This window comes from Hibiscus syriacus, unplaced genomic scaffold (assembly GCF_006381635.1).
Source record: "Hibiscus syriacus cultivar Baekdansim isolate YM2019G1 unplaced genomic scaffold, ASM638163v2 tig00006570_pilon, whole genome shotgun sequence".
NCBI lineage: Eukaryota > Viridiplantae > Streptophyta > Magnoliopsida > Malvales > Malvaceae > Hibiscus > Hibiscus syriacus.
In genome coordinates, this window is record NW_024062102.1 from 1,244,654 (window position 1) to 1,373,387 (window position 128,734).

A 128,734-nucleotide genomic window follows, 5' to 3' on the forward strand; every position below is an offset into this window, starting at 1 on the left:
AAAAAAAAATTGGTCAATCAAAGCATATCGCATGACAAATTTGATCAGATAACTTTAATAAAAACAGTAAATAACATGTTAAGTTTTTTATATATATTTTATTTTTGTTGAAATTATTCTCTAAAGTATTTATTTAATTTGAAATCAGCTCGCATTTATTTTAAATTTCTATAATTAGTCTAATATTATTTTATAATACTATTGATTTATTTTATATAATATGTTAAATTCACTCAATAAAAATATGACATGTATCATAATCCATTAGAGAGAGAGAGAAAAAAATGTGAATCAAGAGAACCAAACCTAAATCTCTTAGAAAAGTAACTAAGCACCCAACCAATAAAGTCAAATTCTAAAATTATTATGTAATAGAAAATTTTAATATTTAGATTAAAATTAATTGAAATTAATTATAGGTAATATAATTTAAAATTAAAATTAATATATTATTAAATTAAATTAATGATTATATTCTTAAATTAATTTAAATTATATCAAAATTTTAGATTAATTTAAATTATATTTATATATTTAAATTAGATTTAATTTATTAAGCTTAAGTTTCCACAATTTAAGTAATTGAATAAATTTAAATTTAAATTTTACAATATTCTAAGTAACTCTCGAATCTAGTTATAGGGAAGTAACTCAATAAAAAAAAAAGTATAGTTTAGAAGATAAACATGTGTTTAGGACTTTAAATAGATAAAAGATACAATAAACATGCTTTTAAGTTGATGCAATCATATATGTTTGTACATACCTTTTATTCGATTTTATTGATTGTGTTTTTAATCTTTTCCTTTGTCGCAACAGTCTTTTGGGTGGGTCAGGAATTGGGCTTTGAGTTAAATAAATGTACTAGAGTCGCCGCCGATCATTTATTATTCTTTTAAAAAAATTTAGGTTGATCGGATCCCTCGGTTTATCCTCTTACCTAATCTGCATTTTACCATAAATATGTTGGGTCCGGGAGTCTGTTACAGTCAAGGAAGGATTTGTAACATCCTCAATACCGGGTTAGTGACCAAATTCAAATATTTCAGAATTTTTTGGTCAAAGTAAAATAGTTGAATAGTTCAATGATTTATTTGGGAATATTTCTTGAAAGTTTTTAGTAATTATCAAAGGAATTAAAGGGCAAAATGGTCATTTGACAAGAAAGATATTTTTCCCTTTTATATGAATGATTCATGTGGAGTGGGGGGAGTTATCTACAAACTCTTCTCCATTCTTCTTCCTCCTCCCATGAAGGCTCCAAGGCAAATGTGAGTTTTCTGGTTAATCAATTATTTGTTGATTTTATGGTTGGGTTTTGATCATTAGATGATAACTAAGCTTAAGGAAAACCTAAGTTATCTTGAAATCAAAAGATAAAGGAGTTAGAGAAGATTAAAGATTTGGAGTTCTTGAGTGAAATCTTGAAATAGAGTTGATAAGTTGAATTTGAAGTTAAATTTGACTTGTCATTAGCTTAATTAAGAAGTATTAAGTGTTAGAATTGAATTTAGAGTATATTGAAAATTTGGTATGATTATTGATTTTTATATGGAGAATAGGATTTTGAGGTTTGAGATGTGATAAATGAGTAGAAATTGGTTTAAATATGATTTCTGGGCTTGAACGAAAAATTCCAGATTACGCAAAGAGAACAGATACCCCCCCTGGGGGGTATCGATTCCCCCTAATGGAAAAATTGGAATTTTGGTTCATTAAACTAGCTTAAGTTATTAACATCAAGTTTAATGTTTAGGCTTCTGATAATTGTTCTGAAAATTATATTTATGTAGATATTGAGCCTAAACAAGTTCCGGAACAATCAAAGAATTAGGATCGAATCAAAGCAAGGCTAAGGTGAGTGCATTTTAAATTGAGCTTATGTTATAGAACGAACATTGGCTTGCAATGAGCCAGTGACGGAGTTACGAGTTACCATGGTAAGAAGTAACTCTTAAAAGGTTATGGTATGTGACATGATTTACATGGTTACATGTATATATGATATGTTTGGCATATTGTTCTATGTGTTGTGTGATATATATATATATATATATATATATATATATATATGAACTTAAGTAAATAAAAACATGAGAAATAAAATAAGCCATGTGATAAGGATATAGAGAATGAAATGAATGACACGAAATGTATGTATGCTTGATTTTATGAGGGATATGTTCTTGTAAATGCTATGTGGCTTATGTAAATAAATGGAAAGGTGATATAAACTAAGTAGTATTTTACTGATAAGGTAAAAGGAAATTATATAAACATATACTATTAATAGGTGATAAAACCGTGAGCCTATATGAATATGTGAAGTATATGTATATGATTCTTAAGGAATTTCTATGTGATCCTTATGGACAAATCTTATATGGCACTACAGTGCAATTCTACGCGGTACTTCGATGCAAATTTGTACGCAGTCCTTCGGGACAAAATTTTATATGCCACTCAGTGGGACTTATACGAGCTGTGGTGACAACATTAGTGCACAACCTCAATGTACTCACATACCTTCAGTTCTCAACAGTGTACATGGGCCTATAAAAGATATCAAAAGTATTTGCATTATTATATGATATTGTGCTATTATTGTTTACATTGAATTCTTTGTGTACATGAGCTAATAAAGAGATAATGATATCTACAATATATGTTATGTATATGCTTTTGGTGATATGAAATGTTTCACAAGAATTATATGATGTTATATAGTACACAGAAAAAATAAGTATAAGATCATGATAAGGAGGTTGTTGTGGATAATGATGGTATAGATGCATGTATGCATTTTGTTATATGAAATGTTTTTAGTTTTATTATATGTTTTATATGTCTCACTAAGTCAACGACTTAGCGTGTGATTCTTTCACGCGTAGGTTCCGAGAAGAGGAAGAATGATAAGAGTTAAGCAAGACAAGTTAGTTTCTCCTTTCCAAAGATCTGATCAGAAAAGAAGTTAATAGTATGTATTTTATAATACTCATAATGGTTGGCATGTAAACAAAGATTTGACTTCGATATGTTTTAATCGGTTTTGTAAATTCATATGATTGAGTTTTGTAATGTTTTAAATGTGTATATGTAAATGGTAATTTTATACAGATGAAAACTTTGGTTTTTTATGAAGTTATATGTATTTTACGGAAGTACTATACTAGTACTGTAGCAGGGTATCGATTCCCTGTAGCAGGGGAATCGGTTCCCCTATGACAATCTGGAAAATTTTAACATTCAGGGTACTGTAGCACCATTGTACTACCCTTTCGGTACTAATTTATTTTTTCGGTTGCCTTAATTGCGAAAATTAAAAGTTAAATTGAAATTTAAAGATTCGGTCCAAATTACTTACCTTTGATCGATTTTATATTCATCCTAAAAAAATCTAAATAAAAGTTAAATAATAAAATAAAATAATAAAAAGTATATTATAATAAATAAAACAAAAAAAGAATTAAAAATTAGGGCCTAAAAAAATTAAAGAGTCAAAAGGCTAAATCGGAAAATTCGAGGAATTGGAGGCCAAATTAAAGTTAATGGGTGGCTGCAATGAGAGAAATTAAAAGCTAAGTGGTCAATTTTCAAAATATAAAATATAAACAAGGATTAAATTAACTAAATTGAAAATTCAATGGCAAAATTGCAATAGATGACCAAAATGAATTACAGAACAAAATATAAGGGACTGGGAAAATAATTTAACTATTAGCTAATTACAACCTAGTCCCTCAGTTATAAATACCCCTAAAACTAAAAATATCATTTTAACATATTCTACAAAAAAAATTCTTAAACACTCTCAACTCTCTCCCATATCCCCCTTTGACCGAATGACCGGCCACCATCCCTGCCTCTCACTACCACCCGAACCGCCATTCTGACGGTCGAAAAACCCCAAACTTACCCGATAGTTTCCTCTCACCACCCCAAAGCCTAAACCGAGACCCATATCACCTAAAAAAGCTCTGAATGTCGTAGATTTACGTCTAAACGTTCGGGTTTTTTTACATTTTTCTGATGAAACCTCTAGTTCTCCGGCTTCGCTCCTTTCCCGAACCCTGACCGACGCTACATGGTGTTTCACAGCTTGTAAATAATGCCTTATTTGGCGTTGTTTTAGTTATTTCCTTACCATGGTGGCTTTTGGTTTTAACCGAATATGGCTTGTTTTGGTTTTTTGATTTGGTTGTGTATCACTATTTTTTATTCTTCCTTTGCGTGGTTGCTGCTTGTATTGATGTTTTTCCTGATCTTGGTTCTTGTTTCTCTCGGTGTTCATCGGGGTATTTATAACCCCCTTGTTGAGGTTTGTTTTCGGTGGTTTCGAGGTTGTTTACCACCATTTCCCGATATGCTCGAGGTTAAGGGTTGTTGCTTGACTGGCTAAACAGGATGGGTCAGTTCTGATTTAGCCAAGATTCTTCGGCCTTGGTTGCTTTGTGACCGAAAATTTCGGCCGGAAATTTTGCCCGGTCGCCTGGTATTCGCTTGATGCTTTGTGACTGTTGGATCAGGTGGCCAGATCCAACTGCCCACTTGTTGCGGCGCCTTTGCTGAGTTTGCAACCCTAATATTCTTCGAGTCTCTTTCTGGGCCTGGTTTAGCAGCCTGCTAGGTCAGGTGGGTATGCTATTTGGATCTTGATTTTGTTGGACTCTGGACCTGATTAAACCGAAAAAGGAAAAATAAATAAATAAAATAAAATACGGAAAATAAAATACCAAATATGTTTCAAACTATAAAAACAAAATTTTAAAAAATTATATATTATATATTTTCAAAAATTGTTTTACAAACTGTACAATATATGCTTTCAAAGATGTTTTAAAAACTATATTATATATATATGTTTTCAAAAAAATTTAAAAACTATATATTATACGTTTTCAACAATTTTTTCAAAACTATATATTATATATGTTTTCAAAAATATTTTCAAAATTATATATTATATACATTTTTAAAAATGTTTTCAAAACTATATGTTATATACGTTTTCAAACATATTTTCAAAACTATATATTATATACGTTTTCAAACATATTTTCAAAATTATATATTATATACGTTTAAAAATGTTGTCAATTTATATTTTATATATATATATATATATATATATATATATATTTAAAATATTTTCAAAACTATATTATATTATCATTATAAATATTTAAACAAAACCCCAGATGAAAATGAATTACTACATCCTTATATGGTCCTCATATGATTTAAGTGACCAGTTTCTTGTGTCAATGGTTATAAAAAATATATTAATTACGTGTATTATAATTAACTTTTTTATTATAATTTTTAAAATTTTATATTTTCAATAAAATCAAATGCTTCTATAAAAAAGTCACTTGTGAAAAAAAATAAGAAAAAACAACTTCACTGCTAATATATCAAATAATTATCCTCTTTCTCTCTCTCCCTCACAAACACATATTATTAGAATCTGCTTATAAAGTGTAAAATTATTTAGTTTTGCACTTATTTAATATTGTTGGATTAATTAATTTTAATATATGGAATTAACATTTTTAATTAAATTAATGGTAATACAGTTCTTTTTTCGTAAAAAAATTTCTCATCTTTTATTGTTAATCTCAACCATTCATTTTCAATAATTCAACGATCATAAAATTATTTGAAATTTAAAAATTTCATTCATTTTCAATAATTCAACGATCACAAAATTATTTGAAATTTAAAAGTTTTATGATATGTCAACAAGATTCAAGTATACAATGTAAAACTCATTAATTTTACATAAAATATATCTTGGATGAATCTAAATGGATATCTCATATTAAAAATATATATTTTTCGATGGAAATTAGAAAAGAAAAAGGACAATACTAATGTACAAAATATTAATCACAATCATCTAATTAAATTTATCTAACGAATAAAACTAATAAGTTTTATACAACATAACTAAATACTATCATATATATATATATATATATGATGTATTTTCTTTGTATCAAATCAATGATTATCAGCCAAACAAGCACTAACAAATTTATGGGGCTGAAAGTAAGGCAATATGTACCTACATATAGGGAAAATATTCTGCCACCAGATTATATAGAATAATTTGTATACAATATAACTTAACCGTATATATATATATATATATATATATATTAACATCTGTAATTTATATGGTGTATTTTCTCAGCATCAAATCAATTATTGTCAGTCAAACAAGACACTGACAAATTTATGGGGTTGAAAGTAAGACGATCTGTAGCTACAAATAGGCAAAATATTCTGCTATGAGATTATAAAGAATAGGGTAAACTGCACGGAAGACCACTAAATTATGATAAAAAATTAATGTGACCATCGAACTTTCAATTAAATCAATCAGATCATTCAACTATTTAATTTATTCAATCAAACCATCGGCTTTTAATTTTTAACAGAGGTGGTGATGTATCCGTTAAGCTTGATTAGCATAATTATATATTTGATCCTTAATATTTATATATTCTATCAATTTAGTCACTATTTTAATTCAATTAAATAAATTTAACTATTTAATTAGAATGTGACACATGTCAATATATGATTGGAAGTTTTTATTTATGAATTTTAAATTATTTAATTAAATAATTTTATATCCAATCAGGTGGTGACACGTATCACCACCTAATGGAAGTGAAAATTAAAGGGACAAAATTAAGCTAAGGGAATTGAACCAGGGTCACACAAGGGGGAGGGATAGAACAAGCACCTAAAATATTGGGTCAAAGGTCTCCAATGGTTTAAAGTTACAACAATTTGTATTTATCTTTTAAATGGTTGTTACGGATAAAAAATTAAACAAATTATTTGTTTAAACAAATTATTATTTAAATTAATTGTAAACTGTTTTTTTGAATTAAAAAATATACAATTTTTACATAAATTTGAAAATTAAAAAAAAAATCGTTAATTCAAAAATTAACCAAATTAACCAAAATTTGTTCGGTTCGATTAATAATTTTCAAACAAATTTATGTTTGATTAATGGTTAAAGAAAAAAAATCGATTAATTCGGTTCGATTAATAATTTTCAAATAAATTTTGGTTCAATTAAATGAACCTAATTTTTGCTTCGATTAATTCGATTAATAATTTAAAAAAATTGGTTAATTCGGTTCGGTTAATAATTTTTAAATTAACCGAATTTTTTCTTCGATTAATTCGGTTAATTTTTTTTAAAAAACGATTAATTAGGTTCGGCTAATAATTTTTAAATTAATTTGGTTCGGTTAATAATTTTCAAATAAATTTTGGTTTGATTAACTGAAACAAATTAACCAAATTTTTGCTTCGATTAATTCGTTTAATAATTTAAAAAATCTGGTTAATTCGGTTCGATTAATAATTTTCAAATTAATTCGGTTCAGTTAATAATTTTCAAATAAATTTTGGTTCGATTAATCGAACCAAATTTTTTTCTTTAACCGTTAATCGACCAAAATTTATTTGAAAATTATTAGTCATGAATAATTTATTTAATTTTTTAATAATTTATTTAAACAAATAATTTGTTTAATTTTTTATCCTTAACAAACCTTTAAAAGATAAATATAAATTATTGTAACTTTAAACTATTAGGGACCTTTGGCCTAATGGTTTGAGCGCCTACTCTATCCCTCCCCTCCCCTTGTGTGACCTTGCTTTAAATCTCTTGGAGCACAACTTTTGTCCCTTTAGGGTGCGTTTGGTTCACGGAATGTAAGATTACTAGTGGGAATAAAAGATTACCAGGAAATAGGATTACTGGGAATGTTGTATTTTGTGTTTGGTTTGTTTAGCAGGAATGTAAGATTACCGTGTTTGGTAAAAGGAATAAAAGATTATTAGAATGTATATTTGACCAAATTGTCCTTATTATATATTTGTATAATATTACATATTGTAAAATATTTATATATTTTCTTTAAAAAATTAAATTCATAATATTTATATAATTTGTTTACAAAATTAAAAATATAAAAAAGGTTTAATGAAAGGGTAAAAAAAATTTAACCCCTGAACTTCATATAAAAGTTTAATTATAGATTTTTTTTGTAAATCTAAAATAATTTAAGGAAAAATTTATAATTTAACCTTCATAGAATTTTTATTATTCAATGACAGAAGAAGAATATTTTTGAAAAAAAAAAATAAAAATTTAAGGGCATTTTAGTCCAAAACGCCGGTAATGTTACAATACCTAAGGGAAGGGAGGTAATGACATTCCCGGTAATATACCCCAAAAAATCTACTATTGGTAATAAAACATTACCGGGAATAAGATTCCCGGCCAACCAAACATGGGAATGTGGGATTCCCATCCCATGGGAATCTCACAATCTTTGAACCAAACACAATTTTCACTTCCATTGAGTGGTGACCACTGATTGGATAGAAAATTTATTTAATTAAATAATTTAAAATTCATAAATAAAACCTTCCAATCATATATTATCACGTTCTAATTGGATAGTTAAATTTATTTAATTGAATTAAAATAGTGACTAAATTGATAGAATATAAAAATATTAAGGATCAAATATATAAATATGCCAATTAAGCTTAACAGACATGTCACCACCTCTGTTAAACATTAACGACGAGTGATTTGATTGAATCAATTAAATAGTTGAATAGTCTGATTGATTCAATTAAAAGTCCGATGGTCACATTAATTTTTAACCATAATTTAACGGTCTCCCGTGTAGTTTACCCTAAAGAATAACACAGATCGCTCAATAACCGAGGTAAATCTCCTCCATACAAGAGGGTTTTTTTTACAAGTCAATTTGATCTAATTTAAAATAAGTTATAATGATAAAAAGAAGTATTCAACATTTGTCACATTTTTAACTGCACCCTTCAATTTTTAATAAAATTCAAAATATCATTAAATTATATCAAAATATTATTTTAATTGTTAAATATTCAAAATCTATAAAAATTCAAAATATTTTTATAATTTTAAAAATAAAAACCCTAAACCTTCATCCATGACACTATAATCCCCTGCTACTGTCTAATTGACTGAAACACCTGAATCATGCTGTTGTGTTCCCATACTTCTTGGCTATCCATATTATAATTAATGATAAGGAATGAATGTATAATTCTATGTTTGGGTTGAACTTATAAAATTTTAAGAATAAAAATATATTATTAACAAAAAATACATAAAAAATTTAAAATATAAGAGAATTTAAAATTTTCAAGAGAACGACTGCCTCTACCCGTCTCCTTTATCCGTCCCTATTAATAATGTTCTACGTAATATACTTTTATATAATATTGTCCTCGAAGCTAAATTTATGATTTAAACATTCATCGTGCATTTTCAAAGCATTGATGAAGGATTTCAAAACTCATATTTTTAACCTTACGAGATTTGGTCGGATTTTATATGTTAGGATTTGTTCGTGCTATGTAACAATAGAACTTTAAGTTCGGACATGAAAATAATAATAATTATGACTATTTTTAGATAAATTTAGAAATATTTGATGATAAAATTGTTAAATTATTTTATTTTTATTAATGAAGTAGTGGAATATAATCTAGGTTAAAGTACACAAACGACCTCTTAATTATAAGACGTTGTTTTATTGAGTCATCTGACTATTAAAAGTTACAACATCATCTCTAACTATAGGGTGTTGCTTTATTGAGTTATCATCTATTCATATGTTGTAAACTCGTCTTTTTATTTTTTTTTAAAAAAAATTGGCATCCATATGAAATGAATGTAACTTGTTGAGTATATGATAAAATTGAAAATCAGAAATCTCATAACCGTTTGAGTTGTATTTTATTGATCAAATCTCTTTTTATAGTATACCGTCGAACACGTACTTGAAACATTATGTTGTTGAGTCAGTGCTTGAAAGTAACGATGATGTCAGTATATATCATTAAAATATGATTATATAATATCTCAGTCGATAGGTTAACATACAACTCTGACGAACGTCAATTCTTTAATTAAAAATGATGAGTTTAAAATATATTCATAATTAGATGATTGTTTTATAATTTTTAATAGTTAAACAACTTAACAAAACAACGTGAAACAATATCCTATTTTATAATTAGAGAATTATTTTATAATTTATAATAATTAAATACTTAATAAAATAATATCCTATAATCATGTGATTATTTTATATTTTACCTAAATATCAGTGTAAAGGACTCGTACATTAACTATACATAAATATAAATTTTAATTATCAATATGTTCTCTAAACATGATTTCTTTTACCCATAAAGTTTGGTGGGTCATATTTTAATAAGAATAAAAGCACGTGGATTGATTGTTCCCAAATGGCATAAGTTGGCGACAGTACAAGTACTGATCCACTGTCATCTCCCTCCTGTAAGACTTTGATCTTTAGCATATTTGGTATTCTATTTTCCAATATCTTTTAACTATATATTTACCTTTTTCAATTTAATTTAGTGTTCTTTCTACTCTCTCAAAAGCCACTTTAATGTTTTTAACAATTTTTCAGAATCTGATTCATAAGACCTTCATTTCATCTATATCTCTCTCTCTCTTTTTCTTTGTTTTACCCCCTTAACTTTCTTCTCCGATGGAAGTTGAAGCTGCCTGGTTCTTCACTTTTACAATCATAATCTCTCTTTTTTATCTATTGTTTCGTTTACTAATCAAGCCAAAGCTATGGTGCAACTGTGAGATTTGCAGTGCTTATCTGACTTCGAGTTGGTCAAAACAATTCCACAATCTTTGCGATTGGTACACTCACCTGCTGAACAACTCGCCTTCAAAAACCATCCATATCCATGTTCTCAGCAACACAATCACAGCAAACCCAGAAAACGTTGAATACATGCTCAAAACAAACTTCCATAATTTCCCAAAAGGGGAACCTTTCTCCATGATCTTGGGCGACTTCCTTGGTCGTGGGATATTCAACGTAGACGGTGAACCCTGGAGGTTTCAGAAGAACATGGCGACACTAGAGCTCGGGAAACCCTCAATAAGGTGTTATGCTTTTGATATCATCAACATTGAGATCAAAACCAGGCTTATCCCATTATTATCATCATTTCCAGAAAAGCAAGTACTGGATTTACAAGAGGTATTTAGAAGGGTTTCGTTTGATATCATTTGCTGGTTCTCTTTCGGGATCGATCCTACATGCCTCGAGCTTTCCCTACCCATGTCGAAATTCTCCATGGCTTTTGATTTAGCCTCCAAATTGTCTGCGGAGAGAGCGATGAATGTTTCACCACTTGTATGGAAGATGAAACGGGCGTTGAATTTAGGCAGTGAGAAGGAACTAAAAAGGGCCATCGAGATTATCGATCTTTTAGCCGAAGAGGTGATAAGGCAAAGGCGAAAAGTGGGGTTTTCAACCAGTGATGATCTTCTCTCCCGTTTCATGTCCAACATAAACGATGAAACTTACTTGAGAGATATTATTATAAGCTTTTTATTGGCCGGTCGTGACACTATAGCGTCGGGTTTAACAAGCTTGTTTTGGCTGCTCGCGAACCACCCGAACGTAGTGTTGGCCGTTAAACGAGAGGCGGATCGAGTTATAGGTGAAAACAAAGACCTAACAAGCTACGAACAAATCAAAGAGCTTCACTATTTGCAAGCAACAGTGTATGAAAGTATGAGACTTTACCCTCCAATTCAATTCGATTCCAAGTTTTGTCGAAACGACGATAGATTACCTGATGGGTCTTTGTTGAAGAGAGGAACTAGGGTTACTTATCATCCTTACGCTATGGGTCGGATGGAAGAGATATGGGGTTCGGATTGCTTGGAATTCAAGCCGGAAAGATGGTTGAAACACGACGGCTTTTTCTTTCCCGAAAGCCCTTTTAAGTATCCAGTTTTCCAAGGCGGATTCAGGGTTTGTTTGGGAAAAGAGATGGCGCTTTTGGAGCTGAAAATGGTGGCGCTTTCACTCATCCGACGGTTTCAAATTGAATTAGTGACAACACCCCATCGGCAACCGCAATTCTCCCCAGGGCTCACCGCTACTTTTAACGGTGGACTCCCGGTTCTGGTATGGCAACTCAATCATAAAATCTCTTGTCAATAAAATCAAATAGTAATAATATTTGCAAAAATTTTAGGGTAAAATACACAAATTGTCCCCCAACTATAGAGCATTACTTTAATGAGTCTCCTAACTATTAAAACATACAAAATAACCTCCTACTATAGGACGCTACTTTGTTGAGTTATAAGACTATTAAAAGTTACAAAATGGTCACCCAACTATTTTTATATTCCAAACTTGTCCTTTCTCGTTAAAAATTTGACGGTCGTTTGAGTTTGGTGTTAACATGTCGATCGAATATGATAAAATATAATCCTAAAATTGTTTGAGATGTATTTCGTGGATAGACTCTCTATTTACATTATATCATCAAGTCAGTGCTTGAAAGTAACGACGTTGACACTAGGCATCTTAAAATATGATTTTAAAATATCTCAACCAACAAGTTAATGTCTAACTTAGATGATTGTAAATTTTTTAATGGAAAAGAACGAGTTTGTAGATTATGAATAGCCAAATAATTATTTTATAACTTTTAATAGTCGGAGAACTCAATAAAATAGCACTCAATAGTCGTAGATCATTTTGTAATTTTTAATAATTAGAGGACTCAACAAAATAATATCATATAATCGAGAATTATTGGTATATTTTATTCAAATTTTTTAATATATATAACTTTATTTTAAATAATATAATATAGTTTAATTTACTAAAATATTAATTCAGATAGTAGGTGATGCTGAATGTTACCAGAAAGTTCATCCTGATGGTGTAGCAAATTGCAAAGTGACGTGATTTAATGGCCAATATTTACTTGTGGACAAGCTGTTTATGTGTATATATATATCAATATTATGCGCCTACCATTAATATGTCTATCTGATTATTTGTATGATATGACATTAGATCTATCTTATTCTAGTACAGAAATGGGGTGGCTGTTGTTCTTTTTTATTTTTACCTTTTAAATGTAAAAAATTAAATGTATTTTCATCATCCCATTATTGGATGTATCTTTCTTTTATTTGTACTGTTCCTTACAAAGTTCAAATAATTATGTTATAAATAATTTAAAAATATAACAAAGAGATATTATCTTATAATTATTTTAAAATATTAAAAATTTGTTAAAAATATCAATGATTAATGATTATTTGATATTTTTTTAGATGTTATTTATTTATTTTTATAGAAGTCGTTATTTTTATTAAAAATAAAAAAAATACCTAAATTACAATAAAAATTTACAACCACAACTGTAAACTAAACATTTAATAAAAATATTTTACTAAACACAAGAAAATTATTCATTTAAGACCACACAAGTATCATACAAGGAAAAGTTTAAAAAACCTAACAAAATAAGTTCGAACAAGAGATAAATAAGAATAGATCTGACTGCATCGGCAAACAAACCACAAAAGGGAATAAAGCTATTGAAATAGACCACCAACATACACAAATCAAAATCGAACGATGTAAAAATATTATCCATGAACGTAAATCGCATATCTAAAGCATAAAAGATCATCATGATAACAAATAGGTGTCATCTTGATATGATAACAAATAAGCGTAATCTTAATCAGTCGTGACGATGTCAAATCTAACCCTAAAAAATTTAAATGAAAACAATTGTTAAACAGTCGAAAATGTGTTATAGAGTCATAGAAAAATGTTGTTGGCAAAATTAATAAATAATTGAATAAAATTGATGTCTTTCAATAATAAGTTACATCACTTGGTGAACATACTTATTATTTGGTATAAAATTGCATCAATTCAATTATACTTATTAGCTTTTCAACAAATCTCTTCATCAAAAGGTCATAACCTTTTGATTAATTTCCTCTCCCCTATATATATAGGTTAGTTGAGGCACAATATTAGATACAACTTTGAGACACAATTCGCAAAGTTGAATTAGGAAATCACTTAGAAATTTCTTTCAAATTCGTTCTTTCCGGTGATAGAGAAAGGTAAGATTGTGTTCGACTGATCACTACGGTTGTGCTTACTGTTGTGATCGTTTGTTGTAGTATCCTGGGAGACCGACGTCCAACGTTTCTCAAAGCACCGAGGAGAGGACGAATTTGTCTAAGGAAATTGTTCATATAGGCCTCAACAAAAATCCTTCTTCGGTTTATCATACTCTATTCATCTGATTTCGTTTCTACATATGAGTAAACAAATCACGTTCCTCAATTTTAATTCTTTATTTATTTTGCTTCGTTCGATTATATAATAATATTTATTAGTATTATTATTATTTTATCTCGGATTAATCTTTTCTCTAACAATCTTAAGACAGATTCCTTTTATTTTTTAATCCGAAACGAGATTCTTTGAACGAAGTATCAAACAGGCGCAAAACAAGTATTGGTGGCTATTTGCAGGTTTGAATGCAAACAGTGAGGCCTTCTTTGCAAAACTAACATGTTTTTGTTTCTTTGCTCTTGGTGATGTGATTTTTTTTTAATTTTCCCTACTTTTGATGATTGGATATGTCGATCGTGGAAATTTGTATTCACCATGCTTTAACATTGCTAATGATGGTTGTACCTTTTGGAGAATTATGAGTTTTTTCAATAACAAAGGAAATTTACGATTCATCTGAAATTGTTTGGAAACACAATTTCATTAGATGATACTTCTATGTGATTTAGTCATACTTACAAACATTCACGTGATGCTTACCATGAAATGATGCACTTGGTGTCTAAGACAAAAATGTGATTCCAAAGTGCTTGCTGTTTTGGAATTTTGAGAATTGACAATTCATTCCAAATTGGTTGAATACTTAATTCATTGTCTACAAGCCAAATCATTGGAACAAACATCAAGGTACGTAGAATATTATATTTTCTTTGGAAATGTTTAGTCTGTGTAGTATAATAATTTGCAGGACGTCTTGTTTCTTGCTTGGACCTTCACAAACGTGATTTGGTTGTAGAAATTTGATTATCAACATGTCATTAAAAAATGCCAAATTGAGTGAAGAATAACGAAAGAGGTGTAATTATAATTATGAAACATTTTTAATGTTTAGTGTAAGTGTCAACCTTCAATGTTTGTCATGCGCACACTGCACCTTAACCCACAATTGTTGGTTCAAGTTTGATTGTCAATGATTATAAGAAGGTTTAGGGTCTACCAACTTTTATTGATGTTGGTTTTTTATAAATCTTCGGTGCAAGTGCAACCTCTGGTTAAGAATTCAAGGCATGTTGAATTAAAAACCTGTTTCAAGCGTTAAAAGGTTGATTGTTAAATTCTAGTTGGCAATATTAGAATTTCGATCAAGAAATTAAAAAGGTAAGTGTAACCATTCAATATTTCTTTTATAATACTTATACATTGAGATTATACTATTGATTCAGGTTTTATTAAATTCCCACTGTTCAACAGAAATTAGTTCTGTTTCGATAATTAATTTATTAAATTCTCATCGTTCAACAGAAATTGGTTATGTTTTGGGTTTTAATCCCGCTGTCCAACAGAAGTTGGTTTTGTTTTGGATTTTAGTTTTAAATCGTGACATTTAACGGATTCAACAAAATAGTGTTGATTGTACATTTCTGTTTCAGGTTTTAGTTTTATTAAATTCTCGTCGTTTAACAGAAATTACTTAATTGTTGTATTTTAGTTTTGACTAAAATTCGTTGCGATAAATAAGGTACCGAACAGAATTATGATATGTATGTGAACAAAAATCGGGCCTATAATTATGTTTTAGGATTTTAATCATGTTGTTCAACAAAATTTTATTTGATTTACTGTTGATAACATAAATTGTTTGGAGGTAACAACATTGTTACAAATTTTGTTTTAGAAATTTAATTTCTAATTTAATTTTGTTGTTTAACAGAAACAAATGATAAAATAAATTGAATTAACTTTCAATTTATTGTTGGAATATTTACAAATTATAGTTATGTGTTTTAAACAAAACAATGGTAACTCCACTTATTCACCTAACTCGTGATTTGAAATGTTAATTCATATTCAGACTGAATAAAATTCAACGATGTCAGTGGTTGTGAGCCACAACGAGAAGCATGTGAAATTCATGGATAGAATTTCAAGACATAGCGACATAAGATGTTATATTTAATCATGCTGAATATGGTCAAATATAGGATAATCCTCCTATTCATAGAGAGGATAAGATAGACATTACTGTCATTAAAGTTTGAAAGCATTCTAAGTTTCTATGTCGGAATTACATCTTGAATGGATTGTCAGATACACCATATGAAGTGTATAATATCCGTAAGATTGCTAAAGAATTATGAATAACATTTGACCATGTTTTGCATTGTCACATAACATGTGGAGGAAACTGTTTTATTAGCAAGTTACCTTTAAATAAGGTAACATACAAGAAAATAGGCGAGGCATCATATGAGTTATGGAAATGTAGAAAACTTTCCTACAACTACATCAAAGTGTGGGGGTGCCTTGTATAAGTATAATGGTAAGTCGAGATACATACTTCGTCGACATAATATAATTAAACAATTGATCTCAACTAGAGTTATCTATATTGATTTTGTAAGATCAATAGATAGCATTGTGGATCCGCTAAACAATGAGTTGAATCGACATAAAGTTGATAAACATCGAAAGGAATGTGACTAAAGCCCATTAATATTTAAGGCGCTATGTGAAGGAAAACCCAACTTAGTTGACTGGAGATCCCAAGATCTAAGTTCAATGGGAAAACCTACTTGCATAGATCTTGTGAGGTCACCGTGGGGGTTCTTATCCCCAAGTCCATTCATATGATGAAAACAGTGACTAAAATATGGAAAAGGTTAAGCAATGCTTTTAATGACCACTAAGTGTTTTGGTGAATCGAACAACATAAGTCACCTATGTGAGAGTGAAGTGGAGCCGCTTCAAAGAGACTATTGGGGCATATTTCTCTAAACTCTTGCAGAACCAAGAGATGTCCACAGCTATATGGACATAACCATGAGAACCAAATTCTTCTCAGTGAGATATTTGTGTGAGGTATGTCATTGCTTACACCAACGGCATGACAGTTCAAGGACATCATGTCTACTGGACAGCCAGTAAGGTAAACATATTTTCACAAGGGAAGGTTCAAAGTGGGACACCTACATATCCTATGCAAATATCAAACGTAGAATCTATCACCATATCGAGTAAGTGTTTGAAATTATCAATTTCATTCATGTGGGGGATTGTTGGAAAAATTAATAAATAATTGAATAAAAATTGATGTCTTTCAATAATAAGTTATATCACTTGGTGAACATACTTATTATTTGGTATAAAATTGCATCAATTCAATTATACTTATTAGTTTTTCAATAAATCTCTTCATCAAAAGGTCATAACCTTTTGATTAATTTCCTCTACCCTATATATATAGGTTAGTTGAGGCACAATCTTAGATACAACTTTGAGAGACAACTTTGAGACACAATTCACAAAGTTGAATTAGGAAATCACTTTGAAAATTCCTTTCAAATTCGTTCTTTCCGGTGATAAAGAAAGGCAAGATTGTGTTCGACTGATCACTACGGTTGTGCTTACTGTTGTGATCGTTTGTTGTTGTATCTTGGGAGACCGACATCCAACGTTACTCAAAGCACCGAGGAGAGGACGAATTTGTCTTAAGGAAACTATTCAAACAGACCTCAACAAAAATCCTTCTTCGGTTTATCATACTCTACTCATCTTATTCTGTGTCTACATACGAGTAAACAAATCAAGTTCCTCTATTTTAATTCTTTATTTATTTTGCTTTGTTCGTTTATATAATAATATTTATTTATTTATTATTATTATTATTATTATTATTTTATCTTGGATTAACCTTTTTTCTAACAAATGTGTCATGAAGGCAAAAGGATATGTGCCAAAAAGGCAGAATTATTAAGCATAAAAATTAAGAAAAAATAAAGATACGCTAAAATAAAGCAAATAAAAAAATAAAAATACCAGCGGCCGGCAATCAATACAAAGATTGGTATCACTGTTGATCACAAATATAAAAAAAAGACTAACGACTAGACCTGGGTATATGGGCTAAGGCCCACGGTCTACTTGTATAACCCGCAACCCGTGCGAGCTTCGAACCTCAGAAAATAAAGCTCGTTTAAATTGCTGGGTTATTAGCTCGGACCATTAAACATATGGGTTTAATGGGTATACCCGCAGGTAGCCCATTTAATTTAATTATTTTTTTTCAATTTATTTTATGTTTTACGGAAGACAATTCACGTTTAGCCCATTTCACGTTTTATGTACATTTTAGCCATAACCCAATTCACGTTTTATGTGCACTGAAATCTGAAGCTCAATTCACGTTTTAATTTGATGATATCCAATTTTGAAGTTCGAACGTATTAATTATACCTATGGTAACGTAATATGATAACATAAGCAAAAAGGTTTTCATCTTTTTATATATATGTATTTACCATTTATAATTAATACCATCAATATATATATATATAAGCCATAAAACGTTTATTATACTCCAATAATTAATCATAAGAAAAACTATATACATATACGTTAAAAAAACAGAAAAAACAAATCAAAGTATTAAACCATGTATAAATATAATAATTAAATTAAAAAGGTAAAGTAACGTAATATGCAAATATGCAAATAAAATATAAAACTTGAGGGAGTGATAAAAAAAGCATACATAAAATTGGAGTGCAAAATTAAAATAATAAACTATATTTGAGGATTATATTGCATTAATTCAAAAGTGGGTGGAGCCATTACACGATTAACACATTAAAACTTGTCATGGTTGCCCTAAATCCCTAAAATACGTTGTTTTGTGTGACTTATGTTATATATACGCCATTATAAAATTTTAGGAACCATAGCCTCTCTTTTTTTTGTTTCCCTTGTCCTCCGTTTCTCTCTCTCTCCTAAACTTCTCTCTTTTTTCACATAAACAGTAAACGGGTAAGCCCGTTTAGCCTGCAGGTTAAATGGACGGGCCGCGGGGCTTAGAATTCAAGACTGTTTATGATTGCGGGCTTTTTAAACCGCTCCGTTTAAACCCGCACCGTCAAAACCCGCGGGCTAAATAGACAGATAGCTCGTATACCCAACTCTACTAACGACTATGAAAAAATAGAGAAAAAGAGAACAAACTCTATTGCTATTAGGAGATGTTATTTTTAAGTTTACATATATAAATATCATTATATGTTAAATATTTTTTATTATATTTAATTTAAAATTTTAATTTTATAAGAACTTAAATAACTTAGATGTGATTATAATATTTAAAACGTTATATTATAATTATATATAATTATAACATTTTATGGGAGTTATTTTCCACGAGAATGTGATTCCCATTACAATAGAAGGAAAACATTTTTCCTTTCTAGATAGAAAGTAGTGGATATACCTTATTTACCCTTTCTTTTGTGTTGGTTTAAGGTATTAATATTTTGTTTAATATATTTTTTTTCTTTGTATTATAAATAAAATTTATTTTAACTAATTTATTATTTCTTACATCAAATTAATCTCTCTATTTTTTTTAAAATTTTGCCTATTACTTTTAGTCTCTCTTTTTTTATAAATAGTTAAAAATATTAAGTTCTATTATGTATCAAAACAATTAAAAAATAAAAATTTAAAAACATAATGAAAATTTAAAAAATGTTAAAATATTTCTAATAGTTTCAAAAACATTATTGAAACTATATATATATAGGTATAGGTTTATGTTCTTTTCTAAAAAATCATAAAACATGCTAAAATAATCCATAAAACTTCTTTAAAATTTTTAAGTTTTCTATTTTTTTAGAATTTATAAGGATTTTTTTTTTACAAATTTATGAGTTTTTAGTAATTTTTTAGAAGTAATTAATCATAATTACATTTTATGAATATAATTTGAAAAAATATTTTTTCTTAGAATTTTGTGGTTTTTATGAGTTTTTTTATTTATTAAATCATCACTCTTGAATAATATTCATTAAACTAATTTGTATTTTATAAATTTCAACACAGATCGATCAAATTAGTTAGACTGACAGTTGATGATTTATCAATTTAATCATTGATTATTTCTTAAAATATTATCTACATAGTCTAATTCAAAATTAAAGTATTTTCTTATTTTCTATCAAAACTACACATTAACTTTTGTTCAATATATAATGTAATATATGATTTTGCTACTGCACACGATATGGTGGTCACTAACTCTTTCTTTAACAAGAGAGATGTGAACTTGATTACGTTCCATAGCAGGGGACATTGTACCCAAATCGACTACATCTTGGTTTGAAATCGGGATCGATGGGCTTGCATTGACTGTAAGGTGTTCCCTGAAGAGGCTTGTGCATCACAACACAAATTGTTGGTTTTGGTGTTTCGCGTACGCCATGGGCAGAGCACCCATAGGAGGGCTAAACTTGGTAAACCTAGGATCCTTTGGAAGAACTTACATGGAGCGACAGCTGATGACTTTAGGAGTAAGGTTTTGTCTAATACAGATTTTAGAACTACAAACTCAAATAATGCTGATATGTTATGGAAAAATATGGCAAGTTCCATCAAAGAGGTGGGCAAAAACACACTTGGGTTGTCGACAGGGAAGGTCAATGAGCATAAAGAATCGTGGTGGTGGAACGACGAAGTCCAAACTAAGGTGAAGACAAAGCAAACTTGCTTCAAGGAGTTTCTACAATGCAATGACGACAAAGAAAGATCAAGAGCTAAACAAATATACAAGGAAGCAAAGCGGGAAGCCAAGAAAACGGTGGCTAAAGCAAAGGAAAAGGCATACGAGGAAATGTACAAGAGATTAGACACCAAGGAAGGACAAAACGGCATCTTCAGACTTGCAAAATCCAGGGAGAATAGGAAAAAGGATCTAGGTAGCATTAGGTGTATTAAGGACAACAATGGTGTTCTTTTAGTGAAAGATCATGATATTAAGAGGGTTTGGGGTAGTTACTTCTTTGTCTTGTTTAATGACGGTGCCTGTCCCTGTAGAGATAATACTGTTGATGGGCCAGTCGACCATCATACTATGGCCAATGACTGCCCTACAAGTAGGATTAGGTTTGAGGAAGTCAAAATGGCTCTTAGAAAGATGGGGAGGGACAAAGCTGTCGGTCCAGATCAAATTCCTATCACTGTGTGGTTGGCCCTAGGAGAAGAGGGAGTTAAGTGGTTGACCAACATCTTTAATATTATTTTAGAGACTGCCAAGATGCCAGAGGAGTGGAGAGAGTCTACGGTGATACCAATCTTTAAGAATAAAGGAGATCCCCAACGTTGTGGCAACTACAGAGGTATTAAACTACTCAGTCATACCATGAAGCTATGGGAAAGGGTGATAGAGGCTAGGTTGAGACAGGTTACTAGGGTTTCGGAAAACCAATTTGGCTTTATGCCAGGCATGTCTACTACGGAGGCGATTCATCTACTTCGACGGCTTATGGAGAAATATAGGGGAAAAAATAGAGATCTTCACATGGCGTTCATTGACCTTGAAAAGGCGTATGATAGCGTTCCCCGCAATACGATCTAGAAGACCTTGGAAACGAGACGGATCCCAACTGCTTATATCTGGGCGATTCGTGATATGTACTGTAGATCTACTACATACGTCAGGACTATAGTTGGCGACACCGAGGCATTCCCGGTGGAAATTGGACTCCACCAAGGGTCGGCTCTTAGCCCTTACATCTTCGCCTTGATTATGGACGACATCTATTGTGCGACACCAGACGGTGTTCCATGGTGTATGCTTTTCGCTGACGACATTGTCCTAGTTGCTGAAACAAAAACTGAGCTGAATAGTAGACTGACTACCTGGAAGACTGCTTTGGAAGAAAAAGGTCTAAGGATCAATATTGAAAAGACAGAGTATTTATGTTCAAACTTCAGTGGGAACCAAAACGATGAAGATGTAGAAGTATGCATAGAAGGACATGTTCTCCCCTCAAAGGATTGTTTTAAGTACCTAGGGTCTATGATACATAAGGATGAGGGTGTAGATGATGACGTTACACACCGTATAAAGGCGAGATGGCTAAAGTGGAGGGCAGCTACTGGAGTTTTGTGTGACAAGAAGGTGCCTCAAAAACTTAAGGGAAAATTTTATAGAATGACAATAAGACCAGCGCTGTTGTATGGATCAGAATGTTGGGCAATCAAGAAGGATCACGTAAGGAGGATGAAGGCCGCAGAAATGAGAATGCTTCGATGGGCATGTGGTAAGACTCTATGGGACATGACACCAAACTCTGCTATTAGGATGTCCCTGGGGGTGGTGCCTGTATCCGAAAAATTGAGAGAGGGAAGACTACGGTGGTTTGGGCATGTCCTTAGGCGACACCCGTCGGATGCGGTCAGGAGGGTAGAGTCGATTACAGTCGACGGTGCCAGAAGGAGAGGACGACCAAGGCAGAAGTGGGAAGACTGCTTAAGATCTGATTTGAAGGATTTAGCCCTTACCGAGGACATGACCTCTGATAGGAAATTATGGAGACTTAAGACCAGGGTAGTCGATTAGTGCGGGTCACATCCATATGGTGTAGCATTTCTGTCTTCTTTTAATGTCTTTATAGTAATTCTCATGACTTTTTACTTTTTATACGTTTCTGTCATTGGAATTAATGAAGGCTTAGAACTAGGGTAGCGGATTAATGTTGCCTTAGTTTAGGTTTTAACCCATTTAACTTTATTAATTCTCGTAGCTTGCTATCGTTCAACTTCTGTGTATCATTCTCTTCATGTTTCCTCTCTTTAATTTTAGTCGGGTCTTAGGTTTCTGTCTATATGCTGAGATTATTATGCAGGGATTTATTAGCAAGGATTATTTCCCATTATATGACGCGCATATGAAGATTGTATATGAAGACTGTTCAAATATTTATTTACTTATTTATTTATACATGCATTGCATTGCATTTTATCTTTATTTTTAATTTTCTGACTGCCGGAGGTCTTCCACGGAAGCTGCTCTTAACCATGCGTTGGGGGCAGCCTACTACTCTACCTCCCCCTTACCCCATTGCATATGGGAATAGGGTTTTGTTGTTGTTGTTGTTGTTGTACTATTGATGTAAGATCACTTTACGTCTACATATATCATAAGAAAATAATTATAACTACGCAATATGAAAATAAATTATGTTTATATGTATACAAATAAATTAAAATCAAAGTTCACATATCATTTTATATATTTGATCAAAGTTCATGTGTAAATTTGAGATTTACCCCTTTTATCAAATTAAATTGAAATTTTATTTAGTTGAAAGTTCAAATTAAATTAATTTTTTATTGACCGACTAATCATGATCAAATATTATAAAATGTATTTCGAGATGATCCTTTAAATCTAATATGGAAAGTTAAAATCGTTACATTATTTAAATGAACTAGTACTTCATGCCGACAGATTAATTGATAATTAATAATTTTTAAAGACATTTAATTTTATGGTTTTTTTTTAATCTTAGAATTATGATTGGGAAAAATCCAATAACTTGAGCAATAGAGATCCCAAATAAAAGCCATGAAAATCTCACATTCAAATAGACCATGCAAACTTACGGTTAATTCGTTCTTGACTGGCACTGGTAATAACCAAATCATCTTCTAACGCTTTTGCTCATCTATTTATAACTCAGACAAATCCACTCTTCCAACTTAATTTGTACTCCAAAATCTCCTTTACTTTTTTTATTTACAGAAATATGCAAAATATTGAAATTACAATGACACATTGTCTTCTGTCTGTTGTCTGTTTTTTATGTGTTGCAACAACCTTAATCCAAGGATCAACTGAAAATGAAAGGAAGGTATATACATACATACATACATACATACATACATACATACATACATACACATATAGGATCTGAAACCAATTAATTTCTCATATAATGTTGATTTATTGTATATTTTTTTGACGACAGATATATATTGTATACATGGGAGAAGTATCGCATGATGCAGACAGGATTTCAACCATGAAGGAACATGATAATATGCTCCTGAAGGCGATTGGAGAGTAATATTTGTTTGTTTTCGCTTTTGCAAACATTATATTCAAATAAAATGATGTTTTTTTTACCATTTTTCTTTTCGTTTAGTGAGAAGACAGCCAGAGAATCCAAAATATATAGCTATGGAAAGAGCATCAATGGATTTGCTGCTAGGCTTTTGCCAGATGAAGCAAAAAGACTATCTGGTTGGAAACAACTTTCAATTGTTCAAATAATGATCTCTGTCCCTTAGCTATACTCAATTTGATGATTTAGTTATTTAAGAAAAAAAATCAGCTGTTCAAATTGCTTTACAGATGAAGATGGAGTTGTATCAGTGTTTGAGAACACTAGACGAAAACTTCATACAACAAGATCGTGGGATTTTCTGGGAATGCCTCTTAGTATAAAGAGAAGGAATGTCAATGTTGAAAGTGACATCATAGTTGGTTTAATGGACACTGGTAATTGCATGTTTTGTAATCAAAATTTCATCTGTTTTAATTACCATCTTATAAAAGACAAATTGTTTAATGTTGTTTTGTAGGGATTTGGCCTGGATGTCCCAGTTTTGATGATTCAGGCTATGGTCCTCCACCAGCTAAATGGAAGGGTAAATGTGATAAAGGAGCCAATTTCACTGGTTGCAACAAGTAATTTCTTTTTCTCTTAGGAATTTTAACTGGAATAGATTTAATTAAATTTGATGTTGAACAATGTCTAACATGGGCAGCAAGATCATTGGTGCAAGATACTATCAGCTAGACAACACTCCTCCTGACATGGATGATCCGACACCGGTTGACACCGAGGGTCACGGCACCCACACTGCCTCCACTGTTGCCGGTATAGCTGTGAAGGATTCCAGCCTTTACGGTTTAGCCAAAGGAACGGCTCGTGGTGGCGTGCCGTCAGCTCGTATAGCCATGTACAAGATCTGCTGGAGTGACGGATGCAGTGACATCGATTTACTAGCAGCAATGGACGATGCCATCGACGATGGAGTGGATTTATTATCCCTTTCATTAGGTGGTGATTCCAGGGAGTTTTTCCATGATACAATCGCTATAGGAGCTTTCCATGCAATGAGGAAAGGGATTTTGACATCTTGTTCTGGTGGAAACGAAGGGCCTGAGATCTTAACGATTGAAAACGTTGCACCATGGATCTTCACCGTTGCAGCTAGCAGCATTGACAGGAAATTCAGCTCGATTATTAAACTTGGCGATGGCACGATAACATCTGTGAGTTTCCGATTATTTATTTTATCGAATCTACACTCAAGAAGACTGAAATCATGTGATAAAACAGGGCAATGGAATCAACACATTCACGATGAAAAACAAAATGTATCCTTTAACAAACGGAGCACATGCAACCAATGTTACTTATACAAATGAAACCTACTACGGAAATATCAGGTATTTGCATTTTGCACCTGTTAATAATATTCTGCAGTACGGCCTCTAATTCAAGTATTTTTAAACATGATTGAAGTGCTTGTGATTCTGGAACTCTGAGCGAAAACTTGGTGAAGGGAAAGATTGTGTATTGCTTGGGGTATACCACTCAGGACGATACCATCCGCCAGCTTGGAGGGGCAGGAACGATAATGGCGATCGATGCGCCAACGGACTATTATATCCTCACTTTGACACCGGCAACAATGGTGGTTCGGAGCAAGGTCGGCAATAAGCTTGATCGGTATATCAACTCCACAACGTAAGTGTAGCTTTTAGGTTTCAATCATCAAAATCATGAGAAATTAAAAACTAACAAGGTTCTGTTGATAATGGCAGGAACCCTCGAGCTGTCATATATAAGTCGACAACTGATCGAATGGTTGCTCCATCTGTGGCTTCATTCTCTTCCAGAGGACCTGCACCTCAATGGTTGAGCCGCAACATTCTCAAGGTAAAATCATCGTGAAACCCTCTCCTTTACGCTGTTTCAGTTTTCTAACGCGAGAGACTCCCATGGCCAGCCTGATATTGCTGCTCCGGGGCTGAACATATTGGCAGGATACACAAAACTGAGATCAATAACTGGAACACCAAGTGACCCACGGTACTCTTCATTTAACTTAATGTCAGGGACATCAATGGCTTGCCCTCATGTTACAGCTGCTGCTGCATATGTCAAGTCTTTCCACCCAGACTGGTCGCCGGCAGCCATTAAATCTGCTCTCATGACTACTGGTAAACCTCTCTGAGTCAAATGTAAACAGATAAATCCTTTTTTCCATTTGAATTACTTGTCATTTTGTTTCTTCAGCAACTCCCATGAAGATCAAAGACAAGCATGGGGAACTAAGCACTGGGTCAGGCCAGATAAATCCATCAAAGGCGATAAGCCCTGGGCTCATCTACGACATTAAAGAGAGTTCTTACATTGGCTTCCTTTGCAAACAAGGGTACAACGCTACGACCATTAGCTTACTCGTCGGTGGGAAGAGAAAATATGACTGCTCCAGCTTTAAACCGGCGCCTGGAGTTGATGCGCTCAACTATCCTTCAATGCATGTCTTTCTCAATGGTACAGAATCTAGAATTTCAGCTGTGTTTCATAGAATCGTGACAAATGTTGAACCTGGGAATTTGGAATACAAAGCCGAAGTGGCTTCCACCAAGGATCTTTCTGTTGATGTTATCCCCAAAACGTTGAAATTCAGTAGGATGAATCAAAGGGGAGCTTTCAAGGTTTTGGTGAAGGGTGAAACAAGGAAGCATAGGACAGAGAATCTATCGGCTACTCTTGAATGGATCAGTGATAAAGGCCACAGTGTTAAGAGCCCTATTCTTGTATTTAAGCCAATTTTTTGATTTTGGCATTGTGTAATGTTAATAATTAGAAAGGAATAATAAATATAAATAGTTTCCATTTCTCTTTTCTTGGTATATCAGAATTATTTTTATTATACTATCAAATGTTTGGATCAACTTATCTTCCTATCTTATGTTAGCAAGTAGAATTATGTTGACGTAAGCTACCTTTAAAATTTACGTGGAGTTTAGATGTACGGGTACTGGAACCAAATAGATACTATAACGCCTCCTTAAGATAATTAAGGAGGCTCGAGGCCTCGTATCACATTGAATTATGAGATTGCACTTTAACTTTCACTAGGTCTTGCAACATCTTTTATCTTAATATTCTTGTTGTTGTAGGAGTACGAGACAATGCTATCGGGATAATTCTAGGATAAAAGACTTAGATAAGTTTAATTTGTTTGGAAAGGGTTCTTATTAGATATTTCAAGACTAAGATAATATTTCAACAATTAAATAAAAAAATGAGATTAATAAGTTCAGTATTAAATCATATATAGTTTAATAAGATTGGTTTACAAAAGGCCTATGTTCGAAATCAAGAGGTTGAAATTTTTTTGTTCCGTTGTTTGGTATTAAATTAATATATAGAATGAAGCCTTATGTCAGTAATTTCTTCTTGTTGCCATTGGATAAGCTAAGGGCTATCCTTCCAACAACCTTAATCTCTAAAAACCTTGATTTACCTATTTGAGTTTCAAACCATCTTTTGTAAGGATGAGGAGACCACATCCAATGATCAGAAATTTGTTTGAGCTAATGATTTCAGGCAAAAAATAAAAATAAAAAGATCAGATTCTTTTTTTATGTTAATGTTATGTTTAATGATCGAAAATATAAAGTTAAAAAATTTTAATTAAGGATTTTTTTTAGAGGTGACTTGTATAGAATGATCTTTTACAATATGATTATGTTATGTACACGCAGAATTAATTATATGAGATGTTTTTAGAGGTGACTTGTATTGTTTTTTTTTTTTTTTTGAAGTGGGAGAGGTGACTTGTATTGAATTGATCTTCATAAGGTATAAAAGTGTTATCCTAATATAGTATTTAAATAATTAAAGATAATTAAAATATATAAATTGTTTTATAAACTCAAATACAATAGTAAAAAGAATTCAAATCTCAATAATATTTAAGGAAATGATTATATTGATATCCTTTGGCAAAAGTGCCCACATAATGCTATAGGGAGTGTTTAATTTCCAAACTAACGTGCTTCCAACATTATTTTCCCATCTAACGTATTTTCTACAGTAATCACCTAAAGACCCCAGGATATCTCGGCCTCTTTGGGCTAAAATTTTAATACATGTATTACTCGGCGTCTTTAGTTAATTTTTTTCTGTTTACTGTGCATTTTTGGAAATTTTACCAAAAAATCACATTTTCCTTAAATATTTACGTTTCAGACATCCTTTGAGATAATATTCCCGATCTAACACCCTTTGCAGAAAGGCGCGGCCCATGCACCGCGCCTTACGTTGATGTGGTGCCACGTGGGTCGCGTCTTACTGTCATCTGACACACACACCAGATAGGCGCGGTGCATGGGTCGCGCCTTCAATAATTATATCCGTATTTCTCAGCTTTTAAACTTTTCTCTCGGCTTTTAAACTTTTCTCTCGGCTATAAATACGCTCTCAACCTGTAAACATTCACAACAATCCTCTCAACTAAAACAATGTCGTTGCTTCAGTACAGATATCCAACATCATTGTTTCCGTTAACTTATATAGATTTTCATCCAAACGAAGCAGACCGTTTTCCATTTTATAACTGCAAAAATAACATATTTAAATAAAATAATAAAAATAATTAAATAATTAAATAAAATACTAACAAAATATTAAATATAATAAAATATACCTTATAAATAAAATTTGAACGAGGTTTGGTTTTTTAGAGGATTTGAGAGAATTTGAGAGGATTTAATGTGGTGAAAATAGTTGAGAGTGGGGTATTTATAGGATGTGATGGATGGTGTGAACATATAGTTGGGTCGGTGGGATGAAAGGTGCATGGGCCGCACCTTCGGTATTTATTCTGTCCTAACATGGGTCACACCTTATTACATGTGGCGCCACATCAGCGTAAGGCGTGGTGCATGGGCTGCGTCTTTCTGCAAAGGGTGTTAGATCGGGAATATTATCTCAAAGGGTGTCTGAAATATAAATATTTAAGGAAAATGTGATTTTTTGGTAAAATCTCCAAAAATGCACAGTAAGCATAAAAAAATTAACTAAATACGCTAAGTAATCCATGTATGAAAATTTTAGCCCAAAGACGCTGAGATATCTTAGGGTCTTTAAGTGATTACTATAAAAAAAATACATTAGATGGGGAAATAATGTGGGAAGCACGTTAGTTTGGGAATTAAACGCTCCCTGTAGCATTATCTGGGTACTTTTGCCGATCTCGTTTATCAATTAAAATTTTATTTAATGAATTTGATGTGTTCATTGTTAATTTTGATAAATATTCATTTAAAAAAATACTTGTTTAATCGGTCTTTTTCTAAGTTGTTTATAAATATTTAATTATTTTCTTAATTAAGAGTTAGAAGTCTTTTATTGTTATATTTGAATTTATATATGCTTTAATTATTTAAATAGTATTATTCTACTTAAACATTCTTTTATACCTATTGATTGAAATCAAATTTAGAATCTACCCCATATTTTAGAAATATATGTTACAATAATTCATGTTTTTGCATTGACATAACCCCTTTATTTGATCTAATTTGAAAAAGTTAACCCCAAATGTAAGCTTTTAGCCAAAATATAAATCTTAATTATTCATATAAGAAAGCAAAGCAAAGCGCATAATCATGTGCTGAATCCAAAGGAAACTTATTCCAAGTCTTTATCTATATGGTCCTGGTGCAATAAGGAAGCAACGATCATATTTGTTGGAACGCGTGGCAGGTATTAATCATCAGATCTTACAGGCGAAAGAAAGACCTTCACTTTTCAGGGCATCCAAACTTTGAACTGAAGGCTGAAGCTTAGCAACTTTAGCAATAGCCTGGTTTTCTTCAGCAGTGCCGCCCTCTAAGAAAGCTCCAACCACCTTCCCATCTTTGATCCAGTAAGATCCGAATTTCGCCTTTGGTGATTTCGGGTTGTTGTCTCCAAAAATCACTGAATCTCCGACATTGTCACCGTAGAATTGCCATGCTAGATCAAAGGAACGAGAATAGAAGTATGGTAGGTAGTCATATTCATCAACAGATTTCCCCTCCTCACTTGCCTTGATGGCCTGCAAAAATTGCCGGGAAGTAACATTTAGCCGATAATCGAGTATAAGATCATGTCATAAATGTAGAAGTAGAAAAACTAAGTGAGATAACACACCTTTACCGCCTGTTCAGCTGATTTTCGGGCGTGGTCTACATGTTCAACCCTTCTCAACTCATTGTATAACTTGAGAGGAAAAGTGGCTAAATCACCCACAGCATATACATCGGGAACACTTGTTTTGAAAAAAGCATCAGTCTGCAATGAAACAAATTGTGTTATACAATCACATATCATTCTTTAATAGGAATAAATGTTTAATGAATAGTATTGAGATGAATATGATACAAAATTGAAAACCACTTCAGGCGACTGCAGATCTCTATAATAGTGCAATGAGAATTTCAAACTGCCATATATAGATGAAAAGGCATTTGTTATTATGTCACTGATGAAACCAACCTTTATTCCACCCTTTTCCTCTTCAACCTGCCCTTTGAATAATGTTGTAAGAGGCCTTCCACCAACACCGACAACGACAATGTCCACTTCCAGAACTCTGCCATCCTTGAGTTTAACTTCCTTCACCTGTAACAGGTGCGCAAAATGGATCAGTATTAAAATGATTACAGATTTCCATTCCCCATTAAATATTACCGAAAGATAACTTCTTAGTTCTTACCTCTCCATTTGAGTCAACGGTGAAACCAACTGCAACTGTTCCCTTTATAATTTTGATCCCTTTATTAGTGTAATAATCCTCATAGAAAGCTGCGATGTCCGAGGTGAAAAGCCGGGGCACTATAAGAACAATCTTGTAGTTAGAAATCCACTAGAGACCAGATCAGTTCGTTCATAATCAGTCCTGATGACATATGTTTATTAAGTTATACTGGAAGGCCTACAGTTGGAAATTTACTTACTGCACCATGGTTCAGGGAACACCATGCTGACATCAAAACTGTTAATGTTCATTATTGCACCAAGTTCAAGACCAATATAGCCTCCCCCAACGATAACAGCCTTGCCATTCTTCTTTGCTTTGATTGCTTCTACTAACTTATCAGCATCGTCAATTTCTCTCAAGTAAAAGATGTTTTTAGCATCAGCTCCTTGAACGCCAAAATCTGTCAACCTTATAACCTAAAAGAAAAGTGTGTTAAAATATGCAAGTTTCTTTCTATGCCAGACAAGACAAGGAATATGTACTGTTAGAAACTTTAACTCACTGTGGAACCAGTTGCAATGATCAAAATTTGATACTTGAATGTTTCTCCAGCTGCGCTAACTAGAGTCTTGGCAGGAAGATCTGCCTTCACAATTTCAGTGCTAAGGATCAATTGAATCCCTGCAAGCACCAGAACAGGAAAAGTATATCAACGAGGGCCATTTCCAAATTTAAGTTCCCTTTTAACAAATCCATTATCCATTGGTTGAGCAATTTTCAAATTTCACACTGACAAAATCCAGGTAGACACATGTTACTAACCTTTTTCCTTGTACCACTCCGGAAGTAATCTCTCTCCACCGCTTCCAACACAGACATGGAAACCAGGAAGTCTTGCAGCTCCTGCAAAGAACAAATCACCACATCGATCCAGGAAACAGACAAACCAGAAGGCCACCTAATGTGGTAACAAAAAGTATGGTTAAATCACATTTAAAGGTGTTTAGAGTTTATTTCAGTTTTGCAAATTGGTATATAAAAAGCATATTAGGCTTACCTTCAGGGAAGAGATACGCTTTACTCAGAGCAGGACGTTCATATGGAGCCACCTACATGCATAAGAAAGCAAAAGAAAAAAAAAAGTAATAAACAATATAAATTTTATCCCTTGAAAGGAACAACAAATAACAAAAATAGCAGCTAAAAGTTAAAATGAGTGCTTTAATGTAAATGGCACTGTTGCTGGCTTTAATGCATTAGAACTCGGAAATCCCACAAAGAAAGCAGAATGAGAGATTTTCAAAAGCTAAACAGTGTTCTCAGAAGTCAATTAAGTGATGCAATCTTTTGCTTTTCAAAGCTCAATTAATAATTAAAATAAAACAATTGTTATTGATAGTAAAGAATATTGTCGTCCAAAACGTAAAATGCAAACGAAATGGATACAATTCTAGTTAATGGATTAAGCAATCATTTGGTAAAGCATTGATAAAAAACAAATGCTCTTAGGTATGGTCAAGAGCATACCGCTTCCTTGGAAATAATTGCTAGCTCACCAGGCTGAACTCCCTGCTTGGCAAACTCCCTCGCTGCATATCCCTATAAAGTCCAAAGAGGAAATTTTCAGAAAAAGGAAGCGAAGTTTAAACAAATCAAAACAAAATTTCAAACTTACACAACACTCTGCATAATTATAACAGCAAAAGAATCATTAGATTGTGAAACAAATTAGAAAAAAAAATGCTTGATTGATTGCCTAAACACGGATTTTCGGGAAACTCAATTCAAAAACTACATAAAGCTTAAATCAGTTAGTCATTTATCTTCATCCAGTGACTAAACGAGTAAAAACTAACCTAAACCTTCGATTTCGCATTCAATTATTTTTCTTCTTGTTGAGTCAATATTCGTACTCCGTTTTCATTTTCCCCGCAACGCTAGATCCGTATGCCTTTAATACATTAACCGATAAATGATAACATATAGAAGACGATAATTTCAAAATCAAAAAAGCAAAGGCATAGATAAACATCATAAATTCGAACGAAATTAAATAAAATGGTAAAATAATTAGAATCGATGAGCGAGGAGTGAACAACGGAACTTACAGCAGCCACACCACCGCCGAGGATGACGTACTTGAAACTCTTCTCCGCCATGGATAAATGAAAGCGTACCTTGACTTTAGCTATGCTCTCTCGTTTGTTCAGTGACCTCTCTTTCCTTTTATCTTTATTTATTTATTATGATTAAACGGGTTTTTTTAAGTACACCATTGAGACTGTGGAATTAGTTGGGTCCTCATTGGCTGAGCCATACATGTAAACATTATTTTTGCCACGTGGCATAAACAGTGCTGTATGTTCAGTTTCAGCTCTGGTCCCTTGGATTTTCAATTTTCCAGGGTTAATTACTTCATAAACTCCGCCAAACTGACAAAATTTTAAACTGATCCCTAATTTCAAACAATTTTAGTTGAATCTTATCATTGAAATCAGGCTTTTCCTCTTTTGTTCCATTAATATTTGTGTTACCTTATGCTTGATAAAAAAATATTAAAAGAAAGAGAAAAGGAAAAGAATTAAAGAAAAAAATGATACATATATTATTGGGTAAACAACATTGATGATCCCCCTATATTTTTGTTTGTTCTATTTTGATCACTGATTTTAAAAAAGTTTGGTTTTGATCACTTTTGTTTTCGGTCCGTTTTATTTTTATCATCGGGTTGTCAATTCCCGTTACTTTACTGATGTGGCACATTAGTAAAAATGATTAAATATTAACTTGACCCTTGAATTCTAGACAAAATATTAGTTTGACTTTAAAGTTTACATAAAATACTAAGTTAACTCGTAAATTCTATATAAAATATCAATTTGACTACTGAATTCAGCAAAATTCACGTTGTTGGCCGCCACTCGTTATTGTAGGTTATCGTCATCGGTCAGCAGCGATTGTCATCAATGACAACCATTGGACTCTAAAATTTTTAATTCATCTCTTTTAGACCTCCTAAAAGCGAATCCAATTTCCATTTCACTGAAAAATGTATTTAGTTTATCTTGATATTAAGTTTTAAATTTTAGCATGATTTACGTACAATTTATGTGAGAAGATGAAATTACCCCTAAACATGTTTTTGTCGAATTGGTAAAACTTTTGTATGTTCAAAGTTTGTTCTCGGTTACACTGAAGCTATGATTTAGCTTTGTTTTCTCTTTAATAAAAAAGTTCTCAATTAATAATGACTTAAGATCTTCCGTTTGATGCTTATGTTGATTTAATGAATGGAAAATTTAAATTTTGTTCAGACTTGAACCTAAAAAAAATCTGTACCGAACTATTTCGGTAACTAATGTAACACTCAATATTCGGATCAATCCGTATTAATTGGATATTAAGTGTTAAAAAAAACTTTGGTCAAGATAACAACTCCAAATTCAATTATAACCTAAATAAATTACTATAGTCCCAGTAGCCAGTTTCAAATAAAATCCTGAAGCCCAATGGTTTTAATATGAAAACCTAAAATCTTTAAATCGAAAGCCCAAACTTGAAACATGAAATTTATTAAGATCAAAGCCCATTATCAAATCTTGCATGACTGGTACTCCGTATGGAAGGCCCAAAGCTCAAAACTGTACAATGCATGACCCGTTAATCCGATCTTTGTTTCACATCATGGTTTAAAGACCCAAAACTTGAATGTATATGACTCAGATAAAAAGAAATGTTGTTTTTTAAAAGATCCGAATTTAAACAATTATTTTTATGAAATTTATATGTTATAAATTGTAAACCACTAGATTCGACCTAGACGTTATGCTCAAATCTAGGCGGTTACATATCTTATTCAAAAATTCTTTTCATTTTTAAAACAACGTTAAAATCCATAAGAAAGATTCATACGATAAACATATATGTATACATATGTTCGAAAATTGTATAAAACATATACATATCAAAATACCGGTAATACATATATATCAAGACAGTAACAAAAACACATGTCATCAAAATATAACAGAAAGACATATAGAAATATACAGTGGAACAAAATTAGGAGAACTCGTTCCTCCTGATGCGAAGTATGCTAGCCTAAAGGTATGCTGCTAACTGAAAGGTTTAAAATTTACATAATGAGCTAAAAGTCCAATGTGCTCCTTACGGTGTATAAAAACATACAGATAAAATATTTCAGCAAAATTGGTTTATCAAACATGTTTTAAAAATATGAACACTACCCCTCATCCGATCACCAGAATGTGTAGGTTTCCCAGAACCGTACAACCACCTGTACATCCGGTAAGGGCCTTATACACATAGCATAAGGACCTGCGGTAAGAACTTACCTTGAGCACAATCCTGAGGAGCTTGTGGTAAGGACTTACCCTGAGCACAAAGTTGAGGAGCCTACGGTAAGGACTTACAAGTCATAGACTAGGCCTGATATACTTCCTCCAATAATACTCTCAATAACAGTAATAAACATGTATGTATTTGAGTGAAAACAATAATTAATCCATTAAAACATGAAAATGTTCCATATTCAGAAATCAGGTACAGAAATACCGTAAACAGAGATTATATTAGAATTATGCGGTAAATCAGATATCATATAAACAATATTCAGAAAATCGGGTATTGTCTCGTAAAAATATTTAGTATCATCATAAATCTAAAACAGTTCAGATATATTGTTTAAAACAATAATGTAACACCATCAGGAAACACACCTATACTTGACTGAGTAATCTGATAGGAAAGTCTACTACTGCGTCTGTCGATCACGATCTGTGGCAGTGCTAGATCCTACAAATCGGAAAATCTATATCAAAATCCTAATATGAATAATAAAAACTTATATTTAAACAATTTACAAACACCTATAAGTAACTCTCAAGGAACGTGGATCGTGCAGATCTAACAAACGGGAAACTTCGGATCTAACTGACCCTCGGTTAGGTGAAACACAAGTACCTTCATAAAAATATCTTCTTTGATCAATTCTATAACCAAATCTCAAATATATAAACAAAAATGCTAAAAAGTATTTTCGGGTTAACGAGCTCGATTCGAGGCTTTCGGGTCAGAATTTGGCAAAACAGATTGTGGAATCAGACTCGGGACGTCAAAAACATAAAATACAACTTTTTGAAAGTTTTGACTTTTTGGTCAAAGTCAACGGTCAATGGTCAACATTCGAATAGGATCATGTCGGACACGGGTCAGCGGGTCAGGTCGGATCGACCCATTTCCAAGTAGTCTACCAGGCGGTGGACTTTCCCCACGCGCAGGAACGACGCGTGCGGGGCCGTAGATGGTCAAAAAATTCTAAAAAATTTTATAATTATATTTTAAAGGGTTTTGAGACACTTACCAATCTCGGTTCACAATGGTGAGCGGCGGAGAACTCGATTTTAAAACGTCAGAAATTTATTCTTTTTCACCCATTCACATGCCGACAGCAACGGAGACAAAGTGGACACCGGATGACTCGAGACGATGCAAAGAACATGATGGTGCGGGAAGTGTCGAAAACGGAGCAACGATCGGCGACGAATTGAAGATCAAATGTTTCCTTCTATAAGAGAAAATGGTTGAAAATAGATAAAATTTTAGTTTCCAAATGGAAACTTTACATATTTTGGGGTTATATAAACTCAAAAAAAGAAAATGGCAAAATCATGCCATAGGTTCTCCAGTTTTTCATAATTTCTAAATTTGGATCCGAATTTAATTAAAATTTCACTTTGGTCCCCGAATTTAATTAAAATTTCAATTTAGTCATAGGAAAAGTTTTTAAAAAAATTTAGGCCCTAATCATTATCTCTTAAAAGAAATTTCATCCTCGAAATTTACCAGCTAGAAACATATGCGGAAATTGAGCCTTCATCGACTCTAATTTCTCCCAAGTAGTTTCTGACCGCGATTACTCTATTGAACTTTGACCATCGGAATATGCCTATTCTGAAGAACTCTATCATCCCAATCTAAAATTTGAACATACTCATCCTCATAAGACAAATCAGGTCTCAACTCTACCTCCTCAATCTGAATGATGTGACATGGATCTGGACGATATCACCTCAACATGGATACATGAAAAACATCATGAATGTGACTGAGTTGGGGAGGAAACACAAGATGATAAGCAACAGGTATGACTTTCTTCAGAATACGATATGGCCCAATAAATCTAGGGCTAAGTTTACCCTCACGTCCAAATCTCAACACTTTCTTCCATGAAGATACTTTTAGAAAGACCTAATCCCTAACCTCAAACTTGATATCCTTATGTCTCTAATATGCATAAGATTTTTGCCTATCGAACGCATCTCTCAGACGATCACAGATCAATCTGACAGTATCCTTAGTATCTCAAATTAACTTTGGACCCAAAGTCTTCCTATCATGAAATTTGCTCCAACATATAGGAGTACGACAACGGCGTCCATATAGAGCCTCATACAGTGCCATGCTAATACTTGTCTGGTAACTATTATTATAAGCAAACTCGGCTAAAGGCAAGAAATCTTCCCAACTACCAAGAAAGTTAATCACACAACACCATAGAATATCCTCCAGTAGCTAAATTATTCTCTCTGATTGACCATCAGTCTACGGGTGGAAAGCCGTACTGAAATTCAAATGAGTACCCAGAGCCTCGTGCAAAGCCTTCCAGAACCCAGAAGTAAACCTCGGATCTCGGTCGGAGATGATGGAAAGTGGAACACCATGGAGTCTAACGATCTTAAAGATATACAATCTAGCCAGCTTGTCTAGAGAATAATTAACCCGAACAAGGATAAAGTGAGCTGACTTGGTAAGTCGATCCATAATCACCCAAACATAATCCTTTTTGGAATGAATCAGAGGAAGACCAGTAACGAAGTCCATCATAATACGCTCACACTTCCACTCAAGAATCTTAATAGACTACAACAGTCCCGACGGATATTGGTGCTATGTTTTAACCTGTTGACAATTCAGACACATCGCAATAAAATCTGAAATATTATTCTTCATGCCACTCCAAAATTATCGCTCCTTGATATTCTTGTACATTTTGTCCCTACTAGGATGCATGGCATAAGGATAACTACGAGCCTCCTGTAGAATAGCTCGTCTTAACTCATCATCTTTAGGGATACAGTAACAGCCACGAAAGCACAAAATACCATCGTGATCAAAAGTATACTCTAAACTCGTTCCCTACTCAATCTACCTAATCATGAGAAGTAAGGAGTTATCTAAGTGTTGTTTAGCCTTAATATCCTCTGCCAAAGTGGGTTTAACTTGTAACTCTGCTAACAGGTTTCCATCATCAAACAAACTCAAATTGGCAAACCAAGGCTCTCAGATCGGATATCGCCTTACGGCTCAAGACATCGGCCACCACATTAGCCTTCCCTGGATGATACCCTATCTCACAATCATAGTCCTTTAGAAGCTCTAACCAGTGATGATGTCTCAAATTCAACACTTTCTGAGTAAGCAAATACTTCAGACTCTTATGATCAGTATAGATATAACACTTTTCTCCGTAGAGATAGTGTCTCTAGATCTTCAAAGCAAAGACCACGACAGCTAACTCCAGAGCATGAGTGAGATAGTTGCACTTATGTGACTTTAATTGATGTGACTCATAAGCAACAACCTTCCCATATTGCATCAAAACACATCCTAATCTAGAGTGAGAAACATCACTGTAGATAAAAAAATCTTTCCCTGACTCAGGCTGAATCAGTAATGGGGTTTGAGTCAAAACAATCTTCAGTTTCTCAAAGCTAGCTTGTTGGTCCTCAAACAAGACAAATAGAACATTTTTCCTTAAAAATTTCGTTAGAAGAGCTGCAGTAATGGAGAACCCCTCAACGAAACAACGATAATAAATAGCTAAGCCCAAGAAACTACGGATATCTAAGATATTCTTAGGTTGCTTCCAGTTCAGAATAGCCTCCACTTTACTCGGATCCACCCGGATACCCTTAACAGAAACGATATATCCTAGAAAAGTAACTTCGCTGAGCCAAAACTCATACTTACTCAACTTGGCCTATAACGTATTTTCCCTCAAAGTCTGTAGAACAATCCTTAAATACTCATCATGTTCTGCTTCAGTTCGAGAATACACCAGTATGCCGTCAATAAACATAACCACAAACTAGTCCAGATAGGGTCGAAACACACGATTCATCAAATCCATAATAGCAACAGGGGTATTAGTTAACCCGAATGGCATCACTAAAAACTCGTAATGCCCATAACGAGTACGGAAAGCAGTTTTTGGGACATCAGAATCTTTCACCTTGAGTTGGTAATAACCAAACCTCAAGTCTATCTTTGTAAAGATAGAAGCCCCTCGAAATTGGTTAAACAAAACATCGATCCTAGGAATATGATTTTTTTAACCATGAGCTTGTTTAGTTTCCTATAATTAATACAAAGTCTCAATGTCCTATCTTTCTTCTTAACAAAGAGAACAGGGGCTCTCCACGGTGAAAGCACTGGGTCGAATAAATCTCTATTCAATAACTTATGGATAGAGGAGTAAACGAGCCGAGTCGAGCTCGAGTAGTACTGAGCTCGACTCAACTCGAAAACTCTAAAATGAAGTTTGACTCGAAAACTCGCGTGCTTAAAATTTTCAAGCTCAACTCGAACTAAAAATCTTGAACTGAAGCTCGTGAGTAGCTCGAAAAGGCTAAAAAAAGAAAAAAAAAATTCTTAAACTTAACTTGATTGAAGCCTCAAACTCGAACATGAACCTTAAATACATGAAAATCTTACTATATTTTTAAAAAAAATAATACATAAATATTAATATTATTAATAATCTATTTTTTTAAAAATAAAATCTTAATATATTATATTTTCTAGCTGCTCACGAGCTTTTCGAGTCGAATATCAAGTAGCTCGTTTCAGCTCGTTAAGAACTCAAATCGAGCTCGAGCTCGAGTCGAGTCCATTCGATCCGAGTATTTATCGAGCCTTGATCGAGTCGATCTCGAGTAGCTCACGATTTGTCTCGTCTCATTTACATCCCTACTTATGGAGTTGGATTTTTAATTCCTCAAGCTCATTTGGGGCCATACGGTAAGAAGCCATCAAAACTGGGGTAGAACTAAAATAGAATTCAATCTCAAACTCAAATTCTCCATCCGGTGGCAATACATACAACTCTTCAAGAAAAACATTGGGAAATTCCTTAACAATCCTAATGCCTTCAATGTCAGATTGATAACTCCTAGTATCCATAATATAAGCAAGAAATACCTTGGAACCTTTCCTTATAATCCCATCAGCTACCAAAGCAGACACAACATTCGTTAGGAATCCACGACATTCCCCGATCATCACAATCTTTCAGTTATCTAGAGTCTTCAGAACAACTCTTTTGGTTTCACAATCGAGATTAACTCGATGCTTGATCAACAAATTCATGCCAAGAATCAAGTCAAACTCCTCCAAAGGTAACTCCATTAGGTTGGCCATAAAGATCTCCCCATGGATCTCTATAGGACACCCTATAAAAATACGATATAACTCTATGGTCTGAACTACGAGACTTTGAACTATCATCGAACTCTCAATATTCTGAATCGATATATTAAAACCCTCAAAATTAGAATATGACACATAAGAATGGGTAGAACTATTATCAAACAATACAAAGTAGGAAACTGAATAAATAATAACAGTACATGCAATCACATCAGGCTCATCGCAGACCTATCAACGTCTAGCAGCGTAAACCAATGCAGGTTGTCTGGCCTCAGATCTAACTGGACCCCTACTTTGAGAAGCTCAGCCTCTACTAGTCAATCTTGATGTTCTCTTCTAACTACGACCACCTGCTGAAGTTTGAAATGTACTCTGAGTACAAGTGGGAGTAATAGCTGGTGTTTGAACTGTATGAGTTGTCTCTGGACAATTTCTCAAGAGATAGTCACCAGAACCACATCTAAAACAGGTACCCAACTTCTTTCTGCATTCACCAAAATGACGTTTTCCACAGTGATCACATGATTGCAAAGGTTGCGATCCATAAGGACAACCATGAATAGAATGCGTTACAACTGACGAAATTGACACCACATGCCTGTCACTCACACCGCCTCTCTGAAAATACTCACCTATACCTCTCTTGCTAAGGTGTGCAGAATAGTCAACATACCCAGAAGACCTCCTAAATTGATCTCGATCTCTATCTCTCATGCGCTCCATACCCACTCGTTTTATCTCTTCAGCAGTCTTGGCTATCTCAACCAAGACATCAAAGTTTCTCTCCCGATGGGTAGCAACTCGACTCTTGATCTCACACCTGAGTTTATTCTTGAACCTCAAGTACCAATCTGATTCAATGTCAACAAGTCCAGTAGCATAGCAACTCATTCTGATAAACTCAATCTCATAATCCATAACATACATATCACCCTGCTCCAGATTTTGAAACTCCTGGTGTCACTCCTGCAAGTATTTCTCTCTGATGTAGCGACTCCGAAAATGTGCCTTAAAAAGATCCCAAGTCAACTTATTCCCCGGAATACTACCAGAAATTGATTGCCACCATCTGAAACTTTCTTTCTTTAATGTAGTTAAGGTTATCTTTATCTTCTTCTCAGGACTCAGATTCATCTTGTTCATAATCCTCTTTGTATCCTCCAACCAATACTCAGCGTCAGTCGGAGGTTCACCAGTAATGCCCTTGAACGGAACTACTCCAGCAACTACCAAAGACTTCGAAATCTCGACCACATACATATTACCAGGAACTCTAGCAGCTCTCCAAAACATACAAAAGATAGCTCTGTTAATGACATCCTCATCCATGTCAGTATTTTCGTCCTCAGTGACATAAGGGCCTCTCGCAAGAGTAATCAGGTCATAATGAGAAATAGACGGATCTACATATAAAATAGGAGGATCTCACAGAGACATAAGATCGTCTATTGTAACAGAATGTCGAGTTACTGCCCTCGAGCACTGCCATGACCTAATCTACGACCTTTAGCAACACTCATCGGATAAATATATAAGACTCTACATAAAGATTTTGAACCTAAGTCAGACTAGCGTCAGGAATATCAAAAATAATTAAACTTATAAAATAAGGTGACACAATTTTTGAAAATATCAAAAATATCTTGAAAATCCAGATTTTAGGACTCATTTATAGTCCGAGTGTTTAAAGCCTAAGGCTCTGATACCACCAAGTGTAACTCCCTAAACCCGACCTGGACATTATGCCCAAATCTATGCGGTTACATATCTTATTCAATAATTCTTTTCATTTCTAAAACAACGTTAAAATCTATAAGAAAGATTCATACGATAAACATATATGTATACATATGTTCGAAAACTGTATAAAACATATACATATCAAAATATCAGTAATATAAATATATCTAGACAGTAGCAAAAACACATGTCACCAAAATATAACAAAAAGGTATATAGAAATATACATTAGTACAAAATTAGGAGAAGTCAGTCCTCCTAATGGCATGTCTGCTAGCCTAAAGGTTTGTTGTTATCTAAAATATTTAAAATTTACAGAATGAGCTAAAAAAAACCTAGTGTGCTCCTTACGGTGTATAAAAACATACATATAAAATATTTCATCAAAATCAGTTTATCAAACATGTTTTAAAAATATGAACACTACCCCCCATCATCAGAATGTGTAGGTTCCCCAAAACTGTACACCCAGTAAGGGCCTTATACACATAGCATAAGGACTTGCGATAAGGACTTACCCTGAGCACAAAGTTGAGGAGCCTGCGGTAAGGACTTACCCTGAGCACAAAGCCAAAGAGCCTGTGGTAAGGACTTACAAGTCATATACTATGCCTGATATACTTCCTCCAATAATACCCCCAATAACAGTAATAAAGATGTATGTATTCGAGTGAAAATGATAATTAATCCATTAAAACATGAAAATGTTACATATTCAGAAATCATGTACAAAAATATTGTAACTAGAGATCATATCAAAATTATGGAGTAAATCAGATATCAGATAAACAATATTTAGAAAATCAGGTATTGTCTTGTAAAATATTTAGTATCATCAGAAATCTAAAACAGTTCAGATAGATATTTTAAAACAGTAATGTAACACCATCAAGAAACACACATGTACATGTCTGAGTAATCTGATTGGAAAGCATACTACTGAGTTTGCCAATCACGATCAGTGGCAGTGCTAGATCATACAACTCGAAAAATCTATATCAAAATCTTAATATGAATAATAATAACCTCTATTTAAACAATTTACAAACACCTACGAGTAGCTCTAGAAGAGCGCGGATCGTGCGGATTTGACGGACGAGAAACACCAGATATAACCGACCATCAGTCAGGTGAAACACGAGTACATTCATAAAAATATCTTCTTGGATCAATTCCATAACCAAATCTCAAATAAATAAGCAAAAATGCTAAAAATACTAAGCATTTTTGGGTTAACGAGCTCGATTCAGGGCTTTCGGGTTAGAATTTGGCAAAACAGATCGTGGAATCGGACTTAGGATGTCGAAAAAACATAAAATATGACTTTTGACTTTTTAGTTAAAGTTAACGGTCAACGGTCAAACGTCGGTCAAAGGTCGGACTAAATCGGGTCAGACACGTGTCAATGGGTTGGGTCAACGGGTTGGGTCGGATCGACCCATTTTCAAGCAGTCCACCAGGTATGGGCTTTCTCCACGCGTAATGGCGAAGTGTGGGGGTGCGTGCAGGGTCGTAGGGGGTCAAAAAATTCTTAAAAAATCATAATTGTGTTTTAAAGGGTTTTGAGACACTTACCAAGCTCGATTCACGAAGGTGAACGGTGGAAAGTTCAATTTTGAAACGTCAGAAACTTAATTTTTTTCACCCATTCACACGTTGGTAGCAACGGAGACAAAGATGACATCGAAAGACTCGAGACGATTGAAGAAACATGATGGTGTAAGAGGTGTCGAAAACGGAGCAACGGTCGGCGACGAATAGACAATCAAAGGTTTATTTCTATAAGAGGAAATATTTTAAAAGAGAGAAACTTTCTAGATTTTGGGTTATATAAAAAAAAGAAAATGGCAAAATTATGAAATAGGTCCTCTAATTTTTCATAATTTTTGAATTTGAATATAAATTTAATCAAAATTTCACTTTGATCTCCAAATTTAATTAAAATTTCAATTTAGTCCTCAACATTTTTTTTAAAAAATTAGGCCCTAATTTAAAGTGTGACATAAATATTATAAAAAGATTTTAGATAAATATTATCTTTTAATCATTTTAAATTATTAAAAAAAACAAAAGAATCTTAAATTAGAAAAAGAGACCGGAGAATCTTAAAAGAATTGGCTCCTCAACATCATAATTGTTGTGCAACTTTTTTCCTTCCATATTTTATAAATTATATAGACCCTCAATGTCTCGATCTCAACCGTCTCAGACACCATTAAAAAGAAAGAGGAAAAAAGAAGAAGTTAAAGTTGGTATCAATACAATTGGCTTTCAACAATATCTCATTTGTCCTTTATTTCATTATGTTTGGGTACTGAAGGCAAGAGCATCCATAATATATTCATCAATTAAATTATGGTTCTTGTTGCCACAGTATATTCGGTCTATGATTTAATCATTATATTTTAACGTATTAATTATTTTATTATTGCTGTTGTTATATTTATATTCGTATCACCAAACGGTTAATTTCTTTTCTTAATCAGTTGATGTATTTTTTTTAAAAAGAAATTTCAAGAACGAATCAACTTACTTCAGTGGTTTTTATTAATCTTAGAGGTTATGTGTTTAAGCACCATTAACTGCAAAGGTGAGCGTACTTATAACTAATATTATTTTGTAATCACTTTTAGCTTAATAAAAAAAAATTGAAATCCAAAATTTTATTTATCATTAAAATGTGAAGTTATATTTATCAAAATGATTACTTTTGAGTAAATTGTCAATTAAAAAACTTTCTCCTCCATTTTTCAATTTAGATTTTAAATTGTCAATTAAAAAATTTTCCTTTTCCTTTTCCATTTTTCAATTTAAATTTTAAAAAATTATATCAATCAATTAATAATTTTCGTAAGTATGATATCAAAATTCATCCTTAATATTTAATAAAATAATTATTTTAATTTTAATTTTTTAAGCATTTTGACTTTCAATGTTTTATTTTAGGTAAAATATCTCATGGTTAGATAAAATTATTAGTTTACCAATAATCAATACAAGTCATATATATCAAAAGTAATAATATAACATGTTTAACATAATCACTTTGAACACGTGGTAATATCATGTCGTCACTTTAAACATGTTACAATGCTACACCGTCATTTTGGACACGTAGTATATGTTATATGTCAACACTTTAGACATATATGACTAGTCATATTAGCGAATAATATTTATTGTTAATTAACTAACGAATTCCATTTATGATCTAACTAGAAAATATTCAGATCAACACACTCTAAAAATTAAGGATTAAACTTTTTAATCATACATTAAAAATATTTTTTAACATTATGTCATTTTTAATTATGTTACTAATTTAATAAGAAATGCAATATCTTAGAATATGTGAATTTAAATATATTTGAATATCTTAAAAAAATTAAAAAATCTCAGTTGATTCAAAGAATATCAGGGTATGCATATATATTTGAATAGAATTAGAGGGTATATGCTAAAAGAGGATGGGGCCTTTGATTAAGACCTTTGTTGGCTGCACTTGCCATTTATTTGTTGGGGAGCGACAAATGTAAAAGGGACGCTGGTGTGGCGTCGTTGTCTCAATGGACTATGGACCATAGTCCGAATAGAATCCCCCTCTTATATTCTCTAAGATACTCTTTACCATTATCAGGTCATAAAATATCTTGCACAGTTGTCGCGCTTAATTCAAATTATTTAATTGGAAACTTAATTAGTACCTAATCAAGTTGAGTTTTGCTTTATTATTTAAGCATCAGAAATCAAGCCTAGTAAAAAGAAAAACTCTTTTAAATAATATTATTTTCTACGTATTATATTATATATTATACATAAATAATTATAATATTTATGAAAACTATTTTAAAAAATTAATTTAATATACTAATTATATTAATAATGTGTTAAATATTTTTACAAAATTGAGATAGTGTAATGAAAATAATTTTATGAATTTTTACGTAAATATTTTGAGTTTAGTATCGGAAGTTTAACATGTTAGAAATAAAATATATTATAATGACAATTTGATAAAATTTGTTTTCAAGTAATCTTATATTTCTTCAATCAAATATTGTCATTATACGCTCCTGCTAAATAAATCAAACAAGATAATGTAATCGTTATAATTAGGGGTGCTTAGTGAGTTGAGCAGCTCGAACTCGACTCGGTCAAAACTCTATAAAAACTTGACTCGGGTTGACTCTACTCGAGACTTTAACGAGTTAAATCGAGCAAATTTCAACTAGACTCGATAAATTCGCGAGCATATCGTTAATTTTTGTAGTAGTTATCTTAAAAAAATATTTCATTCAAAAAATTATTAATTTACTAATATATAATTAAAAAGATGATAACTTGATAATCTATTAATTTTCTAATAAATAACAAAAAATACTAAATTATTAATTAATATTTTACTACACTCAAAAATCAAACCCTATTTATTATTTTAATATATTTGTGGATTGTTACTTTGAAATTTAGACTTTGAAAATGCTTCATACACTCTTTTGATAATTTTTTGGTTAAATTTATTAATTTATGTTTATATTAAGCTATGTATAGTGTATTAGTAGATTTTACCTATAGTTAAGAAAACAAGGTAAAAATTTCAGTGAGCTTAACAAGCAATGAGCATCGACCTTAACGAGCAACGAGGCAAGCAACGAGCATCGAGCTTAACGAGCATCGAGCTTAACGAGCATCGAACTTAATGAGCAACGAGCTTAACGAGTAACGAGTTGAGAAACAGGTTTTTTTATCAAGCATGTTGAGTTAATTGATAGGATGAAATAGCCAAGAGGGGGTGAATTGGCAATTAAAATTTTGGTAGAAGCTTTGACAGAAAATAGAAAAGATTTGCACAACGATTTAGAGTGGTTCGACTTTCTCAACCAAAGTCTACGTCCACTACCTTAGCTATCCGCACGAAAGATTTTCCACAAATTCACTAATTTGTCTTTCTTTTGAGGACAAAGAGAAACCTTACAACTCCCTCAAGAATTATACCCCAAATTCTTGAGACACACTCTTCTCAAAGAGAAAATTACAAACTTTGCAAACTTACAGAAAAACCTCACAAGGTAAGATGTTTGTACAATTCTAGAACAAAGAAAGAACACTAAAAAATGAATACAATTGAACACAAATGGTGTTCTTGAAAACAAAATGAATATTGAAAGGATTTTGGCTTGAATTGCTCAAACAATAAGTTTAAGGCTTTCTCTCTTTGAATTCTTTCTCAAAACTTGTTTCTTGGTATTCATCAATGGCTTCAAGACTTGTTTAAATACCCCTTGAATGAATTCTGAACGTTGGGGATGACCATGAACTCAATAGAGTCGTTGTGGTATGTTTTCCACTTCAAAAATCTGTTGGGAGCGTATGGGTATTGGTACTCCTTCATAGGGGTATTGATACTACATGTATAAAATTCAAATATTTCGACCGTTGCAAAACCGATGGTATCGGTACCTCACAAGGGGGTATCGATACTACTATGTAAATAGGTATCGATACCTGTCATGATATCGGTACCCATTTTGCATTTTGTTATTTCTCAAAGTCAAAATAAACTGAGGGGTATCGATACCTTTTGGCTAGGTATCAGTACCTTTATATAAAGGGGTATCAATACCCTGTAGGGTATCAATACCTCTTTTGCATTCGATGTTTGAGGGGTATCGATACTCGTTAAAGAGGTATCGGTACCTACCTATTAAAAACTCAATTTTGACTCGATTATGGTTCGAAATACTTTGTAAAAATTATTTCAAAAATATTTTAAGAGTGAAACACAATTTTTCATTTAAGTAAGAAGTAAAATTGATATTTGAAACTTGGAGTAATATTTGTGATATTCGAATAATTGAATCGAATATAAAATCTTAAAATTAATTAATACTTTATTTGTTATATCGAAACATCAAAATGTTTTCAACAGAACATGAGTCGAGCAAAATTTTAACGAGCTTAACGAGTAACGAGTCGAGCAACAAATTTTTTTTAACAAGCTGAGCACAACTTAACTCGCGATCGACTCGCTCGATAAGCACCCCTAATTCTAATAATGTGTCAAGCAATATTATATTTTTGTAATCCTATTTCTAGAGTTAATAAACTTTTTCACCAACAAAAAACACAAAAGATAGGTCTTAAGACTTCCAAAGAAAAGGAAAATTGACTCAGAGTGAAGTTTCCTTGAAGCTTACTTTGAGTATTTTGGTAAACCCTAGCTAAGATGAATGCAAATTAATTGTCCTTTGAGTGTTTATCTTGCAAATTTAGGCTTTGATTAAAGCCCCCATATGGCAATATATAAAAACATGCTAAGATATAAATTTTTTAAGTTTGAGGTATGTTGATCATATGCTTTTTTTTTATGTGAGTCATGTTAATACGATGATATTAGGTGAAATTATATAGCTTCGTGTATATGAGAATTATTGGGTGAATATTTACACTAATAATAATAAAATATTAATATGTTAAACGTTATAAGTCATGTTGATATGTATGGAAAAGCATGAATGATAGTGACCATTAAAGATGTTGGTCCAATTAAGCTAGCTAAAATCATAAGATATAAGTATAATGTAATTAGGGCCATCTTACCTTCCAACATATTTACTGTGAATGGAATTTTTGTGCTGATATATTATAAAAAATGGTTTGTTCTCTGGACGAGGAGCTGGTCGTTTTTGAGTCTCCGCCGAATGAAGTTCTACCGTTTTTAGATGCTTATCTCAGGGGAGTCTCTTTCCTTAGAGGTTTCTCTGTAACTTAGTCTTACCTTTTCTTTTCATTGTAACAAAAAAAAAAATACTGCATCCTAGCATGATTGTCCAACTAGTCTAGCTACTATTTATTTTGGACTGCTTGATAATCCTATTATAATAAAAAGTATTGCTTCATGAATAAACATGATTTATTATGCTTGGTATTCAATAATTTTAAAAATAACACAATTATAGTTTGTTGGATATGTATATTGGCATGAGAAAACTATTAACGATGAATTAAGTTATACCTCTATTGTTTATTTCATTTTATGCACTATTGGATTCGAACTTAATGTTTGGTTTGTTTTCCACACATAGGTTGAACTTGAGATATGACTATGAAGTTACATTACCCGAGTATAGATTCAAGCTTAAATGTAGTATATTTTCTTTCTTTATTGATTAATTATGATTGTAATTATACAAATGTATTGTTAAAATTATTTAAGGTAACTTAAAAAAATATTAATTTACGCACTATCATTGCATTAAATTCAAACTCTTTATTTATTAATATTTCTATTATAATTGTTTTATATTAATTAATTATTCACTTAAAGAAATTGGAGGAACATAATTTAAGAATTGTCGGAGGTAGGTTACATATTTAAGGGACTCTATAATTCTGTAAGAGTAAACGACACTAAAAACCTAAGGCTTCATTATTATTTTTAATAATTTACAAACGCAAGACCTTTTTTTATTAATGCAAACGCAAGACTTAGATGTGGACTAAAGTACGCAATTATACTTTAATTATCTTATTATAATAATGCTTAGGACCATGTCGAGATTTATATGAACGTTTCAAGCGGATCTTACTTTGCACTGTTGCACATGACATGATGGAATATTCTTCAAAATTCCGAAAAAAGTAACAGAAAAATAACGTACATATAAATTTATTAGTGATTTTACTGATAAAAAAATGTTATTATTCTTATAAATTTTGAGTTCGAGCATTTGCATCCGTAAGGTGTATACATTATTAATTGGTTATTTTTTTTAATAATACTACTTTATAATCAACCTAGGCTATTTAGAAACAATTTTTTTTGAAAGGTAAAAACAGAAGAAAAAAAGCCTGCATATAAATAGGGTTTATATAGTTTATGGTACTTAACTTTAATATTGGTGTGTAATTTGGCACTGTTTTTTTAATTAGATACCTGACTTTATTTTAATGGTGTAATTAGATACATAACTACCAGTCATATATTATGTATATTTTGTAATGCTAAACATGAAAAGAAAAAAGTATTTGCGCCTTCCAATTTATCATAATATTTTATTCATTTTCTTTAAGATATAAGATGTTCCTTTTGTAATAATATCATATTGTAATAACTATAATAGTAATAATTAATCACTTATTTAGTTGCATTAATTGAAGAATTTTCGGTAGTAATAAAACAAATTATTGAATGCGGTCTTATTATGCTAATTCAGTAAAAATAATATATATATATTGTAATATCCCAAACTACGGGTTAGTGACTTTATTGTAAAGTTTTAGAATTTTTTGATTTAAATAGGAATATTTCAGTTGGATTAAGTGGTGAATATGAAAGAATTAAAAGGATAGTATGGTAATTTAGCTTAAAAGATATTGTCATCTCTCTATTTAGAGAGATACACGTGGAAGAGGAGATAATTCTCCAGAGTTATCTTCTCCTCTTTGTTCTTCATATGTGAGGCTTGAAGCATGAGGTGAGTTTTCTGATTTTTTGGTTATTTGTTAAATTATACAATTTCTGGGTAGAGGGAACCGATACCCTATGAATGGGTATCGATTCCCCCCCTCTTGAACGAAAAATTCCAGTATGTTCAGGGTGTATCGATTCCCCTGGGGGGTATCGATTCCCCCTAAATGAAAATTAGAATTTGGTTTAAGTTGTTAACATCAAGTTTAAGGTTTAGGCTTCTGATAGTTGTTTTGAAATGTTATATTTATGTAGATATTGAGTCTAAACAAGTTCCGGAATAATCAAAGGATTAGGATCGAATCAAAGCAAATAAGACTAAGGTGAGTGCAATTTTAATTGTACTTATATTATTGAACGAACATTGGCTTGCGATGAGCTAGTGATGGAGTTACTATGGTAAGAAGTGACTCCTAAAATGTTATTTGATTTGTGATTCTTATATGTGCATGAATACATGAAATGGGTATAGGTTATTATATATGTTTTATGATATGCATATACATAAGAGCATAAAACATAAGATATATGATATGATATACATAATTATATACATATGTGATATATGCTATGAGACATGACCAATGTGAAATGAGATAAGCTATGTGATATGATATGAAATACATGGTTATACATACATGTGGTATGTGACAGAAAAGAAAGAACAAGTGATGAGAAATGTATTCATCGTAAATGCCCATAGTATATGATACGAGAGCTATAGATATAGTTGGCATGCCAAGAGTCGAGGGTATTGTAGTCCTTCGGAACGTAGTGGTCCTACGGGACATATATAGCAATTCTTCGGGATGAATACTGAACAAATGTTCGATGCCCATGAGGGAATTTATACGAGCTGTAGTGACAACATTAGTGCACAACCTCAATGTACTCACATACCTTTGTTCTCAGCAACAATATACATGAGCAATTGAAATATAAATTAAAGTGAAAGTGATGCAAAAAGGTAAGTTTCATGTGTGCATGACTTGGTTATATATGTCATATGAAATATATACATGCATATTGAAATATCATGATCAAATGGTAAGAATGCATATTCATGAATCTACTGTTACATGTTTATTTATTGCCTCACTAAGTCTATGACTTAGCATGTAAGTGATTTACACGTAGGTACTAAGAAACGAGAAGAGCAAGAATAGAAGTAGCAAGGACATTATTATTACTAGAAGATCAGATTAGAAGTAATCGACAAAGTAGGTATTTTGTTGTGTATAGAGTGTTGGCATGTAATAAGTCATTAATTATGAGCACTCTGATCGTGTTTGTATTTTGTGGTCTCTTTTATGTAAATTAACGTATTTTGTTTTAAACAAAGTTTTAAATTCCCGGGGTTTTTCTTTAAGAGTCAAAGTTTGAAAAGTCAAAGTGACACCTCAGACTCGTATTCGAGTCGGGTACGGGTTGGGGTGTTACATATATATATATATGACGAATCATGAGGTGAATACAATATAATATATGTTCAAAGAAATTTAACTATTTGACAATGAATGTTCATATTTTTGCATATATAACTTGAACTCGTGACCTCAAAAAATAACAACAATCTTTTAACTAATGAGTCCACTTAATTAAAAAAAGTTACCTACTTTTAAAAATATTCACTTTTGCTTTTAATTATTTATTCTATATATATATATAGTTAAAATTAGGCTTGTAAACATGTAACATCCCGAAATCCGGGTCAATGACTAATATGAGAATTTTTGAAATTTTGGGGATCAATTTAGGAAAATTGAAAAGTTCAAGGACTTAAATAGGAATATTTCAGTAGTGGATTAAATTGTAATTATGAAAAGATTGAAAGGGTATTATGTTTTTTTCTTTTAAAAGATATTTCCCCTTAAATAAGAGTGAAACATGTGGGAAGAGAGCTATCTAGAAGCTTTCTTCTTCTTTTTACTTTCCTCTTCTTCACGTGGGCTCTAGCTACAAAGGTAAGTTGGATTTTTATTGTTGATTTCTTGAATTTTTAAGTGGGTTTTGATTCTTTGGGTACTAAATAAGCTTAAGGAAAGCTTATATGGGATTTAGACAATAAGATGAATGTATTAAGAAGGAATTTGTAAAATGAGTTTTAAGATGAATTGTTGAGATGGAGTGGTTTTTAGAGTTTGAATAAGATTTTTGACTTGTCAGGGGTTTAATTAAGAAGTTAGAAGTAATAGAAATGAATTTAGAACACATGGTAAAATTGGTGAAATTCTTTAATTCAAGAATTATGGTTAGTTATGAAAGATAATGAAGTGTTATGATTTTTAAAGAGGGTTTGTATGTATATGGATGCGTTTTAAGGCACAAGGAAAAAGTTAACAAGTAGAATTTGGAGGTAAGTGTTTAATTTTTGGGCTTGAAAATGGAAATCTGGGCAAGGGGTAATGGTACCTGTTGAGTAGGTACTGATACCTCAAGATAATTTATGAGGAAGTGATGCATGGGGTATCGGTACCTGTATGAACAATATTGATACCCTGTGGTAGAGGTATCGATACCTATGTGGAGGGTATCGATAAATGGGGAACATCGAAGTTAATTTTGGTATCGGTATCTGGGTAGGGTATCAGTACCCTAACCTAGAGGTATCAGTACCTTGAGGGTGGTACCGATACCCTCTAAGTTTGAAAAGTTATAATTGGAGTTTTATTTGGTTTATATTGATATGAATCGTATCAAGTAATTCGAATCTCGACATTCATTAAATTTCGTATTCGTGTAGATATCGATCGGAAGCAAAGTTCGGATAGGTCGTCAGAGTAAGATTCGTAAGAGAATAAGAGATTGATAGTGTACATCGAGACCCAGGTGAGTACATGATATTAAGTGTACGTTATGTTTAAAGAATTAAGACTTGTGATGAGTCTAATTCCGATATTAGGTGATATGAGTACCAGAACGTAAACATGTAGTGATATGGTACTGGATGTATATGAGTAAATGTATATGTATAATTGTTGAATACATCTTTATATGTGAACCATGTAAATGGATGTATATGTGATAATAGGTTATGCAATCATAAGAGATAAGATATATGATAAAAGATATGTGAAAGGGATATATTTGAATACATGTCTATATAAATACAAGAAAAATGTGATATGATTTATATGTGTCTCTATTCGAATGTTAAATGAATTATGTGAACATATGCTTATGAGGTAAGACCCATGACTATGAATTATGTGAACATATGCTTATGAGATAAGACCCATGACTATGAGCTATGTGAAAAAGAATACAAGTAAATGCGAGAAGCTATGTAATATGCGAATGTGAATTTCATGGAAATATGCTACGTGAAAGTAAACTATGTGCTTATGTGAATATGTGAACTGATATAAAAGATAATGTCCATGTCATGTGTTATGAGAGCTATAGGTATAGTTGGCATGCCAAGAGTCAATAGTTCTACGTGGTCCTTTGGGACATATGTGATATGTAGTCCTTCGGGACATAATGGTCCTTTGGGACAATTTCTACGCGCCCCTAATGGGATTTATACGAGTTGTGGTGACAACATTGCGCACAACCTCAATGAACTCATAGACCTTAAGTTCTCAAAAGTTTACATGGGCTAAACAAAGAAATAACATAAGGAAATCTTGTATGATATTGTATGTTTTGTTTGTGAAAGATATCGTAGAAAGTACTTCAAAGGTTAAGATCAAATTATATGCTCTAAATGGATTAATGATAGTGATAATGACAATAATGTGATTAGAATAATGATGATATGTGTACATGTATATAATTGGTTATATGAATTGATGTATGATGTTTGTATTATATTATGATAGGAATTGTGAAATATTAATGCATTATTGAGTATATAGAAATGTTAAGTATATATATATATATACATATATGATTATATGATATCAAGAAATTAGAGGTAATAATATAAGCAATGATAAGTATATTAATGATGATTTATGTATGGACACAAGCATTGTATTGCATGATAAGGGCACACATTTGTTAATTCGTTATATTTCTATTATGTATTTACATGCCTCAATAAGTCTATAATTTAACGTGTAAGTGTCTTACACGTAGGTGTTGATAAGCAAAGGATCAAGCTTAAGACCAGCGGAGTAGCATATCTCCACTCGAAGATCAGATCAGAAATATATTTTATAAAGTATGTCTTGTTATGTAATTTAGTATGTTGGCATGTAAACAAGTCAGTAGTTATGTATGCTCTGATGGAGTTTGATAATGTTTTGAACATGTTTTTGTAAAAGAATAACTTTATAGAAGGAAAGTTTTAAATTTTCTATGGTTTTTTTATTATAAAAGTACATGTTTTGAATAGTCAACGTGACACCTCAGATTCGTATTCGGGTCGGATATGGGTTGGGGGTGTTACAAAACAAATCAAACGAACATGAATAAATGTATGTTCATGTTCGTTCATTTAGTTTTAGTCGAACAAACGAACGAAATTTCTTATTCGCATTCATTCGTTAAGGAATGTAGCTTGTTCATGTTCGTTAGTTAAAATTATAAACGAACATAAAACTAATTAGGTTTGTATTTAAGAAAAGTTTATTTCTTTTCAAATAATTTTAAAGTTTATATATTTTTTAATTGATTTGGGTATTTTTTATTTAGGTCTAAAATTAATTGGATTTTAAAATATTAATGAGTTTAAGGTTAAAATTTATTAGGTCTTAATATTTTAAACAAGTTTGGAGATTGAGGTGAATATAAACGAACGAGCATAAGTGAACAGATTATCAAACGTTCACGAACGTAAATAACGAACTAGCCATTTGTTCGTGTTCGTGTATTTAATCAAACGAACATAAAATATGGTTCATACTCGTTCGTTTAATAAATAGAAGAACATAAACGAATTTCCCGCCGAACGATTAGAGAATGATTCACTGAATGTTCGGTTCGTTTATAGGCCTATTCATAATCTTTCTTAATCATTGACAACGCACATACACTTTACAAATATAAAGTATCTAAAGAAATTATTTTTATTTTATTTTTCTTAAAAGCATACAAATATATATTTTTACATAATTCTTATAATTCTAAGATGATAAAAGTTGGGTAGCCAAAAAAGGGAAGGTTTTCATTTCATACAAATGAAAAAGTACCTTTTCCTTGTAATAATGAAGTTTATTTGGAAAAAGATAAATAAAGAAAATAGCATCCGTTCCTTTCTCATATCTTCTTCTTCCAGTGAAGCAGAGTCCACGTGGCGGGTCCATGTGTGTCAACCTGATGAATAGATCAATCAAGAGTTGGACGGTGGAGAATGAGTTGTGGACGGGTCCCATATGCCAAATCTATCAGCCACACCCATCCCTATACAACTTACACATCACACGTAGCACTACTTATTTCATTTAGTAATTTACTTGGAAATATAAAATAAAATAAAAAATCTACATTTTTCCTTCTCTTTCATTCACGCTACTCTCGGTGGGCTTTGGAACTTTAAGTGGCGAGAAATCTTCCTTTCTTCTTTCTTCTGGATCTGTAATTAATTTATTTTTCAAACAGAAAATTAAACAAAAGTTGAGACGAAGTAATGGTTTACAGTGTACCTGGATTACGTTTGCCTTCTGCTCCTTTGGTTTACCGGTCCAGCCAGTCTGGCTTCAATGGCTCTAGTAGAAGTAGCAGTTTCTCTCTTTTGTTGAAGAAGAATCAGACTTCACGTATTCCTCCTCTTTATACTTTTTTTTAATAGTTTTTCCTCTCGTGTATTTTTTTCCAGAAAATTTGTTTCTTCTTTTTCTTCCTCATATATTTTTATTTGATTTGATTTGATTTATAAACCTTATTGATGAAATAGTTTTTTTTTGTTAGCGTTAGCAAAATTAATTGCTCAAAATACGATGCTTTGATATATATATATATACACACACACACACACACACATTAAGTGAGATTTGAAAGAGTTGAAGTATTAGTATGGTCCTGTTGGAAATGCTGAAGCGAATTGTTTCCAAAAACGACCTCGTATTCTTTATGAGGTTTAGCATTCAAAATATTTATAGTATATTAATAGTTAACTATTCTTTGATTTACATATGGTAGTTTGTGTGTTATTGGCGGTATTATTGAATTAAAAAAAGGTGGATTGTTGGCGAACTGATCAGCCTGGTTCAGAACATTACCGCTGTAAAAAAGTTGCAATGAAGAAGTTTCTGTTTTTTTTTTAAATGAAGAAGTAATACTTTTAAACCGAGGGAAGGTTAGTTTAAAGGTGGGATTGGAATTTTGAAAAGGATGACAGAAGTGAAATGGCGGAAAATAAGATCTATACTTTTGAATATGTTATGGGTGTATTTAATTTGATCCATTATCAGCTTGTTCGAAAGTCATAGTTGGATCATTCCTTTTATTTTTGAGCATATGAATATAATTGCTGTTTCTGATTCCTCTTCTTCTCTAAGGAAGATTGATTCCTAATTTGCCTGTATAATTTTAGTATTGTCAAAAGAATTCTCTATGGATGATGACTGCTTTCATGGTAATTTGATGTCTGTTGTGTAGAAAACTGATTTGATGCTTGCTTGTAGGGAAGATCTTTGCGCAAAACTCTTCGTATGATTCGGATTCCTCACCCTTAACTGTTGCATCCAAGAAAGTGCTTGTTCCTGGTGATCAGGATGATGGTTCATCATCCTTTACAGATGAATTGGAAAGCCCTAGCACTATTTCAGATAATCCACAGGTTTGCTAATATTTTTGCAGATTGTATATTTTTATGCATGAAAATGTTTAATTATAGTTTTAAACTGTGTGCAGTTGAATTTTCTAGAATGCATGTATAGGGGCAAATTGAAAATTGAAGTTTGAGATGGTGTTGATGTCAATCAAGCTTGTTGGTTCTCTAAAAAAGTTTTGACTTATTATTGAAAAAATGAAATCTTGTGGTTCTAAATCTGAACTATGTTGTTTTTGGAAGAACAATTATCGTAGAATATAAATGAAATAAAATGCTGTGGAAGAAGGACATGGAGTGTTATGTTCTCAGTTTTTATCTTTGAACTTCTGTTGGTTACAGGTAACTAATTTTAAAAATAAAAATAAATACTCGACTATATCTTTCTCATCTCTTTATGATTTTGTTATAGGTATTTCATGATGTAGATAGTAGAGAAATGGAAGACAATAAGAAGACCGAGGCTGAGGAACAAGAATCTGTTCCATCTAGCCCTGCAAGTAGTGTTGAAAAGGCTCATGCTGAGGAGTTGTCTGCCCCTTCAAACCAGAAAGTAAGCATTGAGAAAAGTGAAGCGAAGCCAAGATCCATTCCCCCTCCCGGCACAGGACAGAGAATATATGAAATAGATCCATCACTGTCGGGTTTCCGTCAACATCTTGATTACCGGTGAGATAATCCTTTATCGCTTACTTTCTGTATGTATCATGCGATAATTTGATTTCAGATGTTGAGTCTCCTCTGGCCTTCATAAGATGGCTGCAGGTTTTAGTCCTCTAGTTTGTTGGAATGCTTTGGTTATCTTGTTTTTCCATTGCTTGTACACTGTGTTTTCTTATTTGCATTGTGCCAGATTTGTGGTGGTCTTTGGAGGTCCTTACTGGTATCTGCATAGGAACTTGGTGAATAATCTGTATTTGCATGTCTCCTACTTGCAGTTAGTATTTACTCTAGGTTTTGAGTAGACTTGAAAGAGCATTCACAGTTTGTTACTTTTGTGTTTGTTTTCGTTGTTTAGGGCCATGTGGCAGTTTCCTATTCCTATTATTCTTTTGTTTAACTAGATTCTATCTGGTCCCCCCACCTTCTGAGGGTGGTAGAAAAATTGAATCATATATTGATTTTGAAGTGTATTGGTATTATCCAGCTGGCTTAAATCGATGTGTACAAGCTGTTAATGGTATTTGTGTATTCAAACACCAAGGAGAGGATTATATTTTGTGCTGGAAAGTGATCCAAAAACATTTTAAACTTACTTCTACTTTAATGTTCTATATACTGAATTGAATTTGTTAGAAACTTCATCAAGATTTGATTACCCTGTACATTTTGCCCAATTACAGGTATGCACAATACAAAAGAATTCGTGAGGAAATTGATAAGTATGAAGGAGGTTTAGAGGTGTTTTCTCGTGGCTACGAGAAGCTTGGCTTCACACTCAGGTTAGCTTTCTTCCCATATCTGGTTGTTAGCATGGTCTTGTCCGGTAGTTGTAGTGTTGCATATTTTTGTTGCTTTGTCCCATGGTTGCATGTCATTTCTTTTTGTATTTTACCCTTTCCGGTTCAAATAAACAATTTTCATTAATAAAATTAGTGTTGGAATATTCTTGTAATTACTTTTTTGGAACATTTTCGATTATTTACCATTACTTTTATATGTTTATAATTCAGACAGTTTAATCTAAAAAAGAAGTTCCTTGATGCTCAAGAATATGAGTAAATATTTGATTCATTGGTGCAAGTGAGAAATGAGATTCTATCACAGCCCATAAAATTAGTCCTTTGACTCCTTTCTCTATTGTCATTTTTATCTTTATTATTTATTTATTTATTTATGAATATCTTTCTATGTTTATTTTATGGTTTCTTTGTATCACATTGCTTATGACAATCTTGTTAACTTCAATATTCATTGAAAATGTCATTCGTTGTTCACATTTTGTGCATCAGAAATCATTTTCATTCGTTGATGTTGCTCTTTCTGATCATAATTTCATCTGGCTCTCAGTGAGACGGGAATAACTTACAGGGAGTGGGCACCAGGAGCTAAGGTTTGTTATGGATCCTTTTAACAATTTGAGATTTAACCATAGATTTTAATATATTGTTGACTTCCATCCTATCAGAAAAGTCTTATTTAACTTTTTGATGTTGTTTTCTTCTCAATTTCATTGCATTTTCTTTTTCAGTCAGCAGCACTAATTGGAGATTTTAATAATTGGAACCCTAATGCTGATGTTATGAACCGGGTATGTTATGCTTTCTTCTGTACGAATCCAATGTTGCGTGTCCATGACTTGTTAATTGATATTTTCCATGTCTTGATGAACTGTTCTACCATTGATGGATTACTTAACAGAAAGTATAGTGGAGTACTTAAAAATTGAACATTAGTAAGTGCACCTAAAAGTTATTTTCTTTGACTGCTCAGTGAATTGTCTTCTCCTAATACATGTCATACATTATGCAGTTAACAATAGTATTGGTGCTTCAGAGATCTCAATATATCAGTAATATAGTACTTCCGTTTTGAGCAGCCCTCTTGCAAATTTACTGATGAATGCTGCATCATTTGTGTTGCTTTTAATGAGCTACTGTTCCCCTACTTCAGCTCTCTGACATTGATTGATGTTATTTAAGATTTATCATGTATGCCTTGAGAAATTGTTCTATTTGCAATGTCATCTTTTCACGAGTCCAAGTTTTCATATATATTCTCTACATGTTCACGCTGAAGGAAGTTAAAACTCATTTAAGCTTGGGTTTTTCAAAATACTCAGCTTAATCTTAGATCTGAACATTAAAATCTTTTTGTTTGTGTGAGGAGCCAACGATTAGTACTGTTTGATATTATTCAAAGCTTGAAATTGAAAATTTAAAACATTAACGCTATCAAAGTTTATGTAATGAAGTAAAAGAGTTAGCTTGTCTGTATAACAATTAATTGTATCAGCAGATTCACGTACTTAATGGATGCAGTCCCAATTGTAAAAAGGACGGTGACTGTGTTCTAAGGGCTTAGTAAGCCATGTTGACTTACATTGATTGTGATCTCTTTCCAAATTTACATGCTGCTTTTATTTTCCATTAAATGTTCAATTCAAAAATATTAATTTTTTTGACAGAATGAATTTGGTGTCTGGGAGATCTTTTTGCCTAACAATGCTGATGGTTCACCACCAATTCCTCATGGTTCTCGAGTGAAGGTAAATTCCCTGTGGATGAATATCAAGTTCGCTTTTGAAAGTTGGCACCTTTGCCTTCGGTTGCTACTTGTTTATTATTCCTTTTTCCTATTTTTGATATCAGAGAAAACAGAACCTATAGAAATTGCATCTCTTTCCTTGTACTTCAGCAATGTCTTTATTTAGCCTTTTGATCATAACCTGTGGACCTGGAACCTTGAAGTATGACTTGGTTTTCTATATTGATCCTATTGCATGTCTAATTGGCAGATATCTCCATTGAATTTAAAAATTGTTTTGTTCTAACAACCTTCTCTAGAATTCATGCCACAAAGCTGTGCTACTAAACTAGTTAGAAAGCTAAAATGTTTTCCTTCTTTTTTAACTAATCAAGAATATTTTAATTGTAGAAATAATTTCTAATATAATAAGAATTTGTTATGTAATTTGGAGATAAATAGGGCATTAGAGAAGGCTAGTTGTTGAGTTTGATAGAAGATCAGTTCTACATATCTAATTTGCAACGTTTTCTGTGGCTGGATTGTTACAACAACCCTTGCAAGTTTGCTTCACTAAACAAAATTTATCTATGCCCGTCATGTACTTATGGTTGTTTGCATTGATCAAAACTCCAATGTAGCCGAGATGTTTTAGAATCTTAAAATATGCACACTGTTTGCTGGTACTAATGATTTAAGCTCTTCTTGTTGTAGGATTGCGTATAGAACTGTTTCTGGAAATCTAAAATCAATCAAAGAACTTACTGCAGGATTAATCTTCTGAAACTTTGGCAGAACAAATAAAATATAGAAAAATACCATATAATTATCTGCCTGTCAGCATTTAAAGTGTTTTCTGTGCTGGCATTTATGTATTTTATGGTTGATCTCCAAGTCAAATAAAATTATTCAAGGTAGCTTGGTTCAAATCGAACTAATTCCCACCTAAAAGAAGAGAAAGAAAAGACAGACAAAGAAGGAAAATCATCCTTTTGCATCTGGACTGTTGAGATCATGTCAACACCATTGATTTAAAGCTCCTTTCAATTCTATTTTAACTTTTTGACCATATAATTGTAGATTCGTATGGAAACTCCATCTGGGATTAAGGATTCCATTCCGGCTTGGATCAAGTTCTCTGTTCAAGCACCAGGTGAAATCCCATACAATGGAATATACTATGATCCGCCAGAAGAGGTATTGTTACTGTTTGTTTGATCTTTAGAATTTGGTGGAAACATAAGATGACTATTCTTTCCTAACTATAAGTTGCTTAAATATTTGGTACTTGAGTAAAATAGGAAGTACCAACTAATGTTTCGATGATCTTAAATTGACTGATTGTTTGTGAAGATGCATGGACATAAGCACACATGCACACAAATATGACTACATAAACGCAATGATTTTTTATTCATCTTAGATTAAGTATGCAATGAGGTTGGATCAATGAATCTCTTCCTTTGTAACCTTAATGTTTAGACTAATTCCCTCTATAAAACCTTTTAAGAAAATTTCAGTTGGTTCACTTTAATATATAAGTCAGTTTCTGAATTACATTCTTCAGTTTCTGAATTACATTCTTTCTGTTCCAGTTTAATCACTGCATAGCATGATCAACTTAGCTCAGTCTGTTCTGTTATATGTTTCTTATCACAAATATTTGTACTCTTATTAATAATGATGTTTCTATTGTGACAGGAAAAGTATGTATTCAAGCACCCTCAGCCAATAAGACCCAAATCACTTAGAATTTATGAGTCCCATGTTGGAATGAGTAGTCCGGTATCTCTCTTTTCCCTTGCATGTAGAAAATTTTTAGTCAATCCTTGTATGTGCTTAATTGCATATGGTTTATTTGATCTTAAAGTAGGACCATAAGTTCATAGAGTTCTTTGTTGAATGCTTTAATCTGTGGAATCATATTTTATATTCCATTTCTTTCCAGACTTGCTACAAACAAGTGTTCCTCCTAGGCATTAGTACTGAAAGCAGAGCATTAGTTTTTTTATGAAAATTCATTTTACAGGAAAATCATCTTAGTTCATATTTAGATCATCAATTTTCCTCTAATATAGAAAAGGAAGAAAGGAAAGGAACATTTTAAACATGCATTGAACATGATAAAGAGTATCAAATAGTATAGCTGTATCAAAATGCAAGTAAATTTCTGAATGAAGCTGTTAGTTCCATCCTGTTTCCTGATGGAGAATGGCCTCTATTGGAGAGAAGACTCTGTGAATTAAGTTTACCATAAAAAATCTATATAGTTTTGCATGACCTACTTTTGGTGTTCTTTGCTTAAATGAAATTTTGTTGTCCTTTGATTTGGATTTTACTAATTATGTATTACTTTAGTAAGTGATTATAAAGGCAAATGCCTAATAGCTAGTGACTTGGATCTCTGCTAGCTGCTTTTTCTAGAAACGTCTTACATAGAAGTTGCAAATAAATGAAATATAAATTGGTTGGATTGCTTTTAATTGGGATTTTATACCCGCATGGAAATCCCATTAAGAATTTTGAATTTGCAATTAACCAAAATTTATCAGTATTTCACATCTTGTCCTTATGATAATCAGGTTTTCAACTAAGGTTTAAAGAGGCCTTTATTTCTCTTGAAGAAGGGGCTAGAGTCACAAGGTCCTAGGATATGGTATTACAAGATTATAGTTTTAAGAGCTTGCTCTGTAAAAATTTCTGAAGTCTTATTGTTCTAAGTTGTTAGCAGCGAAAAGACAATCAGGGTTCTCAAATGTAGGAAATAACCTTGCATTCGTTTTTTAAGTACACATGGGTTTTTTTACATGTGAGGGTGCAAACCTTAAATCTCAACCCTATTTAAAGAGTTAAAACAGCCACCAGGCAAAACCTGGGTTGTTATGGAAAAGGCCAGAAATTACAATATAGTATGTTTTAAGATGTTTGCTTTTACAAAAGTAGATTCATACTACTAATCCTTATCCTTTGTTTAGGTAGTTCCATTCTGTTGGTTGTTCACGTTTGATTTTGCGTCAATCAACTTTTAGCAGTATGTGTGATGTTTTGCTATGTGATAATGGTATTTGCATATAATATAGGACTATCATGATAGTATATAATATGACTAACATGCTAAAAGGTAATTTTCATGCATACCATCAATATCATCCATATAAAATTTGTTGCACAAAGACCTTTGATCTTTTTTTTTCTATGTTGCATTTCACTTGGTATTATCAACTCTGATGCAGGAGCCAATTATTAACACATATGCCAACTTTAGAGATGAGGTTCTTCCCCGTATTAAAAGGCTTGGGTACAATGCTGTTCAGATCATGGCTATTCAAGAGCACTCATATTATGCTAGCTTTGGGTATTACCTCTGTCATAATATTAACTCAAGTCCATTTGTTGCTGTTTATGTTTGTAAGCTTGTAAACTTGTTCCAACTGCTATTTTGTGGATACAAGCAGGTATATTTTCAGAATTTGGTTTTCATTGATGGAAACTAATGTCTTCTACCTGTAACAAGTTGCATTTAATATGTTGCAGGTATCATGTGACAAACTTCTTTGCACCTAGCAGCCGCTTTGGAACGCCAGATGATCTTAAGTCGCTGATAGATAGGGCTCATGAGTTGGGGATACTTGTTCTTATGGACATTGTGCACAGGTAACAGTTAGATATCCGTGTACAAAAAGTGAAAAGTTAAAAACTTACTCATGGTTTTCCTGTTTTGTCTCTATGATCATTTTTCCAATAGACTTGACGCAAATGTGGCTATGAGAATTTAGGCTCTTGTTGGTAATCAGTCTTGCTTTTTAGTTTCTGTAGTTGCTTTTTCTTGGCTATAAAGTTGCTAAAAATAATTCTAAACAAGAGAAAGCAAAGTTGTAACTGATTGAGTAAATATGATTGATAGAATCCTATGAACTTTATAATATAATTGTCCACTGTCAGCTTGTTGCAAAAGCAGTTGTTTACTACGAGCCTCAGTTCATTTTTATTATATGGTTAAATTTACTAATTTGTTTTCTCATCTACCTTTGTATCTGTGAGAGGTTAAGAAATTGAGGGAATAAAAAAAAGAAGAAATTGATAGAAGACGAATTTTTCTAATCAAAATTCTCATTGAAAAATAAAAAACACAACCTGTTTTTATAGGCTATGGATTACAACTTAGAGCCCTATTAGGTTTCTTTTCTTCCTTATTTTTCTCCTAAACTTTATCTTATCTATTAAGAAAGTTATCCTAATCGTACAATATAAATAAATTATAAATAAATCAAACTTTTATATGCTAAAATAAATTAAACTTCCAAGTGAAATAAAATTCCTAATTGTTTGTAATATCTACACTCCTCAAGATGGGGTGTATATGTGATATAATCCCGGCTTAGACTTAAATCCATCAAAGTTAGCTTTTGGAAGGGTTTTAGGAAGAATGTCGGCAAGTTGCATTTGAGTAGGAATGTAACTCAATTAAACAACTCTATTTTTAACTGTCTGAAATAAAGTGGTTGTCAATCTTTACATGCTTTTTTGTGTCATGATGGATAGTATTTTTGGCAATGCGTATAGCTGATTGATTCACTTTTCACCTTAAAATAGTCCTTAGAATCATCCTTAATTGTCTTTGGATTCATATTCCTTCACAAATTCTTGAGGCAAGAGCTTAAACTTCAGACTCTGCAATGCTTCTTGAAACTATAGATTGTTTTTTGCTTCTCTATATAACAAGGCTGCCCCAAACAGTTGAGCAATAGCCAGTGGTTGATCTTACGGTTAGCTCTTCAACCCAACTTGTATCATTATAACCTTCTACCTCACGGTTTTCACTCCTTTTAAAGTGTAAATCGTGACCTAGTATCATCTTTAGGTATCTTAGGATTCAGTTTACAGCCTCTAGATGCTCTTCTCGTGGATCATTTGTATGCTAGCTGACAATACTCACTGAAAATGCAACATCTAGTCTTGTGTGTGAAAGATAGATTAGTTTGCCCACTAGTCTTTGATACTTCACTTTGTCAACCGATACTCCTTCATTCTCCCTTAAATTTAGGTTGGATCCATGAGAGTTTCTGTTGGTTTGCACCCAAGCATTCAATCTTGGTAAACAAGTTCAGGACATATTTTCTTTGAGAATTTGCAATTCCTGATTTAGATTGAGCAACCTCCATCCCTAGGAAGTATTTGAGAGCACCAGGGTCTTTGATTTTAAAGTCAACAGCAAGTCAACCTTTTAGCGTAATGATTTCTTCTGTGTCATCTCCTGTTATGAGGCAACAAGAATGGTCTTCTTATCTTTTGATGAGGCTTTCATGAACAAGGTGTGATATACTTAACATTGACTCTATTCATAAGTGACCACTGCTTTGATAAACCTATCAAACTATGTAGGAGGAGATTGTTTTAGACCATAAAGTGATTTCTTTGGTTTGCACACTCTGAAGCCATTAACATGACTTTCTAAGCTTGGAGGTATCTCCATGTAGACTTCTTCAAGATCCCCATTTAAAGATGCAATTTTTATGTCTAGTTGATATAAAGGCCACTCTTCATTGATTGTCAATGACAAGAATATTTGTATTGTGTCTAGTTTGGCAATAGGAGCAAATGTCTCCTGGTAATTAATCCTATATGATCTAGTGAATCACTTTGTCACCAGTCTAACTTTGAACCTTTCAACATTTCTATTTGCTTCGTATTTGACAGTTAATATCCACTTGCAAGTTAACTAGTTAGAGTCCTACTAGGAGTGATACCAACTGTTACAGACTAATTAGGACACTAGCTTCTAAATACACATGGAAACTATCTACAATATAAATAAATTAGACTTCTAACTGAAATAAAATTCCTAATTGTCGGGTATTTCTACAGTGTCTAACATATTTTATGATTACAGCCATGCTTCAAATAATACGTTAGATGGATTGAACATGTTCGATGGAACTGATGCTCATTACTTCCACTCGGGGTCAAGGGGTCACCACTGGATGTGGGATTCTCGCCTTTTTAATTATGCAAGTTGGGAGGTATGTACTTCTACTTGAACTTTTATTAACAAATAGATTTTTGAAAGATTTTGGCTTCCTCCAATTTAATTGTGTGTAAATGTTATTCTTTTAATTGTTGCTTTAGGTACTAAGGTTTCTTCTTTCAAATGCAAGATGGTGGCTGGAGGAATATAAGTTTGATGGGTACAGATTTGATGGTGTGACTTCAATGATGTACACCCATCATGGTCTGCAGGTATTATATTTGAGTGAATTTGAGATTATCCATTGGTGTTATATAATAAGTTACTCGTATATTCAGAATTTAACTGCCCAGGTTTAGGTTCTTGCAAGTATTGAAGCATCATTCTTCTGTTCTTTTGCTTAACAAATTTTTCCTTGAGGACCAAAGGGTGCGTGTGTCCCTAACATTTGTTTTCCTGAACTTTCTGCAGGTAGCATTTACTGGAAATTACAATGAATACTTCGGATTTGCCACTGATGTAGATGCTGTTGTTTATCTAATGCTGGTTAATGATATGATTCATGGGCTATATCCTGAGGCTGTCACCATTGGTGAAGATGTATGTTCTGTAACTCTTCTTAGAATCATCTTGAGCATTCTTCGTCTTTTAAGATTTATCTATTCCTGAATTCTGATGTTCAATTTAAGCCATCTGTGTCTTATACAGCAACATTTTTACCACTGGACCCATTGCTTTAATGGGTTTCGAGACACTTTTGCGTGTTCGATGTGGTTATAGGAATAGAAATGGTTTTGAAAAAGTTTGCACGGATTTACTTTTCCATGCATGGCCTGCCAAACTTTATTATGCATGTTCTTGCTCATTCTTTCCCACTTTATGCATCAATTGAATTGAATGCAATGAAGAAGTAGATTAGTTGCGGGTAATTAAGTAAATTTGATACTGTAGTGTGAACTGAAGAGTAGTTAAATTTCTTGATGCAGTTATTGTAGACCAAGAATTATGGAAACATTATAACAAAAGATGCCTAAATTGAAATTCCCGAAACACTAGAACAGGAGGAACAATAATTTCTAGAAATCGTAAATGTCCTTGTTTCACAAATTTCATCTTTTCTCCAAAAACTATTCACCTAAAAAGCTACAAGAACAACCAATCATAACTTTTGTTTTACCCTATGGAAATATTAGCATTAATTTGTTAGGAATGTTCAGTTGGCAGCCAACTGTAGTAACTTTTAGTCAACAAATAAAGGAATAACACCGAGAGGAAATTGTTACAAAGATGTGCAATTCTTGAGGTGAATGTCGATATGCTTTATCTTCTTTATTCTAATCATTGTGTGTGCTACAGGTAAGTGGAATGCCTACTTTCTGCATTCCTGTCCAAGATGGTGGTGTGGGATTTGATTACCGTCTTCACATGGCCATTGCTGATAAATGGATTGAGATTCTTAAGTGTGTTATATGTCCAATTTAAAACTTTTTACTTTGTGATGACCTTTAATTCACTGTCTTGTGAGATATTTGATAACTAAATGTTCTTTTTGCCTTGTTATGCCATATAGGAAGAGAGATGAAGACTGGAAAATGGGTGACATTATTCACACACTCACCAACAGGAGGTGGATGGAAAAGTGTGTTGCTTATGCTGAAAGTCATGACCAAGCTCTAGTTGGTGACAAAACAATAGCATTCTGGTTGATGGATAAGGTTAAACATGTTTTTACTTATATTATGCTGAAGAGTATTACATACTTTGAAAGATAACTGGCTATAGGAGATGTTTTTATTAGTATTTTCTTTCCTTGATCTTTAGCCATTAGAAATTTGCAATTATATTGGCTTTTGCTAAGTTATATATATTAAAAAAGAGGGTCAAATTGGCTTTATAATCTTCAATATTGTTAACTTCAAAATTCTATTTTTGCAGGATATGTATGATTTTATGGCTCTAGATAGACCAAGTACTCCACTTATAGATCGTGGGATAGCATTACACAAAATGATTAGGCTTATTACAATGGGACTAGGTGGAGAAGGATATTTGAATTTCATGGGAAATGAATTTGGACATCCTGGTAAGGGTCCAATGGATGCAAATCTTCCCTTCATTCTTTATAATAGAATTGTGGAAATTGGTGGTTCTTGAATGCTGTGCTCTAGCCTATAATTTCTCCATTGTTCTTTTCTTTAGAGTGGATTGATTTTCCAAGGGGTGAGCAGCATCTTCCTAGTGGGGCAGTAATCCCCGGGAATAATTACAGTTATGATAAATGCCGACGGAGGTTTGATCTCGTAAGTTTCCATTTAGTTCATATTTTGCTTGTATTACAGCTTGTTAAAACTTCTATAGCTACGTGATTTTATTTTCATATAGGGACTGGAAGAATTGTATGCATTTGTATTTTATTATCACCAATCAAATGTACAAGGGTATAAATGCATGTCTCTGCTTTGTCTCTGAGTTAGCATGTGTCAATGCATTGATATATTTGGTTATATGCACATAGGGGGATGCTGACTATCTGAGGTATCGTGGGATGCAAGAATTTGACCAGGCAATGCAGCATCTCGAAGAAAAATATGGTGTAAGTATTGCTGGTGCTTTACTGTTTTGATGTTATATACTCCATGTTAATCATTGGTCATTTACCATCACCTGTTTCACACAATTGGATTTATCCAAATCAAATAGGGTAGCCTGGAGACTCGATAAGCTTTTCTTTCTACTTGGTTAAAATGATGCATGGCTGACATTTTTATTCAGTTCATGACTTCTGAGCACCAATATATCTCACGGAAGGATGAAGGAGATAGGATTATTGTCTTTGAAAGAGGCAACCTGGTTTTCGTGTTCAACTTCCATTGGCATAAGAGCTACTTTGACTACCGGGTGGGCTGCTTAAAGCCTGGAAAGTACAAGGTATGATGTTTTGTGGGTTCATAAGTTTGAAACTCAAAAGAATTTGCATGTCTTTTGTTATCCCACCTTACTCCAGTTACTATTCATATCCATGGATCATTCATTTTGTATCCAGTAGGTTTAAGCTATTTGCCATGCAATGGCTAATATTTCCCCCCCTCTTCCAGATTGTATTGGATTCAGATGATCCATTATTTGGAGGCTTCAATAGGCTTAACCATACTGCTGAATACTTCAGCTCTGTAAGTAAATTCTCTGGAGATACTTCTATGTGATAATTGATAAATATCAAAATTGCCCATGGACTTCGATCAAGTGTGCAATGTGATAGGTGAACTTTAATTCGGTGCAATTTTATGCATGAAATTTTGATTTTGATTCAAGTGGGCACATTTTAAAGAACAGATAATTCGACTTATTTGCTCACTGGATAAACATGATTGTTTGTATTTACTTGCCTAAAATAGTGTCACGTCGATAACAATGCTATTGGTTTATAGATTCTGTATCAAAATCAAAATCCATGTATGTAATTGCACCAAATAGAAGTTCAACTTACCACATTACGTAATGAAACAAAATTCATGTATAGTTTTGAGTTTTTTCTCTATTTTTATTTCTGAATTCTTTACTCTTATATACCATTGCCTATCCCAATGGGGCCTTATCCAGGAAGGATGGTATGATGACCTGCCTCGTTCGTTCTTGGTGTATTCACCTTCTAGAACAGCAGTGGTTTACGCACTAGTTGAAGATGATGAACCAGAATTAGTTGACAAATTGGAACCTGTTGAAAATCTGAAAACTGTTGAAGCAGCAGTGGAACCTGGGAAAGAACCTGATGAAGAATCAGAACATTTAGAAAGCTAAACTTTTCTGGATCGCAGAAGCTTGTGTTATCGACCTATCGAAGTCTTGTTGAAAAGCTGTCACACTGAATGAGGTAATTTTTGCTTAAAAATAACGTAGATATATAATTCCGTGATCAGGAGCCTGGGAGATGAAAATGATCACAAGTAAAAACTCCATCGAATGCCGAGCATACAAGCGAAAATTCGAAGCAGTAGGCAATTCTTTGATGAGCCACGAAGTCTATTTTCTAGAAGAAAAATTAATCGTGCTTGTAAATGCTTCCCCGTTTTATATTTCAAGCTATAAGATGCCTGATCCGGCTGAATGCGAGGCTAGAACTGAATTCCTTTCAAGCAATAAGGCATCGACAGAATAATTTAATAAATACAATCTCACTGTAGTAGTTCTTTCATTTTATGTATTCTGATAGTTGTGAAGGTCCAGAAGCATTCCCTGCTCGGAAAACCCATTATAAATATGTCAATGAAGATAGGGCCACTGAATAATAGAATGATACGATCGAGGTCAAAAACTACTAGAATAACAAAATGGAAGAGCATAGAAGGCAGAAGCAGAAAGGTGAAAGAACATTACCACATATCATTAATTATTTTGGTGAGCAAATGATTGGAATTTTGTTAGAATTGAATCGGAATTAAATTACATAATCAGATATTTAAAAAAAGACGATCAATCCTTTGGGTACTCGAGTCCTACCTCGTCAAATATCAAAATGAATACAAAACACCATGATCATCCCTGATCAAATATAAACTTATGATATTCCTTAGATATTGATTTATCTAATTAGTAAAATGGATAGCTCTAATTAACACTTTATGCACTTAGGGTTTGATATTTAAAAATGGATTTCACTAAAACTTGGGAAATTAGCAAAATTCTAACTTTCACTTAACTCGCCAATGGACCAAGGGAAGAAGATGAAGTTCTTTTTGTCTTTCTCTCGTTTTTGTTCAATGCATAATAATTGAACAGATAAAAGTTGAAGTTGATGAGAGTTTTTATATACTTTCTGAAGGCTGTTGTTCTACAGACTCGTGTTGGTTTCTCCTCGCTTAACATGCAAGTCCATGGTGATCATATAGAAAGAGGGATGTTTGTAGTTCGGTTGCTTTCGACTTTTGAGCTTTGGTTTGGTTTTTATGACATTTACTATAGGCATGTTCCTTGACATGATTTATAACACTTGTTTAGAGAAAAACCAGAGGCCCAAATTTAGTAAGAATGAACCTTAACCCAGATACATGTCACTTAATAGGATCAGCTCCTAAACATTCTTTATTATAATCGGATCTGTGGTTGAATTCGCAGAATCCTTTCAAATTAAAGGAAAGCCTTGTTGCTAAATATTTTACTTTAATAAAAATTGTTTGTTTGATATAGTAGTAGATCATCAATAAAATAAGTTTTACTTTAGTATATTATGGGTATTTGATTTCAAAATTGAATATCCTTTTTGACGTGGGCAATCCCAGCTGTTGTGTTGCGGATGATAAGAACCTTTAATGAGGATTCATTACGAATTTTAGGCATGAAATGGGATTAAAGGATTATAAGAAGATAATATACATTCAAAAACTTTTTAAATTTATTAATAAAACATACATATCCTACATATACAACTACTCGGATCCAAAACCTTTTGAAAAACATAATAGGATACCGAATTAATAACTTTTTAGGGATATCGAATTAATGGTTTGGGAAGGTTGCTTGAGAAATGGGTAACCATTTCCTTGATCCTTTATTAATTAGAATCTGAATACATAATAAATGCGGTTTTGTTTCTAAAATTTAGTTTGAAAATACGTACAAGGAGACGTAAGAATGAAGAATCCTAACGTTATGCAAAAAGGGTTTACAATCAAACCAGCTGAGGGGATGGGTCTACAAAATCAACCCCTTTCCTTGACCCTTACACTTCTATAAAATAAATATCAGCCACATAAACCTTTAAAAATTAAGTTATTTAAAAATTACATTATTATTTTTTCTTTCAGAACTTTGATAACTTTAAGTTAAAAATATATTAAGACATGAACTTAACTGAAATATTATTTTCTTTAACATAAAATATGGTGTTCTTTGAAGCCAATAATGTTAAGACCACATTACGTGGTTAATTTCAGAGTGGAGACATCATTGGCAGGTTTTTATTCCATGAACATTTTAGAATTTTAGAATTATCATGAAATTATCAAAGATGTTTATCTCATTTTACAAACAATTCTTATTTTTGAAGATGACAGCATGGATTTAATTACATTTACCCAACAATGTTCATGGAGTTTCCGTGGGGAGATCGATGTGTTTGCCTTAAAAAACCGCATGTAATCTTATAAAATTTTAGTCACTCGCTCCTTACAAAAATAATGTAAAACTTATCAATAAATCAAAAAAAAATATGAATAGATATAATTTTATAATCGTGTCAAATTATTAAAATAAAGGTTAATGTAGATACTATATTTTTTATACTTAAATTTTAGACAACATGCATTGATGCTTAAATTTATAAAAAAAAATTCAAATAGACAAAAAATAATCCAAGAGAAAACATTATAAATTTCAAAGTTCTAAAAAGTTCATATAATAAAAACATATAATTATACTCCACATGCATGCGTTGTAAAGGTTAAATCATGGAATTTTGACTTTATTTATTATTATTTTTCATTTCTGCCAAGTTAGGGCAACTGAATTCAGCTGTACAAACTTTGGTCAACTGGTATTTTCCCATAAAAAATTAAATTCCTAAAAATCTAGCAGAACTCTTGAAAATGTATAAAGAAAGAAAACCTAATGTAAGCGTAATAAAAGGTGCAACTAGAAATATTAAACATATTTTTAACATTTTCAATTGGATATAATCTAAAATGTTAATCTTTTTAATATTTTTACAACCTAAAATGTTAATTTTTTAACATTTCCAGTTTCAACAGAAAATATTATAAAGAAGATAATATTTTTAGTTACTACTATAAATATTAAAAAATTAACATTGTAAGTTGCGAAAATATAAAAAAATTAACATTTTAAATTATGTTTAACCAAAAATATTTTTAAAAAATTAATATTTCTTACTGTATCTTTTCTTAGCTTTAAATTAAACTGTTGTACAACAGAATTACCATTACGTTTTAGATAAATTCATGTGTGTGTATGTTTTGAAGAAGGTATCGGTGCAAGCTGTTGTTGATGGATTGTGATTGGGAATAAGATAGGGAACGTCTACTGTGCGGCGCCTAAAAAGACTAAAAAACGGCTTGACCGGTTAAACAAGTGACCGGTTAAAATTTAGATCGGTTATGTTATATCATTTAACCGGAAATATTATTAAGTACAATAACATATTAGGTAGCGCTTATATAATGTAATAGGTAGCGCTTATATAATAAAATAGGCATTTAACCGGAAATATTATCAAGTACAATAACACATTAAGTAGCGCTTATATAATGTAATAGGTAGCGCTTATATATATAATAGGTAGCGCTTATATTGACTTATTTTATAAGTAAACATGTATATTTATACCGGTAACATTGCAAATTTACCTATTACATTATAATTATCGGTTTCGATGTTTTTTGGATCGATACAATTTTAAATGTATCGACACTTTATGCGTGCACCTCGTTGGGTATTCATTCTGAAAACAAGTAACAACATAAACTTAAAGAGTGTCGATACATTATTTAGACCTTTTTTCTTCTTCATAAAACCGGTATATTTCTATCGGGTACATTGTAAATTTACCTATAACATTGTAATTATCGGTTTCGATATTTTTGGGATCGATAGTTTTAATAAATGTATCGACACTTTATGCGTGCACCTGTTTGGCATTCATTATGGACAAAATGTATCGAAACAAATTTAATAAGTGTCGATACTTTATGATGACCTATTTTCTCATAAAACGGGTATATTTATACCAGTTACATTGTAAATTTACATATTACATTATAATTATCGGTTTCGATATTTTTTGGATCGATACTTTTTAAAACATGTATCGACACTTTATGCGTGCAACTCTTTTGGCATTCATTTTGGACAAAAAGTATCGACACAAATATAAAACGTGTCGATACATTATGTTCACATATTTTAACATAAAATCGGTATATTTATACCGGTTACATTGTAAATTTACCTATTACATTATAATTATCGGTTTTGATTTTATTGGGATTGATACTTTTAATAATTGTATCGACACTTTATGCGTGCACCTCGTTTGGGAATTCATTCTAGACAATAAGTATCGACACAAATTACACAAGTGTCGATACATTATGTTGACTTGTTTTCTAATTAACCGGTATATTTATACCGGTTACATTGTTAATTTACCTATTACATTATAATTATTGGTTTCGATGTTTTTTGGGTCGATACTTTTAGAAAATGTATCGACACATATTTAGGTGGTTATTGTACACACCTAAATATATCACGCGAATTTAATGTTGTACCCACCCTTCAACTACCACTACCAATACCACATCCTATTGAAAGCACGGCTCCCTACTGAAACATGTTGAATGAATGAACCTTTACTTACATCTCCATCAACTTCGGGACCAATGAACTTGCACAACAAAATTTTTGCGATGGATCATACTGATGCAGACAATGTTAAGCCAACCGAGGAATGCCATGAAATACATAATGTTGATGAATCTGATAGATTGGTAGGTCAACTCTTCTCTTCACGTGATCAAGCTTGGTACTTTTACAAGGGATTCGCACGAGAACATGGGTTTAGTGCACGTAAGGGAACAACACGACTTGACGTGGAAGGGAATCTGAAGACACAAGAATTTTGTTGTTCCAAAGAAGGGTTTTGAGTATCAAAAGGCAATATTGTTGATCGTAAATGTTCTCATACGTTAGTCACAAGAACATGATGCAAGGCTAGAGTCGTAGTTACAACAACAAATACAAACGATCATTGGGTTATAAGTAAGTCTTATCATAAACATAATCATGCATTGTGTACACCTGCTATAACACCATTTATACGTTCTAATAGAGCTGTAAGTAAGGCTGATATCGATAAGGCAACAACATTGAAAGAGGTCGGTGTTGACACATCACAAGTAATGAACTATTTAACGCAACAGGCATGAGGCTATCATAATGTTGGATTTACACATAAAGACCTCTACAATGCACTTCAAAGAGGTAAAGCAAAGGAAATCATCGATGGGGATGTGAATGCGCTTATTGCTTACTTTGATTATAAGAAACATGATGATCCCGGGTTTTTTATGACATACTCGGTAGATGAATCAGAGGCATTGCATAATCTTATTTGGTCAGATTCTACATCGAGATCAGATTACACATGCTTCGGTGATGTAATTACGTTCGACACAACGTACAAAGATAATTTGTATGGTCGACCAATTATGCCTATTGTCGGTGTCAATCATCACCATAACACAATTGTGTTTGCCACTTCCATAATCGCTGACGAGACGTCCCAATCTGTGCTACAGAATTTTTTAGAAGCCATGATGAATAAATCGCCTATTTCAGTTGTCACCGATAGGGATAGGGCAATGCAGAGGGCTATCAAATCTGTTATCCCTTATGCTAAGCACATATTATGTTATTGACATCTTTCTCGCAATGCACAAGCTAACATTGGTGACCCAAAATTTACAGCAGCATTCTCAAAATGCATGACTTCCTGGTGGATAACCGAGGAATTCGATATTCAATGGCGTTCGGTTGTTTCAGAATTCAACGTTGAAAAGAATCCATGGGTGATTGAGAAGGGAAATACTCGGCACTTATGAGCACAAGCATATATAACCGGTCATTTCTTAACCAATATTCGCTCAACACAAAGGTGTGAGTCTATGAATGCTTCACTAGCGATTGCACTGAAACACAAGAAGACATATTTAGATGTTGTTCATGCAATTAAAGATGTAATTAATAGAATGCGTATGAACGAGTTGAAAGCGAATTACTTAAGTTCCCAGACGAAGCCCTTCCAGATCAAAAAATTGGTCGAACTTGAAAGCCATGCTATTGAGATTTTTACCCGCGAATCTTTTCGTGCGTTCCAAGATGAACTTCAAAGGAAGACATTGTACTGGATTGAGGAAGAGATTCAGTCCTTATCAGATGAATGTTAACATTATATTTTGACAAAGTACAAAGAAAAAAATAGGATATTTGAAATTAGTTTTGATTATCGTATGGAAACCCTAATTTGCTCATACAAAAAATTCAAGACCGTTGGACTTCCGTGTCGCCATCAACTTCACATTTTGAAGCACTTGGATTACACATATTTGCCCGGGACTTTGATTCAAAGTAGGTGGACTAAGGATGCGAAGGCTTCTTCACCCAGTTATGTTGACTTGAATGAACCTCCAGAAGTAATGCAAATGGCAAGGTTCGCTGCTCTACGTTCAACGTCAAGTAGGTTATGCTACATTGCATCAAAGACAGATGCGTCTTTCAAAACCGCAAGAGATGTGATGAAAAGAATAATAGAAGAATTTGAAAACTCATTTGGTTTGAATGATTCAGTCAATCAGAGCAGTGTAGTAAACAACGTTCGCGACCCTCAACGAAAATAACGCAAGCGAAAAAAGTACCAAAGAACAAGGTCGAGAAGAAAATTAGGCGATGTGGGTACTACAATGGTGAGAGACATAACAAACTAACATGTCCTCAAGTTAAGCTCAGTTTGAATACAAGCACACAACCTACATCAACTGATTTTTTCGAAGAGGAAATGGAATGGCCATTCAGTCCCGTAAATGATGACAACGATCTCCATATATCGTAAGTATCAACATGACTCCTATTGTGTATAAGAAACATGTACAACAACCTATTGCTAACTTTTCTCATCTCATACATAATTACATTCACATACAAAACTATAAATCGTATGTAACTTATACAAAATTAACCCTACATTAATAAAATTTCCTCTCTTAGTCTATTTTGATTGTGGCTTACGAGACCGTTTAATATTTCATCCGCATCATCACATAAATGCCAAACAATCTGTAGACTATAGTCTCCCACAATCATGGTCGGAATCAGTTCTGTAACTGGTAATATCCAGGTTAATCATGTTGACTGTATATCCAATAAAACCTGGGGGTCCAAATGGTAAGCTAGCAATTAGTAAGACAAGCTTGCTTTGAGGGTTTAGGGTTTAGAGCCCTCCAACGTAAGGAGTGCATGATTGAACATTACGTATAATACTTGTATTCAGTTGTTGAATAATTATTCTTAATTTTATATAAGGATAGTTGTTATGATATGCGTTCACGTTTCGAGACTAATTAGTTAGATGTATACAGTAGCCTATATCCTCGAGGCAGAGCACAAGAAATTTGGCACTTAAAGATTTACCAAGAGCGGTAGCTTTTGCTCTAAATATATACCGAACCTAGAATCAACTTTGCAATTATGCCTATCATACTGAAGAAAACATGCTGAAAAATAGGATTTGCACATAACTGCAAGCATTTTAAATGCTAAACCCAACTCCTCACATGGAAAATTTTCCATAAAATGATTAACATCTCTGTTGCATAATTTTTAATGTGAGTAGTTGGGTTTAGGGTTTAAAATGTTTACAGTTATGTGCAAATCCTATTATTCAGCAGGTTATCTTCAGCATGATAGGCATAATTGCAAAGTTGATTCTAGGTTCAGTCTTCATGCAGAGCAAAAGCTATCGCTCTTGGTAAATCTTTAACTGTCAGATTTCTTGTGCTCTGTCTCGAGGATATAGGCTACTGCACGCATCTAACTAATTGTTCCCGAAACGTGAACGTATATCATAATAACTATCCTTATATAAAATTAAGAACAATTCTTCAATAACTGAATACAACTATTATACGTAATGTTCAATCATGCACTCCTTACGTTGGAGGGCTCTAAACCCTAAACCCTCAAAGAAAGCTTATCATACCAATTCCTAGCTTACCATTTGGACCCTGCAAGGGGTTTTATTGGCTATGCTGTCAACATGATTATGAGTTTCCTTTATCCTTTCGCATTCAGTAAGACTGTAAAGATTTGAATCAATTAAATTGGATTAAATACTTTAATCCAATTACCATTTCGAGAACAATTACATGAATATATTGATACTTACTGGTCGCTTTCGATTTTCTTCAATATTGATACGCTAGGGCTCCATTTGAAGGTCATCATCTTCGGGAATAAAGATTGAACTTACAACCTATAACCATTCACAAACAGCAAACTTTAAAACCTAACCCCTCTTGCCAAAGATTTTCTAAAAAAATTAGGGTTTCGACAACATACCTATCGAACACAAGAAGGGAAAAAAGTGTCCAATTTGGAAATCAATACCATAATATCGAGAAATTTACATGAATAATTGATCGTAACTGTTATGAATGCTGGTATTCGTCACAGAGGAAGAGAATATAACTGTTTTTATGGTTTGTCGATTTGGGGTTTATAGCGTTACATATAAATAATGAAAGAAGAAAAAACGCGTTATTTATAAGTATCGATACAAATCTAAAACGTGTCGATACATTATGCTAACCTATTTTCTCATAAAACCGGTACATTTATACCGATTACATTGTAAATTTACCTATTACATTATAATTATCGGTTTCGATGTTTTTTGGATCGATACTTTTTAAAACATGTATTGACACTTTATGCGTGCAACCCTTTTGGCATTCATTTTGGACAAAAAGTATTGACACAAATCTAAAACGTGTCGATACATTATGTTAAACTATTTTAACATAAAACCGGTATATTTATACCTGTTACATTGTAAATTTACCTACTACATTATAATTATCGGTTTCGATGTTTTTGGAATTGATACTTTTTTATAAATTTATCGACACTTTATGCCTTCACCCTTTTGGGCATTCATTCTGTACAACAAGTATCGACACAACATTAAAAAGTGTTGACATATTATGTAGACCTATTCTCACATAAAACCAGTATATTTATATCGGTTATATTACAAAATTACCTATTATATTATAATTATAGGTTTCGATGTTTTTGGGATCGATACGTTTTAAAAATGTTTCAACACTTTATGAATACACCCTTTATGGATATTCCTTCTGGACAAACAATAACGACACAAATTCCAGAAGTGTCGATAAATTATGTAGACTTATTCTCTCATAAAACCGGTTTAGTTATACCGGTTACATTGTAAATTTACCTATTACATTATATTTATGGATTTTGATGTTTCTGGGATTGATACTTTTTAAAACTGTATCGACACTTTATGAGAAACTTTAAGTTTGGAAACTTGATGTATGAAAACTTTGTTGTGGAGACTATAGAAAACGATTCTTTAATAATGTGTTTCGATACATTTGCACTTAGATGTAAAATACATTAATAACTAGTATTGATATTTCAACAATCCTCAAATGTATATGTATACAGAGAAGCAAATATGGAATAATCAATGATAACATGCATATTAGCTAAGTTAATAAGTTTTGAAAAAGGTAAGTTGTTCCCTTATAAATGAAATTGCATAATTGATTCATACTATTCAAGTAACATATATACACAAGAAATTTATACATAACAATGTTCAAATAATTTATACATAAAATTGTTCAAATAATGTACCCAGAACGAAATTAATCCGATGAAAAAGGGTTATTTCTAACGAAGTCCAGAACATTAGGCGCCTTCAACAAATTTTCCAAATACTCTCGTATGTTACCGCCTTTTTCTGAGGACATATATAAATAATTTCAATTATCAAACTAATGAGGTGCAATTTTACTACTAAATTCGCATAAGCAGGAATAAATTTGTATTATACCTAGAGCATTGTCACCCGAATGGGAAGCATCGTCAAAAGAATGTGGACATATGTAATTGTATTTTTATATAAAACATAAATTGTTAATCAATCAATGTATGAACACCTGTTTAACTGGAAAAGCATATTACAAAATGTAACTTACCAGATTATAAATCATTTTTTCCGGTGAATCATCGATCAACAGTGTATTTAGGTCGTTAAAATAAGGAAACGTGTTCCAAACATCATTAAGATCTTTACAATAGGAAACATTATCGTATGTTTTGCAATTTTCTTGATCCTGTTCACAAACAGTCGAACATAAATATGTATGGATCATAGACAAATAAAAGTCAGCAAACTGTAATGAGATTCATCTTACCCAAGTGAATAAAAAATGGTCAGACAGCAAAGGTAGTTTCTCAAGTACAGGGTAGATGTTATGCCTGAGATTGTAATCAAGTTTGAATGTTAACATTTAATTGTATATTAACGATTTTGGCTACAGTAATTCAATTGCTCAACAGTTCTAACCTCATCTTGGAAGACCAAATGGCAACAACAAAATTGTCTAAACAAAAATGCATAAATTCATATAATCCTGTTATGAGGACAACATCTACAACATTAAGAAAATGATATTAAAGTTCTACGCTTATATGTTAAAATAATGGATACAAAAGAATATAATTAAAACCTTTTGGTTGTCTTGGGATGTAGGCAAGGACATAATTGACATAAAAAATTATAAGTTTTCTTGCAGGTGGCGTTGCAAACATGATATACGTGTTTGGATCATCATCATCATCATCATCTTCATCGTCATCTTCATCTTCATTGACCTCTTGGTTGTCCACATCTGTTAAAAGAAAATAAAATACATTTCAGAACGTGTAAATGTTTAGAAACATAAATAATTAATTACCTAACTCGTTTGATTTCATTGACGTAATTCGTCACGCAACATAGAGACTTCATCGCGCAATGATGAAATATCGGCTCGCATTCCACTCACAAGGGAATCAATATGCTCCCAAAAATTAACCATGTATTCCATCACCGTTTTAATTGTGACATCCTCTCCAACTGGAGCTTCTTCTATGATTGCGTCTCCAATTGGTTGGTCGTCTTCATGGCTAATAGGGTTTATTTCCTCCCTCTCTTGATCTAATCCGACCTCCTTGACACGCTTCTAACCGACTTTTTCAATAAAATCATATCCCACTTTTTTAATAAATAACATGTCAATCTTACGGGTTAATCGAACAAGGGCGTTAAGCGAAAAATCAACTTCTTTATTATTTAACAGATGGGTGATGACACATTCATATGGTAGTGAAGTTGAAATTGTTGCTACCTTTCTGACCATATATACAATTGTATTAAATATCAGTTTAGCAATGTTTGGAGCCATTTTGGATTTATACTTAGCTCTCCACCAATAATCGCTGTCTCGAAACGTTGAATGTTTTTCCCCAGTAGGCTGGATATACCAAGAGAGTATTTTGTGAAACACTCTCGACTCTACATCTAGGTGAATTGGGCTATTTCTAGCAACCTATTGTATTGTAGCATCTAAATTATTTTCATATGAATCCCTTTATTCTCGACACCTAGACCCTCCGTAATAGTTTTCGGAGATATATATATCCTTCCCCATGACATGGGTATTAATTCCTATTATACTAGTCTTATTAGGCTCGTGCTGTAAGGAAGCATTGTTGTAGAAGACTCTAACTAGATTGGGGTAATATTTTGGTTCTACACCAAGAATTCAAGCCAACCCCAAGATGTAAATATGGATTTAAAACTAAATGCATATTTATCATCAAACAAGAAACCCAGGTTAATGACACATGTTCGGGATGAATCTTCCTTACTTTAAAACTCTTCTGCCATCTTTCTTTCTCCGTATCAGATCTAAAATTCAGAGTTTCGAACGACCTGATTTCCTCAAAAGAAGCGATTGTTTGAGAATGAGGTTGTGGTTGAGAAGACCTGAGTTGAGAAGAGCTTTGAGAAAGACTGCGCTTTTGACACTGACATTTTGGAGCCATTTTGGGTGTGGATGCTATTACATTGGAACACAAACACATTCAGGAAAAAAAACTCTAAGGTGGAAATCAATAAAACCCATGAAATAATGATAAATTTACCTGAATATATTATCGTCACTGTTTTGATAACGCTAGTATTCGTCAGAGAGAAAGAGTTCTCTTCTGTCTTTAGGTTTAGGGTTTATTGATATGGAGGAGTTTGTATCGATTATAATCTATAAATAAATAATGAAGGGGAAAAAACACGCGATATTTAAAATGGTATCGACACAAATTTAATAATTGTCGATACTTTATGATGACCTATTTTCTCATAAAACCGGTATATCTATACCGGTTACATTGGAAATTTACCTATTACATTATAATTATCGGTTTCGATGTTCTTGGGATTGACACTTTTTAAAAAAGTATCGACACTTTATGCATGCAACCCTTTGGCATTCCTTTTGGACAAAAAGTATCGACACCAATTCCACAAGTGTCGATACATGTTATAGACCTATTCTATCATAAAACCGGTATAGTTATACCGGTTACATCGTAAATTTACCTATTATATTATATTTATGGGTTTCGATGTTTTTGGTATCGACACTTTTTATAAATATATCGACACTTTATGCGTTTATCATTTTGGGCATTCATTCTGGACAAAACGTATCGACACAAAATAAAAAAGTGTTGATATATTATGTAGACCTATTCTCACATAAAACCGGTATATTTATACCGGTTATATTACAAAATTTCCTATTACATTATAATTATGGGTTTCGATGTTTTTAGGATCGACACTTTGTATAAATGTATTGACACTTAGTGGTGTACCCTTTTTGGGCATTCCTTCTGGACCAAAAGTATCGATACAAATTACACAAGTGTCGATACATATTGTACACCTATTCTCTCATAAAATCGGTATAAGTATACCGATTACATTGAAAAATTACCTATTACATTATAATTATGGTTTTCGATGTTTCTGGGATCGACACTTCTTATAAATGTATCGACACTTAGTGGTGCACCCTTTTTGGGCATTCCTTCTGGACCAAAAGTATCGACACAAATTACACAAGTTTCGATACATATTGTACACCTATTCTCTCATAAAACCGGTATATGTATACCGGCTACATTGAAAAATTTCCTATTACATTATAATTATGGGTTTCAATGTTTCTAGGATCGATACTTGTTTATAAATGTATCGACACTCTTTGCGTGCACCCTTTTGGGCATTCCTTCTGGAGAAACAGTATCGACACAAATTCTAGAAGTGTCGATACATTATGTAGACCTATTCTCCCATAAAATCGGTTTAGTTATACCAGTTACATTGAAAAATTACCTATTACATTATAATTATGGGTTTCGATATTTTTGGGATCGACACTTTCAATAAATGTATCGACACGTTATGCGTTCATCATTTTGGGCAATCATTCTGGACAAAAAGTATCGACACATAATGAAAAAGTGTCGATACATTATGTAAACCTATTCTCACATAAAACTGGTATATTTATACCAGTTATATTACAAAATTACTTATTACATTATAATTATGGGATTTACTGTTTTTGGGATCGACAGTTTTTATAAACGTATCGACTCATATGCTTACCTATGTTTTGGAAACTTAACGTTTGGGAACCATACTGGACAAAATGTTGGAAACAAATCTTTGTGTTTATTAATTTTTCATTAAAAAACTCTATTTTTACCAACTACATTGTAAATTTACCTTTTACTTTAAAGTTATTGAATTTTGTAGTTATTGTACATACCCTCTATATGGAATGACCATTTAGTCTCGCACATGATGACAATTATGATGACATTTAGAATAATGCAGACAACGATCTCCATATATCATAAGTATCAACATGACTCTTACTGTGTATAAGAAACATGTACAACAACCTACTGCTAACTTTCTCATCTCATATATAATTACATCCACATACAAAATTATAAATCATATACAAAATTATAAATCTTATACAAAATTATAAATCTTATACAAAATTAACTCTACATTTACATCATCGCTTACTTTTGTTATTCTTGTGTCTCATGACAGCTTTTGTTATCTCATGTCTTCGTTGATTTTGATTGTGGCTTACTAGATCGTTTAATATTCGCGATCGATCCCACTCTCTAACAACCTATATTCAAATTGTCAGTACGTTAAGTATTGTTAACCACAACATTCAATCTACGACTTTTAACAATTTAACCGCAAACGAATTTTTAATTCCACTTACAAAATCACCTATTGCCCCTGTAGAACAGATCGATTCCATCCACATCATCACATACATGCCGCAATCATATCTGTAACAAAATTTGAAAACCACACATGTCAATTATGAAACCTGCATAAATTAAGATTTCTATTTATGATAACATCTCATACTCATTCAGTTACTCATTCTTCTTATGCTCTACAAATTTGAAATTTTTCAAGGGAAACTTTCCTAGAGATCCACATTCTTCTACCCAATTGCGTTTCTTATTATAATTATCTAATATTTTCATCTGCATTAAAAAAATATGAAGTTATGATCCAAACAAAATATGCATTATAATTTACATAATGTCATTTCATACATACCAATCTCTTAGCATCATTCACTCTCTGTTTAGTTGCTTCAGATGTAAACAGACTATCATATATTGTTGCAACATGATCTACCATATCCAACACCAACAGATACCAATGTGAATTATGGTAGTTTATTGTGATAATGATCTACAACAAATTTCACACCCAATTTGACAAAATTCAACATTTTATATCCGAAAACATCATTTGCAATTTGTATGGTGTCTTACCTTCTCACAGTCGGTGAATTTCACATAGTTACCCAATATGGGACCCTAAAAGGTAGCAATACTCTCAACACTTACTTTGTTGTTGGCATCCAACGCTTGTTGCTGCAATTACGCGACAATCATTATTAATTTACCATCTATAACACTAATTTTCAACATTTATTAATTTAACTCACCGCTAAGTGGTATGGAAGGTAGCCAATCCTCCGTAGTGACTTTTTTCGAATCGTAGTATACTGTCCAGGCGAGCAAATCAATAACCTAACAAAATTAATTACACAATCAGAACATATTCAATAGGTTTTAACATTTTGTACTTTCTACTTACCACACCGCCAACCCATTCCGTAGGCTTCAACGTTGTAACGTCGGATATATTAGCGAATTGATTTCCCATTGGGATTACATAATATCTGTATGAATCATTAGGATTAATATCTTGTCATGAAATATTTAAATATCACTCACAAAGCAATATATTTCACTTACCCCGATTCTAACCCACTATTCCATAAATAATCACAAATTGCACTTTGATGTCATCAATTCCACTTGGAATATTCTCTTTTTCAACCTATAATTTTGCATACAAATTTTTGTCACAATAACATGATAAATATCAAATTAAGTTTTCTTTTATTCAACTTACCTTCTGCTTCTTCTTCTGGGGTGCAGGACATTCCGAATCCAAATCTGCATCTATAACACTCTCCGGTGTATAGATCACATCGACATCCTTCCTCCTTATTTCCTCCCTCTTTTCTTCTTCCTCCCTCTTTTCTTCTTCCTCCCTCTTTTCTTCTTCATATTTTTTCAGTTCATCGTATTTTTTCTCTACATAGCTCTTCATCTCTTTTATTTCACCCTTCAATTTTCCCCCTTCATCCAAGTATTCATCAACCACCCCCTCCACCCTCGTAAGTTCACTCCTCAATTCCACAACCTCCTTCACCACTCCATCAATTTTTTCACCCCTCACCATCTTAAGTTCACCCCTCAACACGTCAACTTCTTTCACCACTCCATCTATTTTTCTTTCCACTTCCCCCTTATGCCTCTCAAGTGTCTCTTCGACTCTCTCAAGTTTCTCTTCGACTCTTAATTGTCTTTGCATGATATCAAATTGGATTTTTTTGATATCAGCCAATTCAGACATCAAAATGTCGAATTTACTCTGTTTTCCCTCACCGTCATCCCCCAATACAACCATCTCTTATTCCTTCTCCTCTGCCTCCACTGTCTCCACTACATCCTTCCTAATAACCTTCAAAATTAAATTACAATATTAAAACATTGATTATATTCTTAATATTATTTAATTACATTTATTACCCTTTCTTGCTTCCTTGGTCTATCCAACTTCAAATTCACCATCACTCTAACCACCTCTTCCTTCCCCTATGCACGAATGTGTGCCACTCCGGTTCTTTCATAAGCCGACACTGCCTCACAGCCTGACCAAAAATCGAACAGTGTAACATGCATTTATAATAAAATTTATAATTTTATATAATAACTATATTATCATTTTATATAAAAAAACAAAAACGTTATTCAACTCATTTACCTCTAAGATTGCTATGCACCCTTTGAGGTATCTATGGCTGCCCTTTTTAAATGTGATTATTGATTCAATCAATCTCGAATGGACATATTCAGCCCAATTGAATTCACCCTTCAAGCCTTCATCGCAAATGAGCTTCATATAGTTCTTGTTCGTTGACGTATCACCCGTTGGACAAAGAAAGATCCCGACAAGGTACAATAGAACTCGGGCCTTCAGCTCATCCCCCCCGTAAGATCCACTTTTGATTTCCTCTTCAAGTTCAACATATGTCACCTTCTGCTTCAAACCATATTTGGAGGCAAGTGCTTTCCAGTCCTTACTCTTAGAAACTTCTACAACACTTTTGCCTTCATTTCCTACCCCCCAAGACGGCTGCAGCACATGGAATCCCGAGAGGAAATGAAAAATCACCATATTTAGCAATACATTGTTTGACATCAAATTGCGCCATCAAGGATCGACACAATTCCATCCAAATAGGTCGATCCCTTACTCCTACCAACGATCCAAACGCCATTTCTCCCAGCACATTCAACTTACCCTTCTCCTTAAGGTGTATAATTAATGAATTCACTCTTTTAATATTGCACCTTGTCGATACTTCCTACATTTTTTAACAATATATAATGTTATAGTTCGTATATATTTTGTATCAACGTATATACAAGTTTAATGAATACCTTATTTTCATGTGCTTTCCTCCATTCTTTGTATTCTTCACTATTCATCTTTGATTGTGCGATGTAAGGTTCCTTCTCAGCATCACTAATCGAATTCCATTTCTCCAACACATCATTTCTCACCTAATATTAAGCATAAACGTTTTTTAATCAATACATTAACGCTAAATAATACTCAATGTCAATTTCAATTTACATACTGAACCGATGTGTTCGCCACCTTCCTTCATCCTTTTGCATTAGGTCATACTGTCAACATTTAAAATTTGTCATCAATTTAAAGTTCTTAAATACTTTAATCAAATTACCATTTCAACAATAATAAAAAAAATACATTGATACTTACTAGAAGTACATATATCCACTCTTTGGTTACTTTCGAGTCGGCCTCAATTTCAAATTCATCTACGCTACCAACAATATTTCCAACAATAATAATTTTTAATCATTTTGCAGGTTTTTTAAACCCCATTTCATTGACTTTTTCTCACCATTATCTCACTACCCACCATTATCTCAACCCCGTTCATATCACCCTCACCTCTCCATAATTCTTGGCCCCATGTTCACCACTTTCATCACTTTAAAAAAGCCTACTCCTAAATATAAAAAGGAGGGAGTGGAATCAATTCTGGGGGGAGAGACCAAGGGGAGCTTCAGCGTAGGCCCTTGAATTTAACAAAATCAATAAAGCGTGGAAGCCCTACCTTGGTTGTCATATTCCTTAATTTAGGAATTGAATTATGTTGGATATCCTGTTTTTTGAAACATGTAATGGTGAAGAGTGAGATCACTGCTATGGAAACAGACCCAAAAAAAGGCCACTCATTCATCTCTTTTTTTACTTCCAAAAACCGTAGGTCCTCATGAGGGTTTCCCAGTTTCTGAATCAAATCATACATTGAAGAAAAAGCTTGAAGAAGGGAGCTAGAAGAGGAGAATCTGCAACCAAACTACCAAATGGAACCGATGGAAACCTCAGAATCTCTGAAGCTACAAGACTATGAATGGCCCAAGATTTGATTCGATATTCCTCCCTACAGAACTCACCACTTTCATAAGCAGTTCAGAACGGGTCCCAACCCTAACAATTTTCTCAAAGGCATCAAATGATCTCCTGATGGCTCTTGTTTTATCACCAGTTCTGAGGATAATACTCTTCGCCTTTTCTCCTTGCCGGATTATGGAAGCAGTGACCAAACTATTGCTTATTCTTCAGTCTCTGAAGAAGATTCCTACGCTGCGCAACTTGAGCTGAGTGAAGTAGAATCTGCGTATGATGTCTGTTGGTATCTATACATGTCATCTTCAGACCCTGTTTCATATGTGTTTACTACCAGCACTCGTGACCATCATATGTGTCTCGTGTTTCTTAGTCAGATGCATTATGATATGCTTTTCTGCGTTTGACAAAGCTGCTGATCTTGATGTTCTGAGCCATCCAGTTCTAAACTTCATTTATTTTCTGGTATGTTTTAATGAATATCCTGGATCATGTTGGTAATTTTCTCGTTATTGAAATAAAGTTGCTTAACCGTTCTTATTGCAATATCAAAATTGAAAAGATTTCCGCATTCCGTATTCCTTTGTTAGTTTGCTGTTAACTTTAATTCATGTTTCAAGGAATTACAAGGCTTTGCATCAGATTGCCATGTGAAATTTTGTTCACTCACAGGAAGTCAGATATTGGATACGGTTTAATGGGAATTAACTTATTTTTTAGAATGAATAATTTAAAATATTTCTGTTCTGTTTGTTTAAGCATGAATAAAATAAAATTTGATATGTTTGTGACAGTGTTGATTCTTGTACTAACGAGAGAGTTATTTAAGATATTTTTTATTTTGTTTTATTTTCTTATTTTATTTTATATTTTTTAATTTTTTTCCATTGATTTTTTAAATATTTTTTTATTATTTATTATCTCATATTTTCGACTTTTTAGAAGAAATTCCAACCAATCAAAGATAAGTAATTCAAATCGAATTTTTAAATTTTAATTTAGATTTTAATTTTCGCAATTAAAGACAACCGATAAATTAATTGGTACCGAAAGGGCAGTACAAGGGTGCTAATCATTCCTTGACTTTACCCGACTCCCGAACCCGACACATTTATGGTAAAATGCAGATCAGGTAAGATGGTGTCCAATCTACCTAAATATCATTTTAAAGTGATCGGTGGCGACTCTAACCCAATCAATTCAAGTCGAAGCCTAATTCTGGGCCCAACCGAAAGACGGATCCGACATCCTTCATATATCAGTTTACGCAAATTAAATCAAATACTTGTTACGTACACTTTATTCAATATACAAATATAGATAACTACTCTTGTGGTAAAACGGTTTTCTTCAAAAGAATTTAAATGGTAACTACAAAATGTGTCGGCACATTTATACAACCTAAAATATCATTTTCTACCTATAATATTATATACATGTATCCATTTTTATTTTCTACCTATAATATATATAATCAATCCCAAATCCTTCTTGGCTTCAATTCGAAATCCCCAAACCAAACCAAAAAATCTTAATCCCTATTTCATTCAAACGAATGAGAACACTCAATACTCCAAGTATCGGCACATTTATACAATATATAATATCATTTTCTGCCTATAATATTTAATAAAAGTATCGATATTTATATTTTACCTAAAATATCACTTTCTACCAGTAATTGGTCTCAAATGATTCTTTACTTAGAAAACCCCAAACAACACATAAAAATCCTATTTTTGATTACTGTAATAATAAAAAACTAGGGTTTCGACAACGTACTTTTTAATTTGACTGCATCAACAAACAAACAAACTTCGCTTTAGAAACGCCTTCTGAAATGAATCAACAATTACGCTTCGATTTCAAAAACTCGTCCGTTCTATCTATTTTTCAGAGGATATTTAACTATGTCCTTTATATTTTCACTGGATATGTAATTTCTATTTAATCGATACAACTACATAAGTGTGATACTTTTATGTAATGTGTGGATACTTTCGATAGTGTAATTACCTATTTCTTTGAAAGTATCGATACTTTATTACGCGTACTTATTAAAGTCTCGACACTTTCAATATATCTGGTAGCGCTTTACTGATTTTGTCATTTAGAGACCGGTTTTATCATAATTTTACCTTTTATATCGTTATGGATAGATACATTTTTATAAAGAATCGACACTTTATAGGCGCTAAAATTGCTTCTCCTTTAAATTTACAATGTGTCGATACTTATATTAAAGTATCGACACTTTCAATATATCCGGTATCTCTTTACCGATTTTGTCTTTTCCTAACTGGTTTTGTCATATTATTATTTGTTATGTCGTTGTGGATCGATACATATTTATAAAGAATCGACACTTTATAGGCGCTAAAATTGATTCTCCTTTAAATTCACTATGTGTCGATACTTATATTAAAGTAGCGACATTTGCAATATATCCGGTAACGTTTTACCGATTTTATCTTTTCGTGACCGGTTTTGTCATATTTTTTCATGTTATATTGATGTAGATCGATATATTTTTATAAAGTATCGATATAAACCGACAAGCTAAGTTTGTCGGTTGCTAAATTTTTTAATATTTATTCATGATTTAGACCTACTACATTATTAATACTCAACATTTCCAGTAGCACTAAACCGAATTTATTAAATATCTTTTAATGTATCCGATAACGCCGTATATTAACCGCCTTTCATGAGACATTCACAATAAGATAAGAGTCGGTCTCAAGGTATTATTCCGCTTCCTAACTGTTCATCTTATTAGATTTTTACCTATTTTCACTGTACAATTTCACTTTGCAATTTTCACCTAATTTTGATGCGGTTAAAATATATTTTATGTTAATTTTGACATAGTTATATGTTTATAATATTTTTGTATTATGTCGACATATTCTCGTCTTATTCATATGTTGTGTTTATGTCCATTTCATATAGCTTATGGTAATGATTTAATTTTAATTATAAATTAATTAATTTTAAAATAAAATCATACTAACTATCATATATTAATTAAATATTATTCATAAAAAACCATTAATTATAATATTATTTATATTAATTAAATATTATTCATCAAAAACCATTAATTATAATATTATTTTTTAAAACATGGTCCCTAGTTAACTATAAAAACATCTGATCTAATACAAAATCTAATAATAAAATTCCAATCATAACAGTGTGTGGTTTGAGATTTGAGAATCCAAAACACACAGTTGAACTTGTCCGTCCATAACCTTAACCCCAACTAGAGTAGATTCTTAGTAGCAAAATATCAACTATAAAACATATACCCAAAATATTTGATTCCATGCCAACCAAAAATACAATTCGCACACCACCACCACCAACAACAACAAAACCCTATTCCCATATGCAATGGGGGTAAGGGGGAGGTAGGGTAGTAGGCTGCCCCCAAGCCAGGTTGAGAGCAGCTTCCGTGGAAGACCTCCGGCAGTCAGAAAATTAAAAATAAAGATAAAATGCAATGCATGTATATATAAATACATAGTTGAAACAATCTTCATATGCAGTCTTCATATGCGCGTCTGTAATGGGAAATAATCCCTGTAAATGAATCCCTGCGTAAAAATCTCTGCATATAGACATAAACGTAAGACCCGATAAAATTTAAAAAGAGGAAACATGACGAGAAGGATACACATAAAGTCGACGATAGCAAGCAACGAGAAGGAATAAAGTCAAATGGGTTAAAACCTAAACTAAGGCAACACTACTCCGCTACTGTAGTTCTAAGCTTTCATAAATTCCAATGACAGAGACGTAAAAAAAAGTCATAGAAATTACTACAAAGGCATTAAAAGAAGACAGAGATGATACACCCTATGGATGTGACCCGCACTACTCGGCTACCCTGGTCTTAAGTCTCCATACTTTCCTATCAGAGGTCATGTCATCGATAAGGGCTAAATCCTTCAAATCAGATCTCAAGCAGTCTTCCCACTTCCGCCTTGGTCGTCCTCTCCTTATGGCACCGTCGACTGTAATCGACTCTACCCTCCTGACTGCATCCGACGGTTGTCGCCTACGGACATGCCCAAACCATCGTAGTCTTCCCTCTCTCAATTTTTTGGATACAGGCACCACCCCCAAGGACATCCTAATAGCAGAGTTTGGTGTCATGTCCCACAGAGTCCTACCACATGCCCATCGAAGCATTCTCATTTCTGCAGCCTCCATCCTCCTTACGTGATCATTCTTTATTGCCCAACATTCTGATCCATACAGCAGCGCTGGTCTTATTGCCATTCTATAAAATTTTCCCTTAAGTTTTAGAGGCACCTTCTTGTCATACAAAACTCCAGTAGAAGCCCTCCACTTTAGTCATCCCACCTTTATTTGGTGTGTAACATCATCATCCACACCCCCATCTTTATGTATCATAGACCCTAGGTACTTGAAACAATCATTTGAGGGGAGAACGTGTCCTTTTATGCATACTTCTACATCTTCATCATTTTGGTTCCCACTGAGGTTTGAACATAAATACTCTGTCTTTTCAATATTGATCCTTAGACCTTTTTCTTCCAAAGTAGTATTCCAGGTAGCTAGTCTACTATTCAGCTCAGTTTTTGTTTCAGCAACTAGGACAATGTCGTCAGCGAAAAGCATACACCATGGAACACCGTCTGGTGTCGCACAATAGATGTCGTCCAAAAATACAATTCTCACAAACGGATTTATTCAAGTGGTAAACAGTTTGATATCGCTTAAGTAGATCTTGAGTTCGAGTCATTATATATGCAGAAAATTATCATTGGGAGACTCACTCACCAAAGTCAAGTGTACCACCCGAGTCAGTACAAATTAGCCAGGCCAAAGCCTTGGGAACCAGAAGGGAAACAAATAAAATTCTATGGGATAACAAATCATTAATGTTCCAAACACGACCTTAAATCAAAAACACAAAACAAACCAATGTATACCTAACTATTTTTATTTCAAAATCATATCTTATGTTACATTTTGATTTCATTTCGGTTACCTATCGTTAAAGAGTTAGGGTAAAATACATGTTTAGTACATAAACTTTACTTTTGTTATAATTTGGTACCTAAAACTTTATTTTTTTAAAAAAAACATACCTAACATTTAATTTAGATTTTAATTTGGCACTCTTCCGTTAAAAATTTAACAGAAGTACTAACATGACTTTTTTTTCCAATGATGACGTGACATTACCTTGTTGTGACATGTCAATATCACCGTTGAATTTTTAACGGCGGTATATCTAATTGAAACCTAAACTAAATATTAGGTATGATTTTGAAAAACATAAAGTTTGGGTACTAATACATAACAAAAACAATAGTTTAGATACTAAACTTATAGTTTACTAAAAAAATTAACGATGATGACATGTCACTATAAAATAGTGTCACATCATCATTGATATATTTTTTTAAATTCCACATCAACAATTATGTTAATTTTTTAACGAAAAATGATCAAAATAAAACTAAAACGTAAAATATGTATGGTTTTGAAAAAATTAAATAGTTGGGTGACTAAAACAAAATAAAAGTGATAGTTAGGGTGCTAAATGTGGAGTTTACCCAAAATAATAATAGAAAAATAAAAAACAGTAGTCCAGGTTGCACGGCAGTGACGTATAGGACAGGGAGGTTTCAAATGGGCACCGTTGGATGGCCCCACCAGTAGATTCCTAGGCCCAAAATCAGTTTTATTTTAATCACAAAATCCTGACCGTTTAAGTTGAGAATGGAGTTTTTTTTTTAGCTTTTTTGTTTTCGTAGAAAATGATATTTCATTTTTGTTTGAACTCTGAACTTGTCTATTCATCTCAAACTGGTCCCCTCCAATGAAAACAAAAAGTAGAAATCAATTAAAACTACTGATTAATTGATATCCTATTAGTCAATTATAATACGTAAATAAAATTTAGACAAAATTTTTAACAGATTTATTAAATTTAATATCTGACAAATAAATTTATCTAATATGTCAATCTACTAATAATCATGATGATTCTATGATTGAAACCACTAAGAATAATCATAAATAATCTAATCAAGACTGATAAAATGGGTGAGTAGACCCACATACACTATCTCGTCTTCTTCATTTTTCATGTTATTTTTCTACAATATAAAAATACCGATGATCAATCTTTTTCTTATCAACTATGATTCTTCATCTAAATTAAAAGAAATAACCCATTTACGACTAACAAAACTTTTTTTCGTTCCATCAACAATTCTATATTTTTTTTTGAGTAAACAGAATATAGCAACAAGAAATACTAAACTCCAGGGTGATGCAGTACATTGGCACGATCATCATCCGCTATATGAATTCCAAAGAAAAGAGTCCATGTCATACGCGCTAAAGCATATGCAATCATATTATTTTCCCGGGGAGAAAATTAAACAGCACCGTCCACTCTCTATCAAGCAAATTCGTATTATCTTCATATATGAAACCCAAACTAGAATTAATCCTTCAAATATTCACATAACTCGGCGTCAAGAATCGAGCATATTCCTATTATCTTCGAGAACCCAACTACCCAGTATATTTAAAGATTATAAGTTGTTATTAAATTAATTTTTATTTGCTATTGTTTTAAAAACAAGTGTACGGTCGTCCGAATTAATAAGGCAAAGCCTTGAACCGAGAGGGAAAAAAATTAAAAAAGAAAAATCTAAAATCTAAAAGAGGAGATTCTTGATTTGAAGGCAACGAGTGGGAAAGTTGGTGATATTTGTCAAAAGGTTAGCTAAGATGCCGCAAAATGGCAATTTATCTCCTAATTAATTAATTCATTAAACTTTGTCTTTTCACTTACGCCTCCCTAATTTATTTATTTGGTGTGCATAAATGTTTATGTGTAGGTCACCCCTTCCTACACCAACTTCCACCGAAGCCATCATTTAATTTATTTTAAGTACCTCTTCTACATCTTTGCCCTTAAACTACTATTTTATAAGCCCTAATTTATGGCCAAGCAGACCTTGTAATACGACAAGTAAAAACATTATATTTAATAAATAATTACACGAATATCATAATATGAAATATTATTGTGTCAATGTTTACATTAATGTATAGAATTTTAAACTTTATTATAATACAAATAAATAATAGGGTAACAATATCAATACAAATAATAATTTGTTTAATCTAAAATTAAACCTTTAATATTATACATATATAATTGATGACAGAATAAAATTTACAATATAATATAAAAAATTTAATCCACTCTTAAATTTAAGAAAATTCAAGTTTAAAGGTACTTGAACTTATATCCTTTTAGATATTACAATAGCAATCATGATAATTGAATTAATACTTGTAAAACTTTTAATTCATCTTTATAATTTTTTATATACCCGATAACATTGGTTATGATAAAATTGTAGAATTAAATATAATAATTAAAATATTCATAACATTAAAAAAACAAAATATGATTTGAATATGTTAATTTTCTTTTAAGTTTATAGAATATAAATTATTCACATATTAAATTTTATTTGAAAATAATATACTTTAAACTCGTTAAAACAGGCGAGACTAGATGTTTATAGAATTTTATATGCAAATAGATCCAGCTCAAAAAACTAGAATTTAAACATACATTTCCAAGATGATTCTGGCAATTAGTAGAATAAGTAAATTATTAACGATTTTTGACACTATAAAATAGTGAAAACCATCATAAACAACCGTTGAATGTGATAAAAAAATATTCTAAGAAAAAAATATAAATTTTATTATTCACCTGATTTATTATTCTTTTGATAGCTTCGAATACAAAATAAATAAATAAATAAAACATCAATATTACGATCAAAGACGTTTTACTTACAGTCCAAAAATAAATCCTAACGGAAAGATTAAGTGTCAATCAATTTCGTTAAGCTTTTCCATTTAAATAAAAGCATCAACATGCAGAAATAAAATTATTAATATATATTTTACATTTATAGTTAAATTAGTTCTCAAGAAATAAAATTTAATATCAATTACTTGTGTCAGTCACCCAATAAATTATATATGAATGAAATAGGTACAAGAATTTGTTGAAGTTGTCCGTCTACCTACAAAATGACAAATTTTACATAATTCAATTGCCAAAAAAGGACATTTCTACCTAAATGTAGTGAATTTTTTTATTATTTAAATACCACTAATCATTTATTTCTCGATATGGTATTTTTTTCTTAAAAAATATTTTAAATATACGTGGCAATATATATAAAAGGTTCATTTGACAACAAATGTCTTTTACACTCTAAAATAACCTCAAGTTTCTCTCTAGGTTAGTGATTTAGATATTTAATTTTAGAGAGGTTCATGAGTTTTAGGATTTATGGTTTTAGAGTTTAGGGTTAACTTTGAGATATGTTATGTTAGTTTCAATGGTTTAGAATTCTTATTTTTAATGATTATATTTAGGGTTATTTCGTAAGATTTGAAGATAAAAATTATGAGAGATATGATCATTTATGTTAAGGTTAACATTTTAAATATAATGAAATCGATTTTATGTAAATATATGTTAAAAATGAAATTATTTGAAAAAATATTATAGATGGCAAAGTACAATATATAAGAACATGTAAGAGATGAACATTTTTTCTATTGTGGTATGAGTTTATACAATGTTCATATCGTTTAGATTATTCGATCATCTCTCTAATATCCATATCAATATGAATCTTAGTGGGTTTCAGATGAGCTAAAGATTCTCTATCTAACTTGGGATTCAAGAGAGTTGTAGATCAATTTTAAATCTCATTACATTCTTTTTCATTGTGGGTCAAGAGGAACTCATTTTCGTATACATTGAAGACTTGTGAAAGTTAGTATACAAGATCAATATATCTATTGTAATCGATATTAACATGTGAACGTGCAACTTTGAAATGAGAGCATAAATACTTGAGAGCTTGAAAGAAATTGTAATTCACCCTATAAGTGTTTGTTTCAATACCTTCAAAAGGTCGCAACATCTTCATGACACATAATAATTTGTGTACAAGAAAAATCTAAAACCAACATTCCATTTAAGGTTGCAACTTTCTTCCATAAGTTTGTTATTACATTTGGGTGGAAAATGTAGTCGTTTCTATCCACTCATTCTTTCTTTATTCTATGTGTCCCAGTGTCACCCACAACTACTCTCTCTAATATGTTGTTTGTTGCAAATAATCTCTATGCGCTATATTAGATGAGGATGCAAGATTGTGTTTCTACGCTACTTCTAAATGTTGAACAAGAGTTACAATTACTCCAACAAGCTTTCGATCGAGGGCTGGTTGAAGCAACTTATGCTTTGGGCCTCCATTTATTGTGTATACGAGATCGACGCCTTGAGAATATCGAGTTTTGTATAATATTGATATATGATACAATAATAGACATTGATGTAATACTACATTGTCAACGTGGTACTGAATGTATGATCACAAATTTAGGGATTATCTCCCCTTCCAGCCACCAACACAATACATTTGTATGTGTTCTGAGACTAAAAGATTTACATTTGATGTTCGAATTGTTATTAGATCATTGAGGTCTTATATCTATGCAAATTGCTTAATAATCATAATTGATGCATGATGTATATCAAACGTTATTGATTTTCTATGTTCATTATAATTATATTTTTCTTTATTGTATATTGATATTGTTTTCTAATGTTTTTATTATAGCTAACCATAATCTTATTCACTTTCACTTCATATTCTTAAAAAACAAATACTAAACCCAAAATTAGAAAATAACATCAAAACATAAATATTCAAAGTTCTAAAATTTTTAAATCTTCAACCTTTAAACTACTCTAATAAGATGAAATCGAAGGTAGTTTAAGGGCATGAAAGCATTTTGTTTTTCTTTTCAAAAACGTATTTAGAAATATTATCACGTATGCAAAATATGTTCAATATAAAAAATATTTTAAAGAGATATTACCCTTAGGAGGTGTTTAATTCAAGGATTGTGGGATCACATGGGATGAGAATCCCACATTCCCATGTTTGGATGGCCGGGAATTTCATTCCCGGTAATGTTTTATTACCAATAGTAGATTTTTTAGGGTATATTACCGGGAATGTCATTACCTCCATTCCCTTAGGTATTGTAACATTACCGACATTTTGGACTAAATGCCCTTAAATTTTTATTTTTTTTCAAAAATATCCTTCTTCTGTCATTGAATAATAAAAATTCTACGAAGGTTAAATTATAAATTTATCCTTAAATTATTTTAGATTTACAAAAAAATGTCTATAATTAAAATTTTATATTAAGTTCAGAGGTTAAAATTTTTTTACCCTTTCATTAAACATTTTTTATATTTTTAATTTTGTAAAAAAAAATTATATAAATATTATTTTTTAAAGAAAATATATAAATATTTTACAATTTGTAATATTATACAAATATATAATAAGGACAATTTGGTCAAATATATATTCCAATAATCTTTTATTCATTTAATCAAACACGGTAATCTTACATTCCTGCTAAACCAACCAAACACAAAATACAACATTCCCAGTAATCATATTCCCTGGTAATCTTTTATTCCCACTGATAATCTTACATTCCGTGAACCAAACGCACCCTTAGAGTAATATCTTTTGTGTCATATCAAAGAGTAATAAACATAGATATTATTTAAGTAAAACTAATATTTTTCTGGTATATTTAAATAATAAAGTCAAGAAAAGGCCCCATCACACTAGGGGTAAACATTTAAACCCGACCTGATCAGGTCAGATTATTTTTAAAAAAATTTGGGTTTGGGTCGGGTCGGGTTCGGGTTTAGGATAAAAAAAATCCGATTCAACCCGACCTTAAAAAATTATTTAATTTTACCCTATATATTTAGAGATAATTACAATAACATCCTTCTATATATAATTTTTTTAATTAAATCACTGTTTTTATTGAATAAAAATAATTTTTTTATTAAATAAAATAATTTTTTTATTATTTCAGGTCAAATCAAATTTTTATATCATATATACGGGTCAAATCGGGTCGGATCTCGGATGGAGCCTCTCTTATTCTCGGCATCCCTACATCACACCCTCAAACAAGTTCACTTTTCGGTACAAAAGGTAAAAAACAAGCAAGTGGTAGAAAATCAATTAATATTCATTGATGGGTTAATATTAAAAACTTAATATTTATATTATTGATAAAATACAATTGCGTGTTAAGAGAGGTTCTTTTAAAAATGCCTTAAAAATTATTTTAATTCTATAAATTAAGCGTAAACATAATTTTATTTTTGTTTAACATTAATTATAAAGATTGATCTTGAAGAAGTTATATTTTTCCCTTTTTAAAAAATGCCTTATCTTTGAAGATCGGAATACTATTTTCTTGGTTCAGAAAAGAAAGCTAGGCTGGCCTGGGTACAATACTTTAATGAAAATAAAAATAATAAAAATAAAATTTTTTGGAAGCATTATTGTTTATAATATAAAAGGGGAGGGAGAGAGAGAGAACTTAAAGAGAAACATAAGATATCATTTCAAAGCAAAAAAGCAAAAGCAAGAGTGAAAAGAAGGGGAAGGGGATAATAAAGAGAGGAATTCGAGGAAGAAGGGTTTTTTTCTCCTTTAGTGAAGAAGCTGGAGTTGTCTAAGATGATGCAGATTGAGCAGCAGCAGCAGCAGCAGCCGCCGCCGCCGCAGCAGCAAAACCAGTTAACGGTTCAAAACTCTGGGAGTCTAAGCTTCAGCAGTCACTTGTCTAAGGAAGATGAAGAGATCTCTAAGTCTGCTCTTTCTACTTTCAGAGCCAAAGAAGAAGAAATCGAGAGGAAGAAGATGGAAGTTAGAGAGAAAGTTCAGCTTCAGTTAGGCCGTGTTGAAGAGGAAACTAAACGCTTGGCCGTGATTCGTGAGGTATGTTTTGAAGAAAATTTTCTCATTTTTCCCGTCTTTCATGGCTAAGCTAAATTTATTTCTTGGTTTTGACCTGGAAAGATGCAATTTTTAATGTTTATAACTTTTGGCTTTCGAACAAGTTTACCTTTTTTGGTCAATTTCTGAGTTTAGAGGGTCACATGGTGATGAAAATTCATGATCTGGGCATGGATTTGAAATTCTGAAAGAGGGTTTTCAGGTTTAGCCTTTATAATACATTTCTGCAAGAGTTTAAGAGTATTTTATCTGTCAGATTTGTAGTTCAAGGTTTCAGTATAAATTAATAAATTGTCAGTTAATTTTTGGGCTTTACATCTTGTTGCAAAAACAACCATTTAAGTTAATAGATCAAGGGTGTCTTTAAACGGTTTACCATTTTAGAACATAAAGAGAGTTTTTTGTTTCTGGGTTTTCTAGTTTCAAACCTAGAGCTGGTCTAAGTTCTCATTTTAAATAAAAACGGTTGAATCTACAGGAGCTTGAAGCACTTGCAGATCCTATGAGGAAGGAAGTTGCTCAGGTTAGGAAGAAGATTGATGCAGTTAACAAAGAATTGAAGCCATTGGGGCACACCTGCCAGAAAAAGGTTCCTACTTTACCCGACTTTGAAGCTAACAATTGAACTTTTCTGTCAAATTTCATTGTAAATTATGAAACACTTGTTAATTATGGTACCCATTACGCTGCTGAGTTCAGTTTTTTTTTGACTATATATTGTAGGAAAGGGAGTACAAGGAAGCCCTCGAGGCCTTTAATGAAAAGAATAAGGAAAAAGTACAGCTAATCACAAAGTTGATGGAGGTTAGTTTTTATAATTGTAATGTTGAAAACAAAATTACAGATTCAAAGCAACGTAAATTCGGATCTCACCTTGTTGTTATCTGTTTTTATTGATTGAACAGCTTGTGAGTGAAAGTGAAAGGTTGAGGATGAAGAAGCTCGAGGAGCTCAGTAAGAACATAGATTCCTTACACTGATCATAAATAAAAGCCTTTAGCTTTGTTTAACTGATTAGGTATCGTGTGATGTATTTATGGTGACTTTGAATATCTTTATTTATGTGTGCTAATGTTTTTTCGGGTTTGGTGTATTGTATGTTAATCTTCGTTTGTTTCGTTAGACATTCGATGAAGAATGTTAGCTGATTTAGAAAGGGAAATACCCTATAAACAGATTTGTAACTAAATGCCTCCGGATCTATTGTACCTTTTGTTTAGTTATTTCAAGTTTCCTGCAATCCGAAGTTTGTTTCGAAGCAAAAGGCTTGGAAGGACCTTTAACTTGCAGTCTGTAATTAATCCACAATACCCTTTAGCTGTTCCTTGAAATTCTTGGTGAAAACTGATTTGATGTAGATTGATTTGCTTTTGAAAGTTACCTGGTAAAAGCTTTGTTAATGTATTCTTCCTTGAAGTTTCTTGTGAATGAATTCTGGTTGGCTGTTGCAGTAGCTCCAACCTTTAGGTGGTCAAATATCAATGTAGTGGTTTTCACTCCATCTAGATTATTCAACCCGAAGATTCGTTGTCGTATACCGGAATTTGAATACGATCAATATTCAGTCGGGACTTAAGTTTGAATGTCTAAGTATTTCGTCGAAGATTTCCAAATTTGTAATTTTAATAAAAATAGCGTTCAAGCATCATCTTTGGAAGCATTAGGGGGTGTCTGGTGGAGATTAGATGCAATTTTTGGCCTTCATACAGGAATGGATATTTGCCAATTAAACATCAAAAAATAAGAAAAAAGATATCTTGGCCATTTTAGATTCTATTCGAGGGTGTTGAAGCCGTCAAATATAGTTGATGCCATTGCTCTAATTTGATTTGGAAAATGACCCAAAAATCAATATCAACAGTTGTAGTATTTTGTCTTTCAGAGGAAAGAAAAATCTTGAAGGCATAATCATACAAAGATTTGTCTGTTTCTGCAACAAAGTTGGTGGCTGATTCTGTCCATGTGTTTAAAGGATTATGTTATCAAAAGAAGAGCATTTATCTAGCAATCACCATCATATTTTAAGATAAAAGCTAACACTAATTATAATTCGATTTTGAGAGCCAGACATTATTATTAACAAGTTAAAAGCTCTAAACACAAACTGAATTATCATTTCTTTTTGCTTTTTTCGTCATATCAGACAATCTGAAATAGCCAATTTACACATGGATTCAGGGAATATATTGCCTGCCAGATAGTGTATGTATGAATTAAACGAGCTGGCCTTTAAGTTTGTCGACACTGAAGCCGAAGGCACCTGTAACAACTTTATCACCATATATATCATTCAAAACTTTCAAACAAGTGTTTTTTTTTTGGAATAAATGCAAAAGATGCTATCTTAAAGGCGAAATGCTGCACTTCTTTTAAGTTGCAGAGCATCTTATGATCTTATTGAAGTACTGGTTTTTTTCAGGAGCCACCTGGCATTTTTATTGAGGCCTTTTTTCAACTAATAATAATGCAGATTTGACTGTTGGGAAAGACGGTCCTTTTAAGTCTCTATGTAACCAATATTTTGATTATTTTGGTCTCTCTAGTGAATTATCAGCTTCAAATGTTAATCTCATGTCATAGTTTTCTCTCGTCAGTAAGTCGTTCATTCCTTTTCCTTTAATCTTTGTTGATCGGCGGCTGTACCAACTGTAATATTGGTTACCGATCGCCGGTATTTTTTATTGTCTTTTTAATTTCTTATATTACATATTTATTTTTTTAATTTTTTATTTTCAATAAGTATGCTTGTATGACATGTTTTTATATTTGCCTTTATGACACATTTTCTTCTACCTTTTGATTTTTCGATTGGTTGACCATTATTTTTGCTTATCTTTTTTTAAGGATTGATGACACATTTTCTTCTACCTTTTGATTTTTCGATTGTTTGACCATTATTTTTGCTTATCTTTTTTTAAGGATTGATTTGACATCGCACTATTGATCAAGATGTCGCTTATCTGTTATATTGATGATCTTCCCTGCTTTAGACCATCGGATTGGATTTGGATACCTGATATATGTTTGTGGATAGCTTTTCACATTGCTTGAATCTGATTTGCGATTTTTCGGTGGTCCTTCAGTTGCTTGATCCGCTTTTGTTGTTCGTTTGTCAATGCGATCATATCTGTTTGTATATATCTTTGTTCGAATTTTATTTGTTAGATTTTGCGAGTTCGATTTTAATCTTTATGTGATCTTAAGTTGCTAGTTTTGTTTCAATGATTATAAGAAATTGTCTTAATTATGTGCTTAATTTATGATTATGATTATAAATCTTTATTGTAACTTAGAATATTTCCTATCTCAAATAATCTAAACACATAATCAAATATTTAGTTATTACTTTGATCACTAAATTATAATACATAAACAATACCAACATAAAAAAAAGGTACATTACAAATCATACAACAGTTCAAATTATCTAAATATCTTCCAAAGCTAATCAAGCATATTCAAGCGTCAATCTCCTCTTTATTGTAAGGTTTGAAGTTCCCACACCTAAGTGAGCTTCAATTGAACATTAAAAATACACAAAATCCTACCATTAATCTTGTTCATGTAACCAACTAAAACATGGAACTAAATCAATAATTTAAGAACTTAGACAACCTTATTTTCTTTTTCCATGGCAACCCAACACGACCTCTAAGCTATTTCCTCCTCTCACTCAAAATAAATAGGTGAGTATTATAAATGTAAGCTCAATTTAACTCCTTTCCCCAATCCTCTCACTCAAAATAAATAGGTGAGTATTATAAATGTAAGCTCAATTTAACTCCTTTCCCCAAAATTAAATGCTCATTTTGATTGGTTCTCACCGGATTCATACATTCCGGTTATGTCTAACGGAAAAAGGAATTCCATTTTATAATTGTCCATGTGTCAATTTTTTTAACTAATCATTGATATCCAGTCTATTGACGGACTATTTTAAATCGAGCTTTGCATAGATTCATATGGGTGGCCGTCCCAACCCATTTTGTTCAATTCGTAAACAACAGGGATCAAACCCCTTACCTTACTTAAAAAATCTAGTTCATCCCAATAAACCAACTAGACCAACTAATTGTTGGTATCCATGTGTCCAATTTTGAATATATAAGATGTTGACTCATCCATTAAACGGATAAATTAGCATGTAAAGATTCAAGTTTCTCTTTATTTCATCTTAATCCTTTACTACTGTCTTCTCACTATTCATTTAGTTCAATTTAATCTTCCTCAAATTAATCATTAATTAAGTATAAAACTTATCAATTTAGTCCATTTTCATTATTAGTCATTAATTATTATTCAAATTCAAATTTTAATTCCTAAAATATAAAATTAAACTAATGATTTATAAAATTCAAATTTAAATAAATTAATTTATATTTAGATTTTCAGTTATCAAATCTGAATAATTCCCTAGTGCCAGAATTAAGGGTGAAAATTTTCTTTCCCTTTTTGTGACTATAATAATAGGCATTTAAGCAAAATAAAGAGAGAAAAAATACACACGAGGTTTCAGTGATGTGAAAAACCTAAATAAAAAAAAATCACGTGACACTAGTCCAATGCAAATTTGTCTACACTATCAAGTAGGGTTACGGAGATATCCCATCCAATATGGATGGTTTACAAAATCTCTCGATAAGTTGCAAAACAGATACCACAACTGTGTTGGCTCGCTATCTCTCACTCGATGTGTGTTCACTCTCTCAATCTCTAACTCTCTATTGTTAGAGTTGGATCACTCTTTGAGAGTCTTCTCAAAGTCACCTATTTATAATAGAACAACGAGGTAACCTAATAGTTATCATATTGTTTCTAGACAAATTCACCATACATGAATGTATTCAGAAAATACAACTTTAATAAGTACCATATATGAATATGAATTGATATATTCATCAAACATGTGATACATCTCCTTAATTCCAATATTCCTAGCTTCAATTAAAGAGGCATGCTTCTATAGCTTGGATGGCTATTTTAGCTAGACTTTCAACTAAACATAAATTGCAGCATATGCTAATAATGGTCTTTCCAACCTTTGCAAATCTGAAATAGAATCTTACAGCCAATCTTTCCTTGAGTATCGGTTTTTTTAAGAAAGTTTGGTATGATATGTTGAAGCTTTGTCGGATTAATAAAAACCCTTCAGACATGACATTAAGAGTTGGAATAAACTTACTGAGAGTTTAAGGGTAAAGTCTTAAATCCTTCTATTCTCAAGATTACATGGAGTTTTAGCATCTACTTTGTATACGAAGAGCAGGATAAAAGGCAATTTACTAGGCACACTTGGTGGATATTTTATCAAAAAGACAGAGTTAGGATTAAATATTGAGAGTGATAAATTGTCCAAGTTCAAAATAATGACAACTTATGAAGTATTTAATCTAAAAAATCGGAGGAATAACATTTTAATTTAACTTAAGTTTAAACTCATAGAACCTAAAATACTATTAGACCATAAATTTTAGAAACGACACTTATTTCTATAATTCATAAATATAATAGATAGTTTTAATTTGTTTCTTTGTAAGTCCTAGGATATTTTTGCATAAGGTTAATAGGTAATATTTTATTTCTTTTCTCTATTGTATGATTAAATAGCATAATACTACTTTTTTATAATATAAAATTAACCATTTATTTTGTTTAAAAAAGCTATAGTGTTCATTTGGATGCAATTAGTGGTGTAAATGAACCAAGTTTGAACGAATAAAGTTATGTTTATGTTCGTTTGTTTATTTTTGAAGGTATTCATATTCATCTCGTGTTCGTTTAAATTTTTAATATTGTGTTCGTGTTTGTTTATTTATTTTTGAAGGCATTCGTGTTCGTTTATTTGTTGTTCGTGAACATTTTCGTTTAATGTTCACGAACGTGTTCATTTATATGTTCATAAATATTTTCCTTTAGCATTTACAAACATGTCCGTTTAGTGTTCATGTAACATTCATTTAGTGTTTGGTTTATTGTTTCGTTTATATGTTCAATTTTTAGTTTTTGGCTTTCATTTTCAAGCTAAAGAAAAATGATAAAAATACTTCATCAGTGCTTAAACTCCTTAAAATTCCGAATTTAAATTTCAATTTTTACCACGTGTTCAGTTTAGTTCATACCTTCATCAATATTTAAAGCATACAAAAATAAAAGGAAAATGAGAACCGTGCAAACAAGTTTGTTCATGAACATAAATGAATGAGTCGATAAACGAGCTTGTTCGTGAACATAAACGAACCGAACACACCGTTGTTAATGCCTGTTCGCTTATTAAATGAACATAATTTTTTGTTCATACTTGTTTATTTAACTTAATAAACGAACATTATACGAACAATTCACGATCTATTCACCAAACGTTCTATTCATTTACAACCTTAGACGTAATAAAACTATGAAAGGTTATTTCATTTTTGAATTATTTTTGATGAGTTTTTTTCAACATTCGACTTTATATATATATATATATATATATAACTAGTTATTTAAATTGAAGTTTATGATAGCATATCATATCTTGTTGATAACCATCGTTTTGTTATCAAAATAATTCTGACTTATTAATAATTAGAAAGGGAAAGTAGTATAGAGAAGCATGATCGATCCACAGGGACTGACTGTGGTGTTTCTGATTTAGTGAAACTCTTTTCTTGATTTAGTGAAACTCTTTTTTTGATTTAGAAGAAGATACAATTTCAGATAAAGATGAGAAGATAAAATAAAATTATAAAAAGGGAAAAATAATAAAATAATAAATAAAGATAAAAAGAATGGGGTTTTAAGTTGTTTAAAGAGATATAATGAAATAAAAACTAAATAAACAAATAAAATAAATTAAGATAAAGAACTTATAGTAAAAGTACCATCAGACTTCAGCTTTGCCTCAAATTCCTTGGATTATCGAAACAGATCTTTTTTACTTCAAGATTCACGCTAGCTACTTTGTCTACAAGGACAATTCCTTGTGACTATGATTTGTGTACCGAATATCCAAGTGCACTCTTAAATTTCGGTTCGTAAGATGATCTAAGCAACAACAATGTTGTAGATCTTAAAACGCTGAAGTTCGAAAAAGCTGCCAACTCGGATTATGTTGTTTCAACAATAACTGATTCTGATCTCAATTTCCTCTTAGCAAACAATTTTGCTAAGTGTGTTCATAAGAAGTCGAATGTGCTTCAATAAGCCAATCCTTCTTCCGACGTTAACCATAACAACATCCAGACCAACGTCGACTTTTGGTTTTGAAAATTGTTTTGATTTGAAAATAAGCCCTGAAAACAGAGAGAAAAATCCGAAGCGATTTAAGTGCCTTACAATTCTCACGTTTGGAATTGAACCATCGTTTTAGCCTTCGGCTTAAAAGAAAATTAGCTAAGCATGATCAAAGTCATACTTAGCATATTTGAAAACAAAATTTTAAAAGAAAATAGAAGAAGTATGCACAAAATAGAGAGAAAGCTAGAGAGAAAAAGAAGATTTAATTCTCAGATGTGAGAGATACGTATTTCTAGACTTACCCTGAGAGGGTATTTATAGCCTTCAAATTCCTAAAAAGAAGCTAAAGATAATTCTTAAAATAATATCTTAAATCCTAATTAAAACACTTAAAACTATTTAAACTAAAATTCCTAAAACAAAGATAAGATAAAATATAATATAATAAAAATAATAACCTAAATCCTAATTAAAATACTTAAAACTATTTAAACTAAAATTCCTAAAGATAAAATTAAAATAATATCCTAAAACATGAGTTTAATTCAAATCCAAATTGCAAAAATGTGCGGCCTGATCTATTCTTTCTTCTGGAAGCGTTGACTGGACCTTCTAGAAACTGCCACGTCAAACCGTGTCATGCCAGAGTCGTTCCCATGTCTCCAGCCATGACAAAATAAAAAAATTGCAGAATGCTCCCGTTTTACTACTAATTCTGGAGAGTAAGACCCTGTACAAAAATAAGCATAATACAACCAAATCTGTAACATTCCAATTACCGGGTAAGTGATTAAATTGCAAGAACTTATAAATTCAGTTGGTGAATTAGAATAAAGTGATAAGTCTAGTGATTTATAGAGGAATTTGGTGTGTTGGGTATTATAATAAATATGGAATTATAACAAGGGTAAAATGGTAAATTTTAGGGAAAGATGTTTTTAAATGGTTTTGGATGGGTTATATATGAAGAAAAAAGAGAAGATGAGTTGGTAAATCATATTGCTCTCTTCTTCTTCAACATGGGCTGCATCTTAAGGTAAGAATCTGAACCTTGGTTGTTTCTTTGATTTTAGGTTTGGTAATGGAAGTTTGGATGTTATATAAGCTAAAGGAAAGCTTATATGGCATTAAAACAACAAGATAAGTGTTTTAGAGATTGATTTGAAAAATGGGTTTTTAGATGAAATTTTGATATGGATGAGTTTCTTAGGTTTGAATAAGATTTTTGACTTGTCAAGAGGTTAATTAAAGGGTTAAGAGTGTTAGAATTGATTAATAACTTGTTTGGAATTTGGGTATGATTTTAAGATTTAAATGTTCATATGAGAATTTGGGATGTTTGAGAGTTGTAAATGAGTGCAAGTTGGTTGGAAGGTATAAGGGTAAGTTTATAAACTAAAAGAATGAGTTTAAGAGAGAGTGTTGAGTTGATAATGAAGTAATTTTCATGCTGAAAACGTGAATTCTGGGCTAGGGGTATCGGTACCCATTCAATAGGTACCGATACCTACTTTAAATAAGCAATGAAATTACCTTTCCTTTAGTTTAAGAAATGAAAGTTTAGGATATGTTATTAGTATACTGATTTGTATCAATGTATTATTATGTAGATATAGAACGTAATCCTGTTCCGGAACAATCGAAGGATTAGAATCGAGTCAAAGTAAGCAAGGCTAAGGTGAGTGTACATACTAGATAGAATTGTATGGATATAAGACTTGTGATAAGTCTATCTCTTATAGTTGAATTCATGATTTCATATTCATGTACATGCATCCATATATATATATTGAATACATTGATTTCTTGCATAATTCGTTTATGCTTTAATATGATATTATATGAAAGAATGCAATTGTCATAGAATCAATTCAGGTATGTGAAATAATGGAAATGATCATATGTGTACATGTGAAGTGAAATATGTGTTTATATGAAAAGTGATGAAAAAAATATGAAAATGAGAAATGTATTCATATTTAAGCCCATGTTATTTAATATGAGAGCTATAGGTATAATTGTCATGCCAAGAGTCGAGGGATATACAGTGGTCCTTCGGGACATAGTGGTCCTTCGGGACAAATATTCAGTGCCCCTAGTGGGAATTTATTCGAGCTGTGGTGACAGCATTCGTGCACAACCTCAGTGTACTCATTTACCTCCTATTCTCAATAATGTACATGGGCAATACAAAGATAAAGTGAAGTGAAACTTGCATAAGAAGATAAATTTCATATATGCATGACATGATCATATATTTTGTAGTGTAATGGATACATGCATGTTATAATGTTACGATTGAACGGTAAGAGTGCATGTTTCATGAATTCATTGTTATATATTTAATTATGCCTCACTAAGTCTATGACTTAGCGTGTAAGTGATTTAAACGTAGGTACCAAGAAACAAGAAGAGCAGAAATAGAAGTGGCAAAGACAAGACCACTACTAGAAGATCAGATCAGAAGTAAATAACAAAGTATGTATTTGGTTGTATAAAGTGTGTTGGCATGTAATAAGTTGTTAGTTATGAACGCTCTGATTGACTTTTCTAATGTTTTAAACGTATATATGTAAATGATAATTTTGTATAGCGATGAAAGTTTAAATTTTAAGAGTTTATGTATGTTTTACGGAAGTACTGTAGCAGTGCTGTAGCAGGGGTATCGGTACCATATAGCAGGGAATCGATACCCTGACAGCAATCTGGAAAAATTTGATTTCACGGTATTGTTCACGGTAATGTTCATTCCATACAGTACTGTTCATAAATATGTGTTTGCCTCAAAATTTTATAACAAACATTATTTAATAGTATATTATCGTATTTTCTTATTATAAGTTCAAATATTCTGTTATTTGGTAAAAATATTGTTTTAAAAAGTCAATGTGACATCTCGAACTCGTATTCGGGTCGGGTACGGGTTGGGGTGTTACAAAATCAGTAGCAATAAATCCATAAGATCGAAGAATTAACGAGCAAATATTACCGATTCAGAACACTCATCACTTGTCGTCAAGATAATGCAGAAAATGCAAATATTTTGATCAAAAGCATGCTATATATATTAATAATGTATATAATCGGAATTATAAAATAAGTATCATAATACTATAATATTACGAGACTTTAATTTAATTCTCATGGTGTGACAATAACATTTCCATGCATTAATCGTTGGCATCTTATGAGCTGTGCGTTTTATAAGCGAAACTCACCAACTTAGATTACCAAACCAAGCTCAAACTTTTCATGCAGATTTGCAATTGCATGAGAATGAGGGACGTGAAACCTACAACGACGAAGTCTAACTTACAATTATGGTCAGGGACTATTTTGTTTATCGTTTTTTCTTCTTTTCTTTTGCGTCAAAAGGCTATGTCCCTAACCGACATATTTAAAAATGCATTTACGATGAGAAGCATTTGATAAACGTGCATGTTGATCATTGGTATAAAGATTATACACAGCCAATTATAAGATAAATTGTTTTTAATATGGTAAATAAAAATGTTAAAAATATTTAAAAACTTATATAAATGATTGCATGCCTAATTTATGGGTAAAATCAACGAGATAATGCTCTCAAATTTTTTATTTCACGAAATAATGATATCCCCAGATTAATTGCTCAAATGGGGTGATTTCCACAGTTCCCATGTAGGTCGCCATGGCATCCGAGCGAGCTTGGAGTGTCTGCATGGCTCACGTTGACGTGCATGTAACGTTTGGCATGGTTTTGGGTAGGCCACCAGGGCATCCCAGTGACATTATAGGTCGTCAGGGCATCCCAGCGACATGCATGCTTTGCATGGAAGCTTTCACGTGCTCTGCTCTCGTTGCGCCTCTGCTCCCATGCAGCGTGAATTCAGCTGCATTATTGCAGCACTTATTGCTGCATTATTGCAGCCCGCTCACGTGAATGACTCGGGTGATATAATTGAAGCAGAGTCTAGACGGTGGTTGTATTATATATTGGATGGATGGGGTTAATGAGTGAAACATAAAAGAAAGAAAGGGAGAAGATAGCAAGGGAGAAGATAGTAGAGAAAAGAGGAAGAAGAAGAAAGGGAGAGCACAACATCGAGGCAAGTTTTTTAATTATTTTAATTAGTTTATTATTTTAAATTATTAGTTTGTTAGTTTATGGTTTAAGGTAAAACAAAATTTTAGTTAATTAGTTAGTTAGTTTAAGTTATATTATTGTTAGTTTAGTTTAAGTTATATCATACATAAATATAAAATTATTTAATTAGTTTGTTTGATGGTTATATATTAAAAAAACAATTAATTAGTGTGTTAGTTAGTCTAATATTTAATTAGTTTGTAGTTAGTTAAATAGTTAAGTTATATTTTGGTTGTTGAATTTATTTTATATAAAAAAATAGTTAATTAGTTTATTAGCAGTTTAAGTTTTATTATAATAAAAAATAGTTTATTAGTTTAAGTTATATAAAAGAATAATTATTTAAATTAGTTTATTGTTATAAATTATTAGTTTATTAGTTTATTATTATAAATTAGGGTAAAACAAAAAAATAGTTAATTAGTTTGTTAGTTTAAGTTATATTATTGTTAGTTTAAGTTATATAATATAGAAATAAAAAATTATTTAATTAGTATGTTTGATAGTTACATATTAATAAAAATAATTAGTTAGTTTGTTAGTCGTTAGTTATATATATAAAAATATGTAAGTAGTTTGTGTTAGTTAAATAGTTAAGTTATATTTGTTTATTGAATTTATATTATATAAAAAATTACTTAATTAGTTTTTTAGTTTAAGTTATATTAAAGAATAGTTTATTAGTTAAAGTTGTATTAAAGAATAGTTAAATTCATATTAAAGAATAGTTTAATAGTTGTTTAAGGAAAATTTACATTTAACTTATATTTTAAAAAGTTTAGTTTGTTAGTTTATTAGTTTAATATATTATAAGTTGTTATAATTAATTTTTTTGTTGTGTTGTAAAATAGTTAGTTAGTTAGATTATATTAAATGATTTTTTAAATATTGTTGTTTAATTTTTTTTTTCAGATTCATTCCAATGGCTGACCAAATTCCACTACTGAGACTTGACAATGAACATATTTCAAGTAATTTGGGAATAATGGTGAATAAAATATTTGTTTAATGAATTATAATTAAAAAATATTTGAATATTATTTTATGATTGTGATAAATTTTTTGAAATATTTAATTGTAGGAGGACGAGCAGCGAGTCCTTCGTCTTCGGCTACATAAAGTGCCCAAGCCACACCCATTGATAGAAGAAAATTTGCAAGAGGCTGGATTTTGGTATGTAACATTTATGCGAGATTACAAGTTGGTCCCAGATTTGATTAGTGCGTTGATTGAACGTTGGAGACCAGAAACGCACATGTTTCATTTGCCGTGTGGCGAATATACGATAACTCTGGAGGATGTGGCAATGCAACCTGGGGTCCAAACAAATGGGATGCCGGTGGTAATGTCACATGAGTTTAATAATGTGGCACAACTTTGCAGCTTGTTTCTTGGGAAAGCATCCGTACCACCAGAGTGTAGAGGGTGGCGTATGAGGTTGTCATGGTTGAAGAATGAATTTCAGCTTCAATCAAATAGTACGGAGCACGAAATTATATATGCAACACGAGCATATATATTATAGTTGATTGGGGGAATTTTGATGCCTGATAAATCCGGTAGTTATGTTCACACTTAATATATTATTTTTTAACAAATTTTGAGAATTGTAGGCAATATAGCTAGGGATCAGCGATATTGGCGTTCTTGTATCGTGAGATGTGCAAGGCGTCATTAGTCGTGAATGATAATAATACAACAGAAATCGATGGATGTCTGTTGCTGCTACAATCATGGGCTTGGCATAGACTTCCGTTTTTGACACCGATTAGTCGGACTGCGGTTGACTTTCCACTTGTCGGAAGGAAATATGAATCGTCTATTTTAATATAAAATATTAATTAGAAAATATTTATTTTGATTAAAATTATTTAACAAAATGTTTTTGTTTTGATTGATATACAGATGGAGGCATAAAATTGAAGGCACGGGGTTGGTGCACAACAACATTAAAGAGTTCAGGTTGAAGATCAAAATTAAGGCCAAAACGGAAGTATGTATAATCTGTTATTTTTAATTATTAGTTAAATTAACTATATTATTTTATTTAAATCAATTTTATTGTTTTTGTAATTTTACAGTTTAATTGGAGACCATACATGAATGAAGAAATTTTTGCGTTGATACCGCACGATATTTTAGATGGGTTTCAATATTGGTGTGTTGTTACACCATTGATAAATTTTGCTTTTGTTGATATCCAATTTGGGGATAGAGTGCTGAGGCAATTCCACTTCCACCAACCTATTCCGCGGAGTCCATGGGATCATGACCTCCTCCAAAACTTAGATGGTCGTCGTCAGGTGAATTGGGTTGAGATGCATGACGACCTGCACAGATTTGATGGTCGTCGTAAAGAAAATGTTAATTGGGTTGAGAAGCATGCAACCTACATTAATGTTTGGAACAATAGGGCTTCATTCATGCCAACTCTTGACGATATCCAAGATGACGACTTTAATTTTGAGACTTCGGCTTACCTTGCTTATTTTTGGGATAATGGAAAGTCATTCCTCACAACAATGGTAGAGAGGCGATAATTTTTGAAGTTTAAGAAAAGATTTGGTAAAGCTGAATACTCTCTACCTAGTGGGAGTGGGAGTTTATCTCAACAACCTGAAGCGGAAATGACCGATGTGGATAATAGCGCACCACAACCGTTCGGCGATGCGGGATCGTTGCATCACGCAATTGATGATTCTACTATCCTGACATACATACCAGAGTTTGTGCAGCCTGAGGCACCCATTTATTCTCCTATGTTTTTGTCGACGTATGACTTTGAACACATGACAGTTCAAATGCCCCCAATGAATTAGGAGGATGGGTATCATACTCCTGAGCAACCGCAACGACCACAACGTATCAGACGTCCGCCCCGACATTATCATTCAATGACACCCCGACATCGACAACAATTGTAAACTCGTTTGCTATTTGTTATAAATTATATATTGAAATTAGACTAGCTTTTTTAACCTTAACAATGATTTTTAGTATCAAATCATTATTATAATTTCATTACTAGTAATCATTAGTAAATCATTAATATCAAATAATTAAATATTAATAATAAATCATTATTAATAATAATTACTAAATCATTAGTATTAAATCATTAAATATTTAAAAATCATTAATAAATTCGAATATGTATAAATTTAAATTCGATTAGTCCACACTTGTACACTCATTTGTTATTATTCCATAATTATTAGTAATAATTATTAAATCATTATTATAAAATCATTATTAAATCATTATTATTAAATCATTATTATAATGATTATTATTAAATCATTATTATAATGATTATTACTAAATTATTATTATAATGATTATTATCAAATCATTACTAAATCATCAAATCATTAAATATTAAAATCATTATTAAATCGTCAGGGTAGCTTCATTTTTCCTCTGAATTGCACCCCAACTGAAAATTCACCAGAATTATCGAATGATTCAGTCATTTGGTACGGAGGTAAATGTGGCATGTCTGGGAATTCAAGTGCCCTTATCGCATCATAGTCTATCTCGTACATGTGAGGAGTAGCTTCATACGGTGCCGGAACTTTATCAATTGCACCTCTACCGAAAATATTTTCATCGTTGCCCAAAACGGATTCTTCGGTTTCTTCATCTTCGCTTGAATCATCATGAATTTCTCCCAATCAATTTTCAGCATCAATATCAACAGCCAATTCCGGTATGTTTCTCATCTCATACTCTGCTGCTGCAGATGTCCCTCCAACTTCATTTACACTTTCCAATAGTGTCATAAAACTGTTTGGGAACATGTATGTCGGCTCCTCAAACTGACTATATAAAGCCGTTTCAGATGGATTTTGAGACACATCTCTTGATGACCCATGAACATCATATGTTACGCACATCAACAAATAACTCAATAACTGCTATATTGGTTGACTCATGTAATCCAACCATGGTTCCAATATCATCATCTTCTTCAAGTAGAACTGCAGCATATCTGACTGGGTTGGGGCATATCATAAACCTATACCTCAAACCATCAACTGCAGCTCAAATTTTTCTTTCTATCTTATGCTTCATTTCTATAAATGTGATGTCTTTTTTTAACATCATATTTATTGGGTTTTCAGACTGAAAAACTACTCCGACCTCATTTTCCATAATCTGTCCATTATAATGGACAATCGTGAAAAAGCTGTTGCTCATTTTCTCTACAAATAAAAAAATAAATAAATTTAGATTGCAAAATTAGATAAGATAATTTCATAAATCATTTAATAATGATTACTAATAATAATGATTAGTTTGATAATATTTTTATTTTTTTAAATATCAAACAAATTTGTTAATAATTTTTATAGAATTTAAGATTATATAATCTAATATAAATTAAACAAAATATTCTTTTTAAAACAACACTAAATATTTTTAAACACAATATTTTTTAAACTATAATAAATTAAACAAATTAATTTTATATAATCTAGTATAAAATAAACACTAAATATTTTTAAACACAATATTTTTTTAAACGGGAATAAATATGTTCGTGGGAAAATGTTGTGGAATAATGACATGTACGTGTAAAAAATTATTTCTTTAAACAAAAATAAATTAAACAAATTAAATTTATATAATCTAATATATTATAATATAACTTAAACTAATAAACTATTTCTTTATTATAATATAATTTAGTTAAAATAACAAACTAACAAACTAATTAAGCACTAATTAACTTTTTTAATATTTTAACTTAAACTTCAACAAACAACTTAATATACGTTTAAACACACTAACAAATTAATTAAATATTTTTTTTACATTTAATAACTTAAACTAAGAAACTAATTAACTAATTTTTTATATAATCTAATATATAACTTAAACTAACAAATTAATATAATATAACTTAAACTAACAAACTAATAATTTATACTAACAAACTAATTAACTAAATTTCTGTTTTACCCTAAACCCTAAACTAACAAACTACTTATTTCATATTAATAAACTAAATTAAACAATTAAAAATTATCTCACGAACGATGTTTGAGCCTTTATCTCCCTTTCTTCTTCTTCTTCTTCTCCTTTCCTTTCTCTTGCCAAATTTTCTTTCTTTCTTATGATTCTACCCTAAACCCCTCATATCCAATATATAATGATCTTTGCATGGTTGGTAAGCTGCAATCAATTTGAGCTGTATAATTCACGTTGAAGGCTGTAAATTTTTCAACGGTTGAACGCTGCAATAATACAACACTAATTGCTGCATGCAGCAGCTGGTTTTACGCTGCACCAATGCAGCTATGATAACAAGAGGGGACAGTCTCGAAGCTAAGGCACGAGGGAGCAGTTATGGCTCGAAGCTAGGGCACGAAGCTATAACACTTTGCAGCTCAAATCATGCTGCAATAATGCAGCTATTACAGCTGCATGCATGAGGTCTCCTGAGCAGCTGCAAGAGGAATCACACGAGGAGTAGGAGGAATAGGTTCTCATGAGCAGCTGCAAGAGGAATCACACGCGAGGAGAGGATTGTATGGCGACCTACAAGGTCGCCCGAAATACTTGGCGACCTATGCTTGGGACGTGCTTGGGATGTGCATGTGCCATGCAACACGTTCATTCACGTTCATTCTCTATGTGTGTTTGTTTGGAAGTGGCCACGTAGTAGGTCGCCCGGATGGCATGGCGACCTACGACTAATACTGTGGAAATCACCCCATTTGAGCAATTAATCTGGGGAGATCATTATTTCGTGAAATAAAAAATTTGAGAGCATTATCTCGTTGATTTTGCCTAATTTATTTCTAACAATTAATAACTTTTTTACTTTTTCTTTCAAAGTATGATTATAAGCTGTGATCTAGTGTCGCCGTCTTTCCTTTTCTTTTAATTTTCTTTTTATTTAGTTTTTTTATTTAGATTTGAATAAACAACCTCTTCGTTTTAATATCTTTCTTTTTGCATATTATTGAAGAGTTTATTTTTGTTTGTCTTTATGAAACGGTTGTTCAGATCAAGAGTATTGTAAACTGTAAAGCTCAGTCTGTTAAATGGTTGATTAAATGGTTAGTCTGTTATGTAGTTAGCCCAAGTGGTTGATCTGTTATGGTATGGACTGCTATATAAGGCCTAGTTTGTGTCATTATTGAAAGTCCAATTCTTATAATACTCTTATTCTAAAATCTCAAATGTTGACTTTTGTCAAAATTCCTAGTTTGTCTTCTTCTTTTTGTTTCTCCATCTTTCTATTCTGTCAAGCTCATGTTTCTGCGTTTCTTCTAGTTTTCACATGGTATCAGAGTTTCTACGATTCTCGAGGAGATCATGATGATGTGTGTTGTTGCTTTTTCTCTCATCGGTCGACGTTTTCATTCTCAAGTTTGTCTTAAATGATGCTCAAAGTTGAAATTTACGTGCTACGGGAATTTATGATGCGCGGCGAGTTAGGATGCGGCTAAAAATGGCGGTAATAAGCGCAACCTAAGATGTTAGAAAAACGATGGGAAGTTTGAGGTTTTCTTTAAAATAAAATTAGAATTTTTAATTTTTTTTAAATATATATTAAAATTTTTTAATTTTAAATAAAATCTTCTAAATTATTATGACACATGATATTTAATGAAATTTTTTAACGACTCAGAGTACTTCAAATAATAATATTTGTAACGTTAAGCGTCAAAATTGATCGAAAAATAATTTATGTATCTAAATAATGAAAAATATAGTTTAAATATTTATTTTATATTAAACTAAATATAAATGGATAAATCACGTTACTTGAAAGATTCATAAAATTAAAAGTAGTAGTGTTTCGAACGTATCCAGGTATGTTGACATGGTCAGAGTGAGTAAAAAGTCAGTCACGTCAATTAGAAATGTTTTTGTTATGTCGAGACGAAAAAGAAAAAAGAAAAAAAAGGCAAGTATTTCGACCACGTGAATCATATTGATGTTTCTCCCAAGAGACGTGGAAAATAAAAAATAACGAAAATCCTACATGTAGAAACACGAATTCCATTTTCATCCTTCCATTGAACCATTCTTTACTAATTTCTCCCATGCAAATTTTGATTCCTTTTCCACTTGTTATTCTTCTCATATAAAACACACATCACTAGCTGGAAGTTACATGTTCTTCCTTAGGGCAAGTTGAGAAGCCAGTATTCAAAACAATGGAACAAAGGGAAGATGAGCAACCAGTTTTAAGTTCAGAAACCCTGGAAATTTCATGTTCTTCCTTAGGGCAAGTTGAAGCACAATCCCATAAACGAAAAGCTGGAAGGAAGATATTTAAAGAGACTCGACATCCAGTATTCAAAGGTGTAAGAAGACGAAAAGGCAAGTGGGTGTGTGAGGTTAGAGAGCCAAACAAGAAGTCTCGAATATGGCTGGGGACATTCTCGAGCCCATACATGGCGGCTAAGGCCTACGATGCAGCCGCTTTGGCACTCAAAGGAGACTCGGCTTCTTTAAACTTTCCCGAGTCTGCTTATACATTGCCACGTGCTAGGTCATCGTCGGTGAGGGATATTCAGATTGCCGCAATGGAGGCTGCTGAGGGTTTTATCGATGATGTTGGTGATGCTAAAGCTTCATCAGCTTGGGAGAATGGTGCAGGGCGAAGTTCAAAGACGTTGTTTATAGATGAAGAAGAGGTGTTTAACATGCCAGGGATACTTGAAAGTATGGCGGAAGGGTTGATGATAACTCCACCATCTATGCAAAAAGGGTACTATCCCCAAGATGATGCCGATGATTACGAGGAATTCACTCTCTGGGGAGATTAATTAGGCCAATTTTAGTATTTACGACCCCTTCTTAGCTATTTCTTTTGAGAAGGCAAGTTTTCATCACAAAATTTTGAATTTGTCATCGGATAAATAAATATGATACAGTCTGTGATTTCAAAAGAGAATCATAAAATGTGGTCGAACCACGTCTTTATTTTAAAGTTGGTAATCGTGATCCTGAAAAGTTTAACAATTCTGTTTTGAAAGGATAATTGAACCTGGTCTTTGAAGCAGATCATATGAGTATATGACCGCTTTGTCTTGGGTTTTGAATGAGGATGTTTTCGGAAGCATGTTTGTTGTCTGTTGATAGATACAAGACATCGGTAATGTTGCTCATTTAAAGGTGTTTGCTTGGGGTGAATGACATTGTAGATTCCCTAGAGGTGATGGATTTAAATTACAGTTGCGGTTGTATTTTTTATTGCATAACATTTATAATGATTGCGGATATAATAGGTGCTATTGCATCATTGTAGGTAGGGTTTCAAATCGCGGTCGCGGTCGCGTTTTCGGTTATTTCGGATTTACCGTGATTGCGGCCGTCGCGGGTAACTCGAACAGCGGCGAAACTACTATATTACGGTCGCAGACCGTTTTTTAAAACCCTGACTGTAGGTATCGTTGTCGTGCAATAATAGTTTCGAACAATACATTTATTACTATATAACAACCGTTATTCCGATAGTGGACCGCTATTTAAATTCTTACGAAAGGGTGTCATGTTTTCTGCCGTTTGGTGGTTTTAGGTGTTTTGAGTTTTCTATTGTTATGCTAGCTTTATTATGCTCTTACTGATCTGGTGTTTTAGTCTTCTGTTCAGTATGGTAAGAGACCCATGTAAAAGTTTACATCGGAAGCACAATTTTTTAATATGTTATATTAAAAATTGTAGACAACGAGATTATAAAATTTTAAAAATTATAAAATTAAATCATTCATGTATTATACGAAATTTTAAAATTCTCATTAAGTATGACTATCCAGCACCCCTTTCCATTCCCGGTATCATATGCTTTCTAGGTTTTGTTTTTCTTGTCTAGTGTTTTATGCTTGCTGCAACGAGTCTCAGCTGGGACAAAGTCTCGATACTTTCATTCCAATGTGTATAAGAGTATCAGAAATTCAGAATCACCATCAAAGTTTCGATACCTATTATCAAGTTTCTTTACTTGGTGCAAAGGTTTTTATATATACATTCTAGTAGTCATAAGATACTCCCCTGCTTCTTCAGAAAAATATGAATTGTTTGGCTTCTAGGTAATTATTTAATGCATCTTAGTCTTCAAGTTTAATGTGTATTACAATTTAGTTCCTATATTATTACGAAATGATTAATTCAATGTTTGAATGTCCGGTTCAAGATCTAATAGATTAAGTCAAGTTTCATCTTCATATGTGACACCTCCAACCCAGATTCTGATCGAGCCAGATTTAGAGTGTTACGGTGCATGTTGAAAAAGAACTTGTATAGTTTGAAGCAAGCTCTAACGAGAAACAATATAAGAAGTTTGAATCTTTTACGGGGAAGGATGGCTACACGAATTCTACTTCTATCATATTCTCTGGTGATGATTTTATTATTCTTTTACTATAGATGATACGCTTATTATTGGTTGTAATGCTTCTAAAATTGAAAAGTGAAAGCAACAGTTAAGTAAGTCTTTTATAATGACGGACATAGACCATGCAAAGCCAATTATTGGCAGAAGGTTAACATGTTATAGAAATATAAAGAAATCATGGCTAATGCATGAGAGGTATATTAAAAAGGTACTTCAAAGGTTTAATGTGGATAGACCTAAAGCGGTGAGCACAGCCCTTGCTATTTATTTTAGATTGAGTGTCAAGAAAATTTCTTCTATATGAAAGGATAAGGAAGGCATGTAAAAAATTTCTTAATCTTCATTTGTGGGTACTTCAATGTATGTAATGGTGTCCATGAAACCAGACTTAACCTATTGCATTGGTGTAGTTAGTGTCAATAACTTTTTAATCTAAAAAAGATTATTGAAATGCAGTGAAGTGAATTATAAGTTATACAAGGGAACTTCTAGTTTGGAACCGTAGAAATTAAGAAACTCATTAAAAAAGACACATATATTAAATCATATCATATGTAAAATTTATATCATATCAAAATTAACTTGATGTAAAATTTATGTCTCTATCACTTAATTTGCATAACGAAATTTTATGGGAAAGCAATGGGAATGAAGTCAGATTAATGTAAAATTTGCCGACGATGGACTTGATTATATACCAATGACCATCATCACGCATATTGAAAATTAGATTCAAATCAAAGATAAATTGGAGTTTGACATGACATTTTTTTTAAAAAAAGAGTGCCCAATATGATATAATGCGATAATAAATCATACAGAGATAAAGACAATGCTCAGGACCTCGTTAAAAAAAGATCCCTAATTTTATTGGAGGAAAAAGAGTGGCCAAGATTATGATCAAATACAACAGAAACAAACTGAGAATTAAACCATAATCAAACCCACAACCAAAAAACCACGCCACAATCGGAAAAAAACTAGCAGAACTGAACAATATAGACCCCAGCACAAAAACACAAGTACACGTTTTGTTATCAAAATAATTTCCGACTTCTTAACAAATAGAAAGGAAAATGTAGTATAGAGAAGCAGGGTCGATCTACAGGGACTATGGTTTTTGTGATTTAGTAAAATTGTTTCTTGATTTTAGGAAAAGATAGAATTCCAGGTAAAGTTGAAAAGGTATAATAAAATAAAATAAATAATAATAAATAAAAGGAAAAAATAATAAATAATAGTAGTAAAGATAAAAAAGAGTTTTTAAAAGTTGTTTTTAAAATAAAAGAAAATAATTAAATAAATAATTTAAAGAGATTGAGAAAAAGAGAAACTTATAGTGTAAGCAGCCTGAGACTTCAGCTTTGTCTCAAATTCTTCAGATCATCGAAATAAATTTTTACTTCAAGATTCACGTCGGCTTACAAGGACAATTCTTTGTTGTCGACTCAGATTATGTTGTTTCAATAATAACTGGTTCCGATCTCAGTTTCTCTTAGCAAATAATTTTGCTAAGTGTGTTCTCGGGAAGTCGAACATGCTTCAATAAGCCAATCTTTCTTCAAACGTTAACCATAACAGCGTCCAGACCAATGTCGAAATCGTTTTGATTTAAAAAGTAAACTCAGAAAACAAAGAGAAAAATCCGAAGCGATTTAAGTACCTTACAATTCTCACGCTTGGAATTGCTCCGCTTTAGCCTCCGGCTTAAAAGAAATTTAGCTAAGCATGACTAAAGTTATACTTAGCATAATTGAAAAGTATGCGAAAAATAGAGAGAAAGCTAGACAGAAAAAGAAGATTTAATTCTCAAATGAGAGAGATATGTTTTTAGGCTTACCCTGGGAGGGTATTTATAGCCTTCAAATTCCTAAATACAAGCTAAAAATAATTCCTAAAATAATATCTTAAATCTTAATTAAAACACTTAAAACAATTTAAACTAAAATACCTAAAACAAAGATAAAATAAAATACTATTTAAAATAATATCCTAAATCCTAATTGAAATACTAAAACCTATTTAAACTAAAATACCTAAAACAAAGATAAAATAAAATATTATTTAAATAATATCCTAAATCCTAATTGAAATACTAAAAGATATTTAAACTAAAATACAAAAATCAAATATAATGTTTAAAATATTATCTTAAACTTGAGTTTAATTCAAATCTGAATTCCAGAAATGTGCGGCCAATCCATTCGAGCTTCTAGAAACACTGACTGGATCTTCTAGAAACTACCACGTCAGACCGTGTCATGCCCAAAGTCGTGCCCATGTCTCCAACCGTGACCAAATAATAAAAAAATTGCAGAATGCATTCATTTTAGTGCAATTTCCAGAATCTAATGTTCTGCACATAAAATGAATTAAACGAACAAAAAAGCCACAAAAATCAATGATTAAGGAGTAATTTAAAAGTAAAATATTAACTAAATTAAGCACTTATCAAATTCACCCTCACTTATTTAATGCTTTTCCTCAAGCATTCCTCAATTAACATATCAAAATCATAAGTTGTCATCTTTAATTTCAATTTATTCCTCAAACTTCTAATCGAACTAAGTCCATGACATTTGCCGAATTCAAGTTATAATCAAGTCTTTATCTTTGTAGAGGAGTGATTCTTTGTTGAATTTATCTATTGGCGTTGGGGAGATTTTGAATGATGTGTTTTGTGTGCTCGGTTGAAGATTGATGTAGTCATGGTGTTTCGTTAGTGTTGTTAGCAGATTTGGTGATATTGGTTTCAACTGGTGTTCGGTTCCTTCCCATTGTCGCTGTGTTCGCTGTTGATCAGTTTTATGATCGTCCATCTCGTTCTATATTTGTTCTGTTGTAGGGTTGGTATTGGTGTTAGTTTGAGTTGGGTTGTGTCTTGGGGTATGCCTTGTGTGTTGTTACTGTTAATTCTGTATTCGATCTTTCCACCTCTTGGTTCACTCTTTTTTCTCCATTTAGGGATAGTGAGGTTTTTTAATGTGGGCCTCGAGGTGGTGTATTTTACAATTATTCGTAATACAAAGTATCCATATTTCAAAAAAAAAATACCTCACAAAGATCCACACATATCCGCTCAAAGTGTTTAGGGTAAATGAAATCGCTCAAATCGAAACTAACCAAAATATTACCATAGGCTTGGAATCCAATCAAGTCTACACTACTAAAAATAAACATAATGCAATAATCAAGAGGTCTTTAAACAAGGTGTAATGGGGCTTAGGGTAGGGTAGGGAAAAGGCAAAAAAGAAAAATTTAAAATACCAAAACAAGAGATCGAAATAATTAAAAACAATCCACGAATTAACATGAAGCGCAATGAAACAAGGAAAAAAATATATGAAAGATAATTGAAATGATAGATTTTTCATTCCCTTTTTTCTTTTTTTTCGAACGAAGGGTTTTTTTTTTCTACTGTTCGAAACAGTGAAAAACTTGCTTGCTTTTTTCGAATTTTTTTTTCGAAACAGTGATATATATATATATATATATATATATATATATATATATTCTCGTGGAACAAGAGTGATACAAGATCTCAAGTCTCAGTAAGAGTGTGAAAAGAGAGGTAAAATAAAAAGAAATGTTTCTGGTTTAATTGAGGTGTAAAATAAAGAACGGAAAATAGACTTAAATTTGGTTCACTAGTGGAAATATAATTGGGTAGGCTTGTAACACCCCCAACCCGTATCCGACCCGGATACGAGTCCGAAGTGTCACATTGACTTTTCAAACATTTATTCGTATAAAATAGTGAGTAATTTAAAAACTTTGATAACATTTAAATTATTTCAAAACGTTTACAACAGATATCAGAGTTCATACCATTTATATCTTTAGACTACATGCCAACTACACTCTGTAAACAGTACATACATTTTCTGATCTGACATTTGGTAAGGAGAACTGACCTGTCTTGCTCCGCATTACTCTTTATTCTTCTCGAAACCTACGTGTGAAACAATCACACGCTAAGTCGTTGACTTAGTGAGGCAATAATTAAACATATAACAATAAATTCATGAACGTGCATTCATACCATTGAGTCATGACATTTCAATATGCATGTATCTATTGCATGATAACAATATATATAATCATGTCATACACACACGCAACATATCTTCTTGTATTACTTTCACTTTTCGTTTGTCTTCCAATTGCATTGCCCATGTATATTATTATCTTTATCAACATCATTATAATTCAAGCAACACATGACATATCACCATAAGTATATACATCACATATATCTTATACATTACATTCCATGTTATCTCTTATTAGCCCATGTGCACCTGTGAGAACTGTAGATATGTGAGTCTATTGAGGTTGTGCACCACTATGCTGTCACCACAGCTCATATAAATGTCCCGAAGGACCTATCCAGAGGTCACACAGACCCCGATAACTATCCAGAGGTCATAAAGATCCTCGGTAACTGTCCAGAGGTCATAAAGATCCTCGGTAAACTGTCCATATGTTCCTTAGAACATAGGTATATTGTCCATATGTCTCGAAAGACATAGGTAAAACTGTCCATATGTTCCGTAGAACATAGGTAAACCCTCGACTCTTGGCATGCCAACTATACCCCTAGCTCTCATGACACATAACATGGGCGTTATCATTTATTTCATTTCAAATATTCACATAAACTTGTAATTCACTTTCACATATCACGTATCACATAGCTTCTTTTCATATTATCACATAGTCACGTAGTTCACTTACACGTAGATCATTTCCATATAATTCACATGTCACATATATCATGTTTTCATATAATTTCTATCATTTCTCACCCAATCACCTTTATTCATATAACCATACTTATCATATCTTGTTCATATAAGATCATATACTTCATATAATATATAAAAACACCTAGAACACTTTCACGTAGCTTATAGTCATAGGTCTTATCTCATAACATATACTTGTTTTCACATATATATATATTTCATATCATTTCTTATACCATCACATAATTCATTTAACATACATAACATATTATGTAACATTATAATAGAAATACCTATAAGTCATATCACTTAGAGCACATATATACTTATAGTCACATTGCTTATATCTTAATCTTATGCCTTCTCTTAGACATATATATTCACATGTTCAGGTAATCCACCATTTCATCACATAATTATGTATTCATATAACTCATTTCATTTCATTTCATATTTATCTATATATATATATCCTCAAGATTTATCCTAATATAAATCATATAGCACTCTTATAATTCATATTCATATTCATCTAGGGCAGACTTATAAACATATCTCCCTTCTATTATTTCTTTAGGTATATAATCTAATCTGTTTACTTAATTCAATTTCATATAATTCCTATAATCTTCTCATATAACTTCATAAATTTCTATCATACAACCCATGTGTTATAGTTTTATTTAAACATATGAATCTTTCCCATCTAGCTTATTTCACTTATCATATAATAATAATTATATTTTACTATGATCACATAGTTTATATCTCATATAATTCATAACTTTTCTTATGTAATTACTTATACTTTATCATCTAACACATAAAAGAACAGATCAATCCATATAATCAAGCATACATACATGCATATTCAACTCATGCCTTTAATCATGCATTCATGTGTAACACTTCAGGAAATAGACTCATCACAAGTCTTATTCCCATCGCACATCATATACTATTGAATATGCACTCACCTGGCCTCACTAGTCAATATCGATCTGTTATTTTTCCTTGATCGATCTTACTTGCCAAACGTTCCGGAGTTGCTTTATGCGTAGAATCTACATACATGTACATTTTGAGGCAATCATTAGATACCTACACCTTGTAATTGGATACTAGCAACTTAAACGAACTTATTAAACCAATATTAACATTTTTCTTTAGGGGGAATCAGTTCCCTACCATGGGGGTATCGATTCCCTCAAGACATTCTGGAATTCTGTCGTTTGAAGGGGTATCGGTTCCCCTTGAATGGGTACCGATTCCCCTTGCCCAGAAATCATATTTTCAACCCGAAAATTACTTCATTTCCACTCAAACACTTCATATATCATTCCCTTTTCATTCTTAACTCTAGTACACATACTTAAACCAATCTATATTCATTTATTTCATCTTAAACCTCAAAATCCTATCATCCATATAAGATTCAAAATCATACCAAATTTTCAATGTGTTCTAATTCCCATTCTAACACTTCATACTTCTTAATTAGATTGATGACAAGTCAAATTCATCCATAAAACTTCAACAACCATACCATATCAAAATTTCATCTTAAAACTCATATGGCAAATTCCTTCATAATTCCTTTATCTTATTGTTTAAATCCCATATAAGCTTTCCTTAAGCTTATTTAATACCCAAAGAATCAAAAATAAGCTTAAAACTCAAGAATTAACCAACTGAAATTAAACTTACCTTTGCCTTGCTCCCCCACGTATGAAGAAGAAGAAAGGAGAAGAGCACTCTGGATGGTTCTCACACATCCCACGTTTATATTACCCTTAAAAAGGAATATAAAAATCTTTCTGGTCAAATGACCATTTAACCCTTAATTTCCTTTAATAATTACTAATTAACCTTAATCATATATCCAATAAGCATTGAACTATTTCATTCTTATACTTTAGTCCCCAAATTCTGAAACTTTACAACTTGATCACTAACCCGGTATTGAGGATGTTACAAATCTCCCTCCTTATAAGAAAATTCGTCCTCGAATTTTCACTGCACATCTTACTAGGAACATATCTTCTAATGTTCTTATGTTGCTTCCCTGACTTATTCTTTCTTGTCATCATCAGAAACTTACTTTTTAATCCTTTAGTTTTCCGACTATCTTTTTCGTTTATACCTTCATCTTCTGTTGTTTATCATATAAACAATAACCAGTAATACCAATCCATTGTTGTCTTTTCTCTCATTCAATTATGCATTTTTCCTTTGAACTTTCTAAAATTCCATATAATGTCACTCATCACGTTGACAGTAACATTCATCTCATCACTCTATATCAAAACTGTCCTCTGTACTTCCATATTTATCGTATCTGATTCTTTTAAATCAATCCCTTTCATTTCTTTACTCCTTATTCCTTATACATAAATCATATATTCCTTTCATATTCACATACTCTTGTCTTATCACTTATACTCATCTTTATGTACCAATCTTCATTGCATCCTCATTACTCTGATAACCCATTTCTTATACATAACTTCATTCTTTATCATTTCTTATACTTGTATTTTCCTTCCTGAAGGTTCTATGCAAATACTTATCTCTGTTTCTACATCATAGCTATCTGCTCAGAATATACAACTATATTCAAATTCACATCATAATCAATTAACTCCACTATATCTTTCCTCCAATCTTATAACTCTAGCACCTTTACTCTGACAGCTAGATAATAACTTTTGTTCAGTCTAGGGCACAAGCCCTCTTATACCAATCATATACATTCTTTCCAATCTAAATTATCTCAACATTTGCTTACTCAATTTATCAATTTCACCTCAATTCTCATACATCCTGAAATTTCTTTTGCTCAAACTCAACATTCTGACTTCCTGTGTCCTATAATCTGATCATTGATATACACATTCTCAAACTCTTCTTATCAATCCTCAGCTTTACTTAAATATACAAATTCTTACTTCCTTTTCCTTTACTATACCACATTACTATAATCCAAATATGCAACTATATCCAGATCCATTGCAGATCTGGTTATCATATCCTGACAATATCTTATAATCTTATAATCCCAGTACTTTTCATCTTATAATATCATATTCTATCTTATCCACATAATAACTCTATATCGTTTTTCCGATTCCAA

General features: G+C 32.1%; 6 protein-coding genes and 1 long non-coding RNA gene across 8 annotated transcripts; 6 read left to right on the forward strand and 1 right to left on the reverse strand.

The window, feature by feature from the left end:
• Positions 1–10,588: 10,588 nt before the first annotated feature.
• On the forward strand, positions 10,589–12,159 carry LOC120200842 (cytochrome P450 94C1-like). Its single transcript, XM_039201591.1, has one exon. The coding sequence runs from the start codon at positions 10,614–10,616 to the stop codon at positions 12,096–12,098; it is 1,485 nt and encodes a 494-aa protein (XP_039057522.1). The 5' UTR covers positions 10,589–10,613; the 3' UTR covers positions 12,099–12,159.
• An 11,635-nt stretch (positions 12,160–23,794) lies between these two features.
• Positions 23,795–26,932, forward strand: LOC120200843 (subtilisin-like protease SBT4.15). The gene is made up of 11 exons (XM_039201592.1): positions 23,795–23,899; positions 24,017–24,111; positions 24,194–24,291; positions 24,403–24,549; positions 24,633–24,738; positions 24,819–25,329; positions 25,397–25,506; positions 25,583–25,807; positions 25,885–25,999; positions 26,070–26,283; positions 26,360–26,932. Exons 1-11 carry the CDS (start codon positions 23,795–23,797, stop codon positions 26,905–26,907), a joined length of 2,274 nt encoding a protein of 757 aa, XP_039057523.1. The 3' UTR covers positions 26,908–26,932.
• Positions 26,933–29,685: 2,753 nt separating this feature from the next.
• LOC120200844 (monodehydroascorbate reductase, seedling isozyme) lies at positions 29,686–33,065 on the reverse strand. The gene is made up of 10 exons (XM_039201593.1): positions 32,933–33,065; positions 32,352–32,423; positions 31,882–31,933; positions 31,647–31,727; positions 31,387–31,505; positions 31,081–31,300; positions 30,840–30,958; positions 30,620–30,745; positions 30,275–30,415; positions 29,686–30,179 (listed from the first exon to the last, which is right to left on the reverse strand). The coding sequence occupies exons 1-10, from the start codon at positions 32,981–32,983 to the stop codon at positions 29,856–29,858; spliced, it is 1,305 nt and encodes a 434-aa protein (XP_039057524.1). The 5' UTR covers positions 32,984–33,065; the 3' UTR covers positions 29,686–29,855.
• Positions 33,066–56,004: 22,939 nt separating this feature from the next.
• Positions 56,005–70,578, forward strand: LOC120200845 (1,4-alpha-glucan-branching enzyme 2-2, chloroplastic/amyloplastic-like). Its single transcript, XM_039201594.1, has 22 exons — positions 56,005–56,249; positions 57,117–57,271; positions 57,675–57,931; positions 58,606–58,704; positions 59,273–59,315; positions 59,454–59,513; positions 60,390–60,470; positions 61,529–61,645; positions 62,150–62,233; positions 63,682–63,803; positions 63,983–64,102; positions 66,339–66,468; positions 66,575–66,685; positions 66,885–67,013; positions 67,770–67,873; positions 67,984–68,128; positions 68,349–68,496; positions 68,613–68,713; positions 68,929–69,006; positions 69,186–69,341; positions 69,509–69,583; positions 70,014–70,578. Exons 1-22 carry the CDS (start codon positions 56,120–56,122, stop codon positions 70,209–70,211), a joined length of 2,643 nt encoding a protein of 880 aa, XP_039057525.1. The 5' UTR covers positions 56,005–56,119; the 3' UTR covers positions 70,212–70,578.
• A 27,079-nt stretch (positions 70,579–97,657) lies between these two features.
• LOC120200849 lies at positions 97,658–102,034 on the forward strand. Its single transcript, XR_005523606.1, has 3 exons — positions 97,658–97,667; positions 99,351–99,353; positions 101,787–102,034. It is a non-coding gene; the product is annotated as an uncharacterized LOC120200849 (long non-coding RNA).
• Positions 99,614–101,388, forward strand: LOC120200846 (probable DNA double-strand break repair Rad50 ATPase). Of its 2 annotated transcripts, none has more exons than XM_039201595.1 (4): positions 99,614–100,133; positions 100,630–100,740; positions 100,875–100,955; positions 101,048–101,388. In XM_039201595.1, exons 1-4 carry the CDS (start codon positions 99,873–99,875, stop codon positions 101,129–101,131), a joined length of 537 nt encoding a protein of 178 aa, XP_039057526.1. In that variant the 5' UTR covers positions 99,614–99,872; the 3' UTR covers positions 101,132–101,388. The 2 variants fall into 2 exon arrangements, with proteins under 2 accessions (XP_039057526.1, XP_039057527.1); XM_039201596.1 differs by having other exon boundaries at positions 99,622–100,133; positions 101,057–101,388.
• Positions 102,035–118,670: 16,636 nt separating the features above from the next.
• LOC120200767 (dehydration-responsive element-binding protein 1F-like) lies at positions 118,671–119,306 on the forward strand. The gene has a single exon (XM_039201517.1). It carries the CDS (start codon positions 118,671–118,673, stop codon positions 119,283–119,285), a length of 615 nt encoding a protein of 204 aa, XP_039057448.1. The 3' UTR covers positions 119,286–119,306.
• Positions 119,307–128,734: the final 9,428 nt, after the last annotated feature.

Coding starts and splice junctions, on each gene's coding strand:
- LOC120200842 (XM_039201591.1), top strand. CDS start 10,614: ATGGAAGTTGAAGCTGCCTGGTTCTTCACTTTTACAATCATAATCTCT.
- LOC120200843 (XM_039201592.1), top strand. CDS start 23,795: ATGCAAAATATTGAAATTACAATGACACATTGTCTTCTGTCTGTTGTC. Junction 25,330..25,396: donor GCGATGGCACGATAACATCT/GTGAGTTTCCGA, acceptor GTGATAAAACAG/GGCAATGGAATCAACACATT. Junction 26,000..26,069: donor TGAGCCGCAACATTCTCAAG/GTAAAATCATCG, acceptor TCCCATGGCCAG/CCTGATATTGCTGCTCCGGG.
- LOC120200844 (XM_039201593.1), bottom strand. CDS start 32,983: ATGGCGGAGAAGAGTTTCAAGTACGTCATCCTCGGCGGTGGTGTGGCT. Junction 30,746..30,839: donor CCGTTGACTCAAATGGAGAG/GTAAGAACTAAG, acceptor CACCTGTTACAG/GTGAAGGAAGTTAAACTCAA. Junction 30,416..30,619: donor AGGAAAAGGGTGGAATAAAG/GTTGGTTTCATC, acceptor GTTTCATTGCAG/ACTGATGCTTTTTTCAAAAC.
- LOC120200845 (XM_039201594.1), top strand. CDS start 56,120: ATGGTTTACAGTGTACCTGGATTACGTTTGCCTTCTGCTCCTTTGGTT. Junction 67,874..67,983: donor AAATGGATTGAGATTCTTAA/GTGTGTTATATG, acceptor TATGCCATATAG/GAAGAGAGATGAAGACTGGA. Junction 69,584..70,013: donor CTGCTGAATACTTCAGCTCT/GTAAGTAAATTC, acceptor GGCCTTATCCAG/GAAGGATGGTATGATGACCT.
- LOC120200846 (XM_039201595.1), top strand. CDS start 99,873: ATGATGCAGATTGAGCAGCAGCAGCAGCAGCAGCCGCCGCCGCCGCAG. Junction 100,134..100,629: donor GCTTGGCCGTGATTCGTGAG/GTATGTTTTGAA, acceptor TTGAATCTACAG/GAGCTTGAAGCACTTGCAGA. Junction 100,741..100,874: donor GGCACACCTGCCAGAAAAAG/GTTCCTACTTTA, acceptor TATATATTGTAG/GAAAGGGAGTACAAGGAAGC.
- LOC120200767 (XM_039201517.1), top strand. CDS start 118,671: ATGGAACAAAGGGAAGATGAGCAACCAGTTTTAAGTTCAGAAACCCTG.